At 43.5% G+C, this 138,111-nt stretch overlaps 6 protein-coding genes across 6 annotated transcripts; 3 read left to right on the forward strand and 3 right to left on the reverse strand.

Moving 5' to 3' along the window:
- Window positions 1-572: 572 nt before the first annotated feature.
- Window positions 573-38,970, reverse strand: ALG9 (ALG9 alpha-1,2-mannosyltransferase). Its single transcript, XM_060787401.2, has 15 exons — window positions 38,856-38,970; window positions 36,526-36,664; window positions 35,379-35,513; window positions 35,014-35,084; window positions 33,331-33,419; window positions 31,123-31,258; window positions 29,618-29,705; window positions 28,209-28,314; window positions 27,044-27,166; window positions 24,041-24,195; window positions 22,034-22,163; window positions 21,787-21,934; window positions 16,174-16,303; window positions 12,547-12,677; window positions 573-4,881 (listed from the first exon to the last, which is right to left on the reverse strand). Exons 1-15 carry the CDS (start codon window positions 38,936-38,938, stop codon window positions 4,755-4,757), a joined length of 1,791 nt encoding a protein of 596 aa, XP_060643384.2. The 5' UTR covers window positions 38,939-38,970; the 3' UTR covers window positions 573-4,754.
- Window positions 38,971-41,717: 2,747 nt separating this feature from the next.
- Window positions 41,718-57,509, reverse strand: FDXACB1 (ferredoxin-fold anticodon binding domain containing 1). The gene is made up of 6 exons (XM_067470794.1): window positions 57,443-57,509; window positions 53,435-53,634; window positions 52,971-53,127; window positions 45,655-45,858; window positions 44,892-45,050; window positions 41,718-43,748 (listed from the first exon to the last, which is right to left on the reverse strand). Exons 2-6 carry the CDS (start codon window positions 53,619-53,621, stop codon window positions 42,611-42,613), a joined length of 1,845 nt encoding a protein of 614 aa, XP_067326895.1. The 5' UTR covers window positions 53,622-53,634; window positions 57,443-57,509; the 3' UTR covers window positions 41,718-42,610.
- On the forward strand, window positions 53,909-69,019 carry CFAP68 (cilia and flagella associated protein 68). Its single transcript, XM_060787727.2, has 5 exons — window positions 53,909-53,921; window positions 57,455-57,603; window positions 65,807-66,034; window positions 68,088-68,154; window positions 68,581-69,019. Exons 1-5 carry the CDS (start codon window positions 53,909-53,911, stop codon window positions 68,757-68,759), a joined length of 636 nt encoding a protein of 211 aa, XP_060643710.2. The 3' UTR covers window positions 68,760-69,019.
- A 2,427-nt stretch (window positions 69,020-71,446) lies between these two features.
- Window positions 71,447-77,430, reverse strand: CRYAB (crystallin alpha B). Its single transcript, XM_060787644.2, has 3 exons — window positions 77,152-77,430; window positions 71,963-72,085; window positions 71,447-71,783 (listed from the first exon to the last, which is right to left on the reverse strand). The coding sequence occupies exons 1-3, from the start codon at window positions 77,338-77,340 to the stop codon at window positions 71,580-71,582; spliced, it is 516 nt and encodes a 171-aa protein (XP_060643627.1). The 5' UTR covers window positions 77,341-77,430; the 3' UTR covers window positions 71,447-71,579.
- A 9,099-nt stretch (window positions 77,431-86,529) lies between these two features.
- On the forward strand, window positions 86,530-93,933 carry HSPB2 (heat shock protein family B (small) member 2). The gene is made up of 2 exons (XM_060787679.2): window positions 86,530-86,934; window positions 92,571-93,933. Exons 1-2 carry the CDS (start codon window positions 86,637-86,639, stop codon window positions 93,014-93,016), a joined length of 744 nt encoding a protein of 247 aa, XP_060643662.2. The 5' UTR covers window positions 86,530-86,636; the 3' UTR covers window positions 93,017-93,933.
- An 8,916-nt stretch (window positions 93,934-102,849) lies between these two features.
- C7H11orf52 (chromosome 7 C11orf52 homolog) lies at window positions 102,850-120,242 on the forward strand. The gene is made up of 4 exons (XM_060787187.2): window positions 102,850-103,218; window positions 112,995-113,035; window positions 115,465-115,511; window positions 117,497-120,242. Exons 1-4 carry the CDS (start codon window positions 103,181-103,183, stop codon window positions 117,746-117,748), a joined length of 378 nt encoding a protein of 125 aa, XP_060643170.2. The 5' UTR covers window positions 102,850-103,180; the 3' UTR covers window positions 117,749-120,242.
- Window positions 120,243-138,111: the final 17,869 nt, after the last annotated feature.

Consider the following 138,111-nt stretch of genomic DNA (forward strand, 5'->3'; position numbering starts at 1 on the left):
AATGGGTCAGTCACTTCCACATCAACCGGAAAAGTAAGTGATGGTGACCCAGGCCCAGTGAAGAACGCCATGGCTTAGAAGTGGGACGTTGGCCAAAGACGGCTAGGAATGAATACGTTGCTCCGAGTAGTAAGGGGCCAGTGCAGGGGAGAAAGGAGAGGAGGGAAATAGTTTCAAGGAATGCTAATAGTCAGGGAAGGATGCTGCTACCCAGACTTGGCTGTGCTATGATTCCTCCTCCTCCATTCAGTGGAAAAAGCCATGCCTTCTATTCATAAAATGTATTCTTCTGACTTGACTCAGCCCCTCCTCTGCTCCTCGCAGAGAGAGAGGAGGATGAGCAATGCTGTATATCCTTTCTCTCTCTCTCTTTCTCCATACATGGCACAGAATAGTTTCCTTGGCTACTCCAAATGCCAGCCTCCCGTCCCGAAATAAAGCACTTGATGCTCCATGTTCTCCTGCGTGACGTCAAACAGCTTCCCTCTTGCCTTCTGAGTCCACAGACAATGAAAGGGAGCTGGAGAGGGAGCCGCGAGAGAGAAGGGCCCGACCCCTTTCCCCTTGAAAAGTGTGTTTGCAAAGGCCGAAGCCACACTTTTAATCAAGTACAGACTGAACACAACAAGACAGTGAAGGGTGTGCTGTAAAAAAACACAAAAAGAGGGTATTGTGTAGAAGAGAAAACTCTCCTTTCTTCCTCTTTTACAATGTCACACTGTTGAAGGCTTTCACGGCCGGAATCATTGAGTTTTCTGGGCTGTATGGCCATGTTCCAGAAGCATTCTCTCCTGACATTTCGCCTGCATCTATGACTGGCATCCTCAGAGGTCGTGAGGTCTGTTGGAAACTAGGCAAGTGGGGTTTATATATCTGTGAGAGAGAACAAAACACTAAAAAAGCAGGGGAAATCCAGACAAGAATCCATCAGGGCCATCTAACACCTCCAAACAAAGGATTCCCCCAGGCACTCTCCTTTCTCCGTATTTTACAATGTCAGACTGTCGAAGGCTTTCACGGCCGGAATCATTGGGTTGCTGTGAGTTTTCTGAGCTGTATGGCCATGTTCCAGAAGCATTCTCTCCTGACATTTCACCTGCATCTATGACAGGCATCCTCAGAGGTTGTGTGGTCTTGAAAACTAGGCAAGTGAGGTTTATATATCTGGCAAGGGACAGCTAGTCCAGCAATAAAATCAAAACATAATACAACAATAAAATCAAAACATTAACAACAAACCGCAACAATGGCAAGCATCCTCAGAGGTTGATGGGTCTGTTGGAAACTAGGAAAATGGGGTTTATATACCTGTGGAGGGAAAAAAAATTCAAAAAGCAAAGGAATACCAGACAAGAATCAGTTAGGACCAGCTAACACTTCCAAACAAAGGATTCCCCCAGGCAGCAACCAGTCAGTCTTTGAAGCTGGAAGGCCATTCCAGCTTCAAAAGCAGCGGAATTCCAGATAATAATCAATCAGGGCCATCTAACACTTCCAAACAAAGGATTCCCCCAAGCAGGAAGCAGCCAGGCTTTGAAGCTGCAAGGCCATTAAATGCTAATCAAGGACTGCAACTTTCACACTTACCTCAAGCAGACAAGAGTTCTTTCTCCCACCCTGGACATCATTCCACAGGTATATAAATCCCACTTGTCTAGTTTCCAAGTGAAGAGAATGGGATTTTATAAGTGTGAACTTTTATAAGAACGAAACTTTGAGAAAGTTAAAAAGAAAGTGGGTTGCGGTGTTTTCTGGGCTGTCGGGCCATGTTCTGGCAGCATTCTCTCCTGACTTTTTGTCCACATGTATGGCAGTCATCTGCAGAGATTATGAGGTCTATTCGAAACAAGGCAAGTGGGCTTTATATACCTGTGGAATAATGTCCAGGGTGGGAGAAAGAACTCTTGTCTGTTTGAGGCAAGTGTGAATGTTGCAATTGGCACCTTGATTAACATTTAATGGCCATGCAGCTTCAAAGAATGGCTGGTTGCTGCCTGGGGGAATCCTTTGTTAGGAAGTGTTAGCTGGTCCTAACTGATTCTTGTCTGGTATTCCTCTGCTTTTTGAATGTTTTTTTTGCCTCCACAGGTATATAAACCCCATTTTCCTAGTTTCCAACAGACCCATCAACCTCAGAGGATGCTTGCCATTGTTGCTGTTTGTTGTTAATGTTTTGATTTTATTGTTGTATTATGTTTTGATTTTGTTGCTGTATTATGTTGTCCCGTGCCACGCGTTGCTGTGGCCCACATGTGGGTTCTGTGTGGGAGGTTTGGCCCAATTCTAGCGTTGGTGGAGTTCAGAATGCTCTGTGATTATAGGTGAACTACAAATCCCAGCAACTACAACTCCCAAATGTCAAGATTCTATTTTCCCCAAACTCCACTACTGTTCACATTTGGGCATATTGAGTATTCTTGTAGAGTTTGGTCCAGACCCATCGTTGTTTTGAATCCACACTGATCTCTGTATGTAGGTGAACTACAACTCCAAAACCAAAGGACACTGCCCACCAAAAAAAACCTTCCAGTATTTTCTGTTGGTCATGGAAGAACTGTGTGCCAAGTTTGGTTCGATTCCATCGTTGGCGGGGTTCAGAATGCTCTTTGACTGTAGGTGAACTATAAATCCCAGCAACTACAACTCCCAAATGACAAAACCAAGGACATACATTGGGTTGTTAGGTGTCTTGTGTCCAAATTTGGTGTCCATTCGTCCAGTGGTTTTTGAGTTCTGTGAATACCACAAACGGACAGACCTATCAACCTCTGAGGATGCTTGCCATTGTTGCGGTTTATTGTTAATTTTTTTTATTTTATTGTTGAATTATGTTTTGATTTTATTGCTGGACTAGCTGTGCCCTGCCACACGTTGCTGTGGCCCACATGGGGGTTCTGTGTGGGAGGTTTGGCCCAATTCTTGCATTGGTGGGGTTCAGAATGCTCTGTGATTGTAGGTGAACTACAAATCCCAGCAACTACAACTCCCAAATGTCAAGATTCTATTTTCCCCAAACTCCACCACTGTTCACATTTGGGGATATTGAGTATTCTTGTAGAGCTTGGTCCAGATCTATCGTTGTTTGAGTCCACACTGATCTCTGTATGTAGGTGAACTACAACTCCAAAACCAAAGGGCACTGCCCACCAAAAAAATACCTTCCAGTATTTTCTGTTGGTCATGGGAGAACTGTGTGCCAAGTTCAACTGTGTGCCCCCAGCACCAACGGCCGCTCTGAGCCAGAGCGAAGAGAGGGGAGGCTAGGGGACAGCACCATCTTGTCTCCTGCATTTGCCATCCGTTGGGGACCCCTCCCCTCAGCACAGCACCAACTGCTGCTCTGGGCCGGAGTGAAGAAAGGGGGGCCAGGGGACATATCAACCTTGTCTCCTGTGCTATTCTAATAATATGTTATAATATAATACATAATATATTGTGTATACATATAATATTTATAATATTGTAATGTAATGCAATATAATACTAATAATAATAATATATTATAATTATATATTTATATTACATGTAATATTACTAATAATATTACAGTATAATTGATATCGTGCAATATAGCAATATTTAAAACTGATATTGTACTATGTTAATAATATATTGTATGTATATATATATCTTGTAAGCTGCTCTGAGTCCCCTTCGGGGTGAGAAGGGCGGCATATAAATGTCATAAATAAATAAATAAATAATAAATAAGTTTGGTTCAATTCCATCATTGGTGGGGTTCAGAATGCTCTTTGATTGTAGGTGAACTATAAATCCCAGCAACTACAACTCCCAAATGACAAAATCAATTATTTGGAGTGAAGGACATATATTGGGTTGTTAGGGTTGTCACTCGTTGGCCTGAGAGGCGTCTTGTGTCCAAATTTGGTGTCAATTCGTCCAGTGGTTTTTGAGTTCTGTGAATACCACAAACGAACATTACATTTTTATTTATATAGATGTGGGCGAAACGTCAGGAGAAAATGCTTATGGAACATGGCCAGACAGCCGGAAAACTCACAGCAACCCAATGTCAGGTTGTTTCCCAAATAAACCCAGACTGCAGAGAGGAGTACAAAAATAAAACAATACCTATTTACAACGAAATATCCCCTTCGCGTTTTGGTAAGAACTGACGACAAAGATGACAGAAGTCTTGGGAAAATGTTTTCTCTCTCCATTCACTGGGTCACATTTTCTAAAAAGTGCAAGTCAGTTTGCTTTGAGACCTGGAGAGCCTTTTTCCCGCTGGGGAGCTCCTTCCGGCACTGATGCTGCGGTCCTCCCTCTCGAAGGGAAATAATTTAGGGAAAGAGAACACAAACAAATGCACCCATCCCTTCCAAGGTAGGCAGGAAGAGCCTTAACAGAGGAGGAGGAAAAGGAGGAAGCTGCAGAGATGCCTTCTGCCTTATCAGCAGTCCTTTCCCTCAAGGCAAGTCTTCTGTTGACTATCCAACAAGGATAGTCTCCTGTATAATCCCAGGAGAGAGTTCGGAATAGTTTTATTAAACCCGACCCACCCTTGATATCTCTGCAGACCACCCATCCAGCCATCCCACCATTTTTTTCATGTCAGGAGCGACTTGAGAAACTGCTGGTTCCCATCCAACAATGGGGACCCTTCACAACTGTGGTTGTTGTCTCTCTTCCTGACAGCCCCAGGTCGCTCTGGACAAAAAGGAAGGTGAGCAGAAAGAAACCTGAAGTAGATGCCAGTCTCGTTTGTTCACTGGCTCTCTTTTTTCCAGGCTCTAGCCACCGCCGGCCTTTTTCCTGCCTTGCTTCAATCGCCGGGGCTTGAGGATGGTGTAGTTCACGAAGGTGGTGTGCTGGTCGGAGAGAAAGGGGACGTAGAAGGCCCGGAACAGCTTCGAAGACCTGCGAGAGTGAAAAAGGGTTCACAAAAAGTAAAAAATGCAAGCATAGGTTCAGCAGAAATGACCTCACAGAGACACTCGCTGGAACACCTCAGCAAGCAAGAGTCCAAAAGTGGCAGGCTCTAACCCAGAACCTCAATCAATGGCTGATACCAAATGAGAGACTCCCCCCTGGGCACACAGAAGCCTGGGCGACTTGGAAGGTGCTGAACACACTATGCTCTGGCACCATGAGATGCAGAGCCAATGTTAAGAAGTGGGGCTACAAAGTGGAATCCACGACATGCGAGTACGGAGAAGAGCAAACCACAGACCACTTGCTGCAATGCACCCTGAGCCCTGCCACATGCACAATGGAGGACCTCCTTGCAGCAACACCAGAGACACTCCAAGTGGACAGATACTGGTCAAAGGACATTTAATCAACTACCAAGTTTGCAAAATTTGTGTTTTTTAATCTGTAATACAATGGTATGGTTGTTGATAACATGATAAATAAATAAATAAATACATACATACATAGAATGCAGTTTGAGATGTGCATCTCCAAGCAGGAGCAGAGAGGAGGAGAAATGCCTGTTGGGTGAGTGGGCTTATTAACGAAAGACCCTCCCCATAAATGTACGCCAGAAGAACTTAGCAGCAGCAGCGTGACCCAACACTAGTAGCTCAAAGTGATCAAAAGAAGAAAAACCCACAGACCAATGTGATCTCTTCCATAGGAGGCTTTCCTTTGTAGTAAGATAATATGGTTGCACTATTTACAATAATATGGTTGCTCTATTTACAACTATTTACAAGGTTTCCATAACACAAACAAACAAATGCGTAGTAGCTCTACACGCAGCAGCCTCCACACTGGAGCTCTCTCACACGAGGCTTCTCTCACACAGAGGTTTACCTCACACTCCTCAGGTTGACACAACCTTTGGTCCATTGCTCTAACAGGCTTCGTCCTACTCACTCTCCTCAGGACGACACTAGCTTTGGTCCATTGACTCTAACATTCGGCCTACTCACTCTCCTCAGGATGACACTAGCTTTGGTCCATTGACTCTAACATTCGGCCTACTCACTCTCCTCAGGACGACACTAGCTTTGGCCCACTGACTCTAACATTCGGCCTACTCACTCTCCTCAGGACGACACTAGCTTTGGCCCACTGACTCTAACATTCGGCCTACTCACTCTCCTCAGGACGACACTAGCTTTGGCCCACTGACTCTAACATTCGGCCTACTCACTCTCCTCAGGACGACACTAGCTTTGGCCCACTGACTCTAACATTCGGCTTACTCACTCTCCTCAGGACGACACTAGCTTTGGCCCACTGACTCTAACATTCGGCCTACTCACTCTCCTCAGGACGACACTAGCTTTGGCCCACTGACTCTAACATTCGGCCTACTCACTCTCCTCATGACGACACTAGCTTTTGGCCAATGACTCTAACAGGCTTTGGCCTACTCATTCTCCTCAGGACGACATTAGCTTTGGCCAATGACTCTAACAGGCTTCGGCCTTCTCACTCTCCTCAGAAGGACACTAGCTTTGGCCCACTGACTCTTAACAGGCTTTGAGCTACTCACCCTCCTTGGGACAACATTAGCTTTGGCCCATTGACTCTAACAGTCTTCAACCTCTCACTCTCCTCAGGACAACACCAGCTTTGGCTCACTGACTCTAGCAGGCTTGGCCTACTCACTCTCCTCAGGATGACATTAGCTTTGGCCCACTGACTCTAACAAGCTTCGGCCTACTCACTCCCCTCAGGACGACACTAGCTTTGGCCCACTGACTCTAACAGGCTTCAACCTACTCATTCTTTCAGTGCTTGACTCACATTTTTGTAATAAAAAATACCTATTTAATTTTTAATATTTCTGACAGCCTTCCCTCGGTGCTTCTACCATTAGATAGCTTTGATATCAAGCAGTACTACCATCACTTTAATAGATAGACTTTTGCGCCGTCTCTTAGAAAGAGTATATTGAAGGAGAAATCAAGTATCAGGAACGAAAACACTCAAAAATCTTGTCCTGCAAGAGCCTGCCTTCCCCCAGTGCCTCTACTACTAGATAGCTTTGGTATACTCAGGAATTGATGCTTCGCCTCTTTAGTACGGAGTTGTGCGTCCCTTATTTTCTCAAGTAAAAAATACAAATCGTGTGATACACCTGAAATGGAAAGAGGGGCCCCTTCCTCACCAGTGCTATTCCTATCCATCCCATCAGGGAGTCCGTTCCTTCCTCCCCTCCTAAACCCGACGGCCTCCGCCGATGCGGAAACCAATGGGCCCAGACAAAGGCGCCACCTGAGTGGCGTAATTAGCGGATGGCTCTGAGTGCTCTCTAATTCAATTAACGGCACCGCTTATCAGAGCCGAGGGAGAGTTGCTGCGGTGTTCGCTGACGTCAATGGGAGGAATGCGCCGCATCCCAGAAGCCTCTGGTTCCGCCAGCTCAAATGCATCCAGCAAGGTCAGAGCGTGTTTGAGCCCTTGCTGTCACTCTAGAGCAGGTATGTGCAAACTCTGGCCCTCCAGGTGTTTTGGACTTCAACTCCTACCATTCCTAACAGCCTCGGGCCCCTTTCTTTTTCCCCTCTTCCACTTAAGCGGCTGAGGGGGGAAAGGAAAGAGCCTGAGCCTGCCGAGGGGGGAAAGGAAAGAGTCTGAGGCTGTCGAGGGGGGAAAGGAAAGGTACTGAGGCTGTCAAGGGGGGAAAGGAAAGGGACTGAGGCTGTCGAGGGGGGAAAGGAAAGGGACTGAGGCTACCGAGGGGGAAAAGGAAAGGGACTGAGGCTGTCAAGGGGGGAAAGGAAAGGTACTGAGGCTGTCAAGGGGGGAAAGGAAAGGTACTGAGGCTGTCAAGAGGGGAAAGGAAAGGGACTGAGGCTACCGAGGGGGAAAAGGAAAGGTACTGAGGCTGTCAAGGGGGGAAAGGAAAGGTACTAAGGCTGTCAAGGGGGGAAAGGAAAGGGACTGAGGCTGTCGAGGGAGAAAAGGAAAGGGACTGAGGCTACCGAGGGGGAAAAGGAAAGGGACTGAGGCTGTCAAGGGGGGAAAGGAAAGGTACTGAGGCTGTCAAGAGGGGAAAGGAAAGGGACTGAGGCTACCGAGGGGGAAAAGGAAAGGGACTGAGGCTGTCAAGGGGGGAAAGGAAAGGTACTAAGGCTGTCAAGGGGGGAAAGGAAAGGTACTGAGGCTGTCGAAGGAGAAAAGGAAAGGGACTGAGGCTACCGAGGGGGAAAAGGAAAGGGACTGAGGCTGTCAAGGGGGGAAAGGAAAGAGCCTGAGGCTGTTGAGGGAGAAAAGGAAAGGGACTGAGTCTGCCGAAGGGGGAAAGAAAAGGGACTGAGGCTTTTTAGGAATGGTGGGAGTTGAAGTCCAAAACACCTGGAAGACCCAAGTTTGTCCAAGCAGTAACACAACTAATTTAGAGCACATAATTTTATGTCTCTTTGTTGTGCACAGTCGGTATGGAAATGAACGAAGCACATCAGAGGCTGCCGGCAGCTTTAGGAATTGCACTGGACCCTTAGGACACACTAAGGACAAAGGGAGAGACAGCTGCATCAGGGTTGAGGTCAGCTTGGATGGGAGAAAAAGAGCTGCTGTCCAATGCCTTCCTCTGTCAGATCTCAGTATCTGAAAATAATCAATTTGGAGGTTCTTTCCCCACATCCCCGTCTCATTGCTCTAATTGGAGTCCCTATGCTTGGGGCAAAAGCTGCTGCTGCCATAGAAGCCGATATAATTCAGTTTTCCCCGTGACTCCTGCCTTCTGCTTCTCCCTCCACTTATTCCAATCCATTCTCTTTGCTATGAACCTCCCCATAGCCATAGATCTCTACCAAAAGGTTGCATCTATGCATGTGTGCTCCAGCTTGGGTCTAGTCGTAGCAATATTTCAGCATGTTTGGCACCCAGAACCTTTGTTCCGAGGGCTTCGGAAATTCCTCTGAACACACAGAGAGTGAGCTCCAAACTTTGGGCACCCTTAAGTATGGAGAGCTTTCCATTTTGGTTCACTGCATCCTTATCAGGAGGATATGATGAGCCTGCGATCCAAATAACATGGAACAGAATCATCACTCTGCTTGCCCAGAATGAATTTTGCAAAAGCTGTGTAGAAATAATGGGACTCTTCAAAGCCTTGTAATGGTGGGATCATGGACACAGCGGCCTTTGCTGCGTCTGAGATGACCATCCTGGTTGACTTAGGAACACATATGTTTCCCCCTCTTTCCCTGCTGCCATCACCCTCTTCGGGGAAATTCTCGCAGCGCCGCTTCCCATCTGCCCACACACTCAGCAATTACATATACATTTTGAAAAAAAAAGGTAACAATTCTCAATCGCTGCTCTCTCTCTCTTCCTTTTTAAAAGCATTTTTCAATACTTTGTGGGGGAGTGCTGCTGGGGAAGCCAGGCGGAGGCAAACAGCTCTTTTGATGAGCCAGACACCGTTGAGAAGTAGATCACAGGGAGCACTAATGAATACCCCAGACACAAAAATCTGGGATACAGGTGGAGGGGAATTGGGGACACAAGGCAAAGGGAAGGCAGATCGAGACCCAAAGGGATTTGAGGATCTTCCGGGCATCGGGAATCAGTTTCCTCATGTGCATGGCTCACACTTTTGGGAAAAAGAGGAACAGAGCAAGAATGGAGTTGCTACTGGTTCTCCACGGCTTTTTCACCTAAGCCAGACATATGTAAGCATGGGTACTCCAGGTATTTTGGACTTCAACCCCCACCAAAGGGACTGAGGCTGCCGAGGGGGGAAAAGAAAGGGACTGAGGCTGCCGAGAGAGAAAAGGAAAGGGACTGAGGCTGCCGAGGGGGAAAAGGAAAGGGACTGAGGCTGCCGAGAGAGAAAAGGAAAGGGACTGAGGCTGCTGAGAGAGAAAAGGAAAGGGACTGAGGCTGCCGAGAGAGAAAAGGAAAGGGACTGAGGCTGCCGAGGGGGAAAAGGAAAGGGACTGAGGCTGCCGAGGGGGAAAAGGAAAGGGACTGAGGCTGCCGAGGGGGGAAAGGAAAGGGACTGAGGCTGCCGAGAGAGAAAAGGAAAGGGACTGAGGCTGCTGAGAGAAAAGGAAAGGGACTGAGGCTGCCGAGAGAGAAAAGGAAAGGGACTGAGGCTGCTGAGAGAGAAAAGGAAAGGGACTGAGGCTGCCGAGAGAGAAAAGGAAAGGGACTGAGGCTGCCGAGAGAGAAAAGGAAAGGGACTGAGGCTGCTGAGAGAGAAAAGGAAAGGGACTGAGGCTGCCGAGAGAGAAAAGGAAAGGGACTGAGGCTGCTGAGAGAGAAAAGGAAAGGGACTGAGGCTGCCGAGAGAGAAAAGGAAAGGGACTGAGGCTGCTGAGAGAGAAAAGGAAAGGGACTGAGGCTGCTGAGAGAGAAAAGGAAAGGGACTGAGGCTGCTGAGAGAGAAAAGGAAAGGGACTGAGGCTGCCGAGAGAGAAAAGGAAAGGGACTGAGGCTGCCGAGGGGGGAAAGGAAAGGGACTGAGGCTGCCGAGAGAGAAAAGGAAAGGGACCTAGGCTGCCGAGAGAGAAAAGGAAAGGGACTGAGGCTGCCGAGAGAGAAAAGGAAAGGGACTGAGGCTGCCGAGAGAGAAAAGGAAAGGGACTGAGGCTGCCGAGAGAGAAAAGGAAAGGGACTGAGGCTGCTGAGAGAGAAAAGGAAAGGGACTGAGGCTGCCGAGGGGGGAAAGGAAAGGGACTGAGGCTGCTGAGAGAGAAAAGGAAAGGGACTGAGGCTGCTGAGAGAAAAGGAAAGGGACTGAGGCTGCCGAGAGAGAAAAGGAAAGGGACTGAGGCTGCTGAGAGAGAAAAGGAAAGGGACTGAGGCTGCCGAGAGAGAAAAGGAAAGGGACTGAGGCTGCCGAGAGAGAAAAGGAAAGGGACTGAGGCTGCTGAGAGAGAAAAGGAAAGGGACTGAGGCTGCCGAGAGAGAAAAGGAAAGGGACTGAGGCTGCTGAGAGAGAAAAGGAAAGGGACTGAGGCTGCCGAGAGAGAAAAGGAAAGGGACTGAGGCTGCTGAGAGAGAAAAGGAAAGGGACTGAGGCTGCTGAGAGAGAAAAGGAAAGGGACTGAGGCTGCTGAGAGAGAAAAGGAAAGGGACTGAGGCTGCCGAGAGAGAAAAGGAAAGGGACTGAGGCTGCCGAGGGGGGAAAGGAAAGGGACTGAGGCTGCCGAGAGAGAAAAGGAAAGGGACCTAGGCTGCCGAGAGAGAAAAGGAAAGGGACTGAGGCTGCCGAGAGAGAAAAGGAAAGGGACTGAGGCTGCCGAGAGAGAAAAGGAAAGGGACTGAGGCTGCCGAGAGAGAAAAGGAAAGGGACTGAGGCTGCCGAGAGAGAAAAGGAAAGGGACTGAGGCTGCTGAGAGAGAAAAGGAAAGGGACTGAGGCTGCCGAGAGAGAAAAGGAAAGGGACTGAGGCTGCCGAGGGGGGAAAGGAAAGGGACTGAGGCTGCTGAGAGAGAAAAGGAAAGGGACTGAGGCTGCCGAGAGAGAAAAGGAAAGGGACTGAGGCTGCCGAGAGAGAAAAGGAAAGGGACTGAGGCTGCCAAGGGGGAAAAGGAATAGGACTGAGGCTGCCAAGGGGGAAATGGAAAGGGACTGAGAATGGAGTTGCTACAGGCTCTCCACGGCTCTTTCACCTAAGCCAGACATGTGCAAATATGGGTCCTCCAGGTGTTTTGGACTTATTTATTTATTATTTATTACGGTCGCTTATACCCCGCCCTTCTCACCCCGGGGGGGACTCAGGGCGGCTTACACAAGCAAGGCACGGTTCAATGCCCGCATTACATGACAACAAAAACACAACATCAGTTAACGACAGCAATTATAGCAGTGATAACAATTAACATAAGCAATAATTATTATCGATAAAACAACCATAAAACCCGCAATAAAAGCAATAAAACCCGCAATAAAAGCAATAAAAACAATAAAAGCAATACAAACCTCATTGCTGGTCAGCGTTTAACAGACTCATAGTTTAGGTTCTACTACCACACATTATTGGTCCTATCCATCTGGTTTCCATATCTAATTGTCAGGATGCCCAAAGGCCTGGTCCCATAGCCACGTCTTCACCTTCCTCCTGAAGGCAAGGAGGGATGTAGATGCCCTGATTTCCCCCAGGAGTGAGTTCCACAGGTGGGGGGCCACCACTGAGAAGGCCCTGCTCCTCATCCCCACCAGCCTCATTTGTGATAGCGGTGGGGTCGAGAGCAGATGATCTCAAATTCCGGGATGGGGGAGGGAGATACGTTCGGACAGATACACTGGACCGGAACCAGCAGCTTTAGGGATCACACTGGACCCTTAGGACACACTAAGGGCAAAGGGGGAGACAGTTGCAACTCCCACTATTCCTAACAGCCTCAGGCTTCTTCCTTTCCCCCCTCAGCCGCTTAAGTCCAAAAGGGCTACAAAGTGGAGTCTATGACATGCAAGTGTGGAGAAGAGCAAGCCATGGACCACGTACTACAACCTGAGCCCTGCCACATTCACAATGGAGGACCTTCTTATAGCAACTTGAGGCACTGCAAGTGGCCAGCTTCTGGTCAAAGGACATTTAGTATAATGCCAAATTCTTAAAAATGCATTTAACTGTACTCTCAACTTGCTTCTGACACGGTAAATAAATACCTTGAACTGTCCAGGAAGGGCTTGTAGGCGATCGTCATCCACTCCTCTTTGTTAGCCGCGTACCTCGGCTCCCGGGGCGCTTCGGTCAGAGTGTCTAAATCCACCAGGTAATGGCATTTGGAAATGTCGAACTGCAAGGAAAGAGGTTATTTGGAGACAGGTTGCCTCTCCTTTTGGAGAGGATGGGCACACTGTGCAGGTTGCCTCTTTCCAGGTACAAAACCGCCCTCAAAATTGTGCTGTTGTGTGCCTTCAAGAGGTTTCCAACTCATGGTGACCCTGGGAAAGCTTATTGAAGAGCTTTGTCAACAAAATTTGCTAAGAAAGGTTGGCCACTATTGCCTTCTTCTGAGGCTGAGAGAATGAGACTTCCCCAGGGTCGCTCAATGAGTTTCTATGGCCAACACCGATCCTAGTCCAAACTATTACACCTTATGATAGCTCTCTTCAGTTTCAGCAGCCTTATATGCTGGACACAGGATATTATTTGAGCAGATGGAAATGCTGGACCACTCTAACAACTAACATGTCAGACTGCACAGAGAAACCATTGAAATCCACATGTGGACAATGTCAACAGAATGGAGGAAGCCATGAAAAGGAACACAATCTGGCTACCAATATTAAAAGAACAAAACCAGGACAGTAAATAAAGAACAACACTCAAAGAACAGGGGAATTCCAGACATGAAACAATCAGGGACAGCTAATACTTCCTAACGAAGGATTACCCTAGGCAGGAAGCAGCCAGGCTTTGAAGCTGCAAGGCTATTTAATTGTAATCATGGTTGTCGATTGCAACATTCACACCTGCCTCAAACAGACCAACGTTCTTTCTCCCACCCTGGCCATCATTCCACGGGTATATAAACCCCACTTGCCTTGTTTCCAAGAGACCTCACAAGCTCTGAGGAGGCCCAAAGTTACCTATCATGGCCCTCTGCTCTACAATCCTGACATTTTAAGGCCATGAACATTATCCCCCAGTCTTGCCTTTCTGAATTTTGCACTTTTCCTTAGCTCTATCTAGGAATTTGCACAAACCCAGAGTCCTCTGAACTCAACACTCTTGTCATTCTGTATGGTACTGTTTTTATGATGTTATGTTTTATTGTGATATGTTTTTATTTGGTTTTGTTTCGATGCTATCTTACTGTGTTATGTTTTTAACTTTGTGTTCTTTGGGCTAGTCCCTTTGTAAGCCGCCCCAAGTCTCTTAGGGGAGATGGGGTATAAAAATAAAGAAGTTATTATTATTATTATTATTATTATTATTATTATTATTATTGTCAAAGGCTTTCATGGCTGGAATCACTGGGTTGTTGTAGGTTTTTTCGGGCTATATGGCCATGTTCGAAAGGCATTCTCTTCTGACGTTTCGCCTGCATCTATGGCAAGCATCCTCCAGTGAGGTACCTCTGAGGATGCTTGCCATAGATGCAGGTGAAACATCAGGAAAGAATGCCTCTAGAACATGGCCTTATAGCCCAAAAAAACCTACAACAACCCATTATTATTATTATTAGAAATTTATTTATTTATTTATTTACGACATTTATATGCCGCCCTTCTCACCCTGAAAGGAACTCAGAGCAGCTTATAACTAAAAAGTAAATACAATATATTATATTATCATAGCACAATATTAATATTATATATTACATTGTACTATAACATTATACTGTAATATTAGTAATATTACATTTAATATAAAATATATAATTATAAAATCATTTTTTTATTATTAGTAATATATTGTATTACATTATAATATTATCAATATTGTATTGTATTGTATTGTATTGTATTGTATTATAAGCAAAGTGCAGGAGACAACATGGAACTGCCTTCCGGGCCCCTCTCTTCACTCTGACCTCAGAGCAGCGGTTTGTGCTGGGGAGGGGGGGCTCCCAACTGATGACACCGGAGGCACGATGGAACTGCCTTCCTGGCCCCTTTGTTAAAACACAACAAGATGAGTCCACAGCAGACAAGATCACTCTGCTGGGTGTTGTATTGGATCACACTTCGGACACTTCCCAAGTGTCTAGGACTGCGTGATGTATTGGCGAATAATGCGTGCAAATCCCAGTAAAGTGGCCTTTTGCAGCTGGTAATCTTGTCAGCGCCGATTGTGTTTAAGTGCAGGCCAAGGTCTGCACTGCACCCAGTGTGCCAATCACTACTGGGACAACCTTGCCTGGCTTGTGCCAGAGTCTTATTATTATTTATTATGCCATAGATGTGGGTGAAACATCAGGAGAGAATGCTTCTGAAACATGGCCAGGCAGCCCAGAAAACTCACAGCAACCCTTATTACTAAATGTTTCTCTGTTCTTCCTCTTTTACATCCTGTAAAGGAGCGTAAAATTACTGCCACCAATTTGTGAGGAAAGCCGTGCAATGATCAATATCAGCTTAGGAGCTGGTTTACAAAGGGACTATTATTAACAGAAATATTTATTTATTTGATAGCGTAGCGTTTAATGTCCCTTGTTTGGTTTTACTTCTTATGCAGGGCTGTTTGACTTAGGAGAAACTGTATCAGGCAAGGCTTGAGGAAAACAGTAACAAATTTATTTAACAGGAGTATATCAGATTCAATTGTTACTTCTCTAGAGGCACAAACTTAGTTACATTGATAAGGTTTCCTGAATAAATTTGGGTACTCAACAGACTTCAAAAGGTTTCTTTGAGTAGATATATCTTCTTCAACAAGCGTTCTTTTACTACAAATAAGCCACCTGACTTATCTAACTATATTGGCTCACAGCCAAACCCTGATTCTTAATATTAAAGAACCAGTCTTCCCTATAGTTTTCTAACTATAGGATTCCTGCTGGTTTCCCACCCACCACAGGATCAACTACCTCTCCTGTAACTCTTTGGTCACAGACTAGTTCCCTGAATCTCTCACCAGAGATTTCAGTCTTCTCTGTAACTCTAATGGTCACAGACCCTTCCCTGTTTCTCCCACTAGAGAAATCAGTCATTTCTGTAACTCTAACGGTCACAGACTCTCTATTTCAAACAGATGTGCAGTTAGGTGACAGTTGGCTTGCTATGGCAACTCAGCTCAGCCACCATCTCTAACAAAATATCATCCTACATACTTACCATTTATTAACTACTGTTTAAACAACACATAACTATAGGAACAAAATTACACATCGTCACACATCCCATAACTTGGTGGCTGAAATAACATTTTCTAGAAACATTAAGAGCCAATGCATCTAGTTTTTAGAGCAGGAAGAACTTTATATTAGCCAAAAAAGTCTGTATTCCCCCCTAGATATGGCTCAAAATCCGGGTAAGCAATGCAGAGGGATGTGAGCCATTTCCTCCCAGATTCTCAGAGGTGGAAGTAATGTATTATGATATCTGCCTACCATTTTTGGGCCAATTTTCAGCCTTTTGGGAAGAAGGGGGTGGCGACTATGTTGGGTTAAATCCCTCCCAAGCCAGGTGTTTACAAGTCTGGGAGGATCTGGAAGCCACACTCCCAAGGGTTGGACATCTCTCTTCTCTAAAGACAATCGCCGTTCATGAAAGACGAAATGACCATAGACGGCATGAGGAGGTGCAAGGGGCAACGTGCATTCCAAAAAGGGCAGCGCCACTTACGTATCTGGAAGGTTCCTCCTGGTTTTGGTCATTCATCTCTGTCGGAATGATGCGTGTGGCCATGGGTCCCTTGGCAAATGGTTTGGGCAACTGGCCCCTGAATTCTGATGGAATGAACTGAAGCTGCCAACTGGAGGAGGAAAAGGAAACGATAGTGAAAGCTCAGCCTTCTCCCACGGCTTCTTAAACTGTCAGCCCCCCAAATGAGGTCCCCTTCACTCAACGTTGGGGCCCCAACACATTTGGCAACAGTCAGAGGTTTTCTATTGCCACCTAATGACTGTTTTAGACACTTACACAAATCTGTAGTGCAGTGTGGGAGTTCTGTGTGGCCAAGTTTGGTTCAATTCCATCCTTGGTGGCGTTCAGAATGCTCTTTGATTGTAGGTGGACTATTGTAGTTCACCTACATCCAGAGAGCAGGAGGAGGACTTTTGGTGGGAGGCATCTGTTTCCCAAAAGGAAGAGAAGGACAGGTGGAGAGATCTTCAGCCTTCTCTGCCAAAGGGGTTCCTAAGACCATCAGAAATATACTGGAAGGGTTTGGTGGGCAGTGTCCTTTGGTTTTGGAGTTGTAGTTCACCTACATTCAGATATCACTGTGGACTCAAACAATGATGGATCTGGACCAAACTCTACACGAATACTCAATATGCCCAAATGTGAACACTGGTGGAGTTTGGGGGAAATAGAATCTTGAAATTTGGGAGTTGTAGTTGCTGGGATTTATAGTTCAACTACAATCACAGAGCATTCTGAACTGCACCAACGATAGAATTGGGCCAAACCTCCCACACAGAACCCTATGTGGGCCACAGCAACACGTGGCAGGGGACGGCTAGTGTGTGTGTGCGTGTGTGTGTGTGTGTGTGTGTATATATATATATATATATATATATATATATATATATATATACCTTGTAAAAAAGGTAAAGCCTTGCAAATGCTTGAGATGTATACCTATTTCATATACCTGGGGTCACGTAACAATTCCTGAGGCCAAAAGGAGTCCCGAGTGGAAAAGAAGCCCTGCCTTAGAGGATAGTATAACACAAGAGAAGAGGAATGCCGTTGCCATGAGAGGTCAAGGAGGGAGAAAGAGGGCAGCATTCCTGGAGAAGAAAAGCCCTTTGTTTGGAAACGAACTGAGCATGGCTGGCCCTGGGAAAAATCATCTTTCCCCGTAAACCCCGGAGAGTTTGCAGGTCAAGTGCTGTTCCTTCAACGGGCACTCACTTTGCTCCCTTCGGCGACTCCAGGAATGCAGGCGCTGAGCTAGAATTCGACTTCTAAATATCTGCTCCCTTGCAACAGACAGAGCTGGGATTCAGCGCCTTGCTCCCCCTCTCTCTTTTCAAGACGCTCTGTCTGGTGCTTTGCGATCTTAAGAGCCCTGAGGTTATTAAAGCTGCGAATTTACAGCAACGTCTCTGCAGAGAGAACCGTGAGAAGCTGCAAAGAAGGTGCTGAAGAGAGCAAGGTGACAGGAGCGCCCTGCTGCCTTTGGGACTTTAGAGCCAGAGCAGACACATCTTAGGCACTAAAAGGCCCCACCACAAATCTTTACAACCCAGAGAAGTCGGATGTGGGGAACTGGAATTAACGGATTCACATCCTCCCAGAACCTCACAGGAGAAAGCCTGCCAGCCTCTTGATGTTGGAACTCAACCCCATCCTACATAAGTTTACAGTCATCACAGAATCATAGAATCCAAGAGTTGGAAGAGACCTCCTGGGCCATCCAGTCCAACCCCATTCTGCCAAGAAGCAGGAATATTGCATTCAAATCACCCCTGAAGATGGCCATCCAGCCTCTGTTTAAAAGCTTCCAAAGAAGGAGCCTCCATCACATTCCAGGCAGAGAGTTCCACTGCTGAATGGCTCTCACAGTCAGGAAGTTCTTCCTCATGTTCAGATGGAATCTCCTCTCTTGTAGTTTGAAGCCATTGTTCCGCATCCTAGTCTCCAAGGAAGCAGAAAATAAGCTTGCTCCCTCCTCTCTGTGGCTTCCTCTCACATATTTATACATGGCTATCCTATCTCCTCAAAGCCTTTCTCTTCTTCAGGCTAAACATGCCCAGTTCCCTAAGCCGCTCCTCGTAGGGCTTGTTCTCCAGACTCTTGATCATTTTAGTCGCCCTCCTCTGGACACATTCCAGCTTGTCAATATCTCTCTTGAATTGTGGTGCCCAGAATTGGACACAATATTCCAGGTGTGCTCTAACCAAAGTGGAATAGAGCATGGGGAGCATGACTTACCTGGATCTAGACACTATGCTCCTATTGATGCAGGCCAAAATCCCATTGGCTTTTTTTGCTGCCACATCACATTGTTGGCTCATGTTTAACTTATTGTCCACGAGGACTCCAAGAACTTTTTCACACGTACTGCTCTCGAGCCAGGCATCATCGTCCCCCATTCTGTATCTTTGCATTTCGTTTTTTTCTGCCAAAGTGGAGTATCTTGCATTTGTCACTGTTGAACTTCATTTTGTTAGTTTTGGCCCATCTCTCTAATCTGTCAAGATCATTTTGAATCCTGCTCCTGTCCTCTGGAGTATTAGCTATACACATCCTCATCAAGGAACTAGAGAGGCAGGGGAACCACTTCCATCGTTGCCCTCTTTGTCTGCCCGTCTCTCTCTTCCCTCCTCCGATCCCTTGCTTGTTAGAGTGATACTTCATCGACACACCCCTCTTTCTATAGAAAGTATCTGAGGACATGGCAAGCCCCTCAACCTTCCATGTTGTCCTTCTCTGATGAACATGGAGAGAAACAAAATGGGTTGTTGTAGGTTTTTTCGGGCTTTTTGGCCATGATCTAGAGGCATTCTCTCGTGACGTTTCGCCTGCATCTATGGCAAGCGTCCTCAGAGGTAATGAGGTCTGTTGGAACTAGGAAAAAGGGTTTATATATCTGTGGAATGACCAGGATGGGACAAAGGACTCTTGTCTGCTGGAGCTGGGTGTGAATGTTTCAACTGACCACCTTGATTAACATTTGATGGCCTGGCAGTGCCTGGGGCAATCTTTGGTTGAGAGGTGATTAGATGTCCCAGATTGTTTCCTCTCTGTTGTTTTGCTGTTGTAATTTTAGAGGTTTTTAATACTGGTAGCCAGATTTTGTTCATTTTCATGGTTTCCTCCTTTCTGTTGAAATTGTCCACATGTTTGTGGATTTCTCTGAAGCCATTGAAGTCTTGTTTAACAGAAACAAGATGTCTCCAAAGCTAGGTATTTAGTGAAGAGAATGGGATTTTATGTGTGAACTTTTATAATAACGAAGCTTTGAGAAAGTTAAAAACGAAAGTAGGTTGCGGTGTGTCTTCTGGGCTGTCTGGCCATGTCTTGACATTTTGCCCACATGTATGGCAGGCATCCTCAGAGGTTATGAGGTCTATATTCGAAACGAGGCAACTAGGCTTTATATACCTGTGGAATTATGTCCAGGGTGGGAGAAAGAGCTCTTGTCTGTTTGAGGCAAGTGTGAATGTTGCAATTGGCCACCTTGATTAGCATTTAATGGCCTTGCAGCTTCAAAAACTGGCTGGTTGCTGCCTGGGAGAATCCTTTGTTTGGAAACATTCGCTGGTCCTAACTGATTCTTGTCTGGAATTGCCCTGCTTTTTTAAAAAAAAATTCTCCACAGATATATCAACCCCACCTGCCTAGTTTCCAACAGACCTCTCAACCTTGAGGGTGCCTGTCATTGATGTGGGTGAAACGTCAGGAGAGAATGCTTCTGAAACATGGGCAGACAGCCCAGAAAATTCACAGCAACCCAGTGATTCCGGCCATGAAAGCCTTCGAGGAGTCATTAAAAAGGAAAGATTGAGACAGAAGGGAGGAAGGATTGGATGACTTGAAAAAGAAAGGTGAAACTCTTTGCTGGCCAAAACAAAGCACAACAGGAGCCATAGATAGGCCACTGAGGGAGATGAAAGCAGGCAAAAGGTTCACTTTATGATGTGACGAGAGAAAGATAGAGCCTCGAACAGAAAGCCAAGAGCTCAGCAGGAAGGGGGAAAAGAGAGAGGGGGAATGTAAGCAGGCACAAGCTGCTGATAAGAGAGAACAAAGGACTGAACTCTGCGCATGCTCAAATAGTTCTGACTATAAAACCAAACTACTCAGCTCAGCTGTGTGGCACCTTTAGTATGCAGCCTTGTGCTACATAGTAAATAGATTGATTTCATCTCCTCGTCTCTAGTGTCTGATTGGAATAGGAGTTTTGGGGCACCAAGCCTCAACATTGGGCCCTTTACTTCCCTATTCTAGAAAATGTAGTTCTTTAAATATAGTGCTTTTAACGTGTAACTCTGCTCTTGAATTGCTGAAGCTCGTTGGCTCTACTGCTGGCACAAGAAGCTTCTGATCTGCTAAACTGCTGCTGTTGCTGCAGATGTACATTTCTAAAATGCTTTTTTTTCCTTTTTGGAATAACCCGATGTAATGAATTCCTTACCTTGGCAAGCTTGCTTAGGCCTAAGAGAGTGGGCCTGGTGAAGCCACGGCATCCATTTTGGAGAAGGGAGACGCCATCTTAGGTTAGGTTTACCTTAAGGGGGCGCGTTCTAGTCTTGGGGGGAAAGTTAGAAGGCTGTGACTGGTTAGGAATGATGGGGGCAGGGCCTAAGTGATCTGAAGGAAAAAGGTGACTTTTAAACTGAGGCTTGAGTTTCCCAGTTTGCCAGTTGAGAGTTGGAGCTTGGAAAGGGTGTTAGTGAGAGCAGTTTGAAGAAGGACTTTGGATCAGTCTTTTGTTTAGTATTCAGGATAGCTATAGAGAAATATAGCTAGAATACTGTGGGGAGCAGCACCCCGTCAGTAGTCTGTTCTTTTCCTTAAGGAAGGCTAGTTCAGGTTTTGGCTAAATTCCTAAGGGGGATTTTTGTGGGAGTTACTTTCAGAGATTCATTTCCTGAAGTAATTTTCTGTGTGGAAACTTTAAGACTTGTAACCCAGAAGTTTTTAAGATCTCTTCTCAAATGTAACCACAAGCTTTTGTATGCCAGATTTTTACTGAAATCATCAAGCATTTGTACCTGAAATATCCAAATCTGTTCAGTAAAAGTTCTTGTTATTTTTACCAACTTATACCAGCCTCAGTGTGAATACTTTTGTGGTAAAAGTGTTATTCAGTTCAGCTTTTTACCAACCTCTAAGAAAACTAGAGTAACATAGAGTGTGTTACTGAACAACCTCTCAATAGTACCTCAGCCTGTTCTTTAGTAATATGGTGGCAGCGGAAACCTTTTAAAGAATTCTTTTAAGTCTCACAATTCCAGTGGTTCCCAGTTCCTTGCTTGTAAATAAACAGTTGGATTCAACAACCATTACACCCTCTATACTTTGGTGAGCTACTCTGTAGTGGTGTCATTGTTATAATTTGGTAGGCTACTATACAGATCATTATAATTTGAAGGAGCAGCAGTGTGATCTTTATAATTTGGTGGTACAGCAGTGTGATTCATTATAATTTGGTTGAGCACCGTTGGGATTATTTTTCTAAATTTCCCCGTCTGATAAATCAATTAAAAAATCTTACTAATACTACACTCGGCTGTTGATTCGTTATACCCGACAACACTTGATCAGGAAAAGGAAACTTACTTATGGGGCAAAAGGAAGCTGCTGGGAAAGCGATACCACTCCTTCCCGACACAGACATGGACCGGTCTCCCTTCTGGCACCGTGTGGACCGTGGGATCCGTGGCGATTCTGTGGAATGCTGGGTACAGGTCCAGGGGCCCATGGTAGCCTGTGAGGAAGAAACAAGAGCAGGGCCTTGGTTGCTGTTCGGTTTTGGTATGCTGGAGGGAGAAGAAGGGAATGGCGACCCGAAGGACCCTAAACCGACCTCGGAATAAGGCCACGGAGCGCGACACGGAGAGCAGCCCGAAGGCGAAGACTGTCCCCAGAGCCAGCCAGTTGGAAGAGACGGTGTAGTGCTCCAAGCGGTAGCGCTGGAATACGAAGTGGTAGCATTTCTGAAAGGGGAGGGAGAAGCAAAATATCAGGACTTGAGACTCCTTCGGACAAGACACCTCTCTCCAGGGCAGGTATGGGCACACTTCGGCCCTCCAGGTATTTTGGACTTCAACTCCCACAATTCTTTAATAATAATAATAATAATAATAATAATAATAAACCTTTATTTATACCCCGCCACCATCTCCTGCAGGACTTGGTGCGGCTTACAAGAGGCCGAGCCCAAATACAGCAACAATAAGACACAACGACAACAATACAACAGTAAATCACTCATACAACAAAGCAAAACAATAACAATAATATCACTACGCATTTAAAAACCTGTGGCAGGGCCAAATGTAATGATTAAAATGTTAAAAATGCTGGGCATGTCAAAGTGAAATAGGATGGATATTTTAGGGATAGGTGGGCGTGCAGACAATCCTAAATCTCTCGTAAAGTGCATTTGGGACATATTGCTTGGGATTCCTTATTCTGGGAAGGTACACTGGAACATCCACGTTTTCAAGCTCCTTCTAAAGACTGCCAGCATTGGGGCATGCCTGATGTACTTGGGGAGGGAGTTCCAGAGTCGAGGGGCCACCACCGAGAAGGCCCTGTCCCTCGTTCCCACCAATCGTGCTTGCGATGCAGGTGGGATCGTGAGCAGGGCCTCTCCAGATGAACGAAGAGATCGTGTGGGTTCGTATACGGAAATGCGGTCACGCAGGTAGATGCAAAACAGTTTAGGGCTTTGTAGGTAAGCGCCTGAACCTTAAATTGGGCTGGAAAATGAACGGCAACCAATGGAGCTCCTTAAACAGGAGGGTTGACCTCTCCCTATAAGGAGCACCAGTTAACAACCTGGCCGCCACCCGTTGAACCAACTGAAATTTCCGGGCCGCTTTCAAGGGCAGCCCCATGAGAGTGCATTACAGTAGTCCAGTAACCTGATATGGTGGTTGTGAGAGTAGTCCAGAAATGCTGGACTACTCTCACAACTACCATTCAGACTACACAGAGAAGCCATTGAAATCCACAAGCATGTGGACAACTTCAACAGAGAAGGGAGAAACCATGAAAATGAAGAAAATCTGGTGACCAATATTTTTAAAAACCTCTAAAATCACGATAATAAATAAATAAAGAACAACACTCAGAAAACAGGTGAATTCCAGTTAGGAAACAATCTGGGCCAGCTAACACCTCCCAACAAAAGATTTCCCCCAGGCAGGAAGCAGCCAGGCAAGAAGCTGCAAGGCTATTCAACGCTAATCAAACTGGGTCAATTGCAACATTCACACTTGCCTCAAACAGACATGAGTTCTTTCTCCCACCCTTGACATCATTCCACAGATATATAAACCCCACTTGCTTAGTTTCCAACAGACCTCACAACCTCTAAGGATGCCTGCCGTAGATGTGGGCAAAATGTCAGGACAGAATGCTTCTGGAACATGGCCGGAAAAATCACAGAAACCCAGTGATTCCGGCCATGAAAGCCTTCAACAACACAATTCAACTTAGTTTGTGGCAGCCACAAAAACGAAGTTTCTGGAGGATAACAACTACTTTCAAAGTCAGGACTGCACAATTAAACAGGAAATAACACTTCCAAACCAGGAACAGAACATTTTTCAAATGTTGTTACATAGGTAAAAGGTAAAGACTGTCCCCTGACATTAAGTCCAGTCATGTCTGACTCTGGGGGTTGGTGCTCATCTCCATTTCTAAGGCGAAGAGCTGGCGTTGTCCATAGACACCTCCAAGGTCATGTGGCCGGCATGACTGCATGGAGCATTGTTACATAGTGTTGTTATTATTATGCTTTCAAGAGAAAATGTGCCCACCCCAATGCTGAAATCCCATAGGTATATCTGCCCCCAAAGCACACCTGAAGGGCGGAGAGTCCCACGGCTCCACAGAGACAAATCAGGGGGTAGACGGGATACAGGAACCGCTCCTCCTTGTGGGGCTGGCTGAAGAAAATCAGCATCCAGAGGTACATCGGGGAAAGCGTCAGCCAATAAGGACGGCCCAGGTTCTGAACTGGAACAAACAAAAGGAGATTCATCAATCATGGAATAGTAGGAGTTGGAAGAGACCACAGTCAAGTCCATGCAGGAAAAGCACCATCAAAGCCCTCCCGACAGATGGCCATCCAGCCTGTTTCAAAGGTTCCAAGGGAGGAGCTTCCACCAGACTCCGAGGCCAAGAGTTCAGATGTGAGGGCCTAGCTACTTAACTATCTAGCCCTCTGGTGACATCTTGTCTCTCTCTCTCCATGCTCACAGAAGTTGAAGAAAATGGAGGACTTTGAAGAATTGCTGCGTGCTCATACGATTTGAATAATAAGAAGTATCAGTCTAACAAACAGGAGATAGGCAGAGAGGCTAGAGATAGAGGCAGGCAAAGAGGGCAAAGGGGAAGGACTTTCTCTGCCAGCTACCAATCTATTTCCTTGATGACGACTATAAACTTGTGCAGGATGCCCAAGTTCCAGCCTGCTTCAGCATGATCTCCATAACTTCGTTACAGAGACAAGTACAGTTCCATCTTGTCTCCTGCATATGTCATCAGCTAGGGACCCCTCCTCCCAGTGCTAACTGCAGCTCTAGGCCAGAGTGAAGAAAGAGGGGGCCAGAAGACAGTTCCACCTTATTTATTTATTTATTTATTTATTATTAAAACTTATATGCCGCCACTCCCCTAGGGCTCGGAGTGACTTACAAGAACAGACTAAAATCTAAAACAATTTAAAAACCAGCAATATCAAAGATCAAAAGCCTGTCAAAACAGATATGCCTTACATGCCCTGCAGAACGCTGATAAGTCCTGCAAGGCACGGACTTCAGGTGGCAGAATGTTCCAGAGTAATGGTGCCACTGCTGTGAAGGCTCTGCATCTGGTTGCTGTCAGACGCAAGGTCTTAAAACTGGGAACCTCCAATAAATCTTGGTCCTCGGAACGAAGGGATCTCTGGGGTTGGTAGGGGGTGAAGCGGTCCCTCCTGTGCTATGCTAATAATATAATATCATATCATATACATATAATATTTATAATATTATAATGTAACACAATATTACTACTAATAATAATATGATATTATAATTATATATTTTATATTACATGTAATATTACTAATAATATTACAATATAATGGTATAGTACAATATAGTAATATATAATACTGATATTGTACTATGCTAATAATATAATATAATATACTGTATATAGGTATATTTATAATATTATAATGTAATACAATACAATACTACTAATGACAATAGTAGTAATAATATTATATTATAATTATATATTTTATATTACATGTAATACTACTAATAATATTACAATATAATGATATAGTACAATATAGTAATATATAATACTGATATTGTACTATGCTGATAATATCTAATATAATATACTGTATATAGATATAATATTTATAATATTATAATGTAATATAATAAAATACTAATAATAATAATAATAATAATAATATGATATCATAATTATATATTTTATATTACATGTAATATTACTAATAATATTACAATATAATGGTATAGTACAATATAGTAATATATAATACTGATATTGTACTATGCTAATTATATAATATATTGTATGTGACTGGATTGATCTCAAAGGAGCTGGGGGTGGTGACAGCCAACAGGGAGCTTTGGCATGGGCTGGTCCATGAGGTCACGAAGAGTCGGAAACGACTGAACGAATGAACAACAACAACAACATGTGTATATATTGTAAGCTGCTCTGAGTCCCCTTCGGAGTGAGAAGGGTGGCATGTAAGTGTTGTAAATAAAATAAAATAAATAAATAAACTCTCTTTGTTTTTCTCTTTTCCTTCCTGTCTCTAAATCTGCAGAGGAATTGGTGTGGCTTGCAGAGACAACGCAGCCAACAATAACAATTCCAATTCATCCTCAATGATATTTTTACTTGGAAATCTCGAGCTCCAAAAGGTTTTGCCTATTTAATCCCAACGCCTTACGACTGAGAAGTCGTGCTCTAAACCATCCTTCACATTCCTTTCAATGAAGCAAGAAGTCATTTCTTTGGGAAGAGGGGAGGGGAATAACAGCAATTACTCCAATTTGCCAGAATTATGGAGGCAGCTCCATATATGTTTATCAGACTGCCTCTGCACAAAACAAGCCACTGGCGCCCCTTTGTGTCCAGCCTTGGAAGCACAACTAAGCATATTTTAAAGGTGTGCATAAAGGTAAAAAAAAATCTTGTTGTTGTTATTGGGTGCCTTCAAGTCATTCCTGACTTATGGAAACTCTAAATCAGGGTTTTACAGCCCTCCTAAATGATTTCCTGACTGTCATGAGGTTTAGAAAGCGATTGACGGGACCCCAAAGGCCATCTAGTCCAACCCCCTTTTTCCATGCAGGGAAAGTACAACTGGTTAAGGAAAGGGCATTTTAAAGTCAGTACCCACACCCACAAGCCTTGTATCTAAATTCAGGCCCTACCATGATGAGGAAATGCAATGACAGCCTTTCAGATGTGACTGTCCCTGTCCCTGGCCCTTGAGCGCTCCAGCTGGAGGTCAGCTGTGACCAGCAGTGCTGTAGAATTTGAAGAGGCACGAATGGAGGGCAAAAGAGAGAAACATGCCAAGAGGAAGGTGCGCCAAGCCAACCCCACCCTGGACCGCCTTCCACCTGGAAAGCAATGCCCTCACTGTGGTAGAAGATGCAGATCAAGAATAGGGCTCCACAGTCACCTACGGACCCACCCCCAGGACACTGATCTTGGAAGACTATCCTACTCAGACAATGAGGGATCGCCTAAGTGAAGTGAAAGTGAAGTACCACAACTCCCATCAGCTCTCGTCTAGTCAAATGATGAGGAATTGGCTCACCTTGAAACTTCTGTAGCAAACTTTCCATGAGAGACGTTAAAGGCAAGGCCAGAAGCGCCAAAACGAAAGCCACGTTGAAGTTCAGGAAGCCATTGACAAAGTAGAAGGACCAGGGCTCGGTACCTGCAGGAGGAAAGCAGGGAAAAAAACCATTTCTGGGAGAATGGAAGCTTTTAAGATTGAAAAACCATCCCATATCCTTTTTTTAGGAGATGCCCAATCATACTCTTGTGTCAGGAACGTATGGCCATCTGTCAGGAGGGCTTGGATTGTGCTGCCTGGCCAAAGGGGGTTGGACAGGATGGCCCTTGGGGGTCCCTTCCAACTATAGGATTCTACGACTCTTAGGGCAGTCAGTTTGCAGTGATCATCTCAAATTCCATCCTGGGATTATTACAGGTTGGAATTTAAGATGATCATTGCAAAGCAACTGACTTAGAATTGCAGTGTTATTACAGAGGAAGGAAGTGATTCCAAAAATCAGATATAAAGCCCTAAATGATTCTGGCCCTGTTTACCTGTCCGAATGTATCTCCTCCTATGGACTATCTAGGACAGTGGTTCTCAACCTGGGGTCCCCAGATGTTTTTGGCCTTCAACTCCCAGAAATCCTAACAACTAGTAAACTGGCTGGGATTTCTGGGAGTTGTAGGCCAAAAACATCTAAAGACCCCAAATTGAGAGCCACTGATCTAGGAGCTTAAGATTGTCTGGGGAGGCCCTGCTCTTGATCCCACCTGCCTCGCAAGTGCGATTGGCAGAGACGAAGGACGGGGCCTTCTCAGTGGTGCCCCCCCCCCCCCGGCTATGGAACTCCCTCCACAGGGATATTTGATCAGCTCCCTCCTGACTTTCCGAAAAAAGTAAAGACCTTGCTCTTTGAGCAAGCTTTTGAGAATGCAGCAGAATAGATAACACGGAACTATGACCGATGAGCATGGAATGGCCAGATGATGTTACTGGATAACGTTTTTAACAAGATGACACCAATAATTATGTGCTTTAACGGTTTTTATATATGTTTTATATTTAATGTTGATTGTTTTTAATGGCAGTTTAATGAATGCCTGACATTGAATTGTGCCAATATGTAACCCGCTTTGAGTCGCCGTATGGCTGAGAAAGGTAAGCTATAAATATCGTAAATAAATGAATATGAACTCACCATAAAGATCCGGTCCATGTGGCGTGAAGACATTATACAAGACAATGTTGAGAGGGGTCACCACAAGTTTCCCATAGTGATAACTGTCAATGGCCACCAGAGGAACCTTGAGGAGGAAGACAAAGCACACAGCCACTTATTATAAGTTAGTCAAAGTTTAGCATTTGGACCCCGCACATTTAACCAAACAAGGGACTGGCTGTATGGTATCTTTGGGCTTGGCCTCATGTTAGCCGCCCCAAGTCCCCTTTGGGGAGATGGTGGCGGGGTATAAATAAAGATTATTATTATTATTATTATTATTATTATTATTATTATTATTATTATTCCCTTCCCACAGAAGCGTTACCTATTGATCTACTCACATTTGAACGTTGTCAAACTGCTAGGTTAGTAGAAGCTGGGCCTCACAATGGGAGCTCACCCTCCTCCCTGGATTCGAACCGCCAATCATTTGGTCAGTTCAACAGCTCAGTGATTTAACTTGCTAGGCCAACAGGGGGCACTTGTAGTAGTAGTAGTAGTAACAATTATTATTATTATTATTATTATTATTATTATTATTTAGGTATTACCCACCTCTCCTTGCAGCTCGTGGCAAGGCACAACATGGTTCAACCAATGAGATCAAACAAAAGACTATCGAAATATATATTACCTATCCGAACGTATCTCCCCTTATGAACCATCTAGGACACTATGATCTTCTGGGGAGACCCTGCTCTCGGTCCCATTTTTATTTAAATTTATTTATTTATTATTTATTTAAACTTTTATATCCCGATCTTCTCTACCTCCATAGAGGGACTCAGACCACCTTCCTCACAGATGCATTTGGTGGGGACGAGAGTCAGGGCCTTCTCAGTGGTGGCCCCTCGACTGTGGAACGCCCTCCCCAGGGATATAAGTTCACCCCCTCCCTCCTGACTTTTCGAAGAAAGGTGAAAACGTGGCTTTTTGAGCAGGCCTTCCCAAATACGGCATAGTTATACGAAATCATGCAGACCTCACTACCTCTGAGGGTGCTTGCCATAGATGCAGGCAAAACGTCAGGAGAAAATGCCTCTAGAACATGGCCATATAACCCGGAAAAAACTACAACAACGCATGCAACCACTTGACATGGAGACGCTCACGATAATGTTTTTAAGGCTTTTGTACGTTTTTTTTAATATTCTTATATTGTATGCTACTGTTTTTAACAGTATTTTAGGATTGGTTATAACTGTTGAGGCATCAAATTGTTGCCAATTGTGAACAGCTCCAAGTCACCTCTGGGTGGTATATAAATGTGGTAAATAAATAAATAAATACATAAAATGTATCTCCGTAGGCAAAATGCAGATTAAAGTTCACCTAGCGGTTCCTTGCCATCTCAAACAGACAACCAGCTTGGGAGGGAGACTCACCAGAAACACCAGCAGTGACACAAGAGACCACCTTAGGAAGCTCTTCCACCTCTTTTTCAGGATCAAGAAGTCAAAGGCAATGGGAAGCCTAGCGAAAGGAAGACAAAGGCCAAGTGTCAAGGGAAGAGACTTGGGGCATTTTTCGTTGGCAGAACAAGTAGTTAAAACTCTTCTTAGATGTTTAATTGCTATTGAAAAACAGACTCCGATCGTATCTCCAAATAACAGGCTAATGTCCAGCCCTGCTTTGAATTCAGCTATTTTCGAAATGATTCAATGCTTATGATATTAATTCATTTTTTTGTTTTACAACAGGAGAGAGAAGAGGAAGTGAGCATTAAAGGTTATAGGAATAGAGAAGTGCCGCTGGAACGTGGAGAAGGGAATAGAGAGTGGGATGTTTTCAGAAACGTTTTGACTGCATCAAGAAAAGCCTTTCCAAGTACGGGACAAAACCATTAACTAAGAACATATGGATGGAGATATATTATTTTAATTATTTATTTATTACATTTATATGCTGATTTTAGAGGGGGTTTTTTAATACTGCTAGCCTGTTTTTATCTCGGGTAGCCAGACATATGAAAAACTCTAAAATCAGGACAGTAAATAAAGAGCAACACTCAAAAAACAGGGGAATTCCAGACAGGAATCAATCAGAGCTAGCTAATACCTTCCAACAAAGGATTCTCCCACGTAGGAAGCAGCAGGCTTTGAAGCTGCAAGGCCATCAATGCTAATCAAGGTGGCCAATTGCAACATTCACACTTGCGTCAAACAGGCAAGAGTTTTTTCTCCCACCCTAGATATTATTCCAAAGATATATAAACCTCACTTGACTAATTTCCAACAGACCTCACAACCTCTGAAGATGTCTGCCATAGATGTGGGCAAAACGTCAGGAGAGAAACATGGCCAGACAGCCCAGAAAACTCACAGCCACCCAGTGATTCTGGCCGTGAAAGCCTTTGACAACACATTGCACAGACTTTGTCTTTGCGAGAGGGACATCCTGAAACACATTTTGCTATAGTTTTCCAAAGAATATCTCATAGAGTCCTAACCATTTCAACATAGTTTGTGGCAGCCACGAAAATGAAGTTTCTGGAGTACCGCACAATTAAACAGGAAATAACATTTTCAAACCAAGATTTTTTTTTCAAATTTTGCTACATAGTGTTGTTGTTGCTGTTGTTGTTATTATAAACCTAAGTCTAAGTAAGCTCCATGCAACACAGAGGAGATGACATTCTCCTGAATATAAAATTAATAGTACTCCCAGGATATTAATATTATTATTATTATTAATAATAATAATATATTTTATACCCTGCTTTTCTCCCTCATAGGACAACAAACATGCAGCTGCTTATTCAGGAATAGCAGGGTCCAAAACAGTTACTATCTCAGCACAACGGTGAATGAATCCAATGGGAGAAGCCTGAGCATCTCTATGGTCAATCTACGCAAAATGCACAAAATGTCCCGGTTTCTGCTTCGCTTACCCGAGTGCGGCGCTGAAGGGCCAGCCCACGATGGCGCCCGCTGCCACTCCCAGGACAGCCAGGGAGACCTTGTCCATGTACCACCCGGTCATGGCCACAATGGTGCTGTACATGCAGAAGCTGCTGGGGAGGAAGGCTGGAAAGCAAGAGCAGCAGAGAAGGGTCAGGGATGGATGCTCAAAACCCCACAACTCATCAACTTGTATGCAGAGAGTCCCAGGTTCAGTTTCTGACATCTCCCCTTTTAAGATGAGGTTGGAAGATAGTCTAGAGCAGAGCTTCTTAAATGAAGGGTTGGGACATCAAATAGGGTTGCCACAGCAACCTCTGAGGATGCTTGTCACTGATGCAGGTGAAACATCAGGAGAGAATGCTTCTAGAACATGGCCATACAACCTGAAAAACCTACAACAACCCAGTTGCCATAACCGTATGTTGGGGTCGCTTTTCTTTAAGTCCTGTGTGCACACGTGTCTCCAGTTTCCCTTCTTTCTCTCCTCTCTCTGTTTTTTCCTCTCTCTTTTCAGAATGCATCTCTTTCTGCTTCACCTCCTCTCTCTGCTTTCCCTTCTTTCTCTCCTCTCTGCTTTTTCTCTCTCTCTGCTATCCCTTCTTTCTCACTTACTTTTTTCTGTTTCTCTCTCTCTCTGTCATCCTTTCTCTCGCACGTGTCTCTGCTTTTCCTTCTCTCTCTCAGCTCTCTTCTTTCACATGCATGCCTCTTTCTGTTCCCTTCTTTCTCTCTCTCTCATACATCTCTCTGCCATTGTTTCTTTCTCTCGCACACGTCTCTCTCTGCTTTTCCTTTTCTCTCTCTCTTCTCTCCCTGCTTTCCCTTCTCTCTCACACATACCTCTTTCTGTTCCTTTCTTTCTCTCTCTTGCATATCTCTCTCTGCCATTCTTTCTATCACACACATCTTTCTGCATTCCCTTCTTTCCCTCTTCTCTGCTTCTCCTTCCCTCTCTGCTCTTTTCTTTCACATGCATGTCTCTTTATGTTTCCCTCTTTCTCTCTCTCGCACATCTCTCTGCCATTGTTTCTTTCTCTCGCACGCATCTCTCTCTGTTTTACTTTCTCTCTCCTCTCTCTGCTTTCCCTTTTCTCATATGTACCTCTTTGTTTACTTCCTTTTCCCCTCTCTCTCACATCTCTACCATCCTTTCTCTCGCACACATCTCCCTGCTTTTCCTTCTTTCCCTCTCTTCTTTGCTTGTTCTTCTCTTTCTGCTCCCTTCTTTTACATGCATGCCTCTTTCTATTCCCCTCTTTTTCTCTCTCTCTCTCTTGCACATCCCTCTGCCATTGTTTCTTTCTCTCGCACACATGTCTGTTTTCCCTTTTCTCTCTCTCCTCTCTCTGCATTCCCTTCTCTTACACATATCTCTTAGTTTCCTTCTTTTTCTCCCTCTCTCGCATGTCTTTCTTTCTGTCATCCTCTCTCTTTCTTACTCGTGTCTCTGAAGCTCTGATCTAGAACAGTGGTTCCATGGGCTGTTAAGGTTCCACAAAAGCACAATCAGGGTTCCGTGCAAAAATCTTTCAAAATCAATTTTAAAATGGATGTTAAAATAAAACACAAGACCAACTATTTGATTTATAGTCTCCAGAATAGCTATTCTGCACTGCAACTATGACTCTCAGGCATGTAGTTACTGGCTGGACATTTCAAGGGGGTTTTTTTTTTTGGTCGTGTCAGAAGCATCCTGTTGTGAGAGAATTGGCTGTCTGCAAGGATGTTGCCCAGGGGACGCCCGGATGATTTCGATGTTTTATCATCCTTGTGGGAGGCTTCTCTCATGTCCCCGCACGAGGAGCTGGAGCTAATGGAGGGAGCTCATCCGCCTCTCCCCGGATTTGAACCTGCAACCTGTCGGTCTTCAGTCCTGCCGGCACAGGGGTTTAACCCACTGCGCCACCAGGGTTTCAAGGTGATTCATAGAATATCAAGAGTAAAAATTACACAAACACTTATACAGGAAGTTGGGAAACATATTTGAATGAGCATAGAATGATTCAGAATATATATATTGAAGAAACATTCCAGGGATAGATTTAGGGTTCCTCAGAAAATACATGTCCTCCGAAGGATTCCATGGCTAAAAATGTTTGGAAACCCTTGACATAGAGAGTTTTCAATCAAAGCAGATGGTAATGGACATCCAGATTACATTCTCAGTTTATGAGGCCAATTTTGTCTCAACTTACCAGCCGCTGAGCAGTACATCCCAGTGCTGAGCACCAAGAAGGCCAACATGAGGCGGCTCACATGCAGCCCAAACTTCTTGCACACTGCCCTGAGCAAACAGAAAGGGAGAACAAGAACAACTCAGTTCACAGAAGAACCAACAACATTCATCATGTTAGCAGGCCACAGTGGTCCAGGTGGGACAACGGTTCAATGACACAAAGGGAGCAGGACTCATGCAACCCTCCTGGTGCTGTTGTTGGACTGCAGCTCCCACCGGGAGACCCAACTGCGAGGAATGCTGGGAAATGTGGTCTAATTCTCTAGAGGACTGCAGACCATACTGGATGAAGTACATTAACAACATTGCAACGAAGGCATCTTAGGCCACCTCCAAGCAACAGAAATAAAAAATACCATATTTCATCACATAATAGTCACATTTTTCATCTGTTTTTTAATCAAAATGGGGGGGTGCGACTATTACGCGCTGAAAGAATTGCCCTTAATTCTCTGGTTTCTGAGGGTTTTCTTTAAATTAACTGCCTTACCTTAACCGATAAAGCAGTTAATTAACTGGAGGAGTGATGATCCAGCCTCAAACAAACAGATCATTTTCTGTTTGGGATTTTTTAAAACTGCCTTGCAAAGGAAGAGGAAATATCTTAATTTCTTTTGTTTGATTGTTTGTTCGTTCTTTCTTTCTCCAAAAGCAAAGCAGTTGACAAAATCTGAACTGGAGCTCTTTCGAGAAAGGAGGGAAGGGCAGAGCTTCAGAGACCTACATTTCAAAGCTTTTAAACTGCCTTAAGGCCTCTGCGACTATTATGCGAGGAATCAATTGATCGATCAAATTTTATTTATCTCCTGCCCCATCTCCCCATGCGGACTCAGGGAGGCAAACATTGAATGCTAAAAAAAATAAACAATACAGATAAATAGTATAAAACATTCAATAGTAAAAACAAATCATAATAAAAGACCAATAAAACATATTTCACAACATCAATAAAATAGAGTTAAAAGCCATACCCATAGTCCATTCCTTATTTGGTAAGGAACACAAAAATCTCAATTTTGCCACCCAAAAAATGGAGATGCGACTATTATGCAGTGGCAGCAATTTTGCAATGAAATACAGTGCTCTCTGGTCAATTTAACACAAAGATTCTACTTATTAGCACATCTGTGTTTGTCATTATTATTATTATTTTACTGTCACATACACACAGTATGACAGAGAACGAGATATATATGCTGGATTTCGTATCACAAAATCGCAAGTCGAACACTTCCCAAGTGTTTAGGGTTGTTGTTGTTGTTGTTGTTATTATTATTATTTCCTGCATTTATCTCTTAATTGAGACACAAAGCAGCTCACAATATTTTTAAAAAACAAAGAGATTACTATGTATTGTATTTTAGATCCTAATCAATCTTCGAACCTTCCCCACCAAGCTTGTATCACCTGTTTCTTTATACTTTCCTTTTCTGGATCTTTTGCTATCTAAAATAGATCAGACCTGAATAGGAGCTGGCTCACGCAACAATTTATTTCTTTAATTTAACTCTGTCTTATTCACTATATAAAAACACCAGCTCTTTGTGGACCTTTTAGCAAATGAGGTCCTCGAGGTGGCAAGTGATGTTGTTGGGATAGCAGCCATATATTCACGACAGAGTAAGAAGCCCAAAGTACTCACTTATAGAAGTAAAGCTCACAAACACAACTCAGGAAGGCCAAAAGACAGCGCAGGAAATAGAAGATAAGAACCTAGGAGGAAAGGTTGCAGTTATGCTCCTTTCAAGTACAAAGACGATCACAGCCCATACTTCCCCAGCCTCTCATAAGACACAATAAAACCCCACTGGGCAAATCAGACCCCCAAAACATGGGAGACTTCTTTGAAGAAGCAAAGGCGTTTATCGGCTCCAGGAAACTTTGACCAGACCCTTATGCTGCCCCATTCAATATCCACCCAGCACACAGCAAACATGATGCACACCTGCATTCACACAAGGAGTCCCTGTTTTCTGCCATTTGCATGCTGTCATGCAATTCACTTACCTTGTTGGTTTGCAGAACTCTGGCTTGGAAGAACGCCGGCAAGGCGTGGAGCCACAGATACGCATAAGAGCGGATGGCATAGACAGGAGAATATTCCCATGTCTGGAAGCCTTTCCCGTAAACGAGGTAGTGCATCTATCAGGGTCAAAGCAAATATGAATCAGAACAACATCCTGATCCTTTCTTTGGCTGTTTGAATTTATTGGCCTTCTGTTATTTTTGCTTGTCAGTTAAGATCAATGAGCACTTTTGGGCTCTCTGAATTTAGTATTATGTGCCTTTAAGTCACTGGTTGGCTTATGGAGATCCCTGCCTTAAGCCAGGTAATTAACAACAACACTGGGTGCAGTGCCTAAACACAATCGGTGCTAACAAAATTACCATCTGTCAGCTGCAAAAGGCCACCCTTCTCAGATCTGCACACATTGTTTGCCGATACATCACACAGTCCTAGACACTTGGTAAGTGTCCAGTGTGTGATTGATTGATAGATTGATTTACACTATTTCTATCCCGCCCATATCAGCCTGAAGGTGACTCAGGATGGCAATACAACAATATTGTGATCCAATACAACAGCCAGCAGAGTGATCTTGTTTGTTGTGGACTCATCTTGTTGTGTTTCTAATAATAATAACAACAACAATAATAATAACAACAACAATCACTATTACCATTAGGCAAATCAGAATTGGTTTATTGATGTCTTCCTCTGAAAATAGCCTCTAATATCTGATACTCCCCAGTGGCATCACTTCCAAATACTAACCAGGCCGGGTCCTGCTTATCATCCCAGATTGGACAGGTACCTACGGAGTATTTTAACTACTGTTAAAGAAGCACGAAAGAGTGAAAAAGCTACTAAGAAAAACACACATTTGCTTCTTTCAGCCTCAGAAGAACAATCAGGAAAATCAAAAAGGCAGTCCTTCCAAACTGAATCATTGCATTTAGCCAAAAAGGATGACCAAATGCAAACTCTGAAAAAAGTGACTCCCACACAGATAAGGGATAGCGAAAATTAGGGGAAGCTTTAACAGCGAAACGGCTGGCATGCAGAATGACCGGAAACTCGTAGATTTTAAATCCTGCGGCGATTATCTCTCAGCCCTGAAGGACCCTTTGCAGTAAAGCCAAATTCACTCACCGGTTCCCAGTAATTGAAGGTCTCGTCGCAGTCGGAGATGTTGCTCAGGAGGGCGGCACAGAACCTGGCGGAGATTAAGCACTTAAAGGCTGTGGATCCTTCGGGAGCCCAGACGTGGCCGGCTTTGCCCCCGGTTGGCCTGGAAGGCAACCAAAAGGCACCTGAGTTCACACTATTTGGAGGTTACATAAGATCAGATGTGAGTGGGATATACATTGAGGCCGATGGAAGGAAAGCACACTCAGCAAGTTGCTCTGGATGTTTAAATTACAGATCTAAACCAAAGCTCTATCTAGTGTTAGCAGCTAACAGTAGCTACTCTGTTTAGTTGAAGGCTAAGCAAACATATATGAAAGAAAATTATTATTGTTGCTGTGTGCCTCCAATTCATCTCCCTAAAGCAATGCTATCATGATGTTTTCATCATGACTAAAGAATTATATAAATCCCATCTTACAGTCCAATTTTATGTCAGGTGCTGAAACTGTTGTCCTTCTATTACATCCGAATGTTTTCTCTCTAATATAAGACCCAATACTGAAAGCAATACAATATCATCAAATCTCACTTTGAAGTTTCCCTTGCAAAGTTCTACTTTTTCTATGTTAGATATAAATATGATTAGAATTTTCTTAATATTTATATGAGATACATATAAATTGATATTGATTAGATTGACTATATAAAAAACTCCAAAAAACATCTACATATCACCTGTCAAGTCCAGCACTTCTAAAATTTGTCCATTACATTTGGCCCGGCCTTTAGGTTTTAAATGCGTCATGGTGTCATTGTTTTTAGTGTTTTATTGTTTGCTTGATGTTTTATTATTTGCTTATGAGTTTTATTATTGTATTTGTATGCTGTTGTTGTTGGTGGCCTTGGCCTTGTAAGCCGCATCGAGTCCTTTGCGAGATTTTGCGGGGTATAAGTAAAGTTAATAATAATAATAATAATAATAACAACAACAACAATAAATAGTTATCTGGGATATAAATATAATGATTGGAACTGTGGCGCAGCTGGCTGGGAGTCAGCTGCATTAAGATCACTACTGACCAAAAGGTCATGAGTTCAAAGCCAGCCCGGGTTGGAGTGAGTGTCCGACCAATTTGTGTAGCTTGCAGTTGACCTTTGCAGCCCGAAAGACAGTTGCATCTGTCAAGTAGGAAATGTAGGTACCGCATATGCGGGGAGGCAAATTTAACTCATTTACGAGGCCATAAAAATCTCCAGCAAGCATGCAAAGAATGAGGAAGCACTTCATCACAAATGGATGGGGAATGGACATCTCCCCTGGTGGCCAAAATACCCTCAAGAAAAGTTGGAATGTTAAATTGCCTCTGTGTCTGTCTATATATGTTGTGTGTCTATGGCATTGAATGTTTGCCATTTATATGTCTGTTGTAATCCGCCCTGAGTCCCCTGATGGGTGAAAAGGGCAGAATATAAATATTGTAAATAATAAATAAATAAATAGAAGGGATATGAATATAATGATTGGAATAAATATAAAAAGATATATTAGACTTATATAATATGAAATGTAAATATAATTAGAATTATATAAATATATATATTTATATGTGACATAAATATAATGATTAGAATAACATAGTTATATGTGATATAAATATAATAAGAATTATATACATATATAGTTACATGGGGTATAAATATAATGATTGGAATAAGTACAGAAATATATAATTATATGGGACATAAATATAACAATTAGAAGTATATAACTATATAGCTATATGTGCTATAAATATGATTAGAATAATACATAGTTAAATGTGACATAACTATAATGATTGGAATAATATAAATACATAGTTATATGGGAAATAAATATAATGATTAGAATAATAAATTGTTACATGAGAGATAATGATTAGAATTATATAAATGTAAATGTCTAATATGGGATATAAATATAATGATTAGAATAAATACAGAAATACATAGTTATAGGGGAAATAAATACACTATAATGATTAGAAGAATACATAATTATTTGTGACATAAATATGATTGGAATTACAGAATTGCATAGTTACATGTGACATAAATGTAGTTATTAGAATAATACATAGTTATATGGGACATAAATATGATGATTATAATGATATAAATACATAGTTATATGGGACATAAATATGATTGTGAAGCTTCCTTCCTTCTTGACTGGAATGTCCCCAACTGACAGGAGGCTTGGCCTTGAGAGGCCTCCCTCGGCTCCCCTCCCTGCCTTCCCCTCCTGCGGGGGTCCCTGGCCCCAAAATCCCGCACCCCCCCCCCCCCCCAGGGGAAGCCAGGCCCCTTACTCGGCTCGGGCCTCCTCGGGAGCCGGAAAAGGCGCGTCCCCTCCGCTCCCTCGAGCCCGCTGCCGGGCCCCTCTGGCCGCCATCTTGAGCGCGGGCACCAACAGGGCGAGGGCTCCGCCCACTTTGCCGCCAGCGAGGGGAGACACCTTACTGCGGGAGCCCGAGAGCCGCCATGATGAGTCAGGGCAGGGAGCCCTGCGCATGCGCGACTCCTCCTTCCTGCTGCCAGGCATGGGGTTAAAGCCCTCCAAGGGTCATCCTCTACTGTCTAACTAACAATAATAATAATAATAATAATAATAATAATAATAATAATAGCTATTGGGCCAGAAATAGCTTACACACACACACACACACACACACACACACACACATATATATAAAGCTATTTCTGGCCCAATATCTTTTATTTTATATAGATATATATGTGTGTGTGTGTATATATATATATATAAAATAAAAGCTATATTTCTGGCCTAATAGCTTTTATTTTATATATATGTGTGTGTGTGTGTGTGTGTGTATATATAAAATAAAATTTATTTATTTATTTATTTCGAGGTTTTATATACCGACCCTCTCACCTTCCAAGAGGGATTCGGACCGGTTCACAACATGTGTTAACATACAAAAAATATACAATAACAACACAATGCCACTTCATTACACGATTAAAATATCAGCACCATACACATTAAAACATTATCATCCCAGTTAAAAGAGCCAAATTGTCCGACACCATCACAATCCCATTCATCATCCTCCTTTCATGTGGGCAAAGAATTAAATCAGTTGTCAAATGCCGCGTTCCACAACCAGGTCTTTGTTAGTTTCCTGAACGTCATGAGGGAGGGGGCAGTTCTGATCTCTAATGGCAGGGAGTTCCAAAGTCGAGGGGCCACCATTGAGAAGGCCCTGTCCCTCGTCCCCACCAGCCGTGCTTGTGCAGGCGGAGGGACCGAGAGCAGGGCTCCTCCAGACGATCTTAGTGGTCTTGATGGTTCGTAGGGGAGAATACGTACGGAGAGGTAAACAGGGCCGGAGTCGTTTAGGGCTTTATAGGTTAACACCAGCACTTTGAATTGTGCTCGGAAACTAATCGGCAGCCAGTGGAGTTCGAGTAACAGCGGAGTGGTGTGCTCCCTGTACCCCGCACCCGTTAGTAATCTGGCTGCCGCGCGTTGTACTTGCTGCAGCTTCCGGGCAGTCTTCAGAGGCAACCCCACGTAAAAGCTATTGGGCCAGAAATATATATATATATATATATATATATATATATATATATATATATATTTCTGGCCCAATAGCTTTTACGTATATTTCTGGCCCAATAGCTGGCCCAATAGCTTTTATAGATTTCTGGCCCAATAGCTTTTATATATATATAAACTATTTCTGGCCTAATAGCTTTTATTTTATATATATGTGTGTGTATGTGTATATATATATATATATAATAAAAGCTATTGGGCCAGAAATAGCTTTATATATATATATATAAAGCTATTTCTGGCCCAATAGCTTTTATTGTATTTATGTGTGTGTGTGTGTATACATATATATAAAAAATAAAAGCTATTGGGCCAGAAATAGGTTTATATATATATATATAGAGAGAGAGAGAGAGAGAGAGAGAGCTATTTCTGGCCCAATAGCTATTATTTTATACACACACACACACACACACACATATATATATAAAATAAAAGCTATTGGGCCAGAAATAGGTTTATATATATATATATATGTGTGTGTGTGTGTGTGTGTAAGCTATTTCTGGCCCAATAGCTATTATTATTATTATTATTATTATGAGTCATAATAATAATAATAATAGCTACTGAGCCAGAAATATATATATATATATATATAAAACCTATTTCTGGCCCAATAGCTTTTATTTTATATATATATGTGTGTGTGTGTGTGTGTGTATATATATATATAGCTGAAATGAAAAATAATTCCACAGGGGGAGATATATATATATATATATATATATATATCAAATACAGGTCTATATAATATAGTTAGATATTAGAATATATCGATATAGATAGCTATTTGGCCATATATATATATATAAACAATTCAGGTCTACATAGTATAGTTAGATATATATATTTACTACATTTATATGCCGCCCTTCTCACCCCGAAAGTGACTCAGAGCGGCTTACAAGTTATAATTCTTTCTTATTTGTGCGCTATTTTCTTTGGACTTCAATCCGGTCGTGATCTTATGCTATACATATACATATATATAAGCTATTCGGGCAGAAATGAAAAATAACACCACAGGGGGAGCTATATATATACATATACACACATACATACAGATGCATATACATACATATACATACACATACATTTCAGGTCTATATAATATAGTTATATATTAGAATATATATATATATATATAGAGAGAGAGAGAGAGAGAGCGCTATTTGTTCATACAGAATCATAGAATCATAGAGTTGGAAGAGACCTCATGGGCCATCCAGTCCAACCCCCTGCCAAGAAGCAGGAAAACTGTATTCAAATCACCCCTGACAGATGGCCATCCAGCCTCTGTTTAAAAGCTTCCAAAGGAGCCTCCACCAAACTCCAGAGCAGAGAGTTCCACTGCTGAACAGCTCTCACAGTCAGGAAGTTCTTCCTATATGTATATATATATATAAACAATTCAGGTCTATATAATACAGTTAGATTTTACACACACATATATAACCTGTGCTATTATTTTCCATTTCTGGCCAACTAGTTTAAATTCAGATACTATTTTGATAATATATTATATGTGTAATATATATTTGGTCAATGACCATGAAAACAAGCAGTAAAAGAAACAACACTGAGTATCAGAGTGATTGGTGAAATATTTATTTGGATCCAAAGCATTGGCAATGGGTTCCAGGTCATGATATTTATGCATCAGTATAAATTCCTACTCCAGCAAAAGGATCACCGCCTTGTCGGGGCGCTGGAGCTTGAGCACCTCAATGATGTCATGAGCGAAACCGTGAAGGGCCACCCAAGACGGGACGGTTATGGCAGAGAGGTCAGACCAAGCGTGATCCCTGGGGAAGGCAATGGCAATCAGGAAATCAGAAGACGCTTACTTCTTGGGAGGAGAGCAATGTCCAGTCTCGATAAAATAGTGAAGAGTAGAGACATCAGACTGGCAACAAAGATCCGCCTAGTCAAAGCCATGGTATTCCCTGTAGCCACCTACGGATGTGAGAGCTGGACCTTAGGGAAGGCTGAGCGAAGGAAGATCGATGCTTTTGAGCTGTGGTGTTGGAGGAAAGTGCTGAGAGTGCCTTGGACTGCGAGAAGATCCAACCAGTCCATCCTCCAGGAAATAAAGCCCGACTGCTCACTGGAGGGAAGGAGACTAGAGACAAAGTTGAAGTACTTTGGCCACATCATGAGGAGACAGCAAAGCTTAGAGAAGACAATTATGCTGGGGAAAGTGGAAGGCAAAAGGAAGAGGGGCCGACCAAGGGCCAGATGGATGGATGGCATCCTTGAAGTGACTGGACTGACCTTGAGGGAGCTGGGGGTGATAACGGCCGACAGGGAGCTCTGGCGTGGGCTGGTCCATGAGGTCACGAAGAGTCGGAGACAACTGAACGAGTGAACAACAACAAATAAATTCCTATGGTAGTTAAGAATTGTGTGTGGGAGTTGAAGTCCAAAACACCTGGAAGGTCCAAGTTGGCTCATGCCTGAGTTAAATGCATACGGAAAGCGCTATCTGAGAGTCACGTGGAGGCAGCGCTGGACTTCTTTTCTCAGCTTGGCCTGCATGTCGGCCGCCTGCCTCGGACCGAGTGCCCGGTCACAGGACTGGTAAGAGAGCCTGAAGCAGAGGCTGCTCTGGCCGGAGCCAGGCTGCAGGAAGTGGTCCAGAAGCTGGATGGAGACCACCATGTCGTGGGATGTGGCCCTTGCAATGGCGTGGAGCTGGACTTCACTAAATCCGCTGGCTTCAGCGACCCAGAAGCTGATATCGTGCATGTAGGAGGGTGGGTGGAGCGAAAAAGTCTCAAAGGGCCCCAATTGCCCTCTTGCAAACTGCATCAGGAAACGCTCATCCCGTGTCCAAAGCAGGCGCCAGTCAGGGATCCCACACACTTGCATGGCGAGAAGGTCCAGGTTCAGCGAAACGCACATAATTTCTTGGTTCGTGTTCGTCGACTGGCATGGGACTGTATGTATCACCCCCATGCAAAGCTTCTTCTTTGAGGCCTTCAGAGGCGTGGTAATAAAGTATTTCGGATTAGGAGTCAGAAAGGTGAACGATTCCGGCTCATCTGTTGCACAGTCTAACTCAAAACTTGCTTCTTGGAGCAAGGAGTTCAACGTCCTTAAGAGGTTTTTTGCAAGGAGCTGGGAACATGCGTCTTCCGAGCCCTTGTTCACCAAAATGGCAAAAAGAACCTCGTGAAAAACAGGCGGTGAAAAGGCAGAGATCGTGCAGTTCCTAAAGGCCAATCCACTCAAGACCAACGAAGTCCCAGGAGGGACCTCTGTATCTTCAAACACTGCATGAAGGGAAGGCAGCAGAGAAGGTCTCAAATAGTATTTCCCCGAGACACAGTCCCTTTCCTGGCTGATCAAATGGCTTCTCTTATCAGTATGTTCCCAGCCAGGAAAGGATAAGGCTTCGGTTTCCCTTGGAGTTCTGCTAACCACGGCGTCTGGGTTTCCGTTTATGGTTTCAACCATCCAAAAGGCCTCCAGAGAGGAAGGAGAGCTGGAGCTGCCTTGGAAGACCAAGGGAAGGGAAGAGTCCACTCTCTGAACCGGGAATGATTCGCTGAGTCCGTCCACGATCTTTTCAAGTATGGTTCTTACAGGATGTTCTGAATCCCTATCTAGGAAGCCCCTAGCAAACAGACAAACGGGAAGTATATTAGATAAAGCAAGGAACCCACCATCTGTACATTTTTAAAGAAGAGCAAACTATTATTCACGCAACACCAAATTTGCAAAATGATCCATGGTACTCAGGCCATTCATTATTATTCCCATTCCAAAAACAGAAAGGCTCTCTAGCTTCACATTTTTCTTCCCGATTCAAGCCATATAGAGTGAATTTATCTCCTATGGTCAAAGGAGCCACTTTCCAGAATGAGTAACTTGTTCAGAGTTGCAAAATAATAATAATAATAATAATAATAATAATAATAATAATAATAATGTATTGTCGAAGGCTTTCATGGCTGGAATCACTGAGTTGTAGGTTTTTTTGGGCTATATGGCCATGGTCTAGAGGCATTTTTTTCCTGATGTTTCGTCTGCATCTATGGCAAGCATCCTCAGAGGTAGTGAGGTCTGCTGGAACTAGGAAAAAGGGTTTATATATCTGTGGAATGACCAGAGTGGGACAAAGGACTTGCCTGCAAGGATGCAAGCAAAACATCAGGAGAAAATGCCTCTAGACCATGGCCATATAGCCCGAAAAAACCTACAACAACCAAATAATAATAATAATAATGATAATAATAATAATAATAATAATAATAGTAATAATGTATCACCCCTGTGCAAAGCTTCTTCTTTGAGGCCTTCGGGGCTGTGATGATAAAGTATTTTGAATTAGAAGTTGGAAAGGTGAACAATTCCGGCTCATCTGTTGCACAGTCTAACCCGAAACCTGCTATTTGATTATGAGTTCACTGCAATCTCAAATGTACATATATGGATATATATGCCTTTGGAAGTCAGTGGAATTTACCCCCAAGAAAACACGGTGTGGATCTCACAACTCCTAAGGATGCCTGCCATAGATGCAGGTGAAACGTCAGGAGAGAATGCTTCCGGAACATGGTCATACAGCCCAGAAAACTCACAAAAAATCCAGTGATTCCTGCCATGAAAGCCTTCGACAATACAGTGAGGATTCGCTTGTAATTCCAAGTATCTCTCAAGCTAAGGCCTTCTTAATTTTCCATTCAAGGACACAATCAATGCTTTGCTGTATGTTGCTTATGGGCAAATTAATAGGATTTGGAAACTTGGTACATACCTGCTTATTTTATCTCGAAATATTTCTGGAACCTGGAAGGAAATAGTCTCGCCTCCCACTTTTGTGTGACAGATCCCAGGCCCAGGGTTTTGCAAAGAGGAACTCCTTGTGAAGATGTGGTTCAAGGCGCCTTCTACGCAAAAGGATTTATCCTGACTTCTACAAACAAATAGATTACTGTTAAGTGCTTTTCACTTGAACTGCGAAGCTCACTGCCTGATTTGGCTGGCAACCAGGCACTAAGACTGTTTTTGGTTATTGCTAGATTGATTTTTAGATTGTGTCTTGACTTTTGAACCTTGTTCTTCTATGTTGTACACCGCTGTGAGTCGCCCCCGGGCTGAGAACAGCGGTATATAAGCAAAGTAAATAAATAAATAAATAAATAAGACTGAGAATCCCTATCAAACCAATCCCGGTTTACATTTGCACCGATTTGAGATCAAGTCAATAAGCCCTTCCCACACACAATACTTTGCATCACAACAGGAAGAGGCTGCAGTATGTTATCCCTAGAAATTCCCAGCACAAGGTCTCTTAATTTCCTGTATCGTGATGTAGTTCCTTCAGTAAAATTATCTTCTACATTTTAAAGCTCAGCTCTGCTCCTGAATTGCTGGAGCTCATTTGCTCTACTGCTATGCATTAGAAGCTTCTGATCTGCTAAACTGCTGCTGCTGCGTTTCTTGCCAATTTACCTTTTCAAATGCTTTTTCTTTCTTTTTGGAAACAACCCAACATCAGTCTGGTGGCCACAGCTTACCTGTACCCTGTGCATGTATATCCAGGTGCTTCCTTGTTGTGAAAGGGGCGGACGTCGCTGAGGATGAGCCCTGCCTCTGCAGCCATGGCCACGACTTGCCAGCTGTTATGCCATTCCCTCCTGGGCTGGTCAGCGGGGGTCCCGCCTTGCCCCCTGCAGAGTGCCACATGGACCTCCCCCTTCTCGGCCAGGACCTCTGCACAACTGAGCAAGAAGAAGAGGCACATGGGTTTCATTTCCCATGCAGGAAGTCAACAAGTCTCTAGACAGGTTGGCTTCCATTGATTGGTTGGTGGAAATGGAAGGAAAGGGCAATGAGACTTTGTGGAGTATTAGAAAATTGGAACTCTATGTAGGAAGTCAACAGTTACAAAAACCCAACTTACATTCGACTCCTAGAACAGGGTTGACCTGATTGAAGATCCATCTCTTCCAGCAACTTTGAATCATGAGTTTTGGCTCTGCTTTCTATTACTGCTGTATGTTGATCGCTCCATCTTGTGTATGATGTATTTTTTAATCATGGTGTGTTTTGATATATATATATATTGGACAGCCCAGGCTTTTGAAGATGACACATTCTTAGTTCTATTGATAAATATTATTTTTTAATTGGATGCAAGAAATCCTTTGACACCACTTGAACTGCCAAGGCCCAATGCTATGGAATCATGGGAGTTGTAGTTTCACAAAACCTTTTGCCTTCTCTGCCAAAGAGTTCTGGGGACTCACTAACCTACACATGGCAGGATTCCATGGCAGTTAAAGAGGCAATTCTGTTCAATCCTCATTTTGTCTAGAAGTGTATTAATGCCACAGGGAGCAGAAATTGTTAGAAGAGGGTCTCCTTTCCTTAGCATGAGACTCAGGTGCCATCTTTGAAGAACAAAAAGTGGTGAATAGAGAAGATCATGAGATAAGGGTGGAGAGAGTGGGCAATGAGATCTCCATCATGTTCCCCGCCCATATTTTTAAATAATCTGTCTTTCTAGGAGGAAGAATCCCAAAGACATCTTCACATGGTAGAAACATCAGCAATGATGCCTTCTCCTCCCTCTCCATAAGTCCAAGGGGAAGATGGAAGGTCCATAGATTCAAAGGCTGACCCAAATAAGGAGCTAATGAAGTGGGATTGTCCACCAAGAAAGCTAACAGGGTCCCACTTTCTTTCATCGTCGAGAAATGCCCTGGCTCCCCTCTCCATCCAACAACCATAATGGAATCTCCCATTCAAAGAACCTTGGATGGTTCTCTTGGCCCCTCCCCACTTACTTCCAGGGTTACTATAGCAACAGAAATAAACAATTCTGCATCTTCGCCATCATTCTTCAACTGCCCACTCCTTACCGAACACTCAAACAGCAAGGAGGTTAGGAGTGGAGATCTTCAGCCACTGTCCAGAGACCTTGAGTAAAGCTTTAGGATTAGCATGGCAGGTAGGAGAGAGGGATATTTAGATGTTCTGGTGGGACATTGAGCCATGTATTCTCAGAGTTGACCCAGATAAAAATCTAACTGTGGGTTCAGGTGTGGAGAAGGAGTGAAGTCAGATCAGGGAAGAGAAAACTCTTGGTCATTGATGCTCTAATGCAGTGGTTCTCAACCTGTGGGTCCCCAAGTGTTTTGGCCTACAACTCCCAGAAATCACAGCCAGTTTACCAGCTATTAGGATTTCTGGGAGTTGAAGGTCAAAACATCTGAGGACCCACAGCTTGAGAACCACAGCTCTAATACATGGAGTCCAGTTTTAACAATCAACCAATGCCTAGAATAAAAGAGTAACTACACAGCACTGTGGTGTCCCAGGAAGCTCACCATGACTGGAATTGGCCAAAGAGATCAGGAGAGCATTTGACGTGGCCGAGAAGGCCAAAGATATCTCAAATTTGTGACGTTTTGGGGAAAACATTGACAACAATGGGAAGCACAATTTCCATTGAGTTAGATCTCATGGCTAGATGGCCCATGTAGTCTCTTCCAACTCTATTTTATGATCTGACACTTGTTATTGACTAACTTTTGGCATCTAAATCAAAAAATGACCCCAGTTTTTTTTTCTGTCAGTCATAAAAGGTACAGAATACCCTCCCCACCCTTTGTCCCAAAAAACATTCAAAATGTACATACAAAGAAAAATATAAAAATAGCTGAATATATGGTTTATTTAGTTATTTTGTTTACACAGAGGCTATATATTGTGACTGTAAGTCAAATTATGTACAAGTAGTAGAATTTACTTACTATTTTTTTATTTCCTATATTTACACCCCACTCTCCTCATCCCAAAGGGGACTAGGAGCGGCTTACAGATTATGTCAAAATTCAATGCCGCATTATGCATAAAAAGAATAAATATGACATTTCAAATTATAAAACAAAACATATAAATGCAATAGTTCTGCTACCAAACATACATATTAAGGTAAACATTGATGTTTATAGCTTTTCCTGGAATGTTTAATCTGTGGACAATCTCGACTGATGCTCCAACCGTAGTCAGCCATCATACGTACATCCCATCTACCCTTATACCTCCATGACCATCAAAACCTCTTTAAGTCTAAAATAGCTGAAAAAAATAAAACTCAACAGGAATTATGCCAGTGTAATAGAGGAGAAAAGAAAAAAAGAAAATGGCTGGCAGGACAGAAATATCTAGAAATGTTGCCTAGATGCCATCCAAAGCTTATCTTGCCTATTGGGGGAAAGTACTGAAGCTGCTTAGAAAGGCATCAGGATTTGGATGCCCATATTGATGGACTGCAGTCACTTAAGAGTGACCCTGGTGTCTCCAAAATATAGATACAAATGTGCTTGTACTTGGGAGATGCTTTCAGCTTGAAAATATTTTCAGAAGACCCAGGAACCCTTTTTCAGTCTTGGTTTGACCTGAGCTGCCCAATGAACATTAAACTTACAGTCCAGCCTGGCCAACTGACCCTCACCCTAGACGTACTTTTGTATCCTGGAATCCTGGGGTTGCTTTGGTGGCATCCAGAAACAGTTGAGAAGGCCTCAGTTCTGTGGGGTCCCTTGACAGCTCCATGGAACAGATACCACACCATTGTTTTCTTTTATAAGAGAAACCCAAATATCTCACAGGTTCTTTAGGATTCAGTGGAACAACCTGGGACAGGATCTCTTAGTGGTTTCGGTCAGGTGTCTCCATGTGGTCGATCAGGAGGGATTATTCCTATTAACATATCTTTCTTTTTGTGTGACAGATCAGATGCCACCTCGGTGTCCAATGAAGGGCTGCAGAGAACCACCTCAACCCATCCTACCAAACCCCAAAGGCCCCTCCACCTCCCGACTTCTCCCTCCATGATCCTCCCACCACACCCTTCCTCTTCCAGCATCTTCCCCCTCTCCCACAACCTTCCACCTCTTTCCATGTGCCTCACCCACCAGAGTCAATGTGCCCACAAGGGGCACAAAGGCAGTTCAGCACCATCTCTCCTGCATATGCCATCAGCTGGAGACCCCTCCCCCCAGCACCAACCACCGCTCTGGGCTGGAGTGAAGAGAGGGGACAGTTCTACCCTGTCTCCTGTGCTATTCTAATAATATAATATAATATATATTGTATAAACATATAATATTTATAATATTATAATGTAATGCAATATAATACTAATAATAACATATTATAATTATATATTTATATTACATGTAATATTACTAATAATATTACAATATAATTGGTATAGTACAATATAGCAATATTTAAAACTGATATTGTACTATGCTAATAATATAATATATTATATGCATATATACCTTGTAAGCCGCTCTGAGTCCCCTTCGGGTTGAGAAGGGCAGCATATAAATGCCGTAAATAAATAAATAAATAAATAAATTCAGGTGGTTTCGCCATTGTACCCAGGCCACACCTGCCCCCATCCAGCCTCCCTATTTCCAAGAGGGAATTGACCTGGTCAGGTAACCCCAGCCCCCCTTGCCCTGCGCATTCAAGATCCAGACAGCAACACCTCTTTGCATGAGCTTCTTGTCCCACTTGTCCCAAGCAACAACATGGCTTTCCTTTCAGAAGATCCTCCCAGGGATCTCTACTTCCTCCTCCTCCCCTTTCTCCTGCCATGAAGGGGGGGAGGGCACACCAAAGAGAAATGCCACTCAAAGATCAGCATGGGATATGGGCTGCTCTGGGGGATTGGTTTTGCAACCAGCATTCAGCCAGCAACTACAATGGCATGGGAGGATGACATTTTCAACCTCCAACAAAAGGGATGCAACCATCACACTTTTGTCACAATCTCTTGTTGTAGCCCTGGTCACTGGTATTAGGAGGAGGAAATTCCCAATGGACAGCCAAAGTTATCTCAATTTCTAGATGTGTATTTCATGAGAGAGAATATGATGTAAAAGGTGGGTCCTTGTAACTGAATGACTGAAAAGGAGTGTAACCACCTGCAGTGTCCTGAGGCACGAAATTATGCCTCCAGCCAGAATAAAAAAGGTCCAAAGGAGGCATGGGAGCTATTAAAGCCTCCACAGAAAAGCATGTTCTTGAGAGTCATCTGGCCCAACTCATGCTAGACTCCATCTAGGTCTTCCATCCATTGGGGAAGAAGTTCCAAGTTCTCCCCACCAAGGTGAGCTTCCCAAGGAGAAGACCACCAGGAGGTGCCTCAGAGCAACCACTGCCCACCATGGCCATGATCATGGGAAGGGGCTTGGAGAAGCCACTGCCCCCAATACCCCCACATGAACCTCCGGCCAGGATAACAAAGGCCCAAAAGGAGGCATAGGAGCTATTAACGCCTCCACTGAAAGGCATGTTCTTATCTGTGGTTTAGAGGCTGCTTTTATCCTCAGGTGGGCCTTTGCTGCTAGAGATGGGAAGGGCAATTAAGCTGCACTGGTCTTCTCTTTTTTTAAAAAAAAAATATTTGGAATATGTTGCTCATAAGTGGAGCTGATAGAAAGAAAAGAAAAGTGATAATAAATTTATTTATTAGCACTGGTCCTCTCTTTAAGCCTCAAATTCCTCTTTTGGAGATCAAGATATACAAACCAGGACAGACAAAGGGAGGTGGGACAAGAAGTCAGATGGGAGCCTTGCCCAGAAGAGTAAGCATCCTCTAGCAGAGAAGAAACATCTGAAGTAGCTCCATGCAAGAGGGGAGAAGAGGGGGCACAAACCCACCTGGGCTGCCTCTGACAAGCCAGCCTCCAAGAGCCATCTGGCCCAGTCCATGCTAGACTCCATCCAGGTCTTTCATCCACTGGGGAAGAAGCTCCATGCTCTCCCCACCAAGGTGGCCTTCCCAGGGAGAAGACCACCAGGAGGTGCCTAAGAGCAACTGCTGCCCACCATGGCCATGATCATGGGAAGGGGCTTGGAGAAGCCACTGCCCGATACCCCCAACCTGCACCTCCATCTCAGCAGTGGGGGCCCCTCTCTCCTCCCAGCCAACATTGAGGCATCTGCAACGCCAGCCCAGCCATGGGTGCATAGTGGCCTGGCAAGGGGCTCCACCCAAGCCTTCATCTTTCCAAACCAGTGGAGGGTGAGGTCCCTTCTCCAAAGCCGCAGTCCTGCCTCCCGTAAGTATTGCTGCAGCAGCAGAGTGGACATCAAGAGCCACCCACAGAGCAGGCCCACTGTCTCCTCCTGACATGCCCTGGATGCCCCCTGACCCCAACATGGAGGTCTCCCATCCCATCCCAGGGGAGCCACGGCCCATTCAGGAGTGGATCAAACACCAGGGAGAGAAGGGCAGGGAGGAAGAGGCCCGGGCTGGAAAGGGCACTTTTGTTTGCACAAAGGGAGGAGGACCGGAGAGGCTCTGGACATTACAGTCACTCCAACAGGAACGTCAAAGGTTTATATTAATTAGTCTTAGATAAATTTGATCCTATCTGGTTATTATATGTATTATAGTGTATTTTAATGGCATTTTAACAGGCATAATCTGAATGCTTTCTGTTATTGTATTTCTTGCAGCTCTGCATTGTTTGTAGTTTTCCATTGTTTCATATTGTATTTAAATTTTTTATATGTGAACAACCTATGATTGAAGTGTAAATAAACAGCGTTACTAAACATCCAGCAGTTTTCTTTAGGATAATTATTATGAATTTTCCTCTTGAATTATCATTTTAAAGCACATTTAGGAACTTAGCTGCTCAGTGCTAGGAACAAAAAAAAATCACTTCTCTGAAGGATCCGAAAGGCCCACAGTGCCTTGCCTGGTTGTTCTATTCCCCATATCAATATTGTTAATTTTGAAGGAAAGCTCTGCTAAAACAGATTGAACTAATCTTCCTTTTTTTGTGATGTAGGAAACCATCTGCCTCTGACATCAAAATTAATACCAGGAATTAATCTGCATCGTTTACAGAAGAGATAAATAGCTGCCATACATATATGTAAATAAATGTGTGTGTGTGTGTGTGTGTGTGTATATATATATATACACACACACACACACACACACACACACACCCATATTTATGATCTGTGTTACCTACCCCTCAAGACAGAAGACATGGAGGGGACCCAGAATACCAAAATCATACAACACGAAAAGACTGAAACAGTATCATCATAAACAAAAACAATAATATAGTTGGGGTGCTGTGTGGTTTCCAGGTTTTGTGGCCGTGTTCTAGCAGCATTTTCTCCTGATGTTTCACCTGCATCTGTGGCCAGCATCTTCAGAGGATAGTCATTCCTATTCCAGCTTTCTTCTGATAAGCTGGGTAAAGAAAATGGACTACTACGTAAATTGTAGGTGGTCCTCTCTATTCACAGACTCTCCATCTATGGATTCAACGTCCCTTTGAAGGCAATCACAATGCTGATGTGGCCTTCTATGAACGTGAGTTTGACACTGCTATTTTAGATAGTCCATTATTCTGACATTTCTCTCTAATGTCTTGTTTTTCTCTCACCATGTCTCAGTTTGCCTTCTCTGGATCTTCTTTTACTCTCATCTGTGATATTGCTTTCATCCTCATTGAGCGTCATGCTAAAGGTAAGGCATATTGTGGCCTTGGCATCTTCCCTCTTTTCTTTACTCATTATTTCTTCTCCTGTTCTGACTTATCCCTCCTAAAGTACATTATTAATTAGGGAGGAGGTGAAGAAGAATGGCAAACCACTCCCCTTTGCTCTGCATTCATTCAGATGCATCCGAATATTCCATGACTTCCCACCACCATCTCTGAAGGACAAAAAGCATCAAAACATGATATGAAGTAGTAACAGTTTGGTGATTTGGAAAGTATTCTTAACTAAGGAAATAATGCTGCAAAGGAAAAAGAGTGTATCGCCACTTTGTTCTCACCTGCAGAAAAACCTGGCAAGAAGCTCCCGGTTCTTCTTCACTCCAGCTTTTCTCCCGCAATGGGGGAAGTTGAAATAAATGCGATCAAAATCCCTCTCCGCAGGCAAGAAGACCTCCTGAAGTTTTGTGCAGTCGACACAGAAGCGAACTTCAGCCCCTAAAATCCAAAGGGAAAAATAATTATGCAAGGCAAATCAAATACAGTAATATAATAATTAATATCTCCCCGAAGGGACTCAGAGCGAATTCCAAACATAAAAGGCAAACATTCAATGCCTGAGTACAACAACAATACATCCATATTAACAAAAGTTAAACAACCCAACATATAAATACGAATTATAACTTAACAAACTAAAATTAAATAAAAAGCACAGCCTGATATAACAGACATAAGACAAAACATTCCTAAGGCAGGACTCAAAGCTGACATGCACCACAGTTCTCTTTGCTGCCATGCTCACCTCTGCTCCTGAGGTATTCCACATTGGATCGAGCAAGCGCTTGCCTGGAAACAGCATCTTCACTCTCAAAGCAGGTCGTGACAATGCAGGCCTCGCAGCCTTTTGCTTCACACAAAGCGGCCGAGAAGGAGAAATTCCCTTCTCCCACAAAGAGGTGGCGAGGCTGAGGATGGCGGAGGGGATTCATGGTGGAGGAACCTCTGAGGGGGAGAGGAAGAGAGGTTAGTCCGCCTTCCAAAGAGATCGTCCTTAGTCGCAAAAGGCTGGGGAAATACCATCACTTTTGACAAGATCCACACAGGTTTGAAAATCCAGTTTGGGGCAACTGCATCCTGAATCTTTCAACTGGACTAGCCATTAACACATCAATTATTGTGTTGTCGAAGGCTTTCATGGCCAGAATCGCTGAGTTGCTCTGAGTTTTCTGGGCTGTCAGGCCATGTTCCAGAAGCATTGTCTCCTGACATTTCACCCATGTCTATGGCAGGTATCCTCAGAGGTTGTGAGGTCTGTTGGAACCTAGGCAAGTGTGAATAGGCCAGCTTAATAGCCTTGCAGTTTCAAAGCCTGGCTGGTTGCTGCCTGGGGGAATCCTTTGTTGGGAGGTGCTAAGTGTCCCCGATTGTTTCCTGTCTGGAATTTCCCTCTTTTCTGAGTGTATTTTGTATTTACTGTCCCAATTTTGGAGTTTTAAATACTGGAATATGGCCATGCAGCCCAGAAAACTCACATCAGTTATTGTATATACTACAGCTTATGATGTAATGCAATATATTATAGAGTTCTAAATAGTATAATATACTGCTGGTATATTATATGGATTGTGGTATAATAATATAGTACAATATAATAATTATATATTATATATATTAGTAATATCACAGTTTAGTAGTATAGTACAATATAGCAATATAGAATACTAATATTGTGCTATGGTAATAACATATTGTATATACATATAACATTAAATTGCATTGTAATGTAATGCAATATAATAGTAATACAATATAATATATAATAATAATAATATAATGCTACTATATTAAATATAATACAATATAGTGCAATATATTTTAATAATATAATATAAATAAAAATTATATATAATATTACTAATATTACTAATATCACAGTTCAGTGGTATAGTACAATATAGCAATATAGAATACTAATATTGCGTTATGCTAATAACATATTGTATATACATATAACATTAAAATAATGTAATGCAATACAATATAATAATAATATAATATAATATATAATAATAATAATATAATATATAATGATTATATATTATATATCATATAACTATTACTAATATCAGTTTAGTGGTACAGTACAATATAGCAATATAGAATACTAACATTGTGCTATGCTAATAACATAATATATTGTATATACATATAACATTAGTAATAATATTGTAATGTATTACAATATAATAATACAATATAGTGCAATATATTATTAATAATATATAATAATTATACATTATATTTTTATACATTATATGTAATATTACTATTACTAATATCACAGTTTAGTGGTATAATACAATATAGCAATATAGAATACTAATATTGTGCTATGCTAATAACATAATATATTGTATATACATATAACATTAAAATAGCATTGTAATGTTATACAATACAATAATACAATATAATATAAAATAATAATATAATGCTACTATATTAAATATAATACAATATAGTGCAACATATTATTAATAATATAATATATAATCATTATGTATTGTATATAATATTACTATTGCTAATATTACTAATATCACAGTTTAGTGGTATAGTACAATATAGTGTAGACGAATGAAGCAGAGAGTGTTTGAGGACCGGGACATCCATAGGGATACCAAGGTGCTTGTCTATAAAGCTATTGTCCTCCCAACCCTGCTCTATGCCTGCAAAACATGGACTGTGTGCAGATGTCACATGCAACTCCTGCAACGATTCCATCGGCACTGCCTCCGGAAAATCCTGCAAATCTCCTGGGAAGACAAGCGGACAAACGTCAGTGTGCTGGAAGAAGCAAAGACCACCAGCATTGAAGTGATGGTCCTCCAACATCAACTCCGCTGGGCCGGCCACATTGTCCGGATGCCTGACCACCGTCTCCCAAAGCAGTTGCTCTACTCTGAACTTAAGAACGGAAAACAGAATGTTGGTGGACAGGAAAAGAGATTGAAAGATGGGCTCAAAGCCAACCTTTAAAACTCTGGCATAGACACTGAGAACTGGGAAGCCCTGGCCCTTGACCGCTCCAGCTGGAGGTCAGCTGTGTCCAGCAGTGCTGCAGAATTCGAGGAGGCACGAGTGGAGGGTGAAAGAGAGAAACGTGCCAGGAGGAAGGCGGCCCAACCCAATGGAAACCAATGCCCACACTGCGGAAGAAGATGCAGATCAAGAATAGGGCTCCACAGCCACATGCGGACCCACAAGGAAACCCATAATGGAAGACCATCTTACTCGTCCAACGAGGGATCGCCTAAGTAAGTACAATATAGTAATATAGAATACTAATATTGTGCTATGCTAATAGCATATTGTATATGCATATAACATTGTAATGTAAAACAATAAAACTAATAATACAATATAATAATGTAAGATAATGTATGATAATGCTAATATATTAAATATAATACTACTGATAATAATGGTACCACTGTTTTATTATTGTATATTTTTAGTTGTATTGTAACATTTTTGATTGTGAGCCGCTTTGAGTCTCTGTATGGAGAGATAAAAGCTGGATGTAAATTATTTATTCAATTATTCAATTGGACAAGTCTACATAGGGACCACCAAATGCAGCATGGCCCAGACACGAATCAAGGAACATGAAAGGCACTGCAGAATACTTCAACCAGAGAAGTCAACCATAGCAGAGCACCTGATGAACCAGCCTGGAAGCAGCATATTATTGGAGAACACAGAAGTGCTGGACCACTCTCACAACCACCATGTCAGGCTACACAGAGAAGCCATTAAAATCCACAAGCAGGTGGAAAATTTCAACAGAAAGGAAGAGACCATGAAAATGAACAAAATCTGGCTACCAGTATTAAAAAACTCTAAAATTACAACAGCAAAACAGCAGAGAGGAAACAACCAGGCACATCTTAACACCTAGAATCATAGAATCAAAGAGTTGGAAGAGACCTCCTGGGCCATCATCCAGTCCAACCCCATTCTGCCAAGAAGCAGGAATATTGCATTCAAATCACCCCTGACAGATGGCCATCCAGCCTCTGTTTAAAAGCTTCCAAAGAAGGAGCCTCCACCACACTCCGGGGCAGAGAGTTCCACTGCTGAACAGCTCTCACAGTCAGGAAGTTCTTCCTAATGTTCAGATGGAATCTCCTCTCTTGTAGTTTGAAGCCATGGCTCCATTGTGTCCTAGTCTCCAAGGAAGCAGAAAACAAGCTTGCTCCCTCCTCCTCCCTGTGACTTCCTCTCACATATTTATACATGGCTATCATGTCTCTTCTTCAGGCTAAACATGCCCAGCTTGAGAAAATCTCAACAAAAGATTCCCCCAGGCTCAGCCAGGCCTTCAAATGCTAATTAAGGTGGTCAGTTGAAACATTCACACCTAGCTCCAGCAGACAAGAGTCCTTTGTATCACCCTCGTCATTCCACAGATGTATAAACCCATTTTCCTACTTCCAACAGACCTCACTACCTCTGAGGATGCTTGCCATAGATGCAGGCGGAACGTCAGGAGAGAATGCCTCTAGAACAAGGCCCTATAGCCCGGTAAAACCTACAACAACCCAGTGATTCCAGCCATGAAAGCCTTCGACAATATATTTATTCAATTAATTAACCAATTAATGGATGCTATTGGCCTCCCAGTTCGATTAGTCCATTAATATCCCTGCCTTTTGCTTCCCAGCTCAACTAATCGATTAACACTCCTGCCTTTTGCTTCCCAGTCCAATTAGTCCATTAATATCCCTGCTCTTGTCTATTTACACACCTCTCGCCTCAGAAACCTGCTTTTTGTGCGTCATTTCCGGCGGAGAGCGGCTTCCCTTTCCGGCCGCCATCTTCCTTCCTCCTACTTCCGGCGCGGTTGCCAAGGCGACGCCTCCCTTCAGCTGCATCCCCGGAAGTGAGCGAGGCGCCGGGCCTGGCAAGGTGCGAGAGGCCTTTCTGGCATTATCCTTAGGAAATAATTCCCTTTTGGGGACTGCCACTCCCAGAATTTCCCCCTCCCCGTGGACCTCACCGCTTCTCTTGAAACGATAGGGTTGCTGTGATAGGGTTGCTGTCTGGCCATGTTCCAGCAGCATTCTCTCCTGACATTTCACCCACATCTGTGGCAGGCATCCTCAGAGGTTGTGAGGTTTAGGTTCTTGTAGGTTTTTTCGGGCTATAGGGCCTTGTTCTAGAGGCATTCTCTCCTGACGTTTCGCCTGCATCTATGGCAAGCATCCTCTGAGGTAGTGAGGTCTGTTGGAAATAGGACAATGGGTTTGTATATCTGATGAATGCAAAGCTGGGGTGAAAATTGCTGGAAGAAACATTAAAAACCTCAGATATGCAGATGACACCACTCTGATGGCCGAAAGCGAGGAGGAGCTGAGGAGCCTTCTAATCAAGGTGAAAGAAGAAAGCGCAAAAGCCGGGTTGCAGCTAAACGTCAAAAAACCAAGATTATGGCAACAAGAATGATTGACAACTGGAAAATAGAGGGAGAAATCGTGGAGGCCATGACAGACTTTGTATTTCTAGGCGCAAAGATTACTGCAGATGCAGACTGTGGCCAGGAAATCAGAAGACGCTTCCTTCTTGGGAGGAGAGCAATGTCCAGTTTCGATAAAATAGTAAAGAGTAGAGACAACAGACTGGCAACAAAGATCCAACTAGTCAAAGCCATGGTATTCCCTGTAGTCACCTACGGATGTGAGAGCTGGACCTTAGGGAAGGCTGAGCGAAGGAAGAGAGGCGCTTTTGAACTGTGGTGTTGGAGGAAAGTTCTGAGAGTGCCTTGGACTGCGAGAAGATCCAACCAGTCCATCCTCCAGGAAATAAAGCCCGACTGCTCACTGGAGGGAAAGATACTAGAGACAAAGTTGAAGTATTTTGGCCACATCATGAGGAGACAGGAAAACCTAGAGAAGACAATTATGCTTGGGAAAGTGGAAGGCAAAAGGAAGAGGGGCCGATCAAGGGCAAGATGGATGGATGGCATCCTTGAAGCGACTGGACTGACCTTGAAGGAGCTGGGGGTGGTGACGGCCGACAGGGAGCTCTGGCATGGACTGGTCCATGAGGTCACGAAGAGTCGGAGACGACTGAACGAATGAACAACAACATCTGTGGAATGACTGGGGTGGGGCAAAGAGCTCTCTGCTGAAGCTAGGTGTGAATGTTTCAGCTGACCACCTTTATTAGCATTTGAAGGCTTGGCTGAGCCTGGGAAAATGTTCTGTTGAGAGGTGTTAAGATGTGCCTGGTTGTTTCTGAGGATGCTTGCCATAGATGCAGGCGAAACGTCAGGAGAAATGCCTCTAGAACATGGCCCTATAGCCCGAAAAAACCTACAAGAACCTAGTGATTCCAGCCATGAAAGCCTTCGACAATACGTTGTGAGGTCTGTCGGAAGCTAGGAAAATACAGTTTATATATCTGTGGACTCTTGTCTGTTTGAGGCAGGTGTGAATGTTGTAATAGATTACTTTGATTAGCATGGCAAGCCTTGCAGCTTCAAAACCTGGCTGGTTGCTGCCTGGGAGAATCTTTTGTTGGGAGGTGTTAGTTGGCCCTGATTGTTTCCTGTCAGGAATTCCCATTTTTAAGTGCTGTTCTTTATTTACTGTCCTGATTTTAGATTTTTTAAAAAAATACTGGTAGCCAGATTTGGTTCATTTTCATGGTTTCCTCCTTCCTGTTGAAATTGTCCACATGCTTCTTGTGGATTTCAATGGTTTCTCTCTATAGTCTAGTTTCCAACAGACCTCAGAACCTCTGAGGATGCCAGCCATAGACGTAGGCGAAATGTCAGGAGACAATGCTTCTGGAACATCATTCCACAGATATATAAACCCTACTTGCCCAGTTTCCAAGAGGGAAATTCCAGACAAACAATCAGGGCCAGTAAGAACCTCCCAACAAAGCAAGAAGCAGCCAGGCTTTGAATCTGTAAGGTCATTCAATACTAATCAAGCTTGCCAATTGCAGCATTCACACTTGCCTTAAGGAGACAAGAGTCCTTTCTCCCACCTTGGACATTCCGCAGATATATAAACCAAACTTGTCTAGTTTCCAACAGACCTTACAAACGCTGAGGATGTGGGCAAAACATCAGGAGAGAAAGCTTCTGGAACATGGCCAGACAGCCCGAAAAACTCACAGCAACCCAGTGATTCCGGCCACGAAAGCCTTCAACAATATACGATAATAATAATCCAATAATAATCCTACAATATAATACTACAAGAAAGAAGATTCGTCCTGAACATTAGGAAGAACTTCCTGACTGTGAGAGAGAGCTGTTCAGCAGTGGAACTCTCTGCCCCGGAGTGTGGTGGAGCTCCTTCTTTGGAGGCTCTTAGACAGAGGCTGGATGGCCATTTGTCAGGGGTACTTTGCCATTTTCCTTCTTCTTGGAAGAATGGGGTTGGACTAGGCCCACCAGGTCTCTTCCAATTCTAGGATTCTATGATTCTACTATAAAACTATAATATAATACTATAATAATGACATATAATAATAATATTTTAAGCAAACATTATTTTGTTGTTTCTCAGACCTTGCCATTTGTTTCCAAATCAGAGAGCAGCTCCATCACTAAAAAACAAACAAACAAACAAGGAAAGCATTTCTCTTTCAGAAGAGAAAATGCAGCAAATAAATATTATAATGCTATAATAATCATCTATAATACAATGTAATAATATAATAATAGATAAAATGTGCCTTTGGGCAAGTATAGAGTGCTTTCTGTTTTATGTTGGATTATTCCGGATATATATATTGGTGAATTCAATCAGTCTGTAATAGTTTTTGTGGATTGTATTTATCCAAAAGGAAAGCTCATTGGATTAGCTTCCAGTTCCTCACCAGTGTGCCATTGGAGCCTTTACTATATGGACATAGGGTTACAGCCTGTGTTAGACGGGGTTCCACTCCCCCTGAAGACGCAGGTTCGCAGCTAGGGAGTGATCCTGGACTTATAGCTGAGCCTGGAACCCCAGGTCTCGGCAGTGACCAGGGGAGCATTTGCACAATTAAAACTTGTGCACCAGCTACGCCTGTACCTTGGGAAGTCTGACGTGGCCACTGTAGTCTACACTCTGGTTACATCCCGTATAGACTACTGCAACACTCTCTAGTGGGGTTCCCTTTGAAGACTGTTCGGAAGATTCAACTGGTCTAATGGATGGCAGCCAGATTACTAATGGGAGCGGCGCCCAGGGAGCATACAACTCCTCTGCTGCGCCAGCTCCACTGGCTGCCAGTTTGCTACCGGGCAAAATTCAAAGTGCTGGCTTTAGCCTATAAAGCTCTAAATGGTTCTGGCCCAACTTACCTGTCCGAACACATCCCTTATGAATCATCTAGGGTGTTAAGATCGTCTGGGGAGGCCCTGCTCTCGACTCTGTCTGCGTCACAAATACGTTTGGCGGGGACGAGAGACAGGGCCTTCTCAGTGGTGGCCCCTCAGCTATGGAACACCTCTCCTAGGGACATTAGATCAGCCCCCTCCCTTTTGACTTTCTGAAAAAAAGTCAAGCAGACATTCGAAAAAGGAGTGTAATTAGACATAGGATTATGGAACAATTGAACTATGAGCTTGGATTATGTTTTTATCTAGGAGACGAAATGATTGTTTTTACTACTATCATGATTTTAATTGATGTGTTAATGCTTTGTAATGTTTTTATGATGTTGTTGGCATTGAATTGTTGCCTTGTGCCTCAAGACGCCTATGGGCTGAGAGGGCTGGTATACAAATGTAGCAAATAAATAAATATAAACTGTAGAATTAACGCAGTTTGACTATGCTTTAGCTCAGTGCTCTGGAATCTTGGGAGTTGTAGTTTGGTGTAGGCTAAAGACCTGGTACAATCTCAACAATTGAAGTATTTTCGCGGAGAGAAGAAATGGGGTATAAATAAACATAAATAATAATTCTCCTTATTCCATAGTGTTGAGCCACGGTTATTCAGGTGGTGCCAAACTGCATTCATTTGCACTTTTGGCAAAGTGAGTTTGTGATAATTTGGGACATAAGGGAACTATGGCTGCCCAGTGACATCAGGCCTAGCTGATGACCAGGAAATTGCATCACAAAATAATCAGGTTTTTTCCTGCTTGCCATCTGCACTCAAGCAAAATCTGAACCCCCTTGGACATGATTGGCAGCCCTCCGATGCACTCCATTCAAGTCCTCCATTTCTCTGAGATCCAAGTTTAAGAACAAAGCAAAGTTACAAGGGTTTATTGGGTATGGATGAGTCCAGTAGCTCTTACACATCGACTTCAGATTCGGAGGTATTATTTATTCTCCAGTCCCAAAAGCCAGCCCAGCCCTTCTTGGATGCGTTCAAACAAAATAGAAGCAGGTTTGGAGGCCTTTGAACAGAGGCTGCTTGGCCATCTGTCAGGAGTGCTTTGATTGTGGTTTTCCTGCTTGGCAGAAGGGGTTGAACTGGATGGCCTTTGGGGTCTTTTCCAACTCTATTATTCTATCTGTAGTCGGTTCATTTTCACCGACTAGAAATAATAGAAAGATACAGACTGTAAAGTGTAAAAATAGGAATCCGATCTTGCTGTCGGCAAGAGATCCTGCCAAGTCATTTTTTCCTAGTCTCTTCAGCATCGCTGGTTTCTTTCTTCTTTATTAGCAACCGTCTAATACAACTATTCATTTATTATTTACTAGCCATCCCCGGCCACGCATTGCTGTGGCCCAGTTTGGTGGTCTGGAAAATAATGTGAAGAGAAAGTGTTGGTTTCTAATATATGTAATTTCTTTATGCTTGTGTTGATGTAGAGATTGTCTGGTTGGCCTACTCTGGAACATGCAACATATAATTGTCCTTGTTTAGGGGTTCCTTTCACATCTATCATACTATGTGTGTGTGTGTGAATAATATCTATCTATCTGTATCTATGGCTAGATGGCTCTTTGTCAGGAGGGCCTTGATTAAGTTTTCTTGCCCTGGTGAAGGGAATTGGACTGGGTGGCCTTAAGTATTTTCTGATGGTCATGGGGGTTCTGTGTGGGAAGTTTGCCCCAATTCTGTCGTTGGTGGGGTTCAGAACGCTCTTTCATTGTAGGTGAACTATAAATGCCAGTAACTACAACTCCCAAATGTCAGTCTATTTTCCCCAAACTCCATCTGTGTTCATATTTGGGCATATGGAATATTTGTGCCAAGTTTGGTCCAGATCCATCATTGTTTGAGTCCACAGAGCTCTCTGGATGTGGGTGAACTACAATTCCTAACTCAAGTTCAATGTCCACCAAACCCTTCTAGTGTTTTCTGTTGGTCATGGGAGTTCTGTATGCCATGTTTGGTTCAGTTCCATCATTCGTGGAGTTCAGAATGCTCTTTGATTGTAGGTGAACTATAAATCCCAGTAACTACAACTCCCAAAGTCTATTTCCCCCAAACTCCACCTGTGTTCATATTTGGGCATATGGAATATTTGTGCCAAGTTTGGTCCAGATCCATCATTGTTTGAGTCCACAGTGCTCTCTGGATGTAGGTGAACTACAACACCCAAACTCAAGTTCAATGTCCACGAAACCCTTCTAGTGTTTTCTGTTGGTCATAGGAGTCCTGTGTGCCACCTTTGGTCTAATTCCATCATTAATGGAGTTCAGAAAGCTCTTTGATCGTAGGTGAACTCTAAATCCCAGCAACTACAACTCCCAAATGACAAAATCAATTTTTTTGAGTGATTTGAGTCACTCCTTGGATTAGTAGGTGTCTTGTGACCAAATGTGGTGTCAATTTGTCTAGCGGTTTTTGAGTTCTGTTAATCCCACAAATGAACATTACATTTTTATTTATATAGATTTACGGCATTTGAAGCCTTCCTTTATCAGCCTTACTATAGCCCTGAAATGGAAAATAATAAGTATATTTGAGCATCGATCCTAAAATATGTTTGTCAGAAAGTAAGACTGATTTCAACTTGGGCCCTAAAACTAAAGTCGGATTATTTTAAGCTCAGAATTTAGAAAAAGTTTCTTTGGGAAGACTAAAACCATAGTATGGTCATCAACTACATTACCTGGGCATTGCAGTCCTCTCCAAAAAGCAGTGTCCCCCCCCCCCCCAAATTTTTGATAAAATATGATTTATTAAGTGGCTAGCAAATGGATACAGATTTGTATTGGTCCGTCTCTGAGCCCAGCATAGAAGAAAGTAGGCTGACATAGGAAGTGGCACAGGCCTTTGGGGAGGAATTACAACTCTCTCTTTCCTCTTCCAGCCTCCAGCAAACTAGTAAAATATTAATCAAGAAGCGACTTTGGGGAACTTATTTTAAAAGCCGTATAAGTAGCATTAAACGAATGCCAGGCAGCAGTACTTTCAAAGGAAGAAGATGCATTTGTAAGCACTTGCTAGATCTACAGTATGTTTTCCTCCTGAATCCAAATGCAGTTTTCTTCAGAAGTCAAGAAAATAGATTCCAAGTGGGTGCACCTAGCTTGAACTTGTATATGAGAGTTGAATGAGAAGTAATGCCTCCACCTTCATTAGTTGGGTTTGGATGGGAATGTTTTAATAAATCAAACGCAGAAATAATCCTTAGAATATGCATCCTTAGAAATTGGCATCCTACCTTTCGGTAGAAGCATTGGCAGCGGTAATCCACACAACAATCACCACGAGGTTTGACTATTGCAACGCCTTATATGCCGACCTTCCAAAGTCAATGACCCAGAAGATTCGGATGGTCCAAAATGTGGTGGCCAGACTTCTAGCGGGATCATCTATAAGATCCCATATTACACCGATTCTGCAACAACTGCATTGGCTACCAATATAACATCGATCTCTTACAAGATACTGATCCTGACATTTAGAGCTCAAAATGGCCAAGGACCTTTATATCTTAGGGACTGCCTCATTCCTTTTTTCCATCAGTGGTTACCTCGATCCAACCAGGAAAATCTCCTCTACATACCGGGCCCTAGGGAGGTACACCTGGAAGCTACAAGGCGTAGAGCTTTTTCAACCTATGCTCCAATTCTGTGAAACTCATTGCCTCCATACATTACAGCAATGTCGGAGTTGTGACCTTTTGTAAAAGCGCTCAAGACTTGGCTGTTTGGTTGTGCATTTAAGTAATCAGATCTAATTTGCCAAATACTCACTGTTGAATGTTTTTATGTTGAATGTTTTTATATTGTGAAATGCTATTTTAAATTGTAAGTCGCTCGGAGCACCTTGGTGGAGAGCAACTAATTAAGAAATAAAATGAAGTGAAGTGAAGAATGTGCTCTTTTAACGACCACTATTCACTTTTCCACATAATCACCAGACAATTGGATACATTTCTGCCAACGATGAACAAGTTTTCTGAAGCCATCACAGAAGAAGTCGACACTATTCCCGCCACCCATCGTGCACAAATCTTCCAATAGCCAAGCAAAGCAATAATGTGACCCACACATTCTTGTGAAATGTTGATTATGCTTGAAATTTCTCTTGAGTGATATGACGATCGTCCTGAATGAGTCTGTCAACCTTTTGCTTATGAAACTCGGTGGTTGCTGTCCCAGGACGTCCAACTCTTTAATTGTCATGCAAGTCAGATGTTCCCACTTCAACATCTTTAAACTTTCTTGCCCAGTGACGCACAGTACTCGCATCAACACAATCCCCATAAACAGCTTGCATTCTCTGATGAATCTTCTGCTGTCAAGAATTCAATGACTGCACATTGCTTAAGTCGCATTAATCAACTGTCTGTGCAGGGTTCCATACTTTGCACTTTAACAACACAACCATTCAATGCTAAGGCTTCATGCCAAAATGGAACTGTAGAGGAGAGTCTACTGAACAAGCCAGTACCTGCCACATACAAGTACTGCCATCTGTTGAGGGGTTACGAAGGTGGAGGCATTACTTTTCATTCAACCCTCATATTATAATTGTGTGTGTATATATACATGTATATCTAGCTATCTATATCAGTGGTTTCCAACCCATGGTCCATGGACCCATGCTTCCTCGGAGATGGTGAGTGGAGGAACTGTACTGGAATTCCAAGCACATCTTGCTAGGATGCTTTGAGAACATTTACAGTGATGTAGATCAGCCTTGTACCTCTTGGGAGCAGACCTTTACCCTGCTATCCTTTCTCTTTCCAGACCATGTCCTTCTCTTGCTTCTTTAACCCTCTCCATGGCTGCCTATTGCATGCCAACGGCCACGGAGAAGTGTGGACAGACTGGAACAGCACGGCCAAGTTCTTCCAGTACGGATGGCGATGCACCACCAACGAGGACGCATACACCAACAAAACCCTTTTGGGGAACTGGAACGAGGAGCGTTACGATATCCGGAAAGTGCTTCAAGCCAAGCCCATGCCTTCCCAGGTCAGAGGGCCCTTGCTCACCTCTCCCTTTGTTGTCTAGCGGTCTGTTTTGAGTTGATCAGTCTCCTAGCATTGGGTTGGGGGAGCCTGCAGCCTTCCAGGTGTTGATTGCTATGGGGATTGGGAGATAAATTCTCACCTCAAGCAACTGGAAAGCCAAAGTATCCCCATCCCTGGTTTACAACTTTTATCCCCTTTTTTTAGCAATAGTTTCCTCCCTGAAAAGATCTCTCAAGTAATGGATAATCTGTTTTCAAAGATGCAGGGCAAATTCTTTTCTGGAAAATTAACTGATACTCTATTTTCTTTTTTACACAGAGACACACACAGTTATCCATAGATATCTGAGCTGTTGTATTGCTGGACTTTAGATACAGAATGGGGGATGCGTGGCTCAAGAGCAGTATGTGTGAAAAAGATCTTGGGGTCTTTGTGGACAACAAGTTAAACATGAGCCAACAATGTGATGTGGTGGCTAAAAAAGCCAATGGGATTTTGGCCTGCATCAATAGGAGTCTAGTGTCTAGATCCAGGGAAGTCATGCTCCCCATGCTCTATTCTGCCTTGGTTAGACCACATTTGGAATACTGTGTCTAATTCTGGGCAACTTATTTGAAGGGAGATGTTAATAAGCTGGAATGTGTCCAGAGGAGGGTGACTAAAATGATCAAGGGTTTGGTTTACTTTTGTATTTATGGTGGAATCACCTCCTGTGCTCAATAGGGTTGCACTTCCTCTGAGGACACATGTCCGCAGCTTGGGGGTCCTTCTGGACTCCGCTTTGACACTCGATGCTCAGGTGTTGCCGGTAGCTGGGAGGGCCTTTGCACAGTTAAAGCTCTTGCGCCAGCTGTGCCCGTACCTTGTGAAATCTGATCTGGCCATGGTGGTCCATGTCCTAGTCACCTCTAGGTTGGATTACTGCAATGTGCTCTACGTAGGGTTACCCTTGAAGACGGCCCCGGAAACTACAGTTGGTCCAGAGATCTGCAGCCAGACTACTCACGGGAGCTGGTTACAGAGAGCGGTCAACTCTCCTGTTTAAACAGCTCCACTGGCTTCCAATAAGTTTCCGGTCCCAATTCAAGGTGTGGGACATCACCTATAAAGCCCTAAAAGGTTCGGGACCTGCTTATCTTTGCGATCGCTTCTTCTCCTATGAACCAGTGCATACCTTGAGATCTTCTAGCACTGCTCTCTTTCCCCCTGCCATCACATGCACGGTTGATGGGGACGAGGGAGAGAGCCTTCTCGGTGGTGGCTCCCCAGCTCTGGAACTCCCTCCCTAGGGAGATCAGACAGGCTCCCACCTTCTCCTTTCGTAGTCAACTAAAAACATGGATGTTCCGTTGCACTTTTGACTAAGCAGCTCACCAGTAACTTTCTTGTCCCTACTTGAAGCTCCGCACTTTACACCAGCCAGCACTATACACTGACATATGTTCCACCTCAACATGTGTTATGACAGTATTTCCTGCCCAGTTTACCGTATTGTTGCACTTTCCTGCGTTCCTGTAAAAATGTTTTGCACTCATTGAATCTGTACCTCGGCTATGTTTCTTTCAGCCATATTGTTTTATATTGCTTTCAATTGTGTTGTTAGTTGTTTTATCTGATGTTTTAATTGCTTAAAGTGTTTTACACATGTGCTTTAATTCTAATCTTGGGCATGTCCCTTGTAAGCCGCCCCGATTCCCCTAGGGGAGATGGTTGGCGGGGTATAAAAATAAAGTTGTTGTTGTTATTATTATTATTATTATTATTGTTATTATTATTATTATTATTATAGCTGAGGGTTATTTTAGAGCTTAACAGCTCAGATTCCCCAACACAAATAATAAATAAAACAAGAGGAGACAGGCATTGACAAACCCCTCAATAGAATAGACAAAGAAATGCCTTTTCCATCTTATTCTATGCACCTCTCCTCCTAAGTCAGAGTGGGAAAGGGCTCGAAAACGGAGATGTCAAAGTGGCAAGATCTCAAAAAGACCAAACTGGACTTCATGGTTTTGTAAGTAAACCTGAATTCCGTCTGTGCTTTCTCTTTTCAGTATGCCCATTGCTTTGAATCCACCTACTCCTCCGACTATTCCATGGAAACACCTCGCAGCACTAGAAGTAAGTGCACAAAAAGGAAACCCGGGGTCAGAATCTGGGGGTTGTAAGGTGACCTTGAGGGCATCTAGTCCCTCTATGATTCTGAAACCTACTTACTCACTAAAAGCCGATTCCAAATAAGAAGGCAAGTAGTGAAAGTTTATACTCTGAAAAATCAAATGCCATATTAGAATGATAATAAGGGTCTGGAGAACAAACCCTATGAGGAGCGGCTTAAAGACCTGGGTATATTTAGCCTGCAGAATAGAAGGCTGAGAGGAGACATGATGAGGACCATAGATCAACATGTAAGGGGAAGTCATAATTAATATGATTCCATAAGGAAATAAACATGTGGTCTGGTGCCTCTGGCTGCGTTTTCCATCGCCAGGCACACTGCCCTTGGTGCTCCTCAGCCTTGTCCTCTCTCTTTGTCTCCTTTCTAAGGAGTTACGCGAGAGGCTCACTGGTTCCCCGGGCACCAGCCGGAGCTGGAGCCGCCTCCTATCAAGCCAACGGCTCGGTCGTGTTACATGATGGATTACGAGCATCCCTATCGCAAGGAAGAACGCTGTGTGGATGAGAAGTTGCCCAAAAAACCAGAAGGAACAACACACAAACAGTAGGATCGGAGGAGGCTCTAGCGTGCCTTGGGACAACCCGTATGGCCAGAAAGACTGCTTGCAAGATCTTGGTGCCCTTTCTCTTCTTTAAAGGCTGGACTGCTGGGTAGGGACTCAGAAACTGTGTCTGGAAATAAAAATGTGCACCAAAGGTAGGAGGTGATTCTTCCTAATTATTCCGTTATTTCCTAATGTTTTTAATCTGTTTTCTTTTGCCTTGGCATATTGTGTGAAGCTCTATCCATTAAAGGTGTTTGACTGTGCAGGTACGAATCTCACAAGGTGTTTTGCTAAAACAACAATGGATTGGGGTCACTTATTAGTATATAATGAAAATGGTATCAATACAAATAGAGAATTCACAAACAATTTTATCATCTTTCTTTACAGTCCCAACTGGGTACTAACTCTTGGGGTTCAGCCTGTGTGTGAACTTGAACCTGACTCTCTGATTGTATTTCCTGATGCTCATGTATTTCCTGATGCCCATATGAATTCTGAGGCCAATTTAGATGATAATGGGTTGAGTAGTGAAAATCCTACAGCCTTCGAAAGCGAAAATCAAGATTCCCATGAGAACATACATTCCGAGCCAAGCGGAAACGGTTCACTCCCTTTTCTTCCCAGTTTTAGCTCTCTAGAGAATCAGGCACCTGGCCTGCCTAATGAGGATAGGCGGGGGCAGATTTGGCAGAGTCGGGGAGAAGCCCAATGTTTACGCAGGTCAGCCAGATTGAAGGAAATCCAAACAAAATCTTCAGGTGTGTCTCGCAATAGATTTCTTGGCCTTAAATATGACTGTTCTGAATACAGCTTCAGACCAGGCATCGTTCCAGATTCATGTGCCAGCGTTTGCAGGTCTCCTGATTCAAGTAGCGTTGTTCCTCGGAGGTTTTCTAGATGTCCTAAGTACGGTTAGTGATTTGCTAACAGGTTCCAGGTATCAGCAGTTTTGCTGTGGGTTTCATGTTCTTGTTTATGGACATTTCTTGTTGCTGATTTTTACTGTGGCTTTTTACTTTTGCATTTTCCCCTCTATTTTGTATTCATCTTTTATCTATAAAAAAGGATTGTTCCCTGAAGCCAAGTGTGGTGGATTGTTGTCTGAGGGTTCAGTTTCCTGCTCTGGGTTGCAACACTAACATTATATACTGTAACTCCTGAAACATAACCTACATACCGTATATACTCGAGTATAAGCCGACCCAATTATAAACCGAGGTACCCAATTTAACCACCAAAGATGGGAAAACTTATTGACTCGAGTATAAGTCGAGAGTGGGAAATGCAGCAGCTACTGGTAATACAAAATAAATATAAATACCAATAAAATTACATTAATTGAGGAAACAGTAGCTAAATGTTTTTCAATGTTTACATAAAACTGTAATTTAAAATAAGACTGACCAACTTTGATTAAACCATTATTCTAACCTTTTTCAGTGTAAATGTGCTTAGGTATCCTTCCAATAATAATAAAGAGTGTAAAATAATTAATGTAATCAACAACAATAAAGTAAAATAATAAATGTAATAATAATAATAAAAATAGAGTAAAATAAATGTAATAAAATAATAATAGAGTAAAATAATAAATGCAATAACAATAATAAAGTAAAATAATAAATGAAATAATTATAATAGAGTAAAATAAATGTAATAAAATAATAATAGAGTAAAATAATGTAAATTTAATAACACCAATAATAGAGTAAAATAAAAATGTAATAAAATAATAGTAATAACAGAGTAAAATAATAAATAACTTTGACTCGAGTATAAGCCGAGGGCAGCTTTTCTAGCCTAAAAAAGGGGCTGAAAAACTAGGCTTATACTCCAAAACTATGCTTATAAGTCCAAAAGTCTGGTATATATACATAACACAACAACAAGTAATCCTGGGTACAATGTCCTATTTCGGGGAATCCTTCATCAGATTGTGTTGATTTACAAATAGTCTATAACAGTCTTTTGCAACTGGAAATAACTGTTTGAGCTTTACATGAGCAACAGCATGTAAGTCCATTATATTTCTATATATTTTTATAGTTTGTATACTTGTCTAAAGGTTTGTAGAACATATGGGGGTGTTTATACATATCTATTTTGGTTTATTCATTACAGTTACTGTCAGTATGTGCCCATAATTTGTTTAGAAGATCAGCACGAAAAAGCCTTGAATTGAAACAGGACTAAACAAGTGTAATTAAAGAGACAGCAATCTATCCATAACAACATACAAGGAGATCTTGAGACCACAGATTCAAGAATATAACCGCATATCAAAAGACTTATAGACTATTCTGTTTTCGCCATCTGCTTCTTTAGCCCTGGAACTCAACAAAAAAGCTCCTGTTTTGTAGCAAATTTCCTATGAGGCCAAAACAGGACATTGTACCCAGGATTACTTGTTGTTGTGTTATGTATATATACAACACTTTTGGACTTTTCTCCTTATGATACTTATATAGGTTATGTTTCAGGAGTTACAGTATATAATGTTAGTACCCAGTTGGGACTGTAAAGAAAGATTATAAAATTGTTTGTGAATTGATACGATTTTCGTTATATCGCAATATAGATATCTGTGCCTAATTGTCACTTATTAGTAACCAAACCTGTCCCCCTTGTTCAGAGTTCACCATAAATAAAACCCCGTTTCAAAGAACTGGGGGGAAGAAGCCCCTGGATGCTTTACTCATGGTCTTTATTTGTTAGTAAACAACCTCATTTGCTTCACAAATAAATAACAACAGCTGCTCATCGGTGCCATCTTCTCGCCTTGTGTCCAGTGGGCGTCCTCTGGTATAAAAGGGGCCAGTTCTACTTCTTTTGCCCGGCCGGCAGCGCCGGTTTCTCCTCCCTCGTGATGGGGATGGTCCGCTCGGGCACCTCCACTGCCTTCCGTGGTCCATTCACCGTCAGAACGCCGTCCGAAGAGAGGGAGGAGGTGAAGGAGAGCGGGTCCACGTCGGCCGGGATCTTGTACTTCCTGCTGAACTCTCTGGCGATGAAGCCGTGCTCGTCCTTTTTTTGGAGGAGAGGAGAAAGGAGTGGGATCGTGAGCATCCTATTGGGCAATCCGGGCGGAACAGACCCTTGAAGTGGGGGGGTATGCTATCTCTCCCAAGCCATCCTTTTCCTCCCACATTTGCCTCCCCATCGCCCTGAAAGAGGAAGGCTATTCAGGCCAAGACCAGACCAACCTGGCGCTCTTCGTGTTTCCCCCACACTTCAATCATGTCCCCCAAAACCTTCACTTTAAGCTCCTCGGGAGAGAAGTGCTTCACGTCCACGTTCACAAAAAACTTGTCTTTATCCATTCGCATCTGTGGACAAAGAATCTTATTTGAAATGGCCAAAATAATACGATGTTTCATAACTAGAGATCCTGGGAACAGAAAGATGTTTTTTCCTCTCCCTGGAACTAGAGCCAGAGTCTATTTTTAAATTGTATTTATGCCCCTCTTTTTCTCCCAATTTGGGACCCGATGTGCATTACATTATAAGTTAAGATAGGACTAAATAAGACAAAGTCTTTAAAAATTAAGTCATAACATTGAAAGGTGTCAAACTTGTGTCCCTCCCGGTGTTTTGGACTTCAACTCCTAGAGTTCCAGACCTTTGGACAAGATGGCTAGGGCTTCTGGGAGTTGGTTTAAACACATAGAATCTATCTATCTATCTATCTATCTATCTATCTATCTATATATAAATGTAATGTTCGTTTGTGGGATTAACATAACTCAAAAACCCTACTGGATGAATTGACACCGAATTTGGACACAGTACACCTATCAGGCCAACGAGTGACCATCACCCGTAAAAATACTGAAAAACATAGCATAAAGGACTTTAAAAGCCGAAAAACAAAAGATACATTACAACGCATGCCCAAAACCACATATATATACGCAAACACAAATATACACAAATATACACACACATATATACACACACAAAACACATATACACAGACTGCCACAGCCACACATGGTAGGGGACAGCTAGTCTATATAAATAAAAATGTAATGTTTGTTTGTGAGATTAACATAACTCAAAAACAACTGGGCGAATTGACACGAAATTTGGACACAATTCACCTAACAGTCCAACAGTCCAAGTGTCTATCACACACACAGAGAACCCCAGCAGAACAGATTTAAAAAATCCCAAAAATACACCATATATACATATACACATACACACACACACACACACACACATATATATACATACACATACACACACACGCACACATTCATACACACACACATATATGCACACACACAAATATACACATATACACACATATACATACACACATATATACATATACACATGCACACACATATACACATACATACACACATATAGAATCATAGAGTTGGAAGAGACCTCATGGGCCATCCAATCCAACCCTCTGCCAAGAAGCAGGAATTTATACACACAAATATGCATATAGACAAGCACACACATATACACAATATGCATGTACACCTATATATACACCTATATATATATATATATATATATATATATATATATATATATGCAAACACACATATAAACCCAAATATATACACACAGAAAACACATATACACAGACAGCAACACATGGCAGGGGATGGCTAGTAGTAAATACACAAAATACAGCATATCCCATTACAAGACCTTTCTGTCACAACCTATATAAATAGAAAGGTTTTCAGTGAGGAATCCTAGTGGTGCAATGGATTAAACTCTTGTGCTGGTAAGATTGATGACCGACAGGTCATAGGTTGGAATCTGGGGAGAGCAGGTTGAGCTCCCTCAGTCAGCTCCAGCTTCCCATTCGAGGACATGAGAGAAACTGTCCATAGGATGGTAAAACATCAAACATCTGGGTGTCCCCTGGGCAACATCCTTGTAGACTGTCAATTCTCTTACACCAGAAGCGACTTGCAGTTTCTCAAGTTGCTCCTGACATGACAAAAAAAAAAGTGAGGAACACAATGAAGTATTTTTGAAGGCTTTAATGGCCAGAATCATTGGGTTGCTGTGAGCTTTTGGGGCTGCATGGAACCTCTAAACATGCTAGCCACAGATGCAGGCAGAACATTAGGAGAGAATGCTGCTGGAACATGGCCATACAGCCCGAAAAACTCACAGCAACCCAACACAAAGAAGTGATTCCTAAGCTTAGGAAAGAGATGAGTTTCTGCAGAACGAGGAGAACAATACAGTCAGTAGGTCTTGAACCAGCAATTCTCCTTCTTGGGTCTTCTTCAAATACCATAAGCTTGTGGACAAAGTTCAGAGATTTGGAGAACTGAGTCCTGAAGCTTTTGGAGGGCAGAAAGCGGAGAACCTTTGACTTAGATGGCCTCAGATAGAAAGTCATAGAAGATGTGACTCTTGCGTAGGACTTCTGCATTTGGGGCAACATGCTATTGACTAAGATTATACTTTTGGGCAAATTTGCTAAATTGTGAAGCAGTCTGTTGACTTAAGCATGGGCAAACTTGGGTCCTCCAAGTGTTTTGGACTTCAATGCCCACAATTCCTGGCCTCAGGCCCTTTCCTTTCCCCCCTCAGCCGCTTAAGCGGCTGAGGGGAAAAAGGAAAGGGCCCGAGGCCAGGAATTGTGGGTGTTGGAGTCCAAAACACTTGGAGGACCCAAGTTTGCCAATACCTGGCTTAGATGCTCCTCTGATCCAGCTACAGTAGGACCATTCTGCCATTCATAAGGTGACAATGTAACTCCAAATGTCTTGGTTGTGATGGATCTTCCATACTTACTTTAAGAACGCCAGGAAATGTATTGGCCAACATGGAGACTTTCCATCATGGAAAGCAAGGCGAGACCCACCAAAGCCACCACATTATTATTATTATTATTATTATTATTATTATTATTATTAACTTTATTTGTACCCCGCTAGCATCTCCCGAAGGACTCGATGCGGCTTACACAGGCCGAAGCCTCAAAACACAATACAATAGAAAACATAACATAGCAATAACAAAGCAAATCAAAACAATTAAGCAAAACAACAACAATGGCAATACATCAAGACATTATTAAAAACTGGTTCGGCCGGCGCAATGGGGTACAGGGTTAAAAGTGCTGAAATGGCAGGAGGGACGTAGGATTAAAAGTGCGGTGTGCAGCAATATTAGTTGTGCTAAAGTGCTACTAGGACTTGGGATGGGGATTCCTAATCTGAGAAGGCACAACGGAACAGCCAAGTTTTTAAATTCCTTCTGAAAACTGCTAATGTAGGGGCCTGTCGGAGATCTTTTGGAAGGGCGTTCCAGAGTCGGGGGGCCGCCACGGAGAAGGCCCTGTCCCGTGTCCCCACCAAGCGCGCTTGCGACGTAGGTGGGATCACGAGCAGGGCCTCCCCAGATGATCGGAGCGAGCGTGTGGGTTCGTAGATGGAGATGCGGTCACGCAGGTAGGGTGGTCCCAAACCGTTTAGGGCTTTGTAGGTGAGCACCTGCACCTTAAATTGGGCTCGGAAAATAAATGGCAGCCAGTGGAGCTCCTTAAACAGAGGCATAGACCTCTCTTGATAATGAGCCCCAGTTAGCATCCTGGCTGCTGCCCGCTGGACCAATTGAAGTTTCCGAGCCGTCTTCAAGGGCAGCCCCACGTAGAGCGCATTGCAGTAGTCCATTCTAGAGGATGAGCCAGTGTTGTGAGCAGTAAACATTAGAGCAGAAAAGGTACAAAGTATGGACCTTGAGATGTTGGGTCTCTGCTTCCAGCACTCCTCTCCCTTGGGTACATTGTCCAACCCTACTTGGAATTGTGATCCAACATCATCTCTAGAGCTGTGCATTTCTCACCCTGGTTTAAGCCTCTGATGCCACCTTACTTGGGTAGATGTTTTCTCCATTCTCTCACTCATTCTGCAGATATTCACCCCATTCTTAAACTTAGAAGTTGCTTTGGATAGTGTTGAATAGTTAGATCAGTGGTTCTCAGCCTTCCTAATGCCACAATCCCTCAATATAGTTCTTCATGTTGTGGTGACCTTCGACCATAACATGATTTTCATTGAGACTTCATAACTGCAATGTTGTTACTGTTCTGAATCGTAATGTAAATATCTGATATGCAGGATTTATTTTCATTCACTGGACTAAATTTGGCACAAATAACCAATACACACAAATCTGAATACTGGTGGGGTTGGGGAAGGGGATTGATTTGGTCATTTGGGAGTTGTAGTTGCTGGGATTAATAGTTCACCTACAATCAAAAAGCATTCTGAACTCCACCAATGATGAAATTGAACTAATCTTGAACCCCCACAACCAACAGAAAATACTGGAAGGGTTTGGTGGGCATTGACCTTGAGTTTTGGACATCCAGAGAGCACTGTGGACACAAACAATAATGGATTTGGACCAAACTTGGCATGAATACTCAATATGCCCAGATGTGGACACTGGTGGAGTTTGGGGAAAATAGAGTTTGACATTTCGGAGTTGTAGTATCTGGGATTTATAGTTAACATAAAACCAAAGAGCATTCTGAACTCCACCACGAATGGAATTAAACCGAAGTAGGCACACAGAACTCCCATGACCAACAGAAAATACTGGAAAGGTTTGATGGGCACTGACCTTGAGTTTTGGAGTTGTGGTTCACCTACATCCAGAGAGTACTGTGGACTGAAACAATGATGGATCTGGACCAAACTTGGCATGAATACTAAATATGGCCAAATATGAATGCTCATGGGGAAAATAGACCTTGACATTTGGGAGTTGTAATTCACCTATTTATTTATTTATTTATTTACTTTGCTTATATACCTCTGTATCTCAAGCCCGAAGGCGACTCACAGCGGTTCACAAACAGTAAAAACAGTAGAAACAGCAGTGGTTCCATACAACATATAACAATTGACTTAACACATTATCCATAAATTACCAATAAGCAATTACAATGCACAATTATTACAAAAAACAACCGTACCCAATCTTCTCATCATCCAAGCGTAGTCCAGGTTCGTTGTCCATTGTTCCACTCCTATGTTCCATTACCAGATTGCACTAAATTACTCAAACGCCTGCACTAAATTACTCAAATCTACATTCAAAGGGCATTCTGAACTCCACCAACAGTGGAATTGAACCAGTCTTGGCACACAGAACCCCCACAACCAAAAGTCTGTGGAGGACTTTGCAACCCCTTGCCTTAGGAAGACCCCCAGGTGGAGAAACACTGAATTAGATGGATTTCCCAGGGCGATGTCTTCCAAAGGTAAAGCTTGCAATGTCAATATCCATCGGTGGAGGACTTTGCAACCCCTTGCCTTTGGAAGACATAGACCTGTGAAGCATTCCCATATCTGCACAGAATTCCCATATGAATGAATACAAAGAGGGGCGTTATTACCTCTGCGAATCTGTTTTCCAGCCAGCCAGTGTTCCTGAGATAGTAGGGCCTCCAAAAGAAAGAACTAAAGGACCAGGAGGCGGGGAAGAGTTCGGATTCGGCCAGGTGTTCCCCAAAAGTCTGGTTGTAGATGCGACTGGGCACGGCGGCGGGCTTGCGGAAGAAGGGATGGTAAACGGAGATATCCATCTGGGTTGGTCCCGGGAGGAGAGGCAGGCAGAAACAGGCTGCCCGGCCAAGGCAGCGAGGAGGGCTTTATATGCTGCCCGGGTGCCAGGCGGTGCCCAGGGATGAACCCTCCAGAACGGTGAGGTCAGGCCTTTCCATTATCTCCCTTTCCCCCCCACCGGCACCATTCAGGCAGATCAGCTGGTGATTTCACCCACGTTGCTGAAAAGAGAATGCCGCTGAATTCTCGCAGGTCAGCATGAAACCGTCTCCGTCCCACACTTGATTATTATTATTATTCCCCCCCTGTCTTTATAAAAACACCAGCAGTTCATTTAGGCTGAGCTGGCCACATCGGATGCCAAGGCAAATCACACGGTCGTTCCCTTGTGTCTCCTCAATAGAGTCCAGTTTGTAAATACACCGCACTTTGGGTGCATCTACACTGTCCAATTCATGCTCTTCGATAGCAGTGTGGTCCACAGACCACAGGCTGAGAACCACTGATCTACAGTGTAGAGTGATTGCAGTCTGAAACCACTTTGACCATCAAAGCCACTTTGGTGCTCTAGAACCGAGCTTTCCACACTGTGTGGCAGCATGTTTGTGCATCGCCTGCAATGTGTAGGTGCGTCACGCAAACGTAATACGACACCTCTGAGTCTATGTGAAATAATTAATGACTCATATATTTTTTAAAAATATTATGTTATATCCCCATACGTTTTGTCCTTACAATGTATGTATGTATGTGTTTGTATCTCTTACAAAGGATCGTTTTGCGAATCAAACCGAATTACTGTGTCGCGAAATGTTGCCGGTCCAAAAAATAATGCGTCACTGACACAAAATGACATAAAACTGATCCACACAATAGAATAAATGCAGCTCGACACCAGTTTGAGCTATGGCTCAATATTATGGAATCCAGGGAGTTGTAGTTTTTCAAGGCCTTTAGTCTTCTCTGCCAAAGATGGCCGCTGCCTCACCAAACTACAACGCCTAGGAATTATTTATTTATTTACAGTATTTATATTCTGCTCTTCTCACCCCACAGGGGACTCAGGGCGGATTACAATGCACATATACATGGCAAACATTCAATGCCATTAGACATACAACATATATAGACAGACACAGAGGCAATTTAACATTCCAGTTTTCCGGCTTCATGAGGATAGGCTTGATTCTGGCCACAGGGGGAGCTGCTGCTTCACTGTCCACTTGTGACACTGAGTCCTTGATGGAGTACTTCCTCATTCTTATGCATGCTGCTGGAAGGTTTTTATGGTGTCATAAATTATTTGAATTACCTTCCCGCATAAAACGGTACTTACATTTCCTACTTGACAGATGCAACTGTCTTTCAGGCTGCATAGGTCAACAGCAAGCTAGATTATTAATGGTTGGGATCTCACTCCAACCCAGGCTGGCTTGGAACTCATGACCTCTTGGTCAGTAGTGATTTAATGCAGCTGGCGAGTAACTAGCTGCGCCACAGCTTGAACTTCAAGCGACATAATACTGCATTATGTCTTTTGGGCTACATAGGTCAACAGCAAGCTAGACTATTAATGGTTGGGAGCTCACTCTGACCCAGGCTGGCTTCAAACTCATGACTTCTTGGTCAGTAGTGATTTAATGCAGCTGGCGAGTAACTAGCTGCACCACAGCTTGAACTTCAAGCGACATCATACTGCATTCTGTCTTTTGGGTTACATAGGTCAACAGCCAGCTAGACAATTAATGGTTGGGAGCTCACTCTGACCCAGGCTGGCTTCGAATTCATGACCTCTTGGTCAGTAGTGATTTAATGCAGCTGGCTACTAACTAGCTGTGCCACAGCTTGAACTTCAAGCGACATCAAATTGTATTATGTCTTTTGGGCTACATAGGTCAACAGCAAGCTAGACTATTAATGGTCGGGAGCTCACTGTGACCCAGGCTGGCTTCGAACTCATTACCTCTTGGTCAGTAGTGATTTAATGCAGCTGGCTACTAACTGGCTGCACCACAGCTTGAACTTCAAGCGACATCAAATTGCATTCTGCCTTTTGGGCTACATATGTCAACAGCAAGCTAGATTATTAATGGTCGGGAGCTCACTCCAACCCAGGCTGGCTTGGAACTCATGACCTCTTGGTCAGTAGTGATGACTTCTTGGTCAGTAGTGGTGACCTCTTGGTCAGTAGTGGTGGCCTTGGCCTCTGTAAGCCGCATTGAGTCCTTTGGGAGATTTTAGCGGGGTATAAATAAAGATAATAATAAAGATAATAATAGTAATAATAATAATAATAATAATAATAATAATAATAATACAGCTGGCTACTAACTACTTGCACCACAGCTTGAACTTCAAGCGACATCAAACTGCATTCTGTCTTTTGGGCTACATAGGTCAACAGCAAGCTAGACTATTAATGGTCGGGAGCTCACTCCGACTCAGGCTGGCTTCGAACCATGACTTCTTGGTCAGTAGTAATTTAATGCAGCTGGCTACTAACTAGCTGCGCCACAGCTTGAACTTCAAGTAACATCAAATTGCATTCGTGCCACAGATGCACCTAATGTGGCTCATGAAACTCATGGCAACAAAATGCAGTGTTGTTTTGTTTACGCTGGGAAAAAGTTGCTTTTGGGGGACTACAACTCCCAAATACCCAAACCTTGCCTTCCGACAACTCCTTCCCTTCCATTGGTGCCCTATTTGGGCCCGAACCTATGACTCCATCCTCCATCCCAGAGGCTTTTGACACGGATGCTAAGAATAACGAAGTGACTCATTGCGCCAACTGGGTGGGTTCAATCCGGAACGTGGGAGCAGGCCGCCTGAGCGTGGAAAGGCTTGGTTGCCAGCCTTGCGCCGCCTTCAGCTGAGCATGAGATGAATGCGGCCAAACCTGTCTCTCTGTTCCTCTTTCCTCGCCCTCATGCCTTTTCTATGCAGCGCCTGGGAAATGCAAATACTACCTTCGGTTTCATTGAAACTTTGCATCTCCAAAACCCTTGGCAGCTGAAACACTCCATCCAAACCTATAAAAAGTACATTCAGTGGATGGTTGTCGACTTCCTGATTTTTCATTCTTATTGAGACGGTTGTTTTGGATTTTACATGTTAAATCAATAAACCAATTGGATTACAAGTTGCCTGGAAATCTATATATATAAAAATGCTCTGTGCATAATGAGTACCTTAAAAACAAAAGAACCAATGACCGAAATCACACCAAATTTGGCAACAAATCGTCTCACAACACAAGGAGTGACCATCACTCAAAAAATTATGATTTTGTCATTTGAGAGTTGTAGTTGCTGGGATTTATAGTTCACCTATAATCAAAGAGCATTCTGAACTCCACCAACCATGGAATTGAAGCAAACTTGGCACAAAGGACTCCCATGACTAACAGAAAACACTAGAAGGGTTTGGTGGGCATTGACCTTGAGTTTTGGAGTTGTAGTTCACGTACATCTAGAGAGCACTGTGGACTCAAACAATGATGGATCTGGACCAAACTTGGCATGAATACTCAATATACCCAAGTGCAAACACTGGTGGAGCTTGGGGGAAATAGACTGTGACATTTGGAAGTTGTAGTTGCTGGGATTTATAGTTCACCTACAATCAAAGAGCACTGTGGACTCAAACAATGATGGAATTGAACCAATTTTGGCACACAGGACTCCCCAGACCAACAGAAAACACTAAAAGAGTTTGGTGGGCATTGGGAAGGAAGGAAGGAAGGAAGGAAGGAAGGAAGGAAGGAAGGAAGGAAGGAAGGAAGGAAATAAAGAGGTACCGAAGGAAGGAGGAAGAGAAAGGAGAAAGGAAAGAAAAAGGGAAGGAAAGGCAGGAAAGAAGGAAGGAAGGAAACAGGGAGTGAAGAAAGGAGACGAAGAAGTAGAGAAAGGAGGAGGGAATGAAGGAAAGAAAAAAGGAAGGATGAAGCCAAAGAGCCAAAGAAGGAATGAAAGAAAGAAAGAGGTAGAGAAGGAAGAAAGGAGAGGAAGGGAGAAGGAATAGTAGGTACCTCTCTTTCATAATTGTCCAGATATCTACCTCTACTTTGAAAAGTCTTACTATAGGCCACAGCAACGCATGGCAGGGCACAGCTAGTCTTATATAAAGGGCAAAATAAATGCATAATACAAGGCGTGATGGATATCGTTTCCATTCCTTGTTTTACTATAGACACACAACATATATAGACAGAAACGCAGAGGCTATTTAACATTCCAGCTTTTTCATGAGGGTATTCTGGTCACCAGGGGAGCTGCTGCTTCACCATCCATTTGTGACATTGATGAAGAACTTCCTCATTCTTTGCATCCTTGCTGGAGATTTTTATGGCGTCGTAAATTAGCCTCTCCACATAAGCGGTAACTAAATTTCCTATTTGACAGATTCAACTATCTTTCGGGCTGCAAGCTACACTAATTGGTCAGAAGCTCACTCCAACCCCGGCTGGCTTCGAACTCATGACCTTAATGCAGTTCAAAAACATGCAGATGTGAGTAGATCAATAGGTACTGCTCCAGAGGGAAGGTAACAGCGCACCATGCAGTCATGCTGGCCACATGACCTAGGAGGTGTCTACGGATAACGCCGGCTCTTCGGCATAGAAATGGAGATGAGCACCAACCCCCAGAGTCGGACTCAACTAGACTTAATGTCAAAGGGAAACCTTTACCTTTGACCTATGCATATTTGCACTTTCCTGGGGGCCCTGTGAATGCGGAGGGTGGATTGTAATAGCAATAATAGGGATTACATTCTGTCTTCTGAGCTGGACGCAGAGAAACCCAGACACTTGCAGCTGGCAAGGATTTTTCGGGAAGGCCTCCTTCTCTGGTTTCGTCCCATGTAAATAACAAGGGAGCCCGTGCACCTGTTGCCTCGGAGGACGCACAAAGCAGCTCTGGTTTCGCACGAGTATTTCTTTAAAACCGATGAGCGAGGGCTCCTTGGAAGCAATGCTAAACTAGCCCCTCCTTGCATTCATTCCTCGACTGGATAGCCCAGAGCAAAGGGCACAGAAACCCAATAAACGGCCATACTTTTGACAAGCCTGCAAAACAGGAGGTTGATAATATGCGGGGTTTTATAGCAAGGAAACTCAAGAGGTGGAATCTAAAGCCAAGTTCCCCTTTGGCACACCTCTCTTGAGTATTGATTGCCTTTGTTTCCTTGTCTTCTTCCAGGGTTTTAGGACAATGCACTCAGGGATGGTCCTGTTTACCTTTGCAACACCCTTGTGAGGTTGGATAGGATGGCAGAGAATGAGGCTGGCTCTGCCCTGCAATATAATAGTGAATGTAGTGGTGCAGCTATAGCAGGCATGGGCCAACTTTGGCCCTCCTTCCAGATGTTTTGGATGTCAACTCCCACCATTCCTAACAGCCTCAGGTCTCTTCCTTTCCCCCCTCAGCCGCTTAAGCGGCTGAGGGGGAAAAGGAAGGGGCCTGAGGCTGTTAGGAATGGTGGGAGTTGGAGTCCAAAACACCAAAGTTGGCCCATGCCTGAGCTCTGCAAGTGCAGCATTTTCCCGAAAGAAGCACAGATGGTTCCCTTTGACATTAATGGTGTAACATTAGAAAATGTTTACCATTTCCGTTCCCTTGACAGTCACCTTTCCACAAAAGTCAACATCGACACTGAAATACAACACTGCCTGAGCTCTGCGAGTGCAGCATTCTTCCAAATGAAGCACAGAGTGTTTGAGGACCAGGACATCTGTAGGGATACCATCTACAATGCCAGAAATACAGCGTAATGGTGTAACATTAGAAAATGTTGACCATTTCCGCTCCTTTGGCAGCCACCTCTCCACCAAAGTAAACATTGACACTGAAATACAACACCGCCTGAGCTCTGCAAGTGCAGCATTCTTCCAAACAAAGCACAGAGTGTTTGAGGACCGGGACAACTCTAGGGAGACCAAGGTGCTTGTTTATAAAGCTATTGTCCTCCCAACTCTGCTATACGCCTGTGAAACGTGGACTGTCTACAGACATCAACTCCTGGAATGATTCCATCAGTGTTGCATCTGAAAGATCCTGCAAATCTCTTTTGAAGACAGACGGACAAACGTCAGCATGCTAGAAGAAGCAAAGACCACCAGCATTGAAGCACTGCTCCTCCGCCATCAACTCCACTGGACCAGCTACGTTGTCTCTCACCATTTCCAGAAAGCAGCAACTCTCCACCGAACTCAAGAACAGGAAACGGAATGTTGTCGGATAGGAAAAGAGATTCAAAGATGGGATCAAAGCCAACCTTAAAAATTCTGGCATAGACACTGAGAACTGGGAAGCCCTGGCCCATGAGCGCTGCAGCTGGAGGTCAGCTGTGATCAACAGTGCTGTAGTATTTGAAAAGGCACAAATGGAGGGTAAAAGAGAGAAACGTGCCAAGAAGAAGGCGCATCAAGCCAACCCCGATCGGGACTGCCTTCCACTTGGAAACCAATGATGCAGATCAAGAACAGGGCTCCACAGTCACCTACGTACCCACCACCAAAACACTTAAAGGACCATCATCCTCAGACCATGAGGGATCACCTAAGTAATTAAGTAATTTAGAGAGGTGAAAATGAAGACCTTGTTCTGCCCCGTAAGAATGTTGCCACTCTCCAGCTCAAGTTTTCCTCCAATCCCCAAACTTCTAGCATTGCAATAAACTCAAGAGCCTTTAGAAATTGTTGCATGTCAGTCTGTTCGGCCTGTGATTATGTCTGATGTTCATGCTGAAGCTCACAATGGGAATGATGTTCATGTTGATCTTCATGATAGGAATGATATTCATGTGGATCTTCGTGATAGGAATGTTGCTGATGGGAATGGGGATGAGGGGTTGCATGGGCCTGAGCTAAGAACTGTTTCAGGAAAAGATTCACAAGGCCACATTCCCGAGAGAGGCCTCTCACCGCTTTTCTCAGAGCAACTGTCTGAAAATGATGCTGAGATTGATTTGCTAGGTGCAGGAGTTAATGGGGGAGAGGATAGTGAAACCTTGTGCAGAAAGCAAAGTTTTAGTAAACAGAGGTCGAGCTTTCAGAGACTGAAGCGATCAGTCTGGCTACAGCAAAAGAGAGATAACAAATCGTTATCTGTTGTTATTTTATCACGGTCTTACTTTCAAGTGCTCTGAGTTTCATGTACCCAGTTTTTGCCAAGCTACAGTTTTGTTTCATAGTTTCAAGTGCCTTATTCCATGGATTTCTATGTACTCATGGATCTTGCTTTCCTTTGAAGCTTATGGACTATTTTGGATTTTGGATCTTTACTTCTTTTGCTATTTCTTACTCCTTTGCCTACATATATTCTACAATAAACTGCTTGCTGATTTTACCAAGCTGGTGTTGTATTTAAGGTCAGAGGTGTTCCTACTCTGAAATACAACATGTTGGCAGTTCAAGCCCAGGTCAGGTTGAGCTCCCATCATCAGCCCAGCTTAAACAGCAATGTGAGTAGGTAAATAGGTCCTGTTTTAAACAGGGAGGTAATAAAACGTGCTCATAAGGACATGCCAACTACTCAATTGGAGGACGTCTACGGACAACAAAGCTCCTTGGCATGGAAGATGGAGCGACAGCACCTCCCCATGGCTGGAGTCGAGCACAGCCTCCAGATGCCGGAGATGGAAAAAAATGGGAAAGCCTTTCCTTTGAAGTTTATGGACTGTCTTGGATTTTGGATCTTTACTGTTTTGCTGTTTCTTACTCCTTTGCCTACATGTATTCTACAATAAACTGCTTGCTGATTTTACCAAGCCGATGTTGTGTTTAAGGTCAGAGGTGTTCCTGGTCTGGCGCATGACAGAAATATAGTTTAGGCAACCAAAACAAATGAGATCCCAAGAAATGGAAGTATCCTTAAGTCTGAATGATTTCTCATTCTCCGCAATGCCAGAAACGTAGAGCAGGAAGGACACTTCCATTTCCCCGAGGCAAGCCACTTATTTGGGGGCAATGCCCTTGTTTCCTTTTCCGCATTGCTAAAACTCCTCCAGGCTCAGGTTGAGTTCTTTTAGAAAACACATTGTGGCTGAAAGCTGGTGAGAGAGTTTCATAGATATTATCAAACCTACAAGGTGTGCATATTTGCATAAAATGCAAATGATGACATACACAAAGCCTGCTTTGCTGTTAAGCTGATACTGGGAGCATGGGATTGTTGGACAGATCTGGTTCAAATAGCCTTCCCTTTTAAGTATGGGACCCAGGCAAGAGCCACTTCTCTAGGGCTCCATCTATACATGCATTTTGAAATGTTGTTTTCCTTTGTTTGGGGAAAGAAGAACCCTTCCTTGAGTCTCTGTGTTAATAAACTGGTCATAAATCAAGAAATCCTGTGTGTCTCTGCTCAAAAATAAGTCCCGCTTTGTTTTAGGAAGAACTGCATGACGTTGGTGCAACTCCTGAAGTTGTAGCCTTCTAGCAGCATGGATACGAAAGGACGCAGCAATGATGCAACTGGATTTTTGTGGAGTAAGAGCTCATCTGTAAAAGGGGAATGTAAGCTTTGGAGGCCCCTTACGCCCTTATATGTGACCATCCTGGCTGGAGAGATTGCGGGCGAAATAAATGCCTCTATTGCAAAGGCTGCTCGGGCACATTCATGTCCAGACTTACTTATTTACTTAGGCGATCCCTTGTTGTCTGAGTAGGATAGTCCTCCAAGATCGGTGTCCTGGCGGTGGGTCCGTATGTGGCTGTGGAGCCCTATTCTTGATCTGCATCTTCTCCCACAGTGAGAACATCGGTTTCCAGGTGGAAGATGGTCCCAGTCGGGGCTGGCTTGATGCGCCTTCCTCTTGGCACTTTTCTCTCTTTCGCCCTCCATTCGTGCCTCTTCAAATTCTACAGCACTGCTGGTCACAGCTGACCTCCAACAGTATTCCAGATATATAAACTTCACTTGCCTAGTTTCCAACAGATCCCACAACATCTGAGGATGCCTGCTATAGATGTGGGAGAATTGTTGGGGGAGAATGCTTCTGGAACATGGCCATACAGCTTAGAAAACTCACAGCAACCTGACTCTGTTTAGCTTCCAAGATCAATCAAGATCTGGTGCCTTCAGGGAATTTAGGCTTGAGAAGGTACATACCAAGCACCTCACAAAACGCACTTTGTGGACTTAGAAGGCCAAACTGAGCTCTCCGATTCGTGCTTTTGGCTTTGCTCATCCAGTTGTCCTTGTAGGCCTTGCTGGCTCGAAGGAGAGTGGTGTATTCCTGACATTTCTAACAGCTGTGCTCACAATTGTTGGAGACAGGCTGCCTCTAAAGCACGGAAAGATGCCTCTTAGGTGGCATGTTGATATGGCGTTGGGGTCGTCCTGCCTGCGGTCTTGGCGTTCCACAGCCAGACGGTCTATTTCGGTCCCTATTTTATCACGTTCTCCTCCTCCTCCCGGAGGAATCCACTCCGAGGAAAACATTGCAATCTGGACGCAGCCTTTGGACCGGAGAGGCCAAAACAGGGAGCTTGAGAGGTCCATTCCTCCTTGGGAAGACCATGTCTGACCGAACCGTCCCTCACGCCCACCCCATGAGCGCAGAATACGAGTTTGCCAACCCCAGCAAGATTTACGACCAGAATTTTGCAGAAGGTAAGATGAGAAAGTGCAATCTGGATAGGTTTCCATTTTATTTCCTCTGTTCGGAGAGGAGATGCAGATGTTTTTGTATCTCCAATGTTGGGTGGATGCTTCTCATTCTGGGACATCTATGAGTGATGTGGAGTCTTGAATATCCATCAACCTCTTTATTCAAAAATGAATACAGCAGTCTTTCTCAACCTGGGGGTCGGGACGCCTGGGGAGGGGTCACGAGGGGGTGTCAGAGGGGTCGCCAAAGACCCATCAGAAAACACAGTATTTTTTGTTGGTCATGGGGGTTCTGTGTGGGAAGTTTGGCCCAATTCTATTGGTGGGGTTCAGAATGTTCTTTGATTGTAGGTGAACTATAAATCCCAGAAATGACACCCCCAAATGTTATTTTCCCCAGTGTCCACATTTCCCCCACTCCACCAGTGTCCACATTTGGGCATATTGAGTATTCGTGCCAAGTTTGGTCCAGATCTATCCTAGCTTGAGTCTCTGGATGTAGGTGAACTACAACTCCAAAACTCAAGGTCAATGCCCACCAAACCCTTAGTATTTTCTGTTGGTCATGGGAGTTCTGTGTGCCAAGACTGGTTCAATTCCATCATTGGTGGAGATCAGAATGCTCTTTGATTATAGGTGAACTATACATTCCAGCAACTACAACTCCCTAATGACAAACCCCACCAGTATTCAAATTTGGGCATATTGGGTATTTGTGCCAAATTTGGTCCACTGAATGAAAATACATCCTGCAAATCAGATGTTTACAAGACGATTCATAACAGTAGCAAAATCACAGTTATGAAGTAGCAACAAAAATAATGTTATGGTTGGGGGTCACCACAACATGAGGACCTGTATTAAGGGGTCACAGCATTGGGAAGGTTGAGAAACACTGGAATACAGAACTGTAGAAATATCACAATGTATTTGAACGGAACTTATAGGAGAATACATCACTGGAACCACGCTTTTGACACCTTGCTTTTGTATCTAAACGTGGTGTGGGCACCAGGAATATGGCCGGAAGAAGAATGTGAATTTCCAGTGTTGGAAACAATGTTGTTTTCCAAACTGACCCAACACTCAGGTCTAAACTTCAAGTAAACATCCTGTATTCTTTCCATGGTGTCACTTTGTTGTCTTCCCAATCTCCTAGACGTAACATTCTTGCTACATATTGTGTATATATGTTTGTTATGTTGCCTAAATGTTGCATACTTTATGTTAGAAAACCAACAATTTCCACATTTAGATTATTTTAGAACTGGTTGTTGGACCTCATCCATAATGAGCAATTTCTGTTGGAGCATGTACAAAAGTTAGTGTGTGTGTGTCAATCTAGAGAAATAAAAATGTAATGTTCGTTTGTGGGATTAACAGAACACAAAAACCACTGGACGAATTGACACCAAATTTGGACACAATACTATTATAATATATTTATAATATAATATAATCTATATAAATAAAAATGTTTGTAATGTTTGTTTGTGAGATTAACATAATTCAAAAACCGATGGACGAATTGCTGCCAAATTTGGCCACAAGACACCTACTAAGCCAAGGAGTGACCATCACTCAAAAAACGACTTTGTCATTTGGGAGTGATAGTTGCTGGGATTTATAGTTCACCTACAATCAAAGAGCATTCTGAACTCCACCAACAATGGAATTGAACCAAACTTGGCACACAGTTCTCCCATGACCAACAGAAAATACTGGAAGGGTTTGGTGGGCAGTGTCCTTTGGTTTTGGAGTTGTAGTTTACCTACATCCAGAGATCACTGTGGAGTCAAACAATGATGGATCTGGACCAAACTCTACACGAATACTCAATATGCCCAAATGTGAAGACTGGTGGAGTTTGGGGGAAATAGACTTTGACATTTGGGAGTTGTAGTTACTAGGATTTATAGTTCACCTACAATCAAAGAGCATTCCAAACCTCACCAACAACAGAATTGGGGCAAACTTCCCACACAGAACCCCCATGACCAACAGAAAATACTTCAGGCCATCCAGTCCAACTGCCTTCACCTGGGCAAGAAAATGTAATCAAAGCCCTCCTGACAGCCATCCCCCATGACCAATAGAAAATACTTGAGGCCATCCAGTCTAACTCCGTTCACCAGGGCAAGAAAACAGGGCAAGAAATACTGTTTACCCACAAACATAAAGAAAGCACATATATTAGAAACCAACACATTCACATTACTTTATTTTCCAGATCACCAGTCTGGGCCACAGCAATGCATGGCAGGGGATGGCTAGTCTATATAAATAAAAATGTTTGTGGGATTAACATAACTCAAAAACCACTGGACGAATTGACACCAAATTTGGACACAATACACCTGTCAGGCCAACGAATAACCATCATTCATAAAAACACTGAAAAACACAGCAAAAGAGACTTAAAAAGCCAGAAATTAAAAATACATTACAACACGTGCACAAAACCACATATATACACATATATACAAATATATACACATACAAAACACATATACACAGATTGGGACACAGCAACGCGTGGCAGGGGATGGCTAGTTATAAAATAAGATGCATGAAGCTGATTAGTTGGGCCATGTTTGGCCAGCTAGCTGAGCCTGGGTCTTTTGGCTACTGTTACATTTTTCAGGCTTGAGCTATGCAGGTGCTTGCAGAGAAGCAAAGAGAAGCAGATCAAGAGACAGAGTTTGGAGTGTGCTCTTGCTTCATGAGCTGCTGAAAGAGTTTATTCACATGGACAAAGAAAGACGATTTCAAATTTCTCATAAAAGGACATTATGTGAGTCGATGCAACTGATCACATGATTGTGAATATGTTGTTCTGAACTGCAAAGAGTAAACTACTTGTTTTTTACTGTTGGGTTAGGGTTAGGACATATTTTCTTTCTTTCTATGTGGCATATTTTCTTTCTCTGGCAAGGCAGTGTGTGGGCTGATCAAATGTGGACTACGCATGATTTTTATTTCGTCACCATTTCTGGAAATTTCATTTCTCATTAAGTCCTAAAACAGGTCATTTGTTTCAGATTTCAAATCAAAGCCAACCTGGTTTATTTATTTATTTATTTAGAGCTTTTATAACCTGGTCTTCTTGACCTCCGAAGAGGGACTCAGGCCGGTTCACAACAAGAGATTAAAAAACAATAGTATAAAAACATCACACTTCATAATACACTAATCCATAAAATACATTAAAATACAAACATATAATTACTTACATAAGGCCAAGTCGTCAGAATGAAATTACAATTCATCACCATCTGTCTGTGTGATCAAGAGTTATTGACTCACTCATCAAATGCTATATTCCAAAGCCAAGTTTTCACCAGCTTTCTAAAAGTCAAGAGAGAAGGGGCAGTTCTAATCTCCAGTGGGAGAGAGTTCCAGAGCTGAGGGGCCACCAACGAGAAGGCCCTGTCCCTGGTTCCCATCAGACACGCTTGCAAGGGTGGTGGGACCGAGAGCAAGGCCTTCTCGTTGGTGCTCATAGCAACTAAGATCTTGAAGATTGAAGTCACCCCATTCCTCATCTAAGAATTATGCTATTGTCACCAGGATTTGACTCTTTTTTTCAGCTTCTTTGCCTGAAAATCTGTGTGAAAGGATGGGCAATGGCTCCACATCTTTGGGCCAAGACTGTCCAAATCATACAGTTTTCTGGGTTTTGATATTGCAACTCCTTGCATTCCTCATCACTGACAAGGCTAGTTACTGGGGCTTCAGATTTGGGGTCCAACTTGGAAAAGGAGAATATGTCACGACCCTCAACTTCTGAAAACTACAGCAAACACCCTACTAAACAAGAACGAGATCTCTTCCAAATGTACCCATCGTTTGCTGATCCGGGACAGTTTGTGGAACATAGTTGGCAGGGAACAGCTTTGGGGAAATGCTGCCAAGTGGGGATTTTTCCTTATTATTTTTGGGAAGCCTAGTTAAGCGACGAAAAGCTGAGCTGGTGAGTTGTGCACAAAGGCCGGCTGGGAAAAGAATGCCGAAGGCAGCAGTAAACAGCCCGGCTCCCTTCAAGCACCATCCGTGCCCATGAAAAGGGGAGAGCCCCCTCCGAAAGAGGAGAGGTTGGCATGGCATGAAAGGGGCTTTTGTTCTTTGTGCCAGTCGAGCAATCCCCTTGGCGAGTGGCCACGGCCAGCCTTCGCTTTGCTTGCTGGAACCAACAGAAAAAGGGGTCCGACCAGAGCGAAGGCGATGCTTGTAGGCTCAGAAGAGTGACAGCGGCAACAGTGGGATATATGGGGGACAGCAAGGCAGAAAAGGGGGGAAATCCAAGATTAGGAGAGAAGGGGAAAGAGCATTGCCCAAAACCACCATCAGAAGGACTCCAACATCTACAAAGACCAGGAGCCTTCAGAGCTTGGGAAAGGTATTTCTTGTTTTGGAGTAAAGGCAAGATGATGTCCTTCAGCGGATGATCTCAGAGCTCTCCAATGAAAAGTGTGGCAAATGTGGGGCAAAGCAACATCAGGCTTTGATCCAAAGGGCTAAGCAATCACAAGTCCAAACACCATTCATTATCTTTTTCCTTATGTATACCCTGCTTTCCTCTCTTAAAGCGACTCTCAAGGTTATTAATCAGGAAGGACAGGCTGTTGACGTAAAATAATAATGAAAGATTCAGCTGAATGCTGATCTGTTTTCGTGAGCCTGTTCAACTCCATCTTGACAACAGCTGATGTCTCCCTATGACTTGTATTGTTTGATGAACTTTTCCATTTGTGCTATGCTAGAAATGCTCTGACTGCAAAGCTATGTGTCCAGGGCCAACCATTGGAAGCTATGGCTACATAGAGTGCCAGGTCTGTGGAAAGATCTTCATCAACAGGCAAAGTCTTAATATAATCTGGTCATACAGAAATGAGATATGGATAGCCACATATTCATTAGATATTGCTCATGTGCACTCATTCTTTATGGAGCTCTGAAGTTCTATAAAATATTGATGCTCAAAATAATCTCCAGCTTTTTCAGCCAGCATTGTGAGTAGGTTGAACTTAACACAGTGGTGGGATTTGGTAGATCCTTTAGCCTAAGTTATTGTCTATTATCTCTTTGCCTTGCAGATCAGTTTTAGGGCTCATCCTAGCTCTGTGTCTCACTGGGAGAGACAGTAGGATTGTTGTTGTTGCTCTTGTTACTCTTCTTCTTCTTATCCATCATCTTCTCCTTCTCCTCTATTTCATCTCCTCCATCTCCATCTTCTCCTCCTTCTCCTCTTTCACCTCTCATTCTCCACCCCCTTCTCCTTCTCCATCTCCATCTTCATCTTTATTTCCTCCTCTTCCTCTTCTTCTTCTTCCTCCTCCCCCATCATTTCCATCTCCTTCTCCATCATTTCCTTCTCCATCTCTATCTCCTTCTCCTTCTTATCTTCTGCCTCTTTCTCCGTCTCTTTCCTCCTCCTCCATCTCTTCTTCCTTCTTCATTTCCATCTCTTCTCCTCTTCCTCCATCTCCATCTCCTTCTCCTTCTCCATCATCTCATTCTCTTTCCTTGTCCCCCACCTTTCTTCTCCTCCTCCTTTCCTTCATCCTCCTCCTTCACCCCACTTTCCTGTCTTTATTGAGACTCAAAGACTAACCTTCACTCCTTTCCCTTTCACCCAGGCATTTCTGCAGGTGACATCCTGGCCCCCACTTTGTACCATGGCTACTATATTCGGCCCCGGATTAATAAGCAGCTAGACCGGGGCATCTCAGAGGTCAACCTCAATGACCACAAGTTCCAAGTCTTCCTTGATGTCTGCCACTTCACGCCAGATGAGGTGGCCGTCCGCACCGTGGACAATCTCCTGGAAGTGACTGCACAGCACCCACAGAAGGCCGACCGCCACGGCTTTGTCTCCCGCGAGTTCAGCCGCACCTACATTCTCCCTTTGGATGTCGACCCACTCCTGGTGAAGGCCACTTTGAGCCATGACGGCATCCTGTGCATCGAGGCCCTGCGGACAGGGAGGGAGGTGAAGGCCAAGGTCAACGAGGTGAAGATCACACAACAAGAACCTCCACCGGAGAAGAGAGGGAGCGCCGAGGAGGAAAAGAAGCAGGACTAAGTCTTCTTGGTGTCCACCAAGAGCCTGGGATTGCATTGCTTTCTCAATGAGAACTTGGTTCAGCTACAATGTAGAATCAATGTAGTTTGACACTTCTTGAATTGCCACGGCTCAATGGTGTTTGTAGTTTGACAATGCTTTTGCATTCTCTGCCAAAGTGTGCTGGTGCCTCCCCAAACTACAATGCCCAAAGCATTGCAGTATGGTGGTCAAAATAGTTCAAACTTCATTCATTCTACAGTGTAGATCCATCCTCAATTTCCCACAAAATAAAGTTTCCTTCATCCCTGCAGAGATATCAAAATTGATTCACCTCTCAAGCTGCAGTGCTAGGAATTTGGGGACTATCCCACTCATTAATTGTGAATTGGTGCCCTTGATTTCATTCATAATTACATTATTAACCCCAGCAAACAACACAGATACCTTTATGCTTCTCTTCTTGAAGTTTCTAGTTTCCATCTTGAAAGACATGATGCCCACTGCATCCCACCAGGTTTTTGTATTTCCCCTCCTTATTTGATCCAGGGATGGATATTATCTTCAGAGCTATATAATTTTCACTTGTGAAGATGAGCTCTGTAGAACCTGAAGGCTTGCACACGCTTGTGACATTTTAGTCATCCCAATAAAGGTATATCCTAACTCTGATTTGGGGTCCTACAAACATATATTGTCATTTTATTACAGTTTAAGTGTCAAATGTCCTACGAGGAAGGAATTCTTACAGTTTGATTTAATACATTCTTGTGGATATCCCCAATTTTCTGTCTTAGGACTCCAGTTCCCAAGACTTCAGTGGAAGAAGAGAAAGCTGCGAACCTATTGCCTTTTATAATATGAACAAACCCACAACAATTGTACTACAACATCCCTTCTACTAGCCACAAGTATTAAAAATGCTGCTCTGTCATCAATGGTCTTCCTTTTGCTCTCTTCTTGTGCGCATGATAACACATGGGATGTGTGGTTCCTTTTGATATGTGGTTGCGCTCAATGGCCAAAATGGCACAGTTGGAATTTGTGGCATTTATTTATAAACAAAAACACAGCATGACTCAAAAACACAGTATGGCACAGCAAGCGAGATATATATGCTGGATTTCGTATCACAAAATCATAATTCGACACTTCCCAAGTGTTTAGGACTGTGTGATGTATTTTCAAATGATGCGTGCAGATCCAAGTAAGGTGGCCTTTTTATTATTTTATTTAATTAATTAATTAATTAATTATTATTTCATTTATTATTATTCATTTATATTATGCATTATTATTTATTTTATTTATTCTGTTATTATTATTATTGCCCACCTTTCTCCCTTAACCAAGATGAATTGGTTCAAAGTGACATGGTTGAAATTCATGGCATGTTTGTGAACAGGTTTTTTTAATCATTATTATTATTATTATTATTGCCCACCTTTCTCCCTTGACCAAGATGAATTGGTTCAAAGTGACATGGTTGAAATTCGTGGCATGTTTGTGAACAAGATTTTTTATCATCATGATCTTCTTCTTCATACTTGACTGAATGCCAAAGTGGCTCCAATTAATTAAGAAACATGCAGTATTAAAATCCTCAAAGTATAAAAATTAGAATTAAATTCACAAGTGATTTAAATCACTTTAAACACTGAGAAATTGTTATAACGGTTGTCCCCCAGGCCTGGAAAAACCTATGATCACCACACCATACAAGAGTCCAGGAATATAAGCAAACAGTTTGTTGTAAAACAGATTAAAAGCATATGAAAAAGCAGGAGTAAGAAAATAAGATATATCATCCAAAAAGGTTCAACAATAGATGATAACCAAACAGTAATCCAATTGTCTCATAATGTTCCAGAGGATATCCTAGGATATTAAAATCCAAACCCAAGGCTTGACTTGAACCAAGAACAGGAGAACTCAGGCTTAGCTTCTCAGCGTTACCTGAACTGCTCATAATGTAAACAACTTGTTGTTTAATAGCCATCCATGAAAGCATTATGTCTCCTGTGAATTTTCTCCCCCACTTTCCCACATAATCTTTCAGCCTGGTGTAAACTATAGTCAGCTCTGATTTGTAAACAGAGACTTTTGTTGATCTCTGCAGCTACAGGTGGTTTCTCCTGGGAACCCTCCTTATCACCCAGCTCTTCACTCGATTCCTTATCTGCTATTGCTACGTCAGGCTCCTTAACTTGGTGTAGAGGCCCTGCTCTTTCCGAGCCAGTTTTCTCGCAGAGAGAAAAATCATTTCCCAGATCCGAATTGCCCAGACTTGAGAACCCATCACTTTGTGCCATAGGAAAGCCCACAGTCCCCTCTAAACCATCAGCATCTGGCTAATCTACAACAAAACAATAAACACACTATGCTGCTATTAACAAATTTGTTTTATTCCCTGTGTAGAAATATAAGTATTGCTTTTGCTTAACTTTTGAGTAAAATGAACATTTTTATCTATGAACTGCATGATACATACATTTCTATCTTTACAAAAGACCCATACAAAATAACAACAACTGCGCATTTTGGGGCATCTCATTCAGCTTTACACAACAGGGAAATCTTTCCAATAATACAATACAATAATAATAAGAATAATAGATACCACCTAGCACACAAATGGGGGTTGTTTTCTCCTTGCCAATAGTGACCAATGCCTAACCTTTTGACCGCTCAATTTTGGTCTCATTTGTCCACAATAGATGTTGCAATGGACACAAGACGGGCAAAAGGACAAACACCTAGAATAACTCTAATGTTTTGCAAGACTTCACATCCTTGCAGTCTAGAAGGGGGCGAAAGCATCCTTCCGCTTGGATGGGCTGCATGACTCACCCGTGTGTTTGCCTCTTGTCGTGTTTTGCAAATAAGGCAGCTGGAAAACCACAACTAAAAAGTCAACTCCATCCACAGAACCACATTGTTAAAAATGAAACGAAATCTCAGGGTCTGGAGGCTGCCAATATTGGAAGTGGCATTGGGGAAATGGCATTTCTCTCTTTGAGAAAGTTTGCCGCTGCTATTGGTGCTGGTTTCCAAAACTAACCTCAGAGGAAGGTTATTTTGATGGAGAACCATCCATATCTATCTTCCCCAAACTCCACCAGTGTTTACATTTGGGCATATTGAGCATTCATGCCAAGTTTGGTCCAAATCAATCATTGATTGAGTCCACGGCAAAAGTATGATAGCTGGGACCCAGTACTGGTTGCACAACACGGGTCAGAATTAGAAAAGCAAAGACGTGCGCAAGATAGCATTAAGTTTATAGAATGCTTCGTCCACATGTAATTCAGTTAACTTTGCGTGAAAGCAAAGAATGGTAAAAAAAAATGACGGTTACCAATAGCTGAGAATAAATCCGCTGTATTGCCCACGTCTTCACTTCTCTAATTCTGACCCGCATTGTGCAACCAGCATTGGGTCCCAGCTATCATACTTTTGCAGAGTCCACAGTGCTCTCTGGATGTAGGTGAACTACAACTCCAAAACTCAAGGTCAATGCCCACCAAACCCTTCCAGTATTTTCTGTTAGTTATTGGACTTGTGTGTGGGAAGTTTGGCCCAATTCTAGCATTGGTGGAGTTCAGAATGCTCTGAATGTAGGTGAACTATAAATCCCAGAAACCACAACTCTCAAATGTCAATGTCTATCTTCCCCAAACTCCACCAGTGTTTACATTTGGGCATATTGAGCATTTGTGCCAAGTTTGAGCCAGATCCATCATTGTATGATAGCTGGGACCCATTGCTGGTTGCCAACACAGGTCAGAATTAGAGATGCGAAGATGTACGCAAGACAGCATTAAGTTTATAACACGCTTCATCTACATGTAATTCAGTTAAGTTTGAGTGAAAGCGAAGAGTGGTTAAAAAAAATGACAGTTACCAATAGCTGAGAATAAATCTGCCATATTGCCCACGTCTTCGCTTCTCTAATTCTGACCCGTATTGCGCAACCAGCCTTGGGTCCCAGCTATCATACTTTTGCCAAGTCCACAGTTCTCTCTTCAAATTTGGGCATATGGTGTATTTGTGCCCAATTTGGTCCAGTGAATGAAAATACATCTTGTTATGTTATGGTTGGGGGTCACCACAACATGAGGAACTCTATTAAGGAGGAGCCACATTAGGAAGGTTGAGAACCTCTGCACTATATGGTCATTGCAGACCCATATAATGCAATTTAACTTTGCACTACCAGCACCCAGATTTGCCATAAGGATTGCTAGAGATCAGGGCTCCTTCTTCTCCAAGAGGGAGGAATCCCAAGGTGAGAGTGTTGTATGATCCCCCTCCTTATGTTTCTGGTATAAATGGCACCAATGGACACCCCAGAGATGTGGGGAGTTTGCTTCCTGGCCCATATTGCCCTGCGCGGAATCGTCCTCAGGCATTGACCAGCTAAGCACAAAATCTCACACAGCGGCAATTGTTTTAAGCTGAGACCCAGACGCTCTTTTGTGCCTGCAGATATGTTATGAAAAGGGGAAATGCATACTGGCAGCCAAGAATTGGACAAATCAGACATGTTTGGGGTGCCGTTCTGTTCTCATAGTCAAGAGAGAGAAAGAACGGAATGAGAGAGAGAAAGAAAACGAGAGAGAATGGGTGCATTCTGCAGAGTGAATGCAGCTTGACCCCACTTTCACTGCCATGGCTCCCTGCTAAGCAATCAGGAGAGCTGTAGTTTTAGAACTGTTTCTCAATCTGGGGGTCAGGACCCCTGGGGGGGTTACGAGAGGGTGTCAGAGGGGTCAGCAAAGACCATCAGAAAACACAGTATTTTCTGTGGGTAATGTTGGTTCTGTCTGGGAGGTTTGACCCAATTCTATCGTCGGTGAGGTTCAGAATGCTCTTTGATTGTAGGTGAACTATAAATCCCAGCAACTACAACTCCCAGCAAGTCTCTTCAAGGCATGGGGGTTCTGTGTGGGAAGTCTGGTCTTATTCTGTCGTTGGTGAGGTTCAGAATGCTCTTTGATTGTAGGTGAACTATAAATCCCAACAATGACAACTCCCAGGAAGTCCCTTCAAGGCCTGGGGATTCTGTGTGGGAAGTCTGGCCTTATTCTATTGTTGGTGAGGCTCAGAATGCTCTTTGATTGTAGGTGAACTATAAATCCCAGCAATGACAACTCCCAGCAAGTCCCTTCAAGGCATGGGGGTTCTGTTTGGGAAGTTTGATCTTATTCTATCGTTGGTGAGGTTCAGAATACACTTTGATTGTAGGTGAACTATAAATCCCAGCAACTACAACTCCGAGCAAGTCCCTTCAAGGCATGGAGGTTCTGTGTGGGAAGTTTGACCTTATTCTATCGTCGGTGAGGTTCAGAATGCTCTTTGATTGTAGGTGAACTATAAATCCCAGCAACTACAACTCCCAGCAAGTCCCTTCAAGGCATGGGGATTCTGTGTGGGAAGTTTGGCCTTATTCTATTGTTGGTGAGGTTCAGAATACTCTTTGATTGTAGGTGAACTATAAATCCCAGCAACTACAACTCCCAGCAAGTCCCTTCAAGGCATGGGGGTTCTGTGTGGGAAGTTTGGCCTTATTCTATCGTTGGTGAGGTTCAGAATGCTCTTTGATTGTAGGTGAACTATAAATCCCAGCAACTACTACTCCCAGCAAGTCCCTTCAAGGCATGGGGGTTCTGTGTGGGAAGTCTGGCCTTATTCTATTGTCAGTGAGGCTCAGAATACTCTTTGATTGTAGGTGAACTATAAATCCCAGTAATTACACCTCCAAAATGTCAAGGTCTATTTTCCCCAAACTCCATCTGTGTTCATATTTTGGCATATGGAATATTCGTGCCAAGTTTGGTCCAGATCCATCATTATTTGAGTCCACAGTGCTCTCTGGATGTAGGTGAACTATAACTCCCAAACTCAAGGTCAATGCCCATCAAACCCTTTTAGTGTTTTCTGTTGGTCATGGGAGTGCCGTATGCCACATTTAGTTCAATTCCATCATTGGTGGAGTTCAAATGATCTTTGATTGTAGGTGAATTATAAATCCCAGCAACTACATCTCCCAAATAACAAAATCATATTATTTTGAGTGATGATTACTCCTTGGCTTAGTGGGTGTCTTGTGTCCAAACTTGGTGGCAATTCATCCAGTGGTTTTTGAGTTATGTTAATCCCACAAACGAACATTACATTTTTATTTATATAGATACTAGCCATTCCCTGCCACGCATTACTGTGGCCCAGTCTGCGTATATTTGTTTTGTGTGTGTATATATATGTGTATATGGGTATATATGTGTGTTTGCGTATCTATGTGGGCATACAAAAAATACATTGTAATGAATTTTTTATTTTTTTGCTTTTAAGTCTCTTCTATTGTGTTTTTCAGTGTTTTTATGAGTGATAGTCACTCGTTGGCCGGAGAGGTGTTTTGTGTCCAAATTTGGTGTCAATTCGCCCAGTGGTTTTTGAGTTATGCTAATCCCACAAACGAACATTACATTTTTATTTATATAGATTATTAGTAATATATGTAATATAAATATATAATTATAATATCATATTATCATTACATTGCATTACATTATAATATTATAAATATTATGTATATATATACAATATATTATATTATATTACTAGCCATCCCCTGCCACGTGTTGCTGTGGCCCAGTCTGTGTATATGTGCTTTGTGTGTGTATATATATTTGTGTATATTTTATAAGTGTGTGTTTTTGTATATACATGTGGTTTTGCGCATGTGTTGTATTTTTTGTTTTATGGCTTTTGAAGTACGATCTGTTGTGTTTTTCAGTATTTTATGAGTGATGGTCACTCGTTGGCCTGATTGGTGTCTTGTTTCCCAATTTGGTGTCAATTCGCCCAGTGGTTTTTGAGTTATGTTAATCCCACAAACAATCATTACATTTTTATTTATATAGATTACTAGCCGCCCCCTCCCACGCGTTGCTGTGGCCCACATGGAGGTTCTGTGTGGGAAGTTTGTCCCAATTCTATCTTTGGTGGTGTTCTGAATGCTCTGTGATTGTAGGTGAACTACAAATCCCAGCAACTACAATTCCCAAATGTCAAGATTCTGTTTTCCCCAAACTCCACCAGTGTTCACATTTGGGCACATTGAGTATTTGTGTAGAGTTTGGTCCAGATCCATCATTGTTTGACTCCACAGTGATCTCTGGATGTAGGTGAACTACAACTCCAAAATCAAAGGACACTGCCCACCAAACCCTTCCAGTATTTTCTGTTGGTCGTGGGAGAACTCTGTGCCATGTTTGGTTCAATTCCATCGTTGGTGGAGTTCAGAATGCTCTTTGATAGTAGGTGAACTAAAAATCCCAGCAACTACAACTTTCAAATCACAAAGTCATTTTTTGAGAGGAGAGAGGAGATTCCATCTGAACATGAGGAAGAACTTCCTGACTGTGAGAGCCGTTCAGCAGTGGAACTCTCTGCGGAGTGTGGTGGAGGCTCCTTCTTTGGAGGCTTTTAAGCAGAGGCTGGATGGCCATCTGTCAGGGGTGATTTGAATGCAGTATTCCTGCTTCTTGGCAGAATGGGGTTGGACTGGATGGCCCATGAGGTCTCTTCCAACTCTTTGATTCTATGATTCTATGATTCTATGAGTGATGGTCACTCCTTGGCTTAGTAGGTGTTTTGTGGCCAAATTTGGCGGCAATTTGTCCAGCGGTTTTTGAATTGTGTTAATCTCACAAACAAACATTACATTTTTATTTATATAGATTATATTATATTATATTATATTATATTATATTATATTATAAACATATTATAATAGTATTGTGTCCAAATTTGGTGTCAATTCATCCAGTGGTTTGTGACTTCTGTTAATCCCACAAACTAACATTACATTTGGGTTGTTGTAGGTTTTTCTCGGGCTGTATGGCCATGGTCTTGAGGCATTCTCTCCTGAAGTTTCGCCTGCATCTATGGCCAGTATCCTCAGAGGTAGTGAGGTCTGTTGGAACTAGGAAAAAGGGTTTATATATCTGTGGAATGACCCGGATGAGACAAAGGACTCTTGTCTGCTGGAGCTAGGTGTGAATGTTTCAACTGACCACCTTGATTAGCAAACCCATTGTATATAAACCCTTTTTCCTAGTTCCAACAGACCTCACTACCTCTGAGGATGCTTGCCATAGATGCAGGAGAAATGTCAGGAGAGAATGCCTCTAGACCATGGCCATACAGCCCGAAAAAAACCTACAACAACCCAGTGATTCCGGCCATGAAAGCCTTTGACAATACATTGAACTGGATTGTTGTAGGTTTTTTCTGGGCTATATGGCCATGTTCTGGAGGCAATTTTTCTTCTGACTTTTCGCCTGCATCTATGGCAAGCATCCTCAGAGGTAGCGAGGTCTGTTGGAAGTAGGAAAAATGGGTTTATATATCTGTGAAATGACCCGGATGAGACAAAGGACTTTTGTCTGCTGGGGCTAGATGTGAATGTTTCAGCTGATCACCTTGATTTGCATTCAATGGCTTGGAAATGCCCGGGGGGAGTCCCTTGTTGAGAGTGATTTTATGTGCCTGTTTGTTTCCCGTCTGTTGTTTTGCTGTTGTGATTTTTGAGTCCTTTAATACTGGTAGCCAGATTTTGTTCATTTTCATGGTTTCTTCCTTTCTGTTGAAATTGTCCATATGCTATTTGTGGATTTCAATGGCTTCTCTGTGTAGTCTGACATGGTGGTTGTTGGTGTGGTCCAGCATTTCTGTGTTCTCAAATAATATCCTGTGACCAGGTTGGTTCATCAGGTGCTCTGCTATGGCTGACTTTTATGGTTGAAGGAGTCTGCAGTGCCTTTCATGTTCCTTGATTCGTGTTTGGGCAATTCTGCTGCGTTTGGTGGTCCCTCTGTAGACTTGTCCACAGCTGCATGGTATACGTTAGACTCCTGCAGAAGTGAGAGGATCCCTCTTGTCCTTTGCTGAACATAGCATTTGTTGGATTTTCTTGGTGGGTTTGTAGATTGTATGTTGGACCACACCAACAACCACCATGTCAGACTACACAGAGAAGCCATTGAAATCCACAAGCACGTGGACAATTTCAACAGAAAGGAAGAGACCATGAAAATGAACAAAATCTGGCTACCAGTATTTTAAAAAACTCTAAAATTACAACAGCAAAACAGCAGAGAGGAAACAACCAGGCACATCTTAACACCTCTCAACAAAAGATTTTCCCAGGCTCAGCCAGGCCTTCAAATGCTAATGAAGGTGGTCAGTTGAAACATTCACACCTAGCTCCAGCAGAGAAGAGCTCCTTGCCCCGCCCCAGCCATTCCACAGATATATAAACCCATTGTCCTAATTCCAACAGACCTCACTACCTCTGAGGATGCTTGCCATAGATGCAGGCGAAACGTCAGGAGAAATGCCTCTAGAACATGGCCATATAGCCCGAAAAAACCCACAAGAACCTAATACATTGAACATTACATTTTATTTATAATTATATTATATTATATATTATTATAATATTATATATTATTATATTATTATTATATTAATAATAATACAATATTATTATAAATAATAGAATATAATAATATTATATTATTAACATAGCAGAGGAGACAAGTGGGACTGTCTTCTGCCCCCCTCTGCCCAATATCTGCTTGGAATTGGGTGATCTGAGTCCACACTCAGTGGATTTGATACAGCTGCGTGGAAAGAGGCTTAAGGAAAGTCTTTTGGGGAGCCCCAAACTGCTGCTGGCAGGATCCCACAGCCCTAGGGAGGGCGAGCGGTGTCAAAGCGCATTAAGTCCACAGTATGGATGGGCTTTCAGTTCCCTCTGGAGCTGACCCAAATGGAAAGCAGCAACAGCAGCAGGAGGAGGAAGAGCCTCTCTCTCTCTTTCTCTCTCTCTCTCTTTCTCCTCCTTCCAAGGCACGCCTCCCAGGCTTGTGGTTGCCTTTCGCAAGGGGAGCAAGGTGTGTGTTTTCCTCCCTAATCCAAATCTCCCAGGTGAGAGGGGTGCCCTCCCTGCTTGCCAGGGGCAGGGTGGCCTTTGGTGGGAGGGGAGGGTGCCCTCTTCTTCCTCCTCCTCCTCTTCCTCCTCCTGCTTTGCCTTGCTTGGAAGAGAGAAAGAAAGAAAGAGAAAGGAAGAAAGAAAGAAAGCAACCAGGAAATGCGGCTTCTGCCGGAGAGGCGATGGGCAACCAGTGCGGAGGCGCCTGTGCTGGGAAAGGGTGAGTTTGGGTCGCCCCAAAGCCTTACTCGAAGGGGGAAAGGGTGGGGGATCCAAGGGAGACCCTTGGGAGCAGCCAATCGGTGCCTCCATCCTATATACAAGCGGGAGGGAGGGCCCTTCCAGAGCCTTTCAGTCTCTCTGTGGCTTGGGAAAGAAGGCAGCCCAAGAGTAGCCACTTGTTGGCCACCCCAAGGAAGAGAAAGGCTTCTTCCCCATAGTTTGAAGGGCAAACTTGCCAAAGAAAGGGGTTCAAGACCCAAGCTTGACTTACACTGCCCTATCTCTAACCCAGGATCTGAATCCAGCTGATCTGCTGGTCCCAAATGGCAGTGTAGACTCATATAATCCAGCTCTCTTCCCAATATTCAGATGGAATTTCCTTTCTTGTAGCTTGAAGAAGGAAGAGAAAGGCTCCTTCCCTATAGTTTGAAGGGCAAACTTGCCAAAAAAGGGGGTTCAAGACCCAAACTTGACCAACACTGCCCTATCTATAATCCAGGATCTGAATCCAGCTGATCTGCTGGTTCCAAATGGCAGCGTAGACTCATATAATCCAGCTCTCTTCCCAATATTCAGATGGAATTTCCTTTCTTGTAGTTCGAAGAAGGAAGAGAAAGGCTTCCTCCCTATAGTTTGTAGGGCAAACCTGCCAAAGAAAGGGGTTCAAGACCCAAACTTGACCTACACTGCCCTATCTATGTCCCAGGAACTGAATCCAGCTGATCTGCCGGTCCCAAATGGCAGTGTAGACTCATATAATTCACCTCAAAGCAGATAATCTGGGATATAGGGCAGAATAGACTCAGCCTTAGAATCATAGAATCCTAGAGTAGGAAGAGAACTCATGGTCCATCCAGTCCAACCCCATTCTGCCAAGAAGCAGGAAAATTGCATTCAGAGCACCCCTGACAGATGGCCATCCAGCTTCTGTTTAAAAGCCTCCAAAGAAGGAGCCTCCACCACACTCCAGGGCAGAGAGTTCCACTGCTGAACAGCTCCCACTGTCAGAAAGTTCTTAGATCATAGAATGATAGGGTTGGAAGAGACCTGCTCACACAGTCAGGAAGTTATTCCTAATATTCAGATGGAATTTCCTTTCTTGTAGCTTGAAGAAGGAAGAGAAAGGCTCCTTCCCTATACTTTGAAGGGCAAACTTGCCAAAGAAAGGGGGTTCAAGACCCAAACTTGACCAACACTGCCCTATCTATGTCCCAGGAACTGAATCCAACTGATCTGCTGGCCCCAAATGGCAGCGTAGACTCATATAATCCAGCTCTCTTCCCAATATTCAGATGAAATTTCCTTTCTTGTAGTTCGAAGAAGGAAGAGAAAGGCTTCCTCCCTATAGTTTGCGGGGCAAACTTGCCAAAGAAAGGGGTTCAAGACCCAAACTTGACCTACACTGCCCTATATATGTCCCAGGATCTGAATCCAGCTGATCTGCTGATCCCAAATGGCAATGTAGACTCATATAATCCAGCTCAAAGCAGATAATCTGGGATATAGGGCAGTATAGACCCAGCCTTAGAATCATAGAATCCTAGAGTTGGAAGAGAACTCATGGGCCATCCAGTCCAACCACCTGCCAAGAAGCAGGAAAGTTGCAATCAAAGCACCCCTGACAGATGGCCACCCCTGACAGATGGCTGTTTCAAAGCCTCCAAAGAAGGAGCCTCCACCACACTCTGGGGCAGAGAGTTCCACTGCTGAACAGCTCACACAGTCAGAAAGTTCTTCCTAATGTTGAGATGGAATCTCCTTTCTTGAAGTTTGAAGAAGGAAGAGAAAGGCTTCTTCCCTATAGTTTGCAGGGCAAACTTGCCAAAGAAAGGGGTTCAAGACCCACACTTGACCTACACTGCCCTATCTATATCCAAGGATCTGAATCCAGCTGATCTGCTGGTCCCAAATGGCAGTGTAGACTCATATAATCCAGCTCAAAGCAGATAATCTGGGATATAGGGCAGTATAGACCCAGCCTGAGTCTAAGACTCATAGAATCCTAGAGTTGGAAGAGATCTCATGGGCCATCCAGTCCAACCCCATTCTGCCAAGAAGCAGGAGAATTGCATTCAAATCACCCCTGACAGATGGCCATCTAGCCTCTGTTTAAAAGCCTCCAAAGAAGGAGCCTCCACCACACTCCGGGGCAGAGAGTTCCACTGCTGAACAGCTCCCACTGTTAGAAAGTTCTTAGATCATAGAATGATAGGGTTGGAAGAGACCTGAACAGCTCTCACAGCCAGGAAGTTATTCCTAATATTCAGATGGAATTTCCTTTCTTGTAGTTCGAAGAAGGAAGAGAAAGGCTTCTTCCCTATAGTTGGCAGGGCAAACTTGCCAAAGAAAGGGGTTCAAGACCCAAACTTGACCTACACTGCCCTATCTATATTCCAGGATCTGAATCCAGCTGATCTGCCGGTCCCAAATGGCAGTGTAGACTCATATAATCCAGCTCAACGCAGATAATCTGGGATAGAGGGCAGTATAGACCCAGCCTGAGTCTTAGAATCATAAAATCCTCATGGGCCATCCAGTCCAACCGCATTCTGCCAAGAAGCAGGAGAATTGCATTCTAACCACCCCCGACAGATGACCATCCAGCTTCTGTTTCAAAGCCTCCAAAGAAGGAGCCTCCACCACACTCCAGGGCAGAGAGTTCCGCTGCTGAACAGCTCTCACAGTCAGGAAGTTCTTCCTCATGTTCAGATGGAATCTCCTTTCTTGTAGTTCGAAGAAGGAAGAGAAAGGCTTCTTCCCTATAGTGTGCGGGGCAAACTTGCCAAGGAAAGGGGTTCAAGACCCAAACTTGACCTACACTGCCCTATCTATAACCCAGGATCTGAATCCAGCTGATCTGCTGGTCCCAAATGGCAGTGTAGACTCATATAATCCACCTCAAAGCAGATAATCTGGGATATAGGTCAGTATACAGCCAGCCTGAGTCTTGTTTTGCTTTGGAGTTTGTTTGGGTTTTTAGGACTGCAACTCTCAGCCTCGTTCTGACACACAAACTGGGGTTGGCTCTATAGAGCACATTTCTTCATCTATAGCACCTATTTATGTATTTATTTATTTATTGCATGCATTTCTGCCCCGCCCTTCTCCCCCTCCCCCCACCCCCCAAGGAGGACTCAGGGCGGCCTCACACAAGCATCCTATGATGGTATCAGCATATAAACAATCAAAAATTACATTTAAAACATTCACAATAATTAAAAACGCATTATACAATTCATTAAACAATAAATTAAACATGCCAATTAAAACCAAATCCAAGTCAGGGAAAATTCAAATGTTGCAGATATCCCAAGTTTTCTTTTCAATTACTGCTGTCCACTAATCGAATGCCTGTTCCCAAAGCCAAGTCTTCAATTGTCTTCTAAAGGACAGGAGGGAGGTGGAGGAAGAGAGTTCCACAGATGGGGGGCCACTGCCGAGAAGGCCCTGTCTCTCCTCCCCACCAACCGCATTTGCAAAAGTGGTGGGATCGAGAGTAGGGCCTCTCCTAACGATCTTAAGCTTTGTGATGGTTCGTAACAGGAGATACGTTCGGAGAGGTAGTCTAGACCAGAACCGTTTAGGGTAGTGGTTCTCAACCTTGCGAATGCCGTGGCCCCTTAATGCCGTTCCATATGTTGTGGTGACCCCCAACCATAATATTGTTTTCGTTGCTACTTGATACCTGTCCTTTTAGTACTGTTATAAATCGTAATGTAAATATCCGATATGCAGGATATATTTTCATTCACTGGACTAAATTGAGCACAAATACCCAATATGCCCAAATGTGATTGCTAGTGGGGTTGGCGGGGGGAGGATTGATTTTGTAATTTGGGAATTGTAGTTGCTGGGATTTATAGTTCACCTATAATCAAAAAGCATTCTGAACTCCACCAGCGATGGATTTAAACTGAACTTGGCACAAAGAACTCCCATGACCAAGAGAAAACACTGGAAGGGTTTTGTGGGCATTGACCTTGAGTTTGGGAGTTGTAGTCCACCTATATCCAGAGGAGCACTGTGGATTCATGCAATGATGGATCTGGACCAAACTTGGCACGAATACTCAGTATGCCCAAATGTGAACACTGGTAAAGTCTGGGGAAAATAGACCTTGACATTTGGGAGTTGTAGTTGCTGGGATTTATAGTTCACCTATAATCAAAAAGCATTCTGAACTCCAACAGTGATGGATTTAAACCGAACTTGGTACAAAGAACTTGCATGACCAACAGAAAACACTGGAAGGGTTTGGTGGGCATTGACCTTGAGTTTGGGAGCTGTAGTTCACCTACATCCAGAGGAGCACTGTGGATTCATGCAATGATGGATCTGGACCAAACTTGGCACGAACACTCAGTATGCCCAAATGTGAACACTGGTAGAGTCTGGGGAAAATAGACCTTGACATTTGGGAGTTGTAGTTGTTGGGATTTATAGTTCACCTACAATCAAAGAACATTCTGAACTCGACCAACAATAGAATTGGGTCAAACTTCCCACACAGAATCCCAATGACCACCAGGAAATACTATGTTTTCTGATGGTCTTGGGTAACCCCTTTGACACCCCCTCACGACCCCCTCAGGGGTCCCGACCCCCAGGTTGAGAAACACTGGTTTAGGGCTTTAGAGGTTAAAATCAGCACTGTGAATTGTGTTCGGAAGCTGATCGGCAGCCGGTGGAGCTCGCGTAACAGTGGAGTTGTACGCTCCCTGTACGCTGCTCCGGTGAGTAGCCTGGATGCCAACCGTTGGACTAATTGAAGCTTCCAAGAGGTCTTCAAAGGCAGCCCCATGTAGAGAGCCTTGCAGTAGTCTATTTGGGATGTAACAAGAGCATGGACCACCTATCCGTACTCGCTCTGTGAATCCTCAATTGTACGCAACTACTTGATCTAGCTGACATTGGACCTCCATGATCCATCAGGCATCCATCAAACTGCATCCCACCCAGGCGCACCCATTTTCGGGGAAGGACTCACAAACAGACGGAAGACTTTGAATTCACAGATCACAGTTTATTACATTGTTGTTAGGAATTGTGGGAGTTGAAGTCCAACCTGGAGGGCCCAAGCTTGCCCATGCCTGCTCTATAGATTTGTTGCAGCTTGACCTGCTATGGAATCATAGGGTTTGTAGTTGGGTGAGGAGCCCATATCCATGAACCCTCTGAAGATGTTGTTGTTTAATTGGGGTCAAGTGGACTTCAACTGTATGAAAGAGAGGCTCCTCAGGGTGCGTCTACACTGTCGAGTTAATGCAGTTTGGCTCTGCTTTGCCCTCACGGCTGGGTGCTATGGGATCCAGGGAGTTGTAGCTTGACACTTTTTGGCAGAGGAGGCTGAAGAAGTCCTTGTGAAACTCCATTTCCCATGCTTTGCATAGCATCCAGCCATGGCAGCTCAGGTCTCGCAGCCATGGGTTCCTTGGTTGAGTCTCTAATGCCATCAATCATAGGTCTCTTTGGGATTTCCTGTGAGGATGGTGATGATGATGATGATGGGTCATGCCTGAACAGAGGAATAGCATCATCTAGTGGAGAAGAGACAGGACATGCATGTCCCAATCCATTGATCAAGTTGCCTTGATTTGGAGAAGTGAGAAGTTTTAGGGTTGTACTACAACTTCCAGGTTCCCCCAGACAGCTTTGATGAAGCTTCTCCTCCTCCTCCTCCTTCTCCACTCCTCCTCCTCCTCTTCCTCCATCCCCGTCTTCACCTCCTCCTCCTCCTTATCATCTTCTCCTCTTCTCCTCCTCCTTTACCACCTCTCCCTCCTCCTCCTTCTTCTCCACCTCTTCTCCTCCTTCGCCCTCTTCATCTCCTCCTGCTTCTCCTCCTTCTCCACATCATCTTCTTCACCTCCTCTTCTCCCCCTCCTCCTTCTCCTCCTTTTCCGCCTCCTCCTCTTCTACTCCTCCTCCTCTTCTTTCTCCACTTCTTGTACTTCTTAATCTCCTTCTTCTCCTCCTTCCACTTCTTTACCTCCTCTCCTCCTTCTCCACATCATCTCCACCTCTTCTTCTCCTTCTCCACCTCTTCTCTTCCTCCTTCTCTTCCTCCTTCCCCTACTTTACCTCCTCCTGCTCCACATCATCTTCTCCACCTCTTCTTCTCCTCCTCCATTCCCTTCTTTATCTCTTCTCCTCCTTCTCCACATTATCTTCTCCACCTCTTCTTCTCCTCCTTCTTCTCCCCCTTCCCCTTCTTTACCTCTTCTCCTCCTTCTCCACATCATCTTCTCCACCTCTTCTTCTCCTTCTCCTCCTTCCCCTTCTTTACTTCCTCTCCTCCTTCTTCATATCATGTTCTCCACCTCTTCCCCTCCTTCTCCACCTCCTCCTCCTTCTCCTCCTTCCCTTTCTTTACCTCTTCTCCTCCTTCTCCACATCATCTCCACCTCTTCTTCTCCTTCTCCACCTCTTCTTCTCCTCCTCCTCCTTCTTCTCCTCCTTCTCCTTCTTTACCTCCTCTCCTCCACATCATCTTCTCCACCTCTTCCTCTTCTTCTCTATCTCTTCTCCTCCTCCTCCTTCTTCTCCCCTTCCCCTTCTTTACCTCTTCTCCTCCTTTTCCACATCATCTTCTCCACCTCTTCCTCTTCTTCTCTATCTCTTCTCCTCCTCCTCCTTCTTCTCCCCCTTCCCCTTCTTTACCTCTAATCCTCCTTCTCCACATCATCTTCTCCACCTCTCCTTCTCCTCCTTCCTCCTCATATTCCTCCTCTTTCTTCTCATCCTCGTGAAACCATCATCCAGACTTTAGAGAAACTGCTCAAAATAGGTTCACCACCTTACAGCACTGCCTTAAATTTCAGATTGTAGAATTACTGCAGTTGGATACCACATTCACTGCTGTGACTCAATGCTATGGGGTCCTGGAAGTTGTAGTTTGGGGAGTACTCTTTGGCAGAGAAGGCCACCTTTGGAAATGACATGACTCCATAACATTGGGCCATGGCACTTAAAGTGGGCTCAAGCTGCATCCATTCTACAGTGTAGATGCACCGCTTTGTCTCAGAGGGTCATCTCCATAGAGGACAGTTTGCAAAGGGAGCGGCCGGACCCTTGGCCCCACTTTCCTTGTTCTAATTTGAGAGAATCCACCTGAGTTTGGATGGGTGTTGCCAACCATCTTCTGAGCAGGGGATTAGTTTGCAGCCGGACTCAGAATAACTCCTGTTGCGGGGAAAGGCCTTGCCAGCCAATACAAGGGGAGAGCAGCCCTGGGAAACCCATACCGGGCCTGTTCTTCTCTCGCTAAACAGGGCAGGGTGGGACCGAAGGGGGAATGCCAGCTAGGATATTTAAAGACGGGCTATTTTAATGGCATGGCATGGCATGGCAGGAAAGGACACACAAAGGGAGGTGTGCAGAGATCCTTTGTGCTCCTCTCTTGACAACTTTTGAGTATGGGGGTGGGCTGTGTGTGCATCTACTCTGGAGAATGAATGCAGCCTGAGACCACTGTGACAAAAACTCAGCCAGAACTAAATAATAATAAAGAAATGCCCATCAAAAAAGTAGAGCTTTCTATTATATGGGTCTGTGAGGTCCTCTGTCTGTCTGTCAGTCTGTCTACCGCCCTATCTATCTACCTATCTATCTATCTATCTATCTATCTCACCTACCTACCTGCCTACCTACCTCTCTCCTATCTATCTATCTATCATCTATCTATCTATCTATCTATCTATCTATCTATCTATCTATCTATCTATCTATCTATCTCACCTACCTCCTATCTATCTATCTATCTATCTATCTATCTACCTACCTATCTACCTATCTACCTATCTACCTAACCTACTTACCTACCATCTATCTATCTATCTATCTATCTATCTATCTATCTATCTATCTATCTATCTATCTCACCTACATATCTACCTACCTACCTCTCATTCATCTATCTATCTATCTATCTATCTATCTATCTATCTATCTATCTATCTATCTGCTTGTCTCTATCTATCTATCTACCTATCTATCTATCTGCTTGTCTCTATCTATCTATCTATCTATCTATCTATCTATCTATCTATCTATCTATCTATCTATCTGCTTGTCCATCCATCCAGCCATCCATCCATCCATCTGCTTGTCTGCCTGCCTGCCTGCCTGCCTGCCTGCCTGCCTGCCTATCTATCTATCTATCTATCTATCTATCTATCTATCTATCTATCCTACCTATCTCCTATCTCCTATCTCTCTATCTCTCTATCTATCTATCTATCTATCTATCTATCTATCTATCTATCTATCTATCTGCTTGTCCATCCATCCAGCCATCCATCCATCCATCTGCTTGTCTGCCTGCCTGCCTGCCTGCCTGCCTGCCTGCCTGCCTGCCTACCTATCTATCTATCTATCTGTCTATCTATCCTACCTATCTCCTATCTCCTATCTATCTATCTATCTATCTATCTATCTATCTATCTATCTATCTATCTATCATCTACCTATCTACCTACCTACCTATCTATCTAACCTACTTACCTACCATCTATCTATCTCACCTACCTACCTTCTATCTATCTATCCTACCTATCTCCTATCTATCTATCTATCTATCTATCTATCTATCTATCTACCTACCTACCTACCTACCTACCTCTCTTCTATCTATCTATCTATCTATCTATCTGCTTGTCTCTATCTATCTATCTACCTATCTATCTGCTCGTCTCTCTCCCTCTCTATCTATCTATCTATCTATCTATCTATCTATCTGCTTGTCCATCCATCCAGCCATCCATCCAGCCATCCATCCATCTGCTTGTCTGCCTGCCTGCCTGCGTATATCTATCTATCTATCTATCTATCTATCTATCTATCTATCTATCTATCTATCTATCCATCCTACACTGGTGTTTTGTTGGATTTTTTGGTAAATCATATTGATACAAAGCATCCACAATCAATTCTGACTGTCTATGTGTTGGGCCCATTTACAGACAAGGAAATCAACATTTATTACATTCAAGGAATAAGGAAATTGTCCTTTAGTGTGTGTTTACACTGTAGAAGGAATGCAGTTGGACTCCACCTGAGCTGCCAAGGCTCAATGCAATGGGATCCTGAGAGTTGTAGGTTCCATAACATCAAAACAAAACCTCTCCCCCTTATAGAAGCCAAAGCCCCACTGCGCATGCACCAGGACAGTGACAAACCAAGGCTTTGGAACAAGAACAAAAACTCTTTAAGGAAAAATCCCTAAGCAGGGAGAGGAAAATATCTACCCCCCCCCCCCCCAAATGAGGACGGATTGTACTCAGTGGGTACGGGCAGTGGACCAAGTTTCGGAATGGAAAAATTGGGTAGGAGGAGGACATAAAACGGAACGGCTGGAAATACAAACAGAAGGACCTAGGATCATAACATTCATTGTACATCCTGCTTATAAATATTATTAGGAAAGTAGTAGTCACAATGTTAATAAAACCCAGCACAATGTTGTTTTTTAAACATTAGGCTGTGGGGGTCAAGGTTTGAATCCCTGTTCAAACCCCTAGACAAGTCACACTCTCTCAGCCTCCAAGTGTTGTGAGATTTCAGCCCGACTCGGCCATGGAAACCCAATGAGTGACTTGAGCAAATCATACTCCCTCGACCTCACAGGGAGGCGAAATGCAACCTCCTTGGCCCCAATCTTGCCATGATAGATTTGCCTTAGGGTCACCATAAGTTAGAAATGGAAAGTCGGAGTACTTTCAGAGGAGTCAGGTCTTCTGAATGTAATGCACCTCTTTCTCCCGTCTTTTTCTTTAGGAGCTGTCCTTCGCTGTTCAAGAGAAAGAAAGAAAAACCAGGTGAGTAATTCATGCTCACTGAAAGGTCATTGTATACATTGAATAGTTGTAAGTGGGAGTCTTTATCAGGAGCTTCTTTGAAAGCAGAGTTTGGAGACGTAATGTTTTTGGACTGAGTTCTCCATCCAATGGGACGACTTTTAGGCTGCATCTGTGTGCTGGCATGGCTAGTTTGGAGATTTGAATTCCTTTTCTTGCACGGCTAGTTTGCATGAATCTATTTAAGCCATGCATTTTGCAATAAGGTAGCAACAAAGATCCGCCTAGTCAAAGCCATGGTATTCCCTGTAGTAACCTACGGATGTGAGAGCTGGACCTTAGGGAAGGCTGAGCGAAGAAAGATAGATGCTTTTGAGCTGTGGTGTTGGAGGAAGGTTCTGAGAGCGCCTTGGACTGCGAGAAGATCCAACCAGTCCATCCTCCAGGAAAGAAAGCCCGGCTGCTCACTGGAGGGAAAGAGACTAGAGACAAAGTTGAAGTCCTTTGGCCACATCATGAGGAGACAGCAAAGCCTAGAGAAGACAATGATGCTGGGGAAAGTGGAAGGCAAAAGGAAGAGGGGCCGCCCAAGGGCAAGATGGATGGATGGCATCCTTGAAGTGACTGGAATGACCTTGAAGGAGCTGGGGGTGGTGACGGCCGACAGGGAGCTCTGGCGTGGGCTGGTCCATGAGGTCACGAAGAGTCGGAGACGACTGAACGAATGAACAACAACAACAAGCATCCCTCAGGTTGCAATCATAGGGCCAACAATTTGGCCATCATCGTTAGAATCTTTAGACCCGCCCCTTTTCCCAGGGTTTTGGAGGCAAAGGAGAACCTTTGTTCAGTCTCACTGTTTGAAGCCATCTGGACACATTCCAGCTTGTCAATATCTCTCTTGAATTGTGGTGCCCAGAATTGGACACAATATTCCAGGTGTCGTCTCACCAAGGCAGAATAGAGCATGGGGAGCATGACTTCCCTAGATCTAGACACTAGGCTCCTCTTGATGCAGGCCAAAATCCCATTGGCTTCTTTTGCCGCCACATCACATTGTTGGCTCATGTTTAACTTGTTGTCCACGAGGACTCCAAGATCTTTTTCACACGTCCTGCTCTTGAGCCCGGCATAGTCCCCCATTCTGTATCTTTGCATTTCGTTTTTTCTGCCTAAGTGGAGTAGAGTATCTTGCATTTGTCCCTGTTGAACTTCATTTTGTTAGTGGAGCCCACATCAGTAAGGGTTAGATTACAGTCAGCCTGGGAGAAGTTAAAAAGGGGATTTTCCTTTAAAGAAGAAGTTATTGAAGACATTTGCCTGTCCTTCGTGGGCAAGATTAGGAATTCACCAGTTGCCTAAAAGCTTGGAATCATTTGCTTAACTTTACTGAAGACAAGAGAAGTTTCTGTTTGATTGTTCATTAATAAAGGACTTTGTTATACTTCACAAGCCATCTAAAGATCATTTGTGGAGGAAAACCTCTGAGAACTTCTCTTTGGGAACTTCTCCCCTGGCTTCTCGTTGGACAAAGGTTGCACGTCCGGTCCTAAAGGAAATTCTTTACAGGCCCAGCGCGAGGCAGAACATAAACAGTGGGTGCCTGTGGTGTTGGCCATCTCGATGGGTGTCACAATTGTGGGTCTGATTTGGGGGTATGGAAGAGGATGAGGGAGGAAAGGAAGGGGTCTGAGGCTGTTGGGAATTGTGGGAGTTGAAGTCCAAAACAACTAGAGGGTCAAAGTTTGTCCATGCCTGTTGTAGATAGATGCAGCTGAAAGATCCTTTCAGAAAGCAACAAACAGGAGAAATAAACAGAAAAGCTACCTGCTTGCCCAGTGTAGACTTAGCCTTTGCAAAACATGTTCTGGGACAAAATAGTCTGTAGATAAATAAACAGAATGTTCCAAAGTGTTTTTCCTAATTTTGGAGGCCTTAAAGGGAGACCTCTGTCCTTGCTTTTTTTCTTCTGCAGGGTGTTTCCATGGACAATGTGGGTTTGTGTCCCTCGAAGCCGTGCCCTTGTGGCAAGCCTTTGGCCAAAGGAAGGGATTTGGTTATTATCCAGGGAGGAAAGGAGTCATGCGCTCGCTTTCCGTGGCTCCGCTGGGTTAAACATTGACAGAAAGGTCACAAAATGTTTCTGTTCTCAGAGAAGCAAGTCACTTTCGCACCATTTAGAAAGAGGCACAGTCAACACTTGCATGTATAATGTAGACTGAATGCAGTTGCACGCTACTTTGGTTGCCTCCACTCAATGCCGTGGTATCCTGAGAGTTGTAGTTTAGAGAGGCTAAAGACCTTGCAAAACTACAAATCCCACCATTCCATACCATTGAGCCATGGCAGTTAATGGATGTCAAATGGCATTCGCTCTACAGTGTCGATGTGTTCCTTGTTTTGGGCCAGCCACGTTCTTTCCCAAATTATATCTACTGTTTCTTTTACAGGATCCAGAATCAATAAGAAGAGTATTCAGCGCCCAGAGAGCAAAAAGGTAAACTCTTTCCCAAGAGATGCAATGCCAGTTGCAAAACCATAGTAGACCTGGGTGCATCTACTCTGTAGAATGAATTTGAATTGCATTATGTGGCAGTGTAGAGCCAACTTATATTTAAGTCTATTTTAGTGTTTATATACTGTAGGTTTCCAATTATAAATTCTATTTTTTCAGTGTCATAAGCTGCTTTGAGTCTTGCTTAAGAGAGGAATGTGGAGAATAAATGATGATGATGGTGATTGTGGTGATGTGATGTGATGTGATTGTGGTGATTGTGGTGATGGTGATGACAATAGTGATGAAAATGGTGATGGTGGAGATGATAGTGATGACAATGGTGGTGATAAGAATGATGACAATGAAGGTGATGATGATGACAGTGATAACGATGATGGTGAGGATGATGATGGTGATAGTGGTGGTGATGATAGAGATGATAGTGGACGACACTGATGGGGATGATGATGGGGATGATGATTGTGATGACGATGACAGTGATAACAATGATGGTGAGGATGATAATGATGATGATGGTGATAGTGGTGGTGATGATGGAGATGATAGTGATGACAATGGTGGTGATGAGAATGATGACAATGAAGGTGATTACAATGATAGTAAGGATGATAATGATGATGGTGAGAGTGGTGGTGATGATGGAGATGATAGTGATGACAATGATGGTGATGAGGATGATGTCTATGAAGGTGATGACGATGACAGTAATAACAATGATTGTGAGGATGATAATGATGATGGTGGTGGTGGTGATGATGATGGAGATGATAGTGATGACAGTGGTGGTGATGAGGATGATGACAATGAAGGTGATGACGATGATGGTGAGGATGATAATGATGATGACGATAGTGCTGGTTATGATGGAGATGATAGTGATGACAATGATGATGAGGATGATGACAAAGGTGATGACGACAGTGATAACGATGATGGTGAGGATGATAATGATGATGGTGATAGTGGTGGTGATCATGGAGATGATGGTGATAACAATGTGGTGATGAGGATGATGACAATGAAGGTGATGATGATGACAGTGATAACGATGATGGTGAGGATGATAATTATGATGTGATAGTGGTGGTGATGATGGAGAGGATAGTGATGATAATGGTGATGGTGGAGATGATAGTGATGACAATGGTGGTGATAAGAATGATGACAATGAAGGTGATGATGATTATAGTGAGGATGATAATTATGATGTGATAGTGGTGGTGATGATGGAGATGATAGTGATGACAATGATGGTGATGAGGATGATGACAATGAAGGTGATGATTATGACAGTGATAACGATGATGGTGAGGATTATAATGATGATGTGATAGTGGTGGTGATGATGGAGATGATAGTGATGACAATGATGGTGATGAGGATGATGACAATGAAGGTGATGATGACGACAGTGATAACGATAATGGTGAGGATGATAATGATGATGTGATAGTGGTGGTGATGATGGAGATGATAGTGATGACAATGATGGTGATGAGGATGATGACAATGAAGGTGATGATGATGACAGTGATAACGATGATGGTGAGGATGATAATTATGATGTGATAGTGGTGGTGATGATGGAGATGATAGTGATGACAATGATGGTGATGAGGATGATGACAATGAAGGTGATGATGATGACAGTGAGAACAATGATGGTGAGGATGATAATGATGATGTTGATGATGGTGGTGGTGATGGTGGAGATGGTAGTGATGACAATGAAGGTGATGACGATGACAATGATGATGATAATAGTGGTGATAATGGAGATGATAGTGATGACAATGATGGTGATGATGATGACAGTGATAACGATGATGGTGATGATTATAATGATGATGGTGGTGGTGATGGTAGTTATCACAATGATGGTGACAAAGACAGTGATAATGATGATGGTGGTGATGTTGATAAGCCCTGCTGTGACATTACATCTTCACATTTTCCATCTCCAGGGCTTTGAAGTGGCTCCGGTTTACGACGAGGTCTCCGAGTTTCCCGTCTACGCCAGTGTGAGCAAGCCCAAACCAGTCAAGCGCGAGGACAGCAGCGTCCACTATGCAGACATCCAGGTCTTCAGCAAAGTCCGGCAACGCTCGGCCCATGAGGTGAAAGGCCTGCAGAGCCAGGGTGCCACTGAGTACGCCACCCTCAACTTCCCCCGCACCGCCCCAAAATATGACAGCAAGAATGGGACCCTGGTGTAGTTTTCCTGATTGCGCTGATCACCATTATAATATATGTCAACATGGAGGTGTCCTGGATTTTGTGCCGGGTGTCCGGATACGTTCGACATCTCTGGCGCTTGTGACAGTTTCGGAGACTTTTATTTTTTCCGAGAACGTTGCTTTAATATCTACCAAAACCGTTCCTCCGTTGTGCCAAGAAAAAGACTATTTGGGATGAAATAACAGGAGATAAAAGACAATGGAGTCTCTCTTGTTGTCCCTTTTAGGGCACATAGGTATGAGATGAAATAAAACTGGAAAGCTTGGAGCCAAAAGCACTGTTTTCTGGAAACGCCTTTCTTTGCAAAACCAACAATTGCCCTACTTCTATTAATGCATTGGCGACATCCATTGTGACGTTATGTTTGCAGAGTACGATTAAGGAAATGCTATGAGAGTGGCTGAATAAATAGATATATAACTAGCTGTCCCCTGCCACGCATTGCTGTGGCCCACATGAGGGTTCTGTGTAGGAGGTGTGGCCCAATTCTATCATTGGTGGGGTTCAGAATGCTCTGTGATTGTAGGTGAACTATAAATCCCAGCAACTACAACTCCCAAATGTCAAGATTCTATGTTCCCCAAACTCCACCAGTGTTCACATTTGGGCATATTGAGTATTATTGTTGAGTTTGGTCCAGATCCATCATTGTTTGAGTCCACAGTGATCTGGATGTAGGTGAACTACAACTCCAAAACCAAAGGACACTGCCAACCAGACCCTTCCAGTATTTTCTGTTGGTCATGGGAGAACTGGCGTCAAGTTTGGTTCAATTCCATCATTGGTGGAGTTCAGAATGCTCTTTGATTGTAGGTGAACTATAAATCCCAGCAACTACAACTCCCAAATGACAAAATCAATTTTTTGGAGTGAAGGACATACATTGGGTTGTTAGGTGTCTTGTGTCCAAACTTGGTGTCAATTCCCCCAGTGGTTTTTGAGTTCTGTTAATATTACAAACAAACATTACATTTTTATTTATATAGATTATCTCAAATGGTTGATGCAATTGGATAAACACAGACTTGGAATTTTTCTCTTCCTTCCTTTTAATTTTCTGCAATTAAAAAAATACAGAAAAGACTCTTGCAGAAGGATCTGTCAATGCAATGCGTTTAAGAGATAACAAAATGCCTTTTGGAGAAAGGGAAACGGGGCCAAGGCTTTGCGTGTTGGAAGGCATGTGTAACAGATCAAATGCTAACATTTAATGTGTTTGGAAATGATGTCCTTTGATTACTATTACTATTATTATTCGCACTGAATGGTAGGACTCACGGAGAAACAGCGTGAGCTTATATTTCCTATATATATATTTATTGCAATACAATAACTGGAAATTAATGACTTGCGGTCTTCCTCAAGACAGTTCCAAACATCATCTCAAACAATTATGTTTCTGGGTTGTTGTAGGTTTTTTTGGGCTATATGGCCATGTTCTAGAGGCATTTTCTCCTGACATTTCGCCTGCATCTATGGCAAGGGTCCTCAGAGGTAGTGAGGTCTGTTGGAACTAGGAAAAAGGGGTTTATATATCTGTGGAATGACCAGGGTGGGACAAAGGACTCTTGTCTGTTGGAGCTATGTGTGAATGTTTCAACTTACCACCTTGATTAGCATTTGATTGCCTGGCAGTGCCTGGAGCAATCTTTTGTTGAGAGGTGATTAGATTATGTTTCTCGTCCTCGAGGTGATAGAAATAATACTTCTAAAAGTATTGCTAAAATTGCTTGTTTCCAGGTGGAGCTAGGTGTAAATGTTTCAACTGACCACCTTGATTAGCATTTGATTGCCTGGCAGTGCCTGGAGCAATCTTTTGTTGAGAGGTGATTAGAATATGTTTCTAGTCCTCAAGGTGATAGAAATAATACTTCTAAGAGTATTGCTAAAATATGGTTGTTTCCATATTATTGCAGTTTGATACCATTTTAGCCACCCTGACTTTGGGTAGAGATGGCTAAAGAAGACCTTGTGAAACTACAGCTCCCAGGGTCCCATATCATGGATCCATAACAGTTTAAAGCGGTATCAAACTGCACTCATTCTGCAGTGTAGATGCCCCTTTATGCCACTTAAGGACATATATTTCTGTATCAAAGACACTTTCCATATTACATATCTCAACGGCTTAATTGTAATAATGGATTTTAGAGGTTTGGCCAGGATTAAATGTTTTGATTCTACTCCAATCTCTGTGATTAACGTAAATGACATTTTGCCACGTCTCAACTCCCGAAGAATATCTCTGTTAAATCCCTTTTTAAATTCTCACTCATGTTTGCCTTCCTTTAGGTAAGCTTTAAGGTCCTTAAATAAGAGACATGACGGATAAAATTGCGTTACTCTGACGACTATTGTACAAAGGAAGGCGATTCCTGTTCATCTAACGCAACCACAAAGCTGAAAAAGCACAGAAATCTGTATATATATCTTTATTATTCTGATTTGTACAATAAAGAGCTGGATAAGAAATGCCCGGAAAGCCTTTTTTGGGTAGAATATTTTGGTAGGAAACACATATTTTTCAAATAATTAAGAACAAAAGGGATTGCTCTGGTTGGTTGGAAGATGCGTCAACAGGAAGGATGTTTGTGGTTTTCATGATAATAATAATAATAATAATAATAATAATAATAATAATAATAAAGTATGGTTATAATATAGTTTAAAATATAGTAACAAATCAATAATATACAAATAATTATAATATTATTTATTTATTGAGTTAGAAGCGAACCAATAGGAAATACATGTTTTTCAAATAATTAAGAACAAAATGGATTGCTCTGGTTGGTTGGAAGATGCGTCAACATGTGGTTTTAATAACAATAATAACAATAATATAGTATGGTTATTTATTTATTTATTTATTTATTTATCGTGTCATCAGCAACCATACCATTGTATTACAGTTCTAGCAGAGCAAAGCAAACACACAGATTAAAAAAAACAAGAAAAAAAAACAGATTTTGCAAATTTGGTAGTTGGTTAAATGTCCTTTGACCAGTATCTGGCCACTTGGAGCGCCTCTGGTGTTGCCGCAAGGACATCCTCCATTGTGCATGTGGCAGGGCTCAGGTTGCATTGCAGCAAGTGGTCAGTGGTTTGCTCTTCTCCGCACTCGCATGCCGAGGATTCCACCCTGTAGCCCCATTTCTTGAGGTTGGCTCTGCATCTCGTGGTGCCAAAGCGCAATCTGTTCAGCACCTTCCAAGTTGCCCAGTCTTCTGTGTGCCCAGGGGGGAGTCTCTCATCTGGTATCACCCATGGATTGAGGTTCTGGGTTTGACTTTGCCACTTTTGGACTCTCGCTTGCTGAGGTGTTCCAGCGAGTGTCTCTGTAGATCTAAGAAAACTATCTCTTGATTTAAGTCGTTGACGTGCTGGCTGATACCCAAACAGGGGATGAGCTGGAGATGTCTCTGCCTTGGTCCTTTCACTATTGGCTGCTACTTCCCGGCGGATGTCAGGTGGTGCAATACCGGCTAAGCAGTGTAATTTCTCCAGTGGTGTGGGGCGCAGACACCCTGTCATAATGCGGCATGTCTCATTGAGAGCCACATCTACTGTTTGAGTGTGGTGAGATGTGTTCCACACTGGGCATGCATACTCAGCAGGAGAGTAGCATAGCGCAAGGGCAGATGTCTTCACTGTGTCTGGTTGTGATCCCCAGGTTGTGCCAGTCAGCTTTCGTATGATGTTGTTTCTAGCGCCCACTTTTTGCTTGATGTTCAGGCAGTGCTTCTTGTAGGTCAGAGCACGATCCAGAGTGACTCCCAGGTATTTGGGTGTGCTGCAATACTCCAGTGGGATTCCTTCCCAGGTCATAATCCTCAGAGTTCGGGATGCTTGTCTGTTCTTAAGGTGAAAGGCGCATGTCTGTGTTTTAGATGGATTAGGGATCAGCTGGTTTTCCCTGTAATAGGCAGCAAGAGCACCTAGAGCTTCAGAGAGCTTCTGTTCCACCATCTCAAAGCTCCCTGCTTGAGCAGTAATGGCACGATCATCAGCATAGATGAAACTCTCTGTCCCTTCTGGCCGTGGCTGGTCATTTGTGTAGATGTTGAACATGGATGGAGCAAGCATGCTTCCCTGAGGCAGGCCATTCTTCTGTTTCCGCCATCTGCTTCTCTGGCCCTGGACCTCAACAAAAAAGCTCCTGTTTTGTAGCATGGTTATTATATAGTTTAAAATATTTATTTATTTATTTATTTACTTTGCTTCTATACCGCTGTATCTCAAGCCCGAAGGCGACTCACAGCGGTTCACAAACAGTAAAAACAGTAGAAACAGCAGTGGTTCCATACAACATATAACAATTGACTTAACACATTATCCATAAATTACCAATAAGCAATTACAATGCACAATTATTACAAAAAACAACCGTACCCAATCTTCTCATCATCCAAGCGTAGTCCAGGTTCGTCGTCCATTGTTCCATTCCTATGTTCCATTACCAGATTGCACTAAATTACTCAAACGCCTGCACAAACATCCAGGTCTTCACCTTTTTGCGGAATACCATTAGAGATGGTGCTAGTCTAATGTCCGTAGGAAGGGCGTTCCAAGGCCGAGGAGCCACCACCGAGAAGGCCCTATCTCTCGTCCCCGCCAGCCGAGCTTGAGAAGCAGGCGGGATCGAGAGCAGGGTCTCCCCGGAAGATCTCAAAGTCCTGGTGGGTTCATAGGCAGAGATGCGGTCAGATAGGTAGCTTGGGCCAGAACCGTTTAGGGCTTTAAAGGCCAATATAGTAACAATAGTAACTATAGTAACAATATAGTAACAAAACAATATAGTAACAAAACAATAATACACAAATAATTATAATATAATATTATTTATTTATCGAGTCAGGAGCGAACCAAACAGTTGTATTGCATTAAACAAACAAATAAACAAACAAAACACAAAGTTTGCAAACTTGGTGTTTGATATAATATAATTGAATATTACATTCAATATTATATCATTTAAAATATCAAAATATAAAATAATGATATATTATTACATAATAATATACACATAATTATGATAATATGTAATAATATAGTAAAATAAATTATTATTATTATTATTATATTTATTTCTACCCTGCTTTATAATAACAAAACAATAATATACAAATAATTATATTATTATATTATTTATTTATCGAGTCAGGAGCGAACCAATCAGTTGTATCGCATTAAACAAACAAACAAACAAACAAAACACAAAGTTTGCAAACTTGGTATTTGATATAATAGAATTACATTCTAATAATCTATAATAATATATTATTATATCATTTAAAATGTCAAAATATAAAATAATGATATATTATTACACAAACAAAACACAGAGTTTGCAAACTTGGTATTTGATATAATATAATTGAATATTACATTCTAATAATATATAATAATATATTATTATATCATTTAAAATATAAAAATATAAAATAATGATATATTATTACATAATAATATACACATAATTATAATAATTATTATTACATAATAATATGTAATAATAAAGTAATATAAAAATAAATTATTATTATTATTATTATTTATAAGTACTTTAGAACCATTCTGGTGGTGAAAACTAGGAGGCGCTCGTGCTTTGCTTCTACAGTGTTGCTAAAGTTCTGGTGGTGAAAATTTCAGAACTCTAACAAAACTTTCAAAATTTCATGATTATTTCATTATTGGTGATTTTTATGACAGAACCTATTAGGAACTGCCATTTATAATGAAATTTTGACACTTGTGTTAGAGTTCTGAAATTTTCACCACCAGAACTTTAGCAACACTGTAGAAGCAAAGCACCAGCGCCGCCTAGTTTTCACCACCAGAACTTTAGTTTTGTAAGTACCTTACTTACTTACTTACTTACTTAGGCGATCCCTCGTTGGACAAGTAAGATGGTCTTCCATGATGACTATTTTTGTGGGTTTGTAGGTGGCTGTGGAGCCCTATTCTTGACCCCCATCTTCTCCCACAGTGAAGGCATGAGTTTCCAGGTGGAAGGCGGTCCCGGTTGGGGTTGGCTTGACGCGCCTTCCTCCTGGCACGTTTCTCTCTTTCACCCTCCACTCGTGCCTCCTCGAATTCTGCAGCACTGCTGGTCACAGCTGACCTCCAGCTGGAGCACTCAAGGGCCAGGGCTTCCCAATTCTCAGTGTCTATGCCAGTTTTGAAGGTTGGCTTTGAGCCCATCTTTAAATCTCTTTCCCTGTCCACCAACATTCCGTTTTCCGTTCTTGAGTTCAGAGTAGAGCAACTGCTTTGGGAGACGGTGGTCAAGCATCTGGACAACATGGGCGGCCCAGCAGAGTTGATGGTGCAGGAGCATCGCTTCAATGCTGGTGGTCTTTGCTTCTTCCAGCACGCTGACGTTTGTCCGCTTGTCTTCCCAAGAGATTTGCAGGATTTTCCGGAGGCAGCGCTGAAGAACCATGGATTGCACATGCCTAATAATAATATACGAATAATGATAATAATAGTAAAATATATTATAATAATAATACTCGCCTCTCTTTGCGGCTTTTGATTTGGACCTTGCCATTAAAATCTGCTATATTGCTGCCTGTATTTTGGATGCAATTTTCAATGCAGACCACCAGTGGACCTCTGAGCATGTGCAAAGTGCGTTTCCTGCCCCAATGAGGCAAATTATAGAATTGATGCAGGAACTGCCAGGCTGCAGTTTGATGGGGTATTATGACCATTCCCAAGGTGTTCCTTCTACACTGTGGAATTGATGCAGTTTAGGACTGTTTTTGATAGCCATGTTTCAATGCAAAGACCTTGGAAAAAGCACAAATCCCAGGGATGCATAGAACATGGACTTCTATTGGAGGTGCTATGCCACTTGTGGCCGCTAGAGGGAGAAAGAAAAGCATATAGAACGGAAACTCCTGTCTCCCTGGCAACCGCCCTGGCAACTGCCCTGGCAACGGAGACGCAACCCGGGAAAAAAGGGGAAGATGTGCGCCACGCTTTGGAGAGGAAAGGAAGGGAAAGGAAAAGTGGGGCAGAGAAATGGGGCGCCCTAGCAGAGGCCCCAGATGGGATTTCCCCTTGAAGGTGAGGCCTGGCCTTCCTCTCCCTCCCCTCCTGCATTTTGAACCAGTTTTGTTTTTGCAATTTTGCAAAAAACAGGAAAAAGAGGAAACAGAGGAAAGGGAAAAATATTTTTTTTAATTGCAATCTGTTAGTTGGGGAAGAGGGGGAGTGCAGGGAGAAGGTTTGGATGGAGTGTTGCAAAAGCCAACCATGAAACAAAGGGAAAGGAACAAGAAGTGGAGAGTTTGCTGAACTTTTTTTGAGAGCAGCTGACATTATATACATACACAAACACATATGTATATGGGCTCAGGGTTTTGGAAGATTTGCATTGAAGGTGGCCTGTATCTTTATGTGTGCATTTGTATGTATATATGTATGCATGCATGGATTGTATGTGTATGTCCATATGTATGTGTGTATGTGTATGTAAATATGTATGCATGTATGCCTGTATTTGTATGTATATATGCATTGATGTATTTATAGTTGGGTGTATATGATTTGTTTTTTTTTGTGTATATATATGTGTGTATGTATGTATTATGTAAATATATGCATGCATGCATTTGTATGTGCATGCATACGTATATGTGTGTATTTGTATGTATATATGTATGTATGCCTGTATGTATTCCTATTTGGATGTGTATATGTATATTTGGATATATATATATATGTGAGTATATATGTATTAATATGTATATATGTATGCATGCATGGGTTGTATGTGTATGTCCATATGTATGTGTGTATATGTATGTAAATATGTATGCATGTATTTGTATATGTATGCATGCTTGTATTTGTATGTATATATGCATGGATGTATTTATAGTTTGATGTATAGATGTATATGTATGTATGCTTTTTTGATGTTTATATGTGTGTATACATGTGTGTATGTATTATGTAAATAAACGCATGCATGCATTTGTATGTGCATGCATATGCATGTGTATTTGTATGTATATATGTGTGTATGCCTGTATGTATTCTTATTTGGATGTGTATATGTATATGTGTGTATGCATATGTAAGTATGTATTTGTATGCATGTGTATGAAAATACATATGTGCATGCATTTGAACGCCAGATCTGTCAACGGAAAAACGACCTGGATCCAGGACCTAATCCTGGACGAGCGGGCAGATCTGGCGTGCATCACGGAGACCTGGCTGGATGAAGCTGGAGGAGTAAATCTGACCCAGCTCTGTCCTCCAGGCTTCTCCGTGCAGCACCAACCGAGATCCGGAGGTCGGGGAGGCGGGGTCGCAGTGGTCTATAGAGATTCCATCCATCTGACCAGGTGCCCCATCCCGCAGACCACAAATTTTGAATGCGTCTACCTGAGGGTGGGTGACCGGGACAGAATAGGGATTCTGCTAGTGTACCGTCCACCTCGCTGCACTACAGTCTCCCTACCTGAGCTAGCGGGGGTGGTCTCGAGCCTGGCGTTGGAGTCTCAACAGCTCCTTGTGCTGGGAGACTTCAATATCCATGCCGAGGCGACCCTCACAGGTGCGGCTCAGGACTTCATGTCTGCCATGGCAACCATGGGGCTGTCCCAACAAATATCTGGCCCCACCCACTGTGCTGGACACACATTGGACTTGGTTTTCTGCCAGGGATGGGAACAGGGTGGCGGTGTGGAGGAGTTGTCCATCTCTCCGTTGCCATGGACCGACCACTTCCTGATCAGATTTAGGCTCACTGCACCCCCTAACCTCTGCAAAGGTGGAGGACCCATTAAGATGGTCCGCCCCAGGAGGCTGATGGATCCGAATGGATTCCTGATGGCTCTTGGGGATTTTCCCGCCACCTCGGTAGGTGACCATGTCGAAGCCTTGGTCGCTCTCTGGAATGGGGAGATGGCCAGGGCTATTGACATGATTGCTCCGGAACGTCCCCTCTCAAGTAGCCGAGCTAAACCAGCCCCTTGGTTTACTGAGGAGCTGGCAGTGATGAAGCGAAGGAAGAGGGAACTAGAGAGCGTGTGGCGTTCGGATCCGAGCGAGTCAAATCGAGCACGGTTTGTGTCCTTTCTTAGGGCATATGCCGCGGCAATAAAGGCCGCAAAGAAAACCTTCTTTGCGGCCACTATTGCGTCTGCAAAGAACCGTCCGGCGGAGTTGTTTCGGATTGTCAGAGGTCTTTTAACTCCCGCCACCTCAGGCGGGAGCCCTGACAATTCGGTCACGCGCTGTGAAGCATTTGCTCGGTTCTTTGCAGACAAAGTCGCCTTGATCCGTTCTGGGCTGGACGCCGCGTTAAATGCAGTCTCTGAGGATGTAACAAGAGCACCTGCTTGTCCTATTTTGATGGATTCTTTTCAGTTTGTGAAACCCGAGGATGTGAACAAGATACTTGGAGGAATGAGGCCCACCACGTCCATCCTAGACCCCTGCCCATCCTGGCTTCTGAGGGAGGCCAGAGGGGGATTGGCTGAGTGGGTAACAGTGGTGGTGAATGCCTCCCTTCGGGAAGGCAAGATTCCAGCGAGCCTAAAACAGGCTATTATAAAGCCGCTGTTGAAGAAACCATCACTGGACCCCACTAAATTGGACAACTTTCGGCCTGTTTCCAATCTCCCCTTTTTGGGCAAAGTCATGGAAAGCGTGGTGGCCTCACAACTCCAGGTATTCTTGAGAGACACGGATTATCTGGATCCGGCACAGTCTGGTCATGGTACCGAGACGGTCTTGGTCGCCTTAGTGGATGATCTGCGCCGGGAGCTAGACAGGCGGAGTGTGTCCCTGTTGGTGCTCCTGGACCTCTCAGCGGCCTTCGATACCGTCGACCACGGTATCCTTCTGGGGCGCCTTGCGGAAATGGGCCTTGGGGGCACTGCTTTGCAGTGGCTCCAGTCATTCCTGGAGGGCCGCACCCAGAAGGTGTTATTGGGGGACTCCTGTTCTACACCACAACCTTTGACTTGTGGGGTTCCACAGGGTTCCATACTGTCCCCCATGCTGTTTAATATCTACATGAAGCCGCTGGGTGAGATCATCCGGAGTTTCGGGGTGCGGTGTCATCTGTATGCAGATGATGTCCAACTCTGTCACTCCTTTCCACCTGCTACTAAGGAGGCTATCGAGGTCCTGAACCGGTGCCTGGCCGCTGTAATGATCTGGATGAGGGCGAACAAACTGAAATTAAATCCAGACAAGACAGAGGTACTCCTGGTCAGTCGCAAGGCCGAACGGGGTATAGGGTTACAGCCTGTGCTGGATGGGGTCGCACTCCCCTTGAAGGCGCAGGTTCGCAGCTTGGGTGTGACCCTGGACTCATCGTTGAGCCTGGATCCCCAGGTTTCAGCGGTGACCAGGGGAGCATTTGCACAGCTCAGGCTCGTGCGCCAGCTGCGCCCGTATCTCGGGAAGTCTGACTTGGCCACGGTGGTACACGCTCTGGTCACATCCTGCCTTGACTACTGCAACGCTCTCTACGTGGGGCTGCCCTTGAAGACGGCCCGGAAGCTTCAGCTGGTTCAGCGCGCGGCAGCCATGTTACTAATTGGAGCGGGAGGCAGGGAGCACACAACGCCCTTGTTGTCCCAGCTCCACTGGCTGCCGATTTGCTACCGGACCCAATTTAAGGTGCTGGTTTTGGCCTACAAAGCCCTAAACGGCTCCGGCCCAAAATACCTTTCGGACCGCATCTTGGCCTACGAGCCCACGAGGACCTTGAGATCGTCTGGGGAGGCCCTTCTCTCGATCCCGCCTGCCTCACAGGCACGTCTGGCGGGAACGAGGGAGAGGGCCTTCTCGGTGGTGGCCCCCCGGCTGTGGAACACTCTCCCTGCAGACATCAGACAGGCGCCCTCCCTTATGTCCTTCCGAAAAAGCCTTAAGACATGGCTGTTCGAGAAGGCATTTAATTAAGTGCTATAAAATGTGGTAAAGACGACTGGAAAGGAACAAGGAATATGAGATTGGTTATGATTCCACTATGAGACAAAGCGGATTTTTAGTGTAATTTTGTAATTGTTGTATTGTTAATATGTTGTTGTAATTGCCTCTTTGTAAATTGCCTTTTTATATGTGTTGTACACCGCCATGAGTCGCCCTAAAGGGCTGAGAATGGCGGTTAATAAATGCATCAAATAATAATAAAAAATAATAAAAAATAATAATTTGTATATATATGTGTATTTGTGTGTGTGTGTATATATGTTTATGTATGCCTGTATGCATTCCTATTTGGATGTGTATATGTATATGTGTGTATGTATTTGTATTTATACAGTATATGCATGTATGTATTTGTATTTGGATATATATGTGTGTGTGTATATATGTATTCATATCTTTATATGTATGTATGCATATACATATATGTATGTATGCATATACATATATAAGTATGTATTTGTATGCATGTGTATGTAAATACGTATGTGCATGCATTTGTATGTGTATGTATATGTGTATTTGTATGTATGTATATATATATGTATGTGTATATGAGTAAGTGCATATATATGTATTTGTATGTGCAGATGTATATATGTGCATGTATGTATGCATGTATATATGTGTGTATTACATAGAATCATAGAATTAGAAGAGACCACATGGGCCATCTAAGCCAAACTCCTTTTTCCATGCAAGAAAAGCACAATCAAAGCACCCCCAACAGGTGGCCATCCAGCCTCTGTTTAAAAGCTTCCAAGGAAGAACTTCCACCCCATTTGGAGGCAGAGTTCCACTGCTATGTATTTGTATGTATGTATGTGTATGTATATATGAATATATATATATATGTGTGTGTGTGCGTATATATAAATATTCAACAGTATATATAATTATTATCTTCCCTTCCTTTTCGCTGCAGGATGTGCCAAGAATTTTTAGCAAACGCTGAAAGGGACTTGAGGTTGTTCCTCTACCGCAGTATTATTGCTCCTTTCTGACATCTGTACTTCTGTCCGGACCCCCCACTTTTTAGAGGCTGCCATGGCAACGGCTCTTGGAAGTGGCACCCCATAATCCCTCACCGCCAATGGAAGCTTCGGTAAGTATGCAAGCCATTCCCTCTGGCCACAATGACAGGGAGTTATTGGATCTGTAATCCAAACCAGGGGAGTATTGTATGGACCACTCAGAAGAGAGCAAGGACTGTCATCACAGTAGAGAATCCTATGGCAGTGTAAACATTGAGCTGTTTATTGTGTCGTGAGCTTTTATGGCCCAGGACATTGACCGCCAGAGGTCCCCATCATCAACTAGTTGGGTAAATGCGCTTTTAATGTTACAGGTGGGCCAGTCTGTACAAAAACAAGTCTTGCGTGGTCTTCTTCCTTTGTATTCACTTGTTGCTGTTGCAAGCAAGATTGCCAAATTGTATGTGTTAGATCACGGCTAGCGGAAGAGGGGATTCTGGTGTTGTTTGTGCTGGAGATGCTATCCTGGTGTTGAAAGGTTGAAATCTGCAAGACAGTCAGGAATGGTGGGAATAGCTGCATATGCCCCTAAAAAAATAAATAATGCACTTGCAATTCCCAGCGCATTTGCATCTTGCAATTACCAGATTCCCAGCGCATCTTCATCTTGCAATTCTCAGCGCATCTGCTTCTTGCAATTCCCAGCACATCTGCATCTTGCAAATCCCAGCGCATCTGCATCTTGCAGTTCCCAGGGCATCTGCATCTTGCCATTCCCAATGCATCTGCATCTTGCAAATCCCAGCGCATCTGCATCTTGCAGTTCCCAGGGCATCTGCATCTTGCCATTCCCAATGCATCTGCATCTTGCAAATCCCAGTGCATCAACATCTTGCAATACCCAGTGCATCAACATCTTGCAATTCCCAGTGCATCAGCATCTTGCAAATTCCAGTCAATCTGAATCTTGCAAATTCCAGTGCATCTACATCTTGCAATTCCCAGTGCATCAGCATCTTGCAAATTCCAGTCAATCTGAATCTTGCAATTCCCGGTGGATCTGCATCTTGCAATTCCCAGTGCATCTGCATCTTGCAATTCCCAGTGCATCTGCATCTTGCAAACACCAGTGCATCTGAATCTTGCCAATCTTTGACCTAGAAGTAATATTGCATCTGGGTCTGTTCTTAGCAAGAGCAGGGGCACGTTTTATTTATTTATTCATTGCATAGTTGATTGGGAAGTTGCTTCAGGCGTTCAAAAGAGAAGCACCTTTGATAGAATAGTGCGGTGCGGTGCTGTGCAATGTAATGTCTCTGATCTTATGCTTGTTCATGAGTCATTACCTGCCAATTTTTGGGGAGTGTTCAGGAAAAGAGGTAAAAATAGTTGCCATTGAAGATATATATAGTTCTAATCCTTTGTGCATTAGAAAAACAATAATTACACAGCCTAACAACAACAAAACATTCTTGGTGCCTTGCTTTTTGGGCCTGTTTTCTGGGCGCTGATTCAAAGATTCCTAGAGTTTGAAGAGACCTTGTGGGCCATCTAGTCCAACCCTCTGCGAAGAAGTGCGACAACTGCATTCAAAGCACCCCCGATAGATGGCCATCCAGCCTCTGTTTCAAAGCCTCCAGAGAGTTCCACTGCTGAACGGCTCTCACAGTCAGGAAGTTCTTCCTCATGTTCAGATGGAATCCCCTTTCTTGTAGTTTGAAGCCATTGTTCCATTTTGTCCTAGTCTCCAGGGCAGCAGAAAACAAGCTTGCTCCCTCCTCCCTGTGACTTCCCCTCACATATTTATACATGGCTATCATGTCTCCTCTCAACCTTCTGTTCTGCAGGGTAAACATGCCCACCTCTTTAAGCCACTCCTCATAGGGCTTGTTGTCCAGACCCTTGATCGTTTTAGTTGCCCTCTGGACACATTCCATCTTAGAGTCAACATCTCCCTTCAATTGTGGTGCCCAGAATTGGACATAGTATTCCAAGTGTGGTCTAACCAAGACAGAATAGAGCATGGGGAGCATGACTTCTCTGGATTTAAGACACTAGACTCCTATTGATGCAGGCCCAAATCCCATTGGCTTTTTTTGCCGCCGCATCACAGAATATTGCATTGCCTAGATTGCACCAGCTCTGGTTTCTTCAATATGGTTATCATTGTTTTCTATAGGTAGTTAGCATATTTTCTGTATCTGAAAACATAGAACCGATAAAGGAAAACTGGTGCTGTTTTTGGAATCAGTAAGAGCCCTGAGTGGCGCAGTTAAACCGCTGAGCTGCTGAACTTGCTGACGGAGAGGTCGGTGGTTTGAATCCGTGGAGTGGGAGTAGAACAACTACTACTAAGTGCATATTTCACAATTAAAAACAACACTTTCAAACCAGAGATTTTACTTGCTGACCGAGAAGTTGGTAGTTTGAATCCGTACACAATTTTCCCAAATGAAGCAGAGAGTGTTTGAGGACCGGGACATCCGTAGGGATACCAAGGTGCTGAATGCCCAATGGTGATTGGACATTCGGACAACGTGGCATTCAGTCCAGCGGAGTTGCTCCTACGCCATCAACTCCGCTGGACTGAATGCCACGTTGTCTGAATGTCCAATCACCGTTGGGCATTCAGATAGTTTCTAAACAATCACCTTGGTATCCCTACGGATGTCCCGGTCCTCAAACACTCTCTGTTTCATTTGGGAAAATGCTGCACTTGCAGAGCTCAGGCAGTGTTGTATTTCAGTGTCAATGTTGACTTTTGTGGAGAGGTGGCTGCCAAGGTAGAAGAAATGGTCCACATTTTCTAATGTTACACCATTAAGCTGTATTTCTGGCATTGGAGAGGGATTGGCTGGGAAGAGCTGCAAGGTGATGCCTCTCGAAAAGAAGCACTCTACTCCCAACTCAAGAACGGAAAACAAAATGGTGGTGGACAGGAAAAGAGATTTAAAGATGGGCTTAAAGCTAATCTTAGAAACTGTGGCATAGGCACCGAGGGCTGGGAAGCCATGGCCCTTGAGCATTCCAACTGGAGGTCAGCTGTGACCAGCAGTGCTGTGGAATTTGAAGAGGCACGAATGGAGGGTGAAATAGAGAAACATCCAAAGAGGAAGGCACGTGAAGCCAACCCTAACCAGGACCGCCTTCCACTTGGAAACCGATGTCCTCACTGTGAGAAAATATGTGGTCTCCACAATCGCCTATGGACTCACCACCAAAACATTGCACTTGGAGGACCATCATCCTCTGCAATGCCAGAAATACAGTTTTATGGTGCAATATTAGGGAATGTTGACCATTTCCACTCCCTTGGCAGCCACCTCTCCAATGATGACACCAATGATGTTTTGGTGTCATCATTGACACTGAAATACAACACCACTTGAGCTCTGCGAGTGCAGCATTCTTCCGAATGAAGCAGAGAGTGTTTGAGGACCGGGACATCCATAGGGAAACTAAGGTACTTGTCTATAAAACTATTCTCCTTCCAACCCTGTTATATGCCTGCCTGGACTGTCTACAGATGTCACACTCAACTCCTGGAACGATTCCATCAACATTGCCTCCGAAAATTCCTGCAAATCTCTTGGGAAGAAGACAGGCGGACAAATGCCAGGGTGTTGGATGAAGCAAAGATCACTAGCACTGAAGCGATGCTGAATTAAGGTGATCCAGTTGTCCCTCTCCTCCTTTTCAAGAGGCATGGCCTTGCATGGCGTTCTTGGCATAGGAGCGTGCCATGCTTGTCTCCACTCATGTCCCTGTTTGTGCCAGGCTTTTCCAGGCATCGGTGCCATACAGGGGCCCCATGTTATACACTGGGACTTCTGCTTCAGATGACTTTGATTACCCCCTCCTTCCCGGCTCCAGAAAAATGTGCCTCCCAGACAAGCCGGGGAGGCGTCTCTCTCTCCCGTGAGCTCATTTATTATGACTCCTCGCGCCGAATGAAAGGTTACTTTGTCCGCCGCCGTGGCTTAGCCGTGGAATAAGCCCTCCAAAGCAGCTGGCAGCATCCGATCCCGGGGTCGGGAAGAACGTTTCCTGGCATCTGCTTTCATAGAATCATAGAATCAAAGAGTTGGAAGAGACCTCATGGGCCATCCAGTCCAACCCCATTGTGCCAAGAAGCAGGAATGTTGCATTCAAATCACCCCTGACAGATGGCCATCCAGCCTCATAGAATCAAAGAGTTGGAGGAGACCTCATGGGCCATCCAGTCCAACCCCATTGTGCCAAGAAGCAGGAATATTGCATTCAAATCACCCCTGACAGATGGCCATCCAGCCTCATAGATACATAGAATCAAAGAGTTGGAAGAGACCTCATGGGCCGTCCAGTCCAACCCCATTCTGCCAAGAAGCAGAAATATTGCATTCAAATCACCCCTGACAGATGGCCATCCAGCCTTTGTTTAAAAGCTTCCAAAGAAGGAGCCTCCACCACACACCGGGGCAGAGAGTTCCACTGCTGAACGGCTCTCACAGTCAGGAAGTTCTTCCTCATGTTCAGATGGATCTCCTCTCTTGTAGTTTCAAGCCATTGTTCCATTGCGTCCTAGTCTCCAAGGAAGCAGAAAACAAGCTTGCTCCCTCCTCCCTGTGGCTTTGCGGGTTCGAAACATGACTGGGCCACATCCCTGCCAGGCAATTCTTGCAGGGTTCAGAGCACGGTTTATATATATTTCTAAAGATACCAAAATGTCCCAAAAGGTTCTAGGGATTTGCATTTTCCAAAACGATGTGACCAGTGGTTTTCCAAAAATTACAGCACCCATTCCGTGCAATGTTTTAGTGTGAGACGACATGAAAAATGCGATGATGCAGACAACGACATATGTTCACTTTTGCTCAAGAAATGGCTCCGTCTCCACCCTTTTTCACTGAAACAAACAGGGATTCTTAGTCCAAAACCAGATGTGGAGTTACGCAAGAATAGCACGGGAACAGTTCCATCCCGGGGCTGCTCTGAATTCTTGGCTAATAATTGTGAACTTGGCCATCCATTCTGGAACAAAAGGATGCACTTCAGGGGAAGGAAGGAAGCATCGCTCAGTGTATTTCTTCCATGAAACCATGAAAATGAACCAGAGAAGTCAGCCATAGCAGAGCACCTGATGAACCAGCCTGGACACAGCATATTATCTGAGAACACAGAGATGCTGGACCACTCCATCAACCACCATGTCAGACTACACAGAGAAGCCATTGAAATCCACAAGAAGCATATGGACAATTTCAACAGAAACCATGAAAATAAACAAAATCAGGCTACCAGTACTAAAAAATCTCCAAAATCAGGACAGTAAATAAAAAACAAAACTCAAACGTAGGGGAACTCCAGACAAGAAACAATCAGGAACACCTAATCACCTCTCAACAAATGAATTTCCCAGGCAGTAAAAAGCCACACCTAAAAACTGTCAAGCTTAAGGGGCTGAGGACCTAGTGTCTAGGTCCAGGGAAGTAACGCTACCCCTCTATTCCGCTTTGGTTAGACCACATCTGGAATATTGTGTCCAATTCTGGGCACCACAATTCAAGAGAGATATTGACTCTAAGCTGGAATGTGTCCAGCATAGGGCGACTAAAACGATCAAGGGTCTGGAGAACAATCCCTATGAGGAGCGGCTTAAGGAGCTGGGCATGTTTAGCCTGAAAAAGAGAAGACTTAGAGGAGATATGATAGCCATGTATAAATATGTGAGAGGAAGCCACAGGGAGGAGGGAGCAAGCTTGTTTACTGCTTCCATGGAGATTAGGACACGAAACAATGGCTTCAATCTACAAGAGAGGAGATTCCATCTGAACATGAGGAAGAACTTCCTGACTGTGAGAGCCGTTCAGCAGGGGAACTCTCTGCCCCGGAGTGTGGTGGAGGCTCCTTCTTTGGAGGCTTTTAAACAGAGGCTGGATGGCCATCTGTCAGGGGTAATTTGAATGCAATATTGCTGCTTCTTGGTAGAATGGGGTTGGACTGGATGGCCCATGAGGTCTCTTCCAACTTTGATTCTATGATTCTAATGTTCCTGTAGATATGCCAAGCTGAAAGGTGTCTTTTAGTTTCTCCACAAAGGCTGTAGGAACTATTTCTTTACTCCCCAGCAGAGCTATGGATCTATTTCTTTAACCCCCAGCAAAAGCTGGCTGTATTCCCCCAGCAAAAGCTGTGGAAATTCCTTTACTCCCCCAGCAGAGCTGTGAGAAGTGAAGCTTTTGTGCAGGTGGGAAAGAAAATCCCACACGTCCTGCTGTTAGGCTTCAAACAGTGAGACTGAACAAAGGTTCTCCTTTGCCTCCAAAACCCTGGGAAAAGGGGCCGGTCTAAAAATTCTAACGATGATTGCCAAGTTGTTGGCTCTATGATTGCAACCTGAGGGATGCTATCTTATTGCAAAATGCATGGCTTAAATAGAGTGTGGTGGAGGCTCCTTCTTTGGAGGCTTTTAAACAGAGCCTGGATGGCCATCTGTCAGGGGTGATTTGAATGCAATATTCCTGCTTCTTGGCAGAATGGGGTTGGACTGGATTGCCCATGAGGTCTCTTCCAACTCTTTGGTTCTATGATTCTATGAGGGGGGAAAGGGAAGGGCCTGAGGCTGTTAGGAATGGTGGGAGTTGAAGTCCAAAACACCTGGAGGGCCGAAGTTTGCCCATGCCTCATATGCAGAAAGCAGAGGAGGAGTATACGCAGGGAAACCCAATCTCATGTATTAGTGCAATACACTGACAAATAATCTGCAAAGAGGTGGCAGATGGTTCTCAACCAACGTGATGGCTTACTAGTGCCCTATTTCCCCACAAATGGTACAAAACCCCCCAGATATTTTCATAACAAAGAGGCTGTCAGGATGGTGACCCCCAATCCTCCATCCATCAAAAGGATGAGCAAAAACTCTACATCCCTCAGAGATAATCCTTCGGAGTAATATATTGATGGCTAAGTGATGGAGGAGGTGCACGCAGGGCCTAATCCCCTCCATGTACAGTAGTTTGCATTATGAAATGGAAGCAGCACAACAGCCAGTGTCTTCTCTCTTTTGGTGACGGACCCTCTTGGGCTTCTTTTCCCCCAAGTCTGGAAAAGCGAAGTCAAATCGTGCTCTGAAAAAAGGGAAGCAAGTTTGTGCAAACAGCCATTTGAAGATGAGAATTAAGAATTTGTTATTGTTTTTCTTATGCATAAATCTAATACTATGCAGCACACTTTTTTTGTTCCTGGGTGTAGAAATGTCATTTCCGAATTGGTTCTAACATGGAAAAAGTTGATTGAACTGCAAAAAAAAAAAGTTTTTGCAGAACATCCTGCAGGTGGAAGGCGGTCCCGGTCAGGATTGGCTTGATGCTTGGCACATTTATCTCTTTCGCCCTCCACTTGTGCCTCTTTAAATTCTACAGCACTGCTAGTCACAGCTGAACTCCAGCTGGAGCGCTCAAGGGTCAGGGCTTCCCAGTTCTCGGTGTCTATGCCAGAGTTTTTAAGGTTGGCTTTGAGCCCACCTTTCAATCTCTTTTCCTGCTCACCAACATTCCGTTTTCCGTTCTTGAGTTCGGAGTAGAGCAACTGCTTTGGGAGACGGTGGTCGGGCATCCGGACAACATGGCCGGTCTAACGGAGTTGATGGAAGAGGAGTTGTGTGCTCCCTGAGCGCCGCTCGCGTTAGCGACCTGGCTGCCGCTCGTTGGGCCATTTGGAGCTTCCGGACAGTTTTCAAAGGCAACCCACGTAGTTCACCCTAGGAAACCACTCCTGGAAGGCCACAAAAGCTGATCTATGGAAGACATCCCTATTTGTGCATGCTTTTTGAAGTCACACTGAATGGGCTCACTGTCAGAGCATGATGTTTAAATGTAGTGCTCAGGTGTCGGCTCAGGTGTTGGCAGTGGTCAGGAGGGCCTTTGCACAGTTAAAACTTGTGCACAACCTCTGAGGATGCTTGCCATAGATGCAGGTGAAACATCAGGAGAGAATGATGCAAGCATCCTCAGAGGTTGTGAGGATGCTTGCCATAGATGCAGGCAAAATGTCAGAAGAGAATGCAAGCATCCTCTGAGGTTGTGAGGATGCTTTACATAGATGCAGGCGAAACGTCAGGAGAGAATGCAAGCACCCTCTGAGCTTGCCATAGATGCAGGCGAAACGTCAGGAGAGAATGATGCAAGCATCCTCAGAGCTTGTGAGGATGCTTGCCATAGGTGCAAGAGAAACATAAGGCGAGAATGCTTCTAGAACATGGCCATATACCCCGAAAAACTTACAACAACCCAGTGATTCCAGCCATGAAAGCCTTCGACACTACAGTACATCAATTCCTTGTAGTCCGAGGATGATGGTCCTCCAAGTGCCGTGTCTTGGCGGTGGGTTTGTAGGTGGCTGTGGAGCCCTGTTCTTGAGGACAT

The sequence above is a fragment of the Anolis sagrei genome, chromosome 7 (assembly GCF_037176765.1).
Source record: "Anolis sagrei isolate rAnoSag1 chromosome 7, rAnoSag1.mat, whole genome shotgun sequence".
NCBI lineage: Eukaryota > Metazoa > Chordata > Lepidosauria > Squamata > Dactyloidae > Anolis > Anolis sagrei.

Excerpts from the sequence above, each read along its gene's own strand:
- FDXACB1 (XM_067470794.1), bottom strand. The coding sequence starts at position 53,621 with ATGAATCCCCTCCGCCATCCTCAGCCTCGCCACCTCTTTGTGGGAGAA. Across the intron at positions 45,051-45,654 it reads TATACATGCACAGGGTACAG|AAGTCAGGATAAATCCTTTT; the intron begins GTAAGCTGTGGC and ends ATTTGTTTGTAG. Across the intron at positions 43,749-44,891 it reads TTTCGAGATAAAATAAGCAG|GGGCTTCCTAGATAGGGATT; the intron begins GTATGTACCAAG and ends TCTGTTTGCTAG.
- CFAP68 (XM_060787727.2), top strand. Across the intron at positions 57,604-65,806 it reads GAGGCGCCGGGCCTGGCAAG|ACCATGTCCTTCTCTTGCTT; the intron begins GTGCGAGAGGCC and ends TTCTCTTTCCAG. Across the intron at positions 68,155-68,580 it reads AACACCTCGCAGCACTAGAA|GAGTTACGCGAGAGGCTCAC; the intron begins GTAAGTGCACAA and ends CTCCTTTCTAAG.
- CRYAB (XM_060787644.2), bottom strand. The coding sequence starts at position 77,340 with ATGGATATCTCCGTTTACCATCCCTTCTTCCGCAAGCCCGCCGCCGTG. Across the intron at positions 72,086-77,151 it reads TGGAAAACAGATTCGCAGAG|ATGCGAATGGATAAAGACAA; the intron begins GTAATAACGCCC and ends CTTTGTCCACAG. Across the intron at positions 71,784-71,962 it reads GGAAACACGAAGAGCGCCAG|GACGAGCACGGCTTCATCGC; the intron begins GTTGGTCTGGTC and ends CTCCAAAAAAAG.
- ALG9 (XM_060787401.2), bottom strand. The coding sequence starts at position 38,938 with ATGGCGGCCAGAGGGGCCCGGCAGCGGGCTCGAGGGAGCGGAGGGGAC. Across the intron at positions 35,085-35,378 it reads GAGTTCTGCAAACCAACAAG|GTTCTTATCTTCTATTTCCT; the intron begins GTAAGTGAATTG and ends CTTTCCTCCTAG. Across the intron at positions 21,935-22,033 it reads CTCCGTGGCCTTATTCCGAG|GCTACCATGGGCCCCTGGAC; the intron begins GTCGGTTTAGGG and ends TCTTCCTCACAG.
- C7H11orf52 (XM_060787187.2), top strand. The coding sequence starts at position 103,181 with ATGGGCAACCAGTGCGGAGGCGCCTGTGCTGGGAAAGG. Across the intron at positions 103,219-112,994 it reads GGCGCCTGTGCTGGGAAAGG|GAGCTGTCCTTCGCTGTTCA; the intron begins GTGAGTTTGGGT and ends CTTTTTCTTTAG. Across the intron at positions 115,512-117,496 it reads AGCGCCCAGAGAGCAAAAAG|GGCTTTGAAGTGGCTCCGGT; the intron begins GTAAACTCTTTC and ends TTCCATCTCCAG.
- HSPB2 (XM_060787679.2), top strand. The coding sequence starts at position 86,637 with ATGTTGATATGGCGTTGGGGTCGTCCTGCCTGCGGTCTTGGCGTTCCA. Across the intron at positions 86,935-92,570 it reads CGACCAGAATTTTGCAGAAG|GCATTTCTGCAGGTGACATC; the intron begins GTAAGATGAGAA and ends CCTTTCACCCAG.